The 114426-nt window shown below is 38.8% G+C and overlaps 11 protein-coding genes across 14 annotated transcripts in view; 3 read left to right on the top strand and 8 right to left on the bottom strand.

The window, feature by feature from the left end:
• Positions 1-5127: 5127 nt before the first annotated feature.
• On the bottom strand, positions 5128-9288 carry LOC104418608 (probable disease resistance protein At5g66900). 2 transcript variants are annotated; one of them, XM_010029992.3, is made up of 5 exons: positions 8372-9288; positions 7396-7799; positions 6919-7279; positions 6229-6440; positions 5128-6119 (listed from the first exon to the last, which is right to left on the bottom strand). In XM_010029992.3, exons 1-3 carry the CDS (start codon positions 8877-8879, stop codon positions 7136-7138), a joined length of 1056 nt encoding a protein of 351 aa, XP_010028294.2. In that variant the 5' UTR covers positions 8880-9288; the 3' UTR covers positions 5128-6119; positions 6229-6440; positions 6919-7135. The 2 variants fall into 2 exon arrangements, with proteins under 2 accessions (XP_010028294.2, XP_018718127.2); XM_018862582.2 differs by having other exon boundaries at positions 5128-5646.
• A 3929-nt stretch (positions 9289-13217) lies between these two features.
• On the bottom strand, positions 13218-17806 carry LOC104420455 (probable disease resistance protein At5g66900). Its single transcript, XM_039302446.1, has 6 exons — positions 17618-17806; positions 16978-17227; positions 15444-15850; positions 14887-15248; positions 14146-14360; positions 13218-14053 (listed from the first exon to the last, which is right to left on the bottom strand). The coding sequence occupies exons 1-6, from the start codon at positions 17804-17806 to the stop codon at positions 13218-13220; spliced, it is 2259 nt and encodes a 752-aa protein (XP_039158380.1).
• A 1563-nt stretch (positions 17807-19369) lies between these two features.
• On the bottom strand, positions 19370-24383 carry LOC104418606 (probable disease resistance protein At5g66900). Of its 2 annotated transcripts, none has more exons than XM_010029989.3 (6): positions 24149-24383; positions 22633-23694; positions 21703-22109; positions 21167-21528; positions 20441-20667; positions 19370-20339 (listed from the first exon to the last, which is right to left on the bottom strand). In XM_010029989.3, exons 2-6 carry the CDS (start codon positions 23282-23284, stop codon positions 19510-19512), a joined length of 2478 nt encoding a protein of 825 aa, XP_010028291.2. In that variant the 5' UTR covers positions 23285-23694; positions 24149-24383; the 3' UTR covers positions 19370-19509. The 2 variants fall into 2 exon arrangements, with proteins under 2 accessions (XP_010028291.2, XP_010028292.2); XM_010029990.3 differs by having other exon boundaries at positions 19370-19940.
• A 131-nt stretch (positions 24384-24514) lies between these two features.
• Positions 24515-28942, bottom strand: LOC120288111 (probable disease resistance protein At5g66900). The gene is made up of 5 exons (XM_039301478.1): positions 28086-28942; positions 26884-27290; positions 26327-26688; positions 25577-25788; positions 24515-25484 (listed from the first exon to the last, which is right to left on the bottom strand). Exons 1-5 carry the CDS (start codon positions 28762-28764, stop codon positions 24649-24651), a joined length of 2496 nt encoding a protein of 831 aa, XP_039157412.1. The 5' UTR covers positions 28765-28942; the 3' UTR covers positions 24515-24648.
• Positions 28943-42730: 13788 nt separating this feature from the next.
• Positions 42731-45069, bottom strand: LOC104430182 (serine/threonine-protein kinase SRK2I-like). Its single transcript, XM_039302445.1, is given in 4 exon segments — positions 42731-43224; positions 43442-43540; positions 43624-43728; positions 44938-45069. Coding segments are annotated over 4 exon segments (630 nt in total). The 3' UTR covers positions 42731-42930.
• A 2666-nt stretch (positions 45070-47735) lies between these two features.
• On the bottom strand, positions 47736-51982 carry LOC104430185 (probable disease resistance protein At5g66900). The gene is made up of 5 exons (XM_018867003.2): positions 51166-51982; positions 50063-50469; positions 49519-49880; positions 48777-48991; positions 47736-48684 (listed from the first exon to the last, which is right to left on the bottom strand). The coding sequence occupies exons 1-5, from the start codon at positions 51821-51823 to the stop codon at positions 47825-47827; spliced, it is 2502 nt and encodes an 833-aa protein (XP_018722548.2). The 5' UTR covers positions 51824-51982; the 3' UTR covers positions 47736-47824.
• An 8655-nt stretch (positions 51983-60637) lies between these two features.
• LOC104418604 (serine/threonine-protein kinase SRK2I) lies at positions 60638-66646 on the bottom strand. Its single transcript, XM_010029987.3, has 9 exons — positions 66074-66646; positions 64940-65014; positions 64764-64865; positions 64613-64666; positions 64416-64508; positions 62882-62974; positions 61553-61657; positions 61371-61469; positions 60638-61153 (listed from the first exon to the last, which is right to left on the bottom strand). Exons 1-9 carry the CDS (start codon positions 66248-66250, stop codon positions 60860-60862), a joined length of 1092 nt encoding a protein of 363 aa, XP_010028289.1. The 5' UTR covers positions 66251-66646; the 3' UTR covers positions 60638-60859.
• Positions 66647-85346: 18700 nt separating this feature from the next.
• LOC104418603 (protein misato homolog 1) lies at positions 85347-92732 on the top strand. Of its 2 annotated transcripts, none has more exons than XM_010029985.3 (9): positions 85347-85613; positions 86415-86516; positions 87267-87312; positions 87712-87787; positions 88811-89153; positions 89841-90090; positions 90519-90761; positions 90844-90963; positions 92044-92732. In XM_010029985.3, exons 1-9 carry the CDS (start codon positions 85542-85544, stop codon positions 92490-92492), a joined length of 1701 nt encoding a protein of 566 aa, XP_010028287.2. In that variant the 5' UTR covers positions 85347-85541; the 3' UTR covers positions 92493-92732. The 2 variants fall into 2 exon arrangements, with proteins under 2 accessions (XP_010028287.2, XP_010028288.2); XM_010029986.3 differs by having other exon boundaries at positions 85348-85613; positions 86415-86502.
• Positions 92733-94488: 1756 nt separating this feature from the next.
• LOC104418602 (50S ribosomal protein L25) lies at positions 94489-97443 on the top strand. The gene is made up of 3 exons (XM_010029984.3): positions 94489-94937; positions 95652-95781; positions 96808-97443. Exons 1-3 carry the CDS (start codon positions 94548-94550, stop codon positions 97032-97034), a joined length of 747 nt encoding a protein of 248 aa, XP_010028286.1. The 5' UTR covers positions 94489-94547; the 3' UTR covers positions 97035-97443.
• Positions 97444-103831: 6388 nt separating this feature from the next.
• Positions 103832-110528, top strand: LOC104418601 (mitogen-activated protein kinase kinase kinase 5). Its single transcript, XM_010029982.3, is given in 12 exon segments — positions 103832-104407; positions 104409-104621; positions 105654-106247; positions 106340-106427; positions 107015-107077; positions 107230-107393; positions 107541-107616; positions 108372-108431; positions 108508-108633; positions 109232-109438; positions 109544-109647; positions 109779-110528. Coding segments are annotated over 12 exon segments (2154 nt in total). The 5' UTR covers positions 103832-104144; the 3' UTR covers positions 109975-110528.
• A 3736-nt stretch (positions 110529-114264) lies between these two features.
• The window catches only part of LOC104420453 (patatin-like protein 2), a 12277-nt gene continuing 12115 nt past the window's right edge, over positions 114265-114426 (bottom strand). The window contains exon 7 of the mRNA XM_018863027.2: positions 114265-114426. This exon is cut by the window's right edge and continues 189 nt beyond it. Within this exon, the coding sequence (XP_018718572.2) occupies positions 114394-114426 (33 nt within the window). The 3' untranslated portion in view covers positions 114265-114393.

Raw genomic sequence — 114426 nt, 5'->3', positions numbered from 1 at the left:
CAATAAATTTAAAACATTTTATCACTTAATAATAGCTTTCAATATTTCAAAACAATTGAAATATCCAATGTCTAAAGCAATGAAAGTCATGAGTCTTTACCCTTGTTATTATCATAAGCAACTACTGGTTTTGGTTGCACAATTTACTAATTCGGACCGGCAAAATAACGAAGGACGTTTGCACGCTTCTTGGCAGAGAATCGGGTTATGTTTGGCTAAGGAACAGGTGCTGATTCAACCTGAATCCTGGCTATGTTTGTATTAAAGCTCCTACACAAATTGCTTACGGTTCACTCACTTTTTTCTCCCAAACTCCCTTATTTTCCCTCGTTTTCTTGCACTCAATTCTCTCTGTTATTTCTTTTCTTATGCGCTGCCAATTGCATTTATGTGTTTTTCAAGTATGCTAGTGATTTTTTTCCCTATGTATATGTGCACACACTTATCCTAAACTAATTTTAGTCTCACAAAATATATCAAACTAGTATCCTAATCAAATTCTATGTTTCGCGAGTATTCCACCCATTATCCCATTATAATGCATAAATGTAAACATACATGGTAGATGATTATAACATGGATCTAACTTTGAGAATGATAGATCTAACGTGAAAAATTCATGTGTTACAATTATGCATTTTCACAGATGATAGATTTAGGTCAAGAATATCAATTTTGAGATTTTTTTGCGAGACAAGTGTCATAGGATATCAATTTGGGATAAAAATTCATTTGGGATAAAATGTGTCATAGGCTATGTAGCACCGACATGCGACATGACACGAGTGTCTAACACAACACGACACATCAACACGTCATTTTTAAAAAATAAAGAATTCCAACACGTTATGACACGTTAAATATTAAATGAATATTTTTATTTTTAATTAATTTGATTCAAATTCATAAATAATTTAATTAATTAAAAATCCTATAATAAATTTACATTAATAATATTAATAAATCAATTCATTTGAAATTCGAAAGATATATTCATAATTAATGCGAAATATGTTTTTAATTTTAACAAAAATCATTGATAAAACTAATAATTAATAAAAAAATTAGAATCAATTTATTTAAATAAATTCATGATTTTTTAGAATGATCAAAATTTATCATTATTCAAAATTCAATACTTTTACTTTTCGAAATTATTTTTCAATTTCATTTATTTAATTTTTCTATAAAATTTCCAAATCCACTCTTCCTTTCCTTTGTCCATTTCCCTCTACCCAGACTTATTTTACTTTTTTCCCTCCCAAAACCACTGACAGGCTGTCAGCCTCACTTCCCCTCCCCCAAAACTCAAAAGACACGCCATCGTCTCCCTCTTTTTATTATTTTTTATTCCCTTATCACAAACCTAGGACCCTCTTTTTCCTTCTACTGCTCACACAAAAAACACCGGACCAAGACAAACACGCAGACAGCAGACCTCGCTCCCCTCTTTCGCACCTCGTATCGTTTCTCAGCTTTCAACAATGGAGCGGACGCGACGCCGAGGAGGAGGAGATGCCGTCGCCGCCGCCGCCGCCGCCGCCGCTCGCCGCCCCCTCGGGCCCCAATCCCTTCCTCTTCTCTTCCTCTCTCTGGCCGTCTCTCACCGTCGCTCGCGGCCTCTGCTCCCTCCCCCTCCCTCGCCTCCACCCGGAGTCTTCCGGACACGTGTCGAGAAAAGTTGACCGCAAATCCGACACGCGTTGACCATGTCCGAGCGTGGCGACGTGTGGGACACGCTCCAACACATATCAGACACGACACGGAAGCACGGTCGTAGGAAACTTGTTTAGGATTTTTTATACGATGAAAATTAGTTTAGAGTGATTATGTCATTGAATATTAGTTGGATATTTTTAATACTACTAACACTTTCTTTTTTCACAAGTGTGGTCGATTGATCCTTTCCTTTTCTTTTTCTTTTTTTGCTCGGATCCTTTCCATTTGCATTAGCCGAAATTAACTTCCCAGATGAGCAATAACTTATAATTACCTCCCTGATCTTCATTCCCCTTTCTTACTAGACTTCAATGCTCTTGTCTAGGGCTGGCCGAGACTAGTCCTCTTGGCCGCTTTCCTTCTTGGTTTTGTTTCTTAATAGAGAACGTTAGATGACACTTACATGGAAGCTTCAGCGACATCGAATGGGATGTGGCCGAGTTCATTAAGGGAGGCCGTGTAATATTTGCCTTTGGTGGGATCCAAAAAAAAAAAAAGTGTTGAAAAGTCAACAAAAGGGAGCAAGAAAGTGAGCCTCGGTTATTTAAAGGGTTATTTAAAGGGTTAATACCATAAATAACTCAAAATTTGACAAATTAATCTTAAACTATTCTTTTATCCATGAAATACTCCAAACTGATACACATGTGATAATTTACCCTAATTAACCATAAAAGACCCACAAACCGGGTACGATTATGACAAATTTATCCCAAATTAATTTATCCAACCATAAAAAATCTCAAACTAATATGGTTGTGACAAATATATCTTCCGCTAAATTTGATTAATATCACAAAAACTTTCAAAAATTGTATAATTATGATAAACAAAGAGTAAAATCTTAAACTAGTACACCAGCCAACAGTCACATATCATTTAACTTAATAATTTGATAGTAAAATTTAACGAAAACTAATAAATGGTAAATATGTCACAAGTGTATCAAGTTGGGGTAAATTTGTCAAAGGTATATTAGTTTAGGATTTTTGGTTGTTAAAAAATTAGTATGAAATAAATTTATCGCAGATATACCAATTTAGGGTTTTTCAGGATATTAACCCTTATTTAAAAGGAAATGAGGCACTCGGGACAAGGAGCTCGCCAATAAAGAAAGAAAAGAAAAGGAAAGAGAGGAAAAGACGAAAGAAGAGCGTTCTTACCACGAACGTCTCACCAAGCTGATTCAATTTTGTTTCAAAACACTTGGATTTATGGCTTAAATTTAGAATTTTGAGAAATTTGAGCCGCGTAGTTCAATTTTTGAGTTATGGAGTTTTGAGATTTCGTGGAAACGGTGGATTATGGCGTCGAGGAGTCATAGGGTTTGCAGAGTCCTTTTTGAGCAATGGTTTGGTAGGAATAAGAATTTTAGGATAATCGCTTCAGATGAACAATTTATTTGCACGCAAAAGTCATTTTATTAGCATTTATACGTAGTTTGGCCATTTCGTAGTTAAGTTAGAGTTTTATCCGATTTTAACATTAATTCTCGTTTAGTTATTAAGATTACAATATCATTGGCTAGTTTAGTTACATGTTATTTGGTTTGGGCATTCTAGGTCAATAGTGTTATCTCTTTTTTGAATTTTAAAATTTATATTTTGAAAATGAAAAGTATGAGGTATAATATGTGCACATTGTGATTTGTCTAAAAGGTAAAAGTAATGTTTATAGCATATTTGCATATTTGATGCATAACTTAGGATTTCGCGAGTGAATTTTGCATTACGTTTACATTTGAGTGATTGCTTCATGTGAACGATTTGTTAGTGCACATAAGTCATTCTATTAGCATTTATACATAGTTTAGCCATTTCGTAGTTAAGTTAGAGTTTTATTTGTTTTTAATGTCGATTCTCATTTAATTATTAGGATTACGAGATGGTTGGCTAGCTTAGTTACTCGTTTGGTATGGGCATTCTAAGTAAGTTGTGGTATCTCTTCTATTAAATTCATATTTTGAAAAGGAAAAGTATGAAATATGTTATATGCACATTGTGATTTGGCTAAAAGATAAAAGTAATGTTTATAACTTAACTTTAAAACGGGCATTTACTGCTTTTTATTTGTTTGATAATAATTTGAGAAACATGTTATTGAAGATGCCGTGAAAGCTTATAATTTTTTTTTTTGGTAAAGAACTTTTAATGAAAGCTTATAATTGTGTATTACATTACAAACTGATTTATGGAATAAGTTCCTAAATGATTTGAGAAATGTTTGATAAAAGGCATTTCGAAAATGTTACTAATTTATGAAATAAATTCCAAAATGGCGTAAGAAATGTAAAATGTGTTTGTTGCAAGATTTGCAACCAAAAAAAAAAAAAAAAAAAAAAAAGAAGAAGGGCAAAAAGTTGAAAGTGAGAATCACTTCAAAAAAAAACTTTTAGATTAGGTTCGAAAAGAGTAGGATATATCGTGTTAAAGAGAAAAATGGATAAATGGGAATTAAAAAGGAAGCTATGTTTTATACATGTTCAATTCATTTTCATGTTCGATAAAAAAAAAAATCGTTTTCATGGGCCATACCTAATTGTAAAAGTCCATCTCCCCACGTCCCTAAGAAATGTTTCACCACACGCGGTGACCTTTGAACTTTCCTTTTTAATATTCAATATTATTCCTGAATTTTTAATTCATACTAATATTGAACTGAAAATTGGTTTAATTTATATATTCCCCTTAAAAATTCGACACGTCGGCCTCCGTGAACCTTCATGACACCCTTTCGGAAAAACCTTTATTCCATTGACTTGCCGTCGACTTGTATACCGCGTTTTCCAAGCAGCATCCCTCTCCTCCCTCTCCCTTCTCCCTCTCTTCTTCGAAACCTTTATGCCATTGACTTGCCGTCGACTTGTATACCGCGTTTTTCACGCAGCATCCCTCTCCACCCTCCAACACCCCTCTCTCTCTCTCTCGCGAAAAGGAACGCAGCACCACCATTGCCGGAGCCCCTGCTGCCAAAACTGGCAACGATTGTCCACCGCTGCGCCACTCAGACAGCCATCACCACACCAAAGCGGCACACGAACACCACCAGAAGCTTTGCTCAGATGACATTGCAGGCGCCCCTCTCTCTCATCAGATCTGAAGCGCGTTACTTCAGATTCGAGTTTGCGACACCGATATAAGGCCGCCATGACCTCGGACATTAGGTTTCAGAGGCTCAGATCTGAGTTTCCACCTCAGAAATAAGAGATAGAGAAAAGGCGATGCTGAAGTGGTCCGTGGTGGTAAGGCGCTGCGACTTAGGTGTCAGCAATGACGGTTATGGTAAGGACGCGGTGGTTATGGTTTGCAGCGGCATTGTTGGTGGTAGAAGGAAGGGGAAGAAGAAAGGAAGAAAGAAATAAATGGGAAGAAGAAAAAATTAAAAGAAAAAATTCCTGACTTGAACATATTAAAGAAAATATTACCGGTCGATCTGAAGATATCGTAGTTTCTGTTTATTGTCTTACAAGAGCCCTAAATTAGGGATGATTGAGGATAGTTAAGGTAAGAAGAGAAATTACAGGAACCATATCAATAATATCTTAAATTAGATTGCTGACTTTGTCACTCAAGCCAAGCCAAGCCAAGTCATGTTTTTCTTCGAACAACATTATGTCCAAGCTTGGGAGAGTGTCCTTAAGAGGCTTCCACATGCTGGTTTTTTCATTCTCACAAATCACCTTCGTTAAGTTCCTCAAGTTCATGATGGACCTCAGCAACCCAAACCACTTCGGACACCCTCTTATGTTTATCCTCTCAAGCTTAACCATTTGACCGATTTGATCAGGCAATGCGCTCAATTTCTGGCAATCAGATATATTGAGCAGTCTCACATTTTGAAGGCTTTTAATTGAGTCCGGTAATTGTGACAAGGTTATGCAGGAATTAAGCCTGACCACTTCGAGAGATGTCAGTTGCCCAATTTGTTCTGGAAGAGCAAAGAAATTATGGCAATTTGTGATGCTAAGCTTCCTCAAAGGCTTTATCTCACATATGACATCCGATAATGTCACAAGATCATCACAATAGTCAATGTCGAGCTCTACTAAGTTTGGCATTGCATCGGATATTTTAGCATCATTCGATGTCAAAGTTTGACTAATATAGCACATGAAAAAGGATATCTTTTTCAGATTGTGTAAGTGCAAGTTTCCCATGCTTAGGAAAGGAACTGTGACGCGTTGGAACCTGATCCTCCTTAAATTGGATCCAAGGACATGGAAATTGTGCAACTCAGCCCGAAAGAAGCTATGGTTTGTTACTATTAGGGTCTTGAGTTTATCTGCCTTCTCAATGAATTCAGGCAAATAAGTTTTAGATTGCATGTCATTCTAGAAGTTCAAGACAAGAGCCTCAACTTAGGCAATTCAAGATTTGGCCAGGGAGTCGAGAATGTTTTATCTGCATTACAATATCAATTGGATTTTTCCTTTAAGTTCTTTGAGAGAGAGAGAGAGAGAGAGAGAGAGAGAGGAGGGAGGGAGGGAGGGAGGGAGGGAGAGTTACTAACCTGTGGAGATGGATACTAGACGAGCGCCAAGAGGCTGTTGCTTTTGCTTGCTCCACCAATCAGGAAAATTATTTCCAATCAACTCCAAAATGAGTCTCTCTCTCTTCTCTATTTCCCCATCGTTGCATTCCATGATAACCAACTCTCTGAGCATATCGTGTTGCATAGCATAGTGGCCACCATAAGATTCATTGTCATCATTTGAATCTGTCCTGTATGTATGCAATCAAACACTTAAATGTAAGCATTGGTGTGTAGTGTTAGGTATTTGATGATATCAAGTCAAAGAGGACATAAGACCTTTCCTACCTTTGAGAAATTAAGTCAGGAGTTAAAAATGTTCTTTACAAGCCTTTGTATGAATCATTCAGCCTTTACAATGCAGAACACACTATAGCTGAAGGTCAGGTGGTGTGGATTCGAAAAATCTAGAATGCCAATTTTGGGGAAACGGGATAGTTTGTCATAGTACCGGAAAACTAAACATATTGGGGTTTGTCATGGGCCATCAAATGGCATAAATTACTCCCTCAATCTTGGTGCAAATATCTCATTATGCCCTTGTCCATTTCACACATGCATTCTAACCGTCACGTATCAGGAAAAACTAGAATCTGATAAGTTACTTTTAGGGCAGTAGAAAACTAGAAATGTTGGAATGAGAGAACAAAACGAACTTCAGAGCCATACCTGGTGACCATGAGATCAGCTAGGTTCCTGTAAATAAGTTCGTGGAGGTCAGCAATAGCACGCACGCCTTTAAAATCTAGCTTGTACATTTCCACCCACATATCGATAAGGGCGGTGGCAGGGATCTTGCAATCCTCCACAAATGACCCGAGGTCCATGAAACGTTCCTTGATTGAAGGGTCACCATCCAAGTCATCCAAGCTCTTCCTGAGGCAATCTAGAATCTCGCTGTCCGAACCCAAGGGGGAATGACCTTCAGACCAATCAAGAAGCTTTTTTCCCAGATTGGACGATCCTTTCCTCGGAGAGACTTGGCAACGACTGTAAGAGCCAATGGCAATCCCTTGCAGCGCTTCACTATCTGCCAAATGGAAAAAAAGAGAGGATAAAATAGATAGGAAACCTCAATAATACAAACCAAGGTCTCTCTTTGATGAAAGAGTACAAACTAAGAGATGCACGCAAGAGAGAGTATACCTGATCCAAGGTCTCATCATCCGGTGCATCCATGCTTCCATCATCAACGGCAACAGATTCACGAAATAATTTTACGGCTTCATTATGAGTCAGTGGTTTCAGGTGATGCACAGGACGAAAATAAGGAAACTCATATCTTGATGTCACCACAATCTTGTAATCTTTTATACTGTTGCAGACAAACTTCTTAAGGATTGATTCCCATTTGCCCCAGACATCGTCCAGCACAAGCAACACAGGATCTTGTCCTATTCTGTTGAGCAGTTGCTCCAAGCAACTAAATGCACCATCTTCTGCTTCAATCTCGGGCGCCTTTAAACTGTTATGTTGATACATTTGCTGGACAATGTCTATCAGATTGGGTTTCCTTGAGACTCTGACGAACATGATGTTGTTGAACTTGCCTATATGGAAACCACAGGAAATCTGACTCTTATCGCTTGCTAAGAGTATGAAAGTTTGCCCCAACACTTCTAGTTTATTGAATTCGATAGGATAAGAAACAGAGCCAGGCAGATACTATGTAGCAAAAATAATAGATCTGAAGCCTATGGCTGTGAAGAGGAGGGTTCAGCTGATTAAGAAAGGTGCTCAGCACAATCAATCAGAGGCAAGTTATTGCATATCTAAAAGCTGGGGAAATATCTATCGGATTGGACATGATATTAAACCTTAAATGAAACGATGAGGAAAAGATTCTTTTACTTGATGAAATCCATGTGCATAATACCCAATTAATTCTTTGTGCAAACATTCACGTCTACAAGATACTGTATTGCTTGACAGAGAGAACAGGGAATGGGATTCAATCATTCAAATATGTCCAAAATTGGAACGTTGTTTGGGTAACAGCTCCAACACACAGAAGTAGCTAACCAGAAGACTATTAGGGGTGACCAATAGGCAAGCATAAACCAATAAGTTCATCCCTACATTAATTAGTTCTGGATCAATCAAAACACTGATCAACACATACCTTTAATTTCCCCGTCATGGCACAACTTCGTGAGCAGATTGGTTTTCCCACATCCGCCTGGGGCGGTCACAACAATCACAGACACTCCCCCCTTGAGCAACCGCAATTTGATCTCCCTCATGGACGCCTCCACCTCTGACCCGACCATGAAAGCTGGCGCCGCAGGGACCGAAAGGTTGCCCCAAGTCCCGAGCCCGCTCTGGAGGCCCCCACCGTTTGCTTGACCAGGCCATCTGGACATGATCTCGTCCATCTTTATCAACATCTCCGCATGGTTCCTTGCGGCTAGCAGGGGCATGTAAATCTGGAACTTCTCACGGACAGCCACATCGTACTCGGTCAGCTTGTTCGAGTGTGTATACCTCTTGTACCAGTTGAGCGAGCGGATCCTCAAGCACTTGTTGACTAGTCCTTTGCCTTCATCCGATAGTTTCTTGATCGGATCCATCTCTTTCAGACGGTCCAGCTGTTTGTAGAGATGGTAGATGTCCTTTATGATCGGGTCCATCTCGCTTAAGGTGGAATCGATCTTCTCAAGTTGGGGACGAAACGCGGCAACGGTGTGCACTACGTGCTTAACAAGCGAGCACAGCTCACCGAATGCTGTTCCCACAGCAGCTCCTGCGAAATCACAGGCATTGCTGGTTCTTTCTTTCTTCACGGACCAAACAATCCAAGAAAAAATCCAAAGCTTCGATGGGTCGCAAGGATGCTTCGAAGAACTGAAACCCACTTCCCGAGATTTGCAGAGGGTGCTTTTCTCTGCTTCTTGGTATGGGTTTTTTGCAGAGGCGAGGAGGAAGAGGAATGTTTTGGCCTTTGAAGCAACAATGGAGAATGGGATGAACGGAAAGGTGAGAGAGATTCTCTTTATAAAAGCGGTAGCTGCGGTAGTGGAAGTTTATTCTCCGGACCGAACACGTTAGTCATCATCTGGGAAGTTTCCTAGGAGGAGCGGTCAATGCTGGCCTCGCTCTGGTACTCCTTTATTTTATGACATTAGGCGTTGGAGAAGACATGTCGTTAGTCGTTGACCTTGCCTCAATTTGCAATGCGAGGGAAACGTTGAAAAAGAATGGATGAAATTAGGTTGCGTAAATTTCAGAACGACCCATTTATCACGGTTGGCCCAGGACGTTAAGGGTGTGACAGCCAAGGTTAATATTCTTCGTATCATGAATGGATTATATTATTTTCGTGCACTATAATCCAATTCGATCATGATTTTGACAGGTTTTAGGTTAAACTTAACAAATTCCACTAAAAATTGAAAATATTTTAACCAACCATATGAACTTTTAAACTAAAAGTGAGTATTTGATGTCAGTGGTAAAATACAGATTCTCCTATTATATACTTGGTGATGCATTTTGAACATATTGGATGATATTACCAATATAATACGTAATGTAAAATTCAAGGAATAAAGAGGAAGCTAATTTTTGGATTGGGTAGACTATGGAAATTACAATAAATTTAAAATATTTTATCCCTTAAGGAATGAGAGGGTGTTGACCTCCATTAAGCAATCGAAGCCCCAACAAACCACCACGTCATAGTCACTTTACCCCCATCCAGTGTACAGACAATTGTATGGAAGGTTAATCTTACGAAAAATCATAAATTGATACAATAATAAATTTATTCAAAACTTATTTTTTAATCATGAAAAATCTTAAATTAGTACACAAACTCATTTTTTAACAATGAAAAACTTCAAACTAATATTAATATGACAAATTTACCCTAAATCAATTTTTTGACCACAAAAAAATCCTAAATCGGTAATCTTATAACAAATTATTGTTCGTTAGTTTACATTAAATTTTATTGTCAAACTGCTGAATTAAATGACTCGTGACAGTTGTGAGGTGTATCAATTTGAGATTTTACCTTCCGTTTGTGATAGGTGTACTAATTTTGTGATTTTTCGTGATATTAATTTAATTTAATAATTGATATATTTGTCACAAAGTATCAGTTTTGAGTTTTTTGGCGATCACATAATTAATTTGGGGCAATTTTCGGTTTTTAGTGGTTAAAAATTAGTTTTGAATAAATTTTACCACATGTGTACTAGTTTGGGGTTTTTATAGTAAAAAAATTAGTTTAAAATCAATTTAAGGTTTTTCGTGGCATTAACTCTTTATATGAGTAGATGTCTCACTTTGTCGCCAAACTCAGGATATTAGGTGTGCCATTAGTGTTTGGCATTGCGCCACTTTAGTGATGGGCTCATTAATCTAAGTAGTGAACAAAGGGTGAGTATTTTCAAGTTTGAATATAAAGGAGTCAAAATCAATCGATTTTATTAATCCAGGCCCTAGGATCCTAAATAGTTTTTAGAGAAGTAAATTATCTAGATGCAAATATGAAGGTGATTGTCTATTGTGAAATCAAAGATCTTTGGACCGAAAGTTTGGTTAAGTTTGGAGAAGATCCTTACAATGCCCATTTCATCATACCACATTTTTATTTTATTTTATGAAATCCTTTAAATTCCTTTTTATCATTTGATTTCCTAAAACATGAAGGCGTTTTGTTTATCCAGAGACATAATCAAGCGAAAGATTTACCTTATGTTACCTCCCGAGATGACTCTTGTGTGTTGTGTGCGCTTCTGTTTTTGAAAACATGAATGCGTGCATACGTGATGACGACATAGCATATGCAATATTGGACTTTTCGACTAGGTCAAAGATGGGTCTAAGAAAAAACATAAAAGAAAACGTTGAAAAGTCAAAGAAGAGAAGAAAGTGCGCGCTCAGCTCTTACTGGACAGAGCAGGCCGAGAGTGCCCAGGAAAGAAAGAGAAAATAAAGAAAAGAAAAGAAAAGCGGAGAAAATTAAAAGGGGAAGCAAAGGAAGAAAGGGGAAAAGAAAAACAGAAAGGACTTGCACTTATTCGCACCGGACGTCTCAATATGCTGGATTTAATTTGATTCACAACACCCGGTAACGATTCAAGCCATTCCTTTTTCTAATAGGAGTAGTTTTTAAAATTATGGCACAAATTTTTTTGTTCAAAACCTTTATGCCATTTTCTTTTTATCTGACAACACTTATGCCATTGACTTGCCGTTGGCCTGTATATTGTGTTTTCCACGTGGCATGAGACCACTTGCCGAAGCCCCTATTGCTAAAATCAGCACCATTAAGGATGAGAAAAAGAAACTGACCAAATCAAAACCACTCAGTCGACTTGGTCCCTAGAGATGCCGGTTAATTCTCGATTCCATAAAATCAGTTGATTTTCGATTCCATAAAATTGGAACTAACAGTCACCCACTAGACCGAACCAATTATTTATTTTTTAAAACTTTAATTTTATTTCTCAAAAATCTTTAAAGAAACCATTTAAAGTCACATGATTATGGCATTGAAAATGACTCCATGCAAGGGCTTTCTCAATGATGTTGTCATACAATCACTACACTTCATTTTCGCCAAGTGATCGAGAAAGGCACTCATCGTTCTATCCCATCCCATCCATAGCTTCTTAAATAGGAAACCTGCTTGTTAGTCTCTGCTAGCAATCGACGTGGGACTAATCAAAAGCTCTCTATTCATGTTGCACGCTCTTTCCCTCCGTCTCTTTCGCTTCCCCTTACTTGCAAGAGCTCCTGAGGCAAATTACTATATTTGCTTAGCAAAAAATGATGGTTGTGAATAAAAGCCAATGGACACGAGCCGCTCTGAAAGTCCCATATCGAACAGGCTTGCAGAGGCTATAAGAGGGATTGCGAAGAAAAGCCAAGCCATGAGACTACTTAGAGCATGCTTTTCTCAGCCTTTTGGCTAAGATCAAGTGTAGAACTTGTCAAGCATGGTCAATGCTCACATAAATTTTGAAGCAGTTTGATTTTTTTTTCATGTGTAGATTTGCACTTCAAGCACATGCGACCAGTTCCATAAGATTGCCCAGTCCAATTCCCAATTTTGAAAATGGAGAACCAAATCGGTTTTGTAAGATTGCCCAGTCCAATTCCCGATTCTGAAAATGGAGAACCAAATCGGTTTTGGGATGGGAACTTGGAACCAATCACCCTAACCACCACTAGCAATGATTTTCTATATCTGTGCCACTCTAACAGCCACCATCACACCAAAGCCATGCACGAACACAACCAGAAGCTTTGCTCATACACTGCAGGCACACCTCTCTCTCATCAGATCTGAAGTGCACTACCTCAAATTCAAGGTCGCAACCTCTGAGTTAAGGCCGCCGTGACCTCAAACATTAGGTTGTTGTGGCTCAAATCTGAATTTGCACCTCCAATTTGAGAGAGAGAGAGAGAGAGAGAGAGAGAGAGAGAGAGAGAGAGAGAGAGAGAGAAGGTAATGCTGAAGTGGTGGTTGTGGTGGTTACGAGCCGTGAGTTAGGCATTGGTGACGATAGTAATAGTAGGGACATGGTGGTTATGGTTTGCAGTGGCGTTGTTGTTGGTTGGAGGACCTCCGAGTTAAGGCTGCCATGACCTCAAACATTAGGTTGTAGCAGCTTAGATCTGAATTTGCACCTCCGATTTGAGAGAGAGAGAGAGAGAGAGGGCAATGCTGAAGTGGTCTTGGTGGTTACAAGCGGTGAGTTAGGATTGGTGATGATAGTAATAGTAGAGACGTAGTGGTTATGGTTTGCAGTGGCATTGTTTGTGTTTGGAGGAGGAGGAAGAAAGGAAGAAAGAAAGAAATGGGAAGAAGAAAAAAGATAAAAGAAAAAATTTCTGACTTGAAAATATCAAAGAAAATATAACTTGTCGGTCCACATCAATATTGAAAAGTTAAAAAACGACCTTCCATATTTGATCAAAAGTCCACACCCCTCAATATCATTACAATGCCTTGGTCACTTCAGCCAATCTAAGTTGGGTTCTTCTTCAAAAAGAGTTATGTCCAAGCTAGGGAGAGTGTTCTTAAGAGGACCCCACATGACGGCTTTTTCTTTCTCACAAACCACCTTCCTTAAGTTCCTCAACTTTACAATCAACTTTGGCAATCCAGACAACTTTGGACATCCTATGATGTTTATCCTCTTGAGATTAACCATTTGACCGATTTGATCAGGCAAAGCGCTCAGATTTAGGCACTCAAATATATCAAGAAGTCTCACATTTTGGAGGCTTCTAATAGAGTCCGGTAACAATGACAAGGCTGTGCAAGAATTAAGCCGGACCACTTCGAGAGACGTCGATTGCCCAATTTGTTCAGGGAGAGCAGAGAAATTATGGCAATTTGTGATGCTAAGCTTTTGCAAAGGCTTTATCTCACAGATGTCATCCGGTAATCTCACGAGATCGTTGCAATAGTCAATGTCGACCTCCTTTAAGTTTGGCATTGCATCTAAGATTTTGGCATCATTTGACGTCGAAGCCTGACCAATGTTGCACATGAAAAAGGATATCTTTTCTAAAGCCTGCAAGCATATCTTTCCCATGTTTAGGAACGGAACTGTGACGCGCTCAAACCTAATCCTCCTTAAATTGGAACCGATGACATGGAAGTTGCCCAGCTCAGTGGGAAAGAAACTGTAGTTTGTTACTATCAATGCCTTGAGCTTGGGGGAATTTGCGATGAATTCAGGCAAAGCATAGGTTTTGGTTTGCATGTTGGTCTTAAAGTTCAAGACAAGAGCCTCTGCTGCAGGCAATTCGAGATTTGGCCAGGATGTTGAGAATTTTCCATCTGCGTTATGATTGAAGAAGGTTAGAAGGTAACTAACTACCAACCATATGAATTTTTCCCTACATATCTTTGAGAGAGGGAGAATTACAAACCTGTGGAGATGGATACTAGACGAGCACGGAGAGGCTGTTGCTGTTGCTCTCTCCACCAATTGGGAAAGTTATTTGCCATCAAGTCTAGAATGAGTCTCTCTCTGTTCACTACTTCCCCTTGATTGCATTCCATGATGGCCAGCTCTCTAAGTAGATCATGCTGCATGACATAGTGGCTACGGTAAGATTCGTCAGCGTCATCTCTTGAATCTCTCCTGTATGTATACAATCAAAAAATTGGGATATAAGCATTTGCGCTTGAGTTTCTTGAGCTAAATTCTAGTGCCATGCATTTGATAATATCAATTTAATAGAAAAAGAAGACATTGATCTTTCCCACTCTTAAGAAGTTAAGTGAGGAGTTAGAAATGTTCTTTAGAGGCCTATGTATAAACCATTTGACCATTGCAATGCGGAACACACTACAGCTGAAAGTCAGGCGCAGTAATTGTGGTGTGGATTTAAAACATCTAGGATGCCCATTTTTGGGAACAGAATAGATGTGGCGCTATGAAAAATCTAATCGTTTTGGGATTAGCTACGGGTCATCAAATGGCATAAATTACTCTATCAATTTTGGTGCAAAGATCTTATCATGCATTTGTCCATTTCAACGCATTATAACTGTCATCTATAAAAAAAAATTAATTATATGCCGACTAGAATCTGATGAGGAAATCTTACAGTAGTAGAAAACTAGAAAAGTTGGTTGAGAGAACAAATTGAACTTCGGGGCCATACCTGGGAAATACGAGATCAGCTAGGTTCCTATAATCGAGTTCATAGAGGTCAGTAGCAGCACGCACACCATCAAAATCTAGCTTGTACAATTCCACCCACAAATCAATAAGGGCAGTGGCGGGGATCTTGCAATCCTCCGGGAATGAGCCGAGGTCCATGAAACGTTCCTTGATCAAAGGGTCACCATCCAAGTCGTCCAAGCTCTTTCTGAGGCAAGCTAGAATCTCGGTCTCCAAATCAAGAAGGGAATGACCTTCAGACAATTCATGAAGCTTTTTATTCCAGAATGCATAATCCTTTCCTCGGAGAGACTTGGCAACGACTCTAATAACCAATGGCAATCTCTTGCAGTGTACAACCATCTGCACAGGGGCAAAAATGACAAGCAATTATTGGAACTTGATATGGTACTAAGCAAGGCCTCTCTTTGAAAGAGAGATACAAGTAAGGATAGGCAGGTTTGATTTTATTAAACATATTCTTTAAAGAAAAAAATAACCCTGAGTTTCGATGACCATATGAAGTCCTGTAATTGATGAACGCAAGCGAGAATATACCTTATTCAAGAGCTCAGTGTCTGGTGCCCTTTTGCTTCCATCATCAACAGTAACACATCGGCGAAAGAGTTCCACCGCTTCGTCATGAGTCAGTGGGTTCAGGTGATGCACAGGACAGAAATGAGGAAACTCGTATCTTGATGTCACCACAATTTTGTAATCTTTGATATCATTGCAGACAAATTTGTCGACGATGGATTCCGATTCTTTCCAGACATCGTCCAGCACAAGCAACACAGGATTTTGTCCTATTTTTTTTAGCAGTTGTTGCAAGCAATAAGCTGCACCCTCTTCTGATTTAATCTTGGGTACCTTGAAACCATTATGTTGATACATTTTCTGGACAATGTCTGTCAGGTTGGGCTTCTTCGAGACAGGGACGAACATGATTTTGTCCTTAAATTTGCCTAAATGGAAACCGCAGTAAGTCTGACTCCTTTCGCTTGCAAGAATATGAAATTTTGGTACGATACTTCTCTTTTAATGAATTCGGTAGGATAAGAAACAGAGGTAAGTAGATACCATATAGCAGAAATACTAAGTCTAAAGTATATGGCTGTGAACTGGTGCTCAGCGCAATGAAACAGAGCCAAGTTATTGCATATCTGAAAGCTTGGACATGATATCAAACCCAAAATGGAACGACGAGAAAAAGATTCTTCCTGATGAAACATCCATCTGCGTAAGACCCAAGCAATTCTCTGTGCTAACATTCACATCTACCAGAAAGTGAATTTCTTGACAGAGAGAACATGTCATGATATTCAATTATTGAAATATGTCCAAAAGAGGAACATAATTTAGGTAACGGCTTCTATACACATAAACAGCAGGACAATTACCAAAAAAAGTCATATTTATTGTATAGATATTATTTAGTCATAAACCTTTCATTTTGCTAATTTTTTCATTAAGTCAAATTCAATTTTGTCAGTTGAATCTTAAGGCTTTTGACATATTTGCCATCGACGTGGACAGCCATCCGACATGGCATGTCGGCTTGAAAGTAGATAATTTCTATGATTTTTTTTTAAATGTATGAGTTTTTATAATTTTTATTTTTATTTTTCTTTCTTTTTCATTTGTTTTCGTATTAAGTCTGACGAGGTTCGACGGCTAACCCTATGTGGTCGCCCTACAACCCTTGACAGTCTTAGAATGAAGAAAAGGGAAATGAAAGGAAAATAAAAAGGAAAATAAAATAAAATAATAAAAAAGTTCAAAAAATATATTAAAAATATAAAAATTATCTACGTCTACACCGGTCATGTATCAATGTCAGCATGTTCAATTTAAAATTGATAGGAAGGATTATATTAACAATTTATTAAAAAATTAGGATTAAATTAGTAAAATTAAAATATTTATGACTGAATTTACATTCATATAATAGATTTTAAGATTTTTTTTTATAACTTTCATCAAATGGCTAATCAAAAGGCTTTTAGAGGAGATCAACTATTGAGGATCATTTCAATAAATTCATCCCTACTTTTTTCAGTTCTGAATCAATCAAAATACTAATTACACATACCTTTAATTGCCGCTTCGTGACACAATTTCTTAAGCAAAGTGGTCTTTCCGCACCCACCAGGGGCGGTCACAACAGTCACGGACGCTCCCTCCTGGAGCAACTGCTCCTTGAGCAAGCTCAAGGACGCCACCACCTCTGACCCGACCATGAAATCGGGCGCCGCAGGGACCGCAAGATCACCCGAAACCTCAAGCTCGCTCTGGAGGGCCTCGGCATTCGCTAACATGGAATTTGACGACTCCATGAGCTCCTTCGAGGCAGAGAAAGTTATACTTAGAAAGAATTTCAAAAGACTCTGTTTATTTTGAATAAAGAAGTGCATATTACATTATCTTAGCGCCTATTTATAAGGAGATCGCCATTTAGAAAATAACCAAATAAATGAAATCTAATAACAAAATAAAGGAAAATATATTAATAAAAGGGAAAGTTATCAAAACATAATTATAAAATCTGCAAAACGCGTCTGGAATCTGTGATATCTCGGAAATCAAGGGAAACATGTGAATCAAATGTTGTAACCCATTTGTAATCTCGAAAATCACGCAATCCTCTTTGATTTGTGGGACCGCCAGCTCTTATGACACTCCAATGTTTCCATAAAGGCATTTGCATGTTGTTCAACCTTGATTGGGTGCACCTCTTGCGGACGGTCCAGCATACTGCTGTATGTGTCGATCTGATTGATGACTGGTTTTATGGAGCTCAAAGTAAACTCGATCTTCTCTAGCAGGCCACGAAAAGCAGCAACAGTTTTCACCACGTCCTTAACAAGCGCGAACAGCTCACCGAATGCTGTTTCCACAGCAGCTCCTGCGCATTCAACCATTACTTGTTCTTTCTTTCTTCACAGACCGAACAAGCCTAGAAAATCCAAAACTTTGATAGGTCGCGAGGGTCTTCTGCAGAGGCAAGAAGGAAGAGGAGCTTTTGGGTCTCTGAAGCAACAACGGAGAAGGGAGATGTAACGGAAAGGCGAGATAGATTCTTTTTCTAGAAGTAGTGGTTGAAGTTTATTCTCCGGGCAAATAAGTTAGTCATCATATGGGAAGTTTCTTAGGAAGAGCGACCATTGGAAATTTCTCAGTCGTTGACCATGTCCGTGTCGCAAGTTGCATCGGGAGAAAGACTTTGTCGAGAGAGCTAATCGGCAACTTTCATCCAGCCCGATGTTATCCAGCGACTTTGGATTAACCCCGAGGAAGATCCGGCGGACAAAACGTTGGAAAAGAATGGTACGAATTTAGGTTTGGGTAGTTCCCGGCTCGACCCATTTATCAGGGTTAGCACAAGACGATCAGGAAAGCAAGTAACGGCCGAGTTTTATTCTTTTCCGAATCATGAATGGATAATTTCATTAGCATGCACTATAATCCGATTCCATCGTGATTTCGATAGGTTTTATGGTAAATTTTGTAGATCCCACTAGTAGTAAGATCAAAAACCTTTAACCACTCAAATGACCAGCAAAAGCTCTCTATTCGTGTCATGCATGAATAATTTCATTAGCATAAACTATAATCTGATTCTATCATGATTTTGATAGGTTCTATGGTAAACTTAGTAGATCCTGCTAAAAGTGAGATCAAAAACTTCGTAGACTGCCTCTGCTAGCAGTCGATGTTGAATTAATCAAAGCTCTCTCTATTCGTGTCGCACACGCACTCCCCCCGTCTCTCTCGCTCCCTCTCACCTGCAAGAGCTCCCGAAGCAAATTACTATATTTGCCCAGCAAAAAATGATGGTTGTGAACAAAAGCCAACGGACAGAAGCCGCTCCGAAAGTCCCACGTCGAACGAGCATACAAAAACTGTAGGAGGGATTCAAATAAAAGCCAAGCCATGCAGCTACCTAAAGCATGCTTTTCTCAGCTTTTTGGCAAAGATAAAATGTATAACTTGTTGGTCAATGCTCCCACAAATTTGGAAGTAATTTGATTTTTTTGCATGTTTGAATTTGCATTTCAAACATACGTGACCGGTGGACTGTCCGAGAACCGAGAACCGGACCAATCGGTCCAATGTGATCCGGTTCCAAGCACTTCTAGTCCAATCCCCAATTCCAAAAATGGGGAACCACTCCCTCCGATCCAGTTCTCGATTTTGGGATGGGGAACTGAACCGTTTGGGAACCCATCACCCCTTACCACAACCAGCAACGATTTTCTGCAGTTGCGCCACTCCGACAGCTACCACCACACCAAAGCCACGCACGAACACCACCAAAAGCTTTGCTCATATGACATTGTAGGCACACTTCTCTCTTCAGATGTGAAGCGCACGAGCGGCGAGTTAGGCATTGGCAACGACAGCAATGGTAGGCACAAGGTGGCTATGGTTTGCAGCAGCGTTGTTGGTGAGGAGGAAGAAAGAAAGAAATGGGACGAAGAAAAAATTAAAATAAAAAATTTCTGACTTGAAAATATCAAAGACAATATGACTTGTCGGTCCACATCAATATTGACAAGTTCAAAAACGACCTTCCATATTTGATAAGAAGCCACACATCGTCGACGTCATTACTCCCTCTTGGTCACTCAAGCCAAGCTAAGTTGGGTTCTTCTTCGAAGAGAGAGATGGCCAAGCTAGGGAGAGTGTCCTTAAGAGGCCCCCACATGACGGCTTTTTCTTTCTCACAAATCACCTTCCTTAACTTCCTCAACTTCACGATCGATCTTGGCAACTCAGACAACTTCAAACATCCCCTCATGTTTATTCTGTCGAGATTAACCATTTGACCAATTTGATACGGCAAGGCACTCAATTTCTGACATTCAGATATATCAAGAAGTTTCACATTCTGGAGGCTTCTAATTGAGTCTGGTAATAGTGACAAGGATGTACAAGAATTAAGCCTGACCACTTCAAGGGAGGTTAGTTGCCCAATTTGTGCGGGGAGAGTGGAGAAATTATGGCAGTTTGTGATGTTAATCTTCTCCAAAGGCTTTATCTCACAAATGCCATCTGGTAATGCCACAAGATTATCACAATAGTCAATATCGAGCTCCACTAAATTCGGCATTGCATGAGAGATTTTAGCATCATTCGACGTTGAAGTTTGACTAATATAGCACATGAAAAAGGATATCTTTTTCAGACTATGCAAGTATAGGTTTCCCATGCTTAGGAAAGGAACTGTGACGCGTTGAAACCTAATCCTCCTTAAATTGGCTCCAACGACATGGAAATTGCATAGTTCAGCCGGAAAGAAACTGTGATTTGTTACTATCAGGGCCTTCAGTTTATCTGCCTTCTCAATGAATTCAGGCAAAGTATAAGTTTTAGATTGCATGTCGAAGTTCAAGACAAGAGCCTCAGCTTTAGGCAATTCAAGATATGGCCAGTGTGTTGAGAATGTTTTATCTGCATTATGATTATAAAAGGTTAGAAAGGTAACTAACTGCTAACTAACCAGTTGAATTTTTCCCCATAGATCTTTAAGAGAGAGAGAGAGAGCTACTAACCTGTGGAGATGGACACTAGACGAGCGCTAAGAGGCTGTTGCTTTTGCTCACTCCACCAGTTAGGAAATTCATTTCCATTCAACTCTAGAATGAGTCTGTCTCTCTTCTCTATTTCCCCCTTGTCACACTCCATGATAACCAGCTCTCTGAGCAGATCGTGCTGTTGAGCATAGTGGCCATTGTAATAGTGGCTGCTATAAGATTCGTGGTCGTCACTTGAATCTCTCCTGTATGTATGCAATCAAAACACTTGGATAAGCATTTGTGCTCGGGTTTCTTGTGCTAAAATCTAGTGCCAGGCACATGATGATATCAGTTCTATAGGAAATGAAGGCATCTGATCTTTCCCACTATTAATAAATTAAATCAGGAGTTAGAAATGTCCTTTACAGACTTCGTATAAATCATTTGACCTTTACTATCTAGAACACACTATGGCTGAAGGTCAGGTGGCGTGGATTCGAAACATCTAGAACGCCCATTTTTGGGCAAACAGGATATTTTGTCTCGTACCAGCAAAAATAAACTTATTGGGTTTTTTCATTACTTTCTCAATCTCGGTGCATAGATCTCATCATGCCTTTGTCCATTTCACATATGCATTACAACCATCACGTATCAGGAAAAACTAACCAGATGCCAACTAGAATTCCATGAGCTACTCTTAGAGCAGTAGAAAACTGGAAAAGTTGGAATGAGAGAACAAAACGAACGTCAGAGCCATACCTGGTGACTACGAGATCAGCTAGGTTCCTAGAAACGAGTTCATGGAGGTCGGTAAAGGCGCGCAAACCATTGGGATCAAGCCTGTACAATTCCACCCACATATCAATAAGGGCAGTGACGGGGATCTTGCAATCCTCCGGAAATGAGCCAAGGTCCATGAAACGTTCCTTGATTGAAGGGTCACCATTCATGTCGTCCAAGCTCTTTCTGAGGCAAGTATTAATTTCCACCTCCGAATCAAGAAGGGAACCACCGTCATTCAATTCATTAAGCTTTTTCCTCCAAAATGCATAATGCTGTCCCCGAAGAGACTTGGCAACGACTTTAATAACCAATGGCAATCGCTTACAGTGTTCTACTATCTGCCACAAAGCAAAAAGAAGCAATTACCAGAACTTGATAGTCATGATTAGTACAAAGCAAGGCCTCTCTTTGATGAACGAGAGATGAAAGTAAGGATAGGCAGGTCCGATTTTATTAGAATAACCCTTAAAGGAAAAACCAGCAATAATTGATGAACGTAAGCGAGAGTATACCTCACTTAAGAGCTTAGTATCTGGTGTACCCATGCTTCTATCATCAACAGTAGCACATTGAAGAAAAAGTTCCACCGCTTCGTCATGAGTCAGTGGGTTCAGGTGATGCACAGGTCGAAAACGAGGAAACTCATATCTTGATGTCACCACAATTTTGTAATCTTTGATATCATCGCAGACAAATTTGTCAACAATGGATTCCGATTCTTTCCACACATCGTCCAGCACAAGCAACACAGGATTTTGTCCTATTTTGTTGAGCAGTTGCTGCAAGCAATGAACTGCATCTTCTTCCGATTTAATCTCGGGTACCTTGAAACCATTATGTCGATACATTTTCTGGACAACGTCTGTCAGGTTGGGCTTCTTTGAGACAGGGACGAACATGATGTTGTCCTTAAATTTGCCTGTATGGAAACCACAGTAAGTCATTGCTTGCGAAGAGTACTAAATTTTGCCGTGACGCTTTTCGTTTAATGGCCTCAGTGGGATAAGAAACAGAGCTAAGTACATACCATATAGCAGAAAAAATAAGCCTGAAGCATATGGCTGTAAAAAGGAGGGTTCAGCTAATTAAGAAAGGTGCCCAGCGCAATCAAACAGAGGCCAGTTCTTGCTATCTAAAAGCTTGGGAAAGATCTATCAGATTGGACGTAAGAAAAAAGACTTCTTGATGAAACGTCCACCAAGCAATTCTTTATATGCAGATATTCACATCAACCAGAAACTGTAATGCTTGACAGAGAGAACAGGTAAGGGATACAATCATTCAAATATTTCCAAAGGTGGAATGTTATTCGGTCAATAGCTCCTATACAGATAAATGGCTAACCAAAAGATTATTGGAAAAGACCAACAGGCGAGGATCAATACAATAGAGTCGTTCCTACTTTTTTTAGTTCTGGATCAATCAAAATAATAATCACATACCTTCAATTGCTACATCATGGCACAATTTTTTAAGCAGAGTGGTCTTCCCGCACCCGCCCGGACCAGTCAAAACAATCACGGACGCTCCCTCCTTGAGCAAACGCTCCCTGAGCTTGCTCAAGGACGCCTCCACCTCTGACCCGACAATGAAATTGGGCGCCGCAGGGACTGAAAGGTTGTTCAGAGCCTCAAGCATGGTCTGGAGGGCCCCACCGTTTGCTTGACTGGAGTAGATGGAGCTGAGTTTTCCCATGATCTCTTCCATCTTCATCAACATCTCTGCATCGTTCCTAGCGGCTAGCAGCGGCACATAAATCTGGAACTTCTCACGGACAGCTGCGTTGTACTCAGTCAGCTTATTCGAGTGCGTATACTTCTTGTACAGATTGACTGGGTGGATCATCAAGCACTTGTTGACTAGTCCTTTGCCTTCATCCAATAGTTCCTTGATCGGATCCATCTCTTTCAGACGGTCCAGCTGTTCGTAGAGATAGTAGATTTTCTTTATGATCGGGTCCATCTCACTCAAGGTAGATTCGATCTTCTTGAGCTGGGGATGAAACGCGGCAACAGTTTTTGCTACCTCCTTAACAAGCGAGTACAGCTCGCCGAATGCTGTTCCCACAGCAGCTCCTGCAAAATCAACAGACATTTCCGGTTCTTTCTTTCTTCACAGACCAAACAATCCAAGAAAAAATCCAAAACTTCGATGGGTCGCAAGGATGCTTCGAAGAACTGAAACCCACGTCCAGAGATTTGCAGAGGATGCTTTTCCCTGCTTTTTATTCTGGGTCTTCTGCAGAGGCGAGAAGGAAGAGGAATGTTTTGGTCTTTGAAGCAACAATGGAGAATGGGATGAACAGAGGTGAGAGAGACTCTTTTTATAAAAGCGGTAGCTTGCGGTCGTGGAAGTTTATTCTCGGGCCGAATATGTTGGTAATCATCCGGGAAGTTTCCTACTAGGGGCGGCCATTGGGGGCCTCCCTGAGGTACTCCTTTATTATATGACGTTAGGCGTTGAAGAAGACATGTCGTTAGTCGTTGACCTCGTCGCAAGTTGCCCTGCGAGGGAAAAGTTGAAAAAGAATGAATGAAATTAGGTTGCGTAATTTTAGAACGACCCATTTATCACGGTTAGCCCAAGACGTTTAGTTAACAATATGACAGCCAAGGTTTAATCTTCTCCGTATCATGAATGGATTATTTTATTTTTGTGCACTGCAATCCAATTCAACAATGATTTCCATAGGTTTTATGGTAAACTTAGTAGATCTCACTGAAAATTAAAAAGCATTTTAACCAACCATGTGACCTTTAAAATTAAAAGTGAGTATTCGATGTTGATGGTAAAAATACAGATTCTACTATTAGGAGGTTGGTGGTGTATTTCGAATATATTGGACGAGGTCAGATACTATGAATATAATTTATAATGTAAATTCAAGAAATAAAGAGCAAGATAATTTTTCGATTGGACGGGATATGAAAATTATGATAAAGTTAAAACATTTTATACCTTAAGGAATTGAGAAGGTGTTGACCTCCTCTGGGCAATCGAAGGCCCCAACAAACCACCACATCATAGTCACTTTACCCCAATCCAACCCTTCTCTCTGTGTACGTACGCACATTCATATGAGTAGATGCCTCGCTTTGCCGTGGAGTTAGGAGAGCAAGTGCGCCGTTAGCGTTTGGCATTGCGCCACTTTAGTGGTTAGCTCATTAAGACCCTTCCCTAAGAGTCTTAAGACCTGGCGTGGTGAACAAAGCGTGAGTGTTTTTCGAGTTTACAAATAAAGGAGTCAAAATCAATCGATCTTGTTAATCCAGGCCAATTCGACCCTAGGATCCTCAATAGTCATAGAGAAGTAAATTATCTAGGTGCAAGCATGAATGTGACTTAAGAAAATATTAGAAAAGAATATGATTGATCGGTCCACATCAATATGAAAAAGTGTAAAGACGACCTTCAATATTTGATAAAAATTCCACATACCATCGATGTCATTACCTTGGTCACTCAAGCCAATCTAAGTTGGGTTCTTCTTCAAAGAGAGTTATGTCCAATTGAGAGAGAGTGTTCTTAAGAGGACCCCACAGGACAGCTTTTTCTTCCTCACAAACCACCTTCCTTAAGTTCCTCAACTTTACAATTGACTTTGGCAATCCAGACAACTTCAAACATCCTCTCATGTTTATCCTATAGAGACTAACCATATGACCAATTTGATCAGGCAATGCGGTCAGATTCAGGCATTCAGGTATATCGAGAAGTCTCAGATTTTGTAGGCTTCTAATTGAGTCTGGTAACCGTGACAAGGCTGTGCAAGAATTAAGCCGAACCACTTCAAGATATGCTAATTGCCCAATTTGTTCAGGGAGAGCAGAGAAATTATGGCAATTTGTGATGCTAAGCTTCTGTAAAGGCTTTATCTCACAGATGTCATCTGGTAATCTCACAAGATCGTTGCAATAGTCCATGTCGAGCTCCTTTAAGTTTGGCATTGCATCTGAGATTTTGGCATTGGTCGACGTCGAAGCCTGACTAATGTCGCACATGAAAAATGATATCTTTTCTAAATCATGCAAGCATAATTTTCCCATGCTTAGGAATGGAACCGTGACACGCTCAAACCTGATCCTCCTTAAATTGGACCCGATGACATGGAAGTTGCCCAGCTCAACGGGAAAGAAGCTATAGTTTGTTACTATCAAGGCCTTGAGCATGGGGGAATTTGCGATGAATTCAGGCAAAGCATAGGTTTTGGTTTGCATGTTGGTCCGAAAATTCAAGACAAGAGCCTCAACTACAGGCAATTTGAGATTTGGCCAAGGTGTTGAGAATTTTCCATCTGCGTTATGATCAAAGAAGGTTAGAAGGTAACTAACCACCAACCAAATGAATTTTTCCTTGTAGATCTTTGAGAGAGGGAGAATTACAAACCTGTGGAGATGGACACTAGACGAGCATGGAGAGGTTGTTGCTTTTGCTCTATCCACCAATTGGGAAAGTTATTTCCCATCAAGTCTAGAATGAGTCTCTCTCTGTTCATTACTTCCCCCTGGTTGCACTCCATGATAGCCAGCTCTCTAAGCAGATCATGCTGCATAACATAGTGGCTACGGTAAGATTCGTCATCGTCTTTTGAATCTCTCCTGTATGTATGCAATCAAACACTTGGATATAAGCATTTGCACTAGAGTTTCTTGAGCTAAATTCTAGCGCCATGGCCATGCATTTGATAATATCAATTCAACAGAAAAAGAAGACATTGATCTTTCCCACTCTTGAGAAGTTAAGTGAGGACTTAGAAATGTTCTTTAGAGGCCTATGTATAAACCATTTGACCGTTGCACTGCGGAACACACTGCAGCTGAAGGTCAGGCGCAGTAACTGGGGTGTGGATTCAAAACGTGTAGAATGCCCTTTTTTGGGAATAGAATAGTTCGTAGCGCTATGAAAAATCTAATGATTTTGGGGTTAGATACGGGTCATCAAATGACATAAATTACTCTATCGATCTTGGTGCAAAGATCTCATCATGCATTTGTCCATTTCACACGCATTCTATCACGTATAAAAATAAAAATAAAAAACTAATCATATGCCGACTAGAATCTGATGAGGAAATCTCACGGTAGTAGAAAACTAGAAAAGTTGGTTAAGAGAACAAAATGAACTTCAGTGCAATACCTGGGTAATACGAGATCAGCTAGGTTCCTGTAATCGAGTTCATGGAGGTCAGTAGCAGCGTCCACACCATCGAAATCTAGCTCGTACAATTGCACCCACATATCAATAAGGGCAGTGGCGGGGATCTTGCAGTCCTCCGGGAATGAGCCGAGGTCCATGAAACGTTTCTTGATCGAAGGGTCACCATCCAAATCATCCAAGCTCTTTCTGAGGCAAGCTAGAATCTCGGTGTCCAAATCAAGAAGAGAATGACCTTCGGACAATTCACGAAGCTTTTTTTTCCAAAATGCATAATTCTTTCCTCGGAGAGACTTGGCAACGACTTTAATAACCAATGGCAATCGCTTACAGTGTTCCACTATCTGCCACGGTAAAAAAAAATACAGTAATTGTCGGAACTTGATATAGCACTAAGCAAGGCCTCTCTTTGAAAGAGAGTTGAAAGTAGGGATAGGCAGGTTTGATTTTATTAAACATATTCTTTAAAGAAAAAATTAACCCAGAGTTTCGATGACCATGCGAAGTCCTATAATTGATGAGCGCAAGCGAGAGCGTACCTCATTCAAGAGCTGAGTATCTGGTGGACGCGTGCTTCTATCATCAACAGTAACACATCGACGAAAAAGTTCCACAGCTTCGTCATGAGTCAGTGGGTTCAGGTGATGCACAGAATGGATATGAGGAAACTCATATCTTGATGTCACCACGATTTTGTAATCTTTGTTATCATCGCAGACAAATTTGTCAACTATGGATTCCGATTCTTTCCAGACATCGTCCAGCACGAGCAACACAGGACTTTGTCCTATTTTCTTGAGCAGCTGCTGCAAGCAATAAACTGCACCCTCTTCTGATTTAATCTTGGGTACCTCTAAACGATTGTGTTGATACATTTTCTGGACAATGTCTGTCAGGTTGGGCTTCTTCGAGATAGGGACGAACATAATTTTGTCCTTAAATTTGCCTATATGGAAACCACAGTAACTCTGATCCCTATTACTCGCAAAGAGTATGAAATTTTGCCTCGGCACATTTCATTAATGAATTCGGTAGGATAAGAAACTGAGCTAAGTAGATACGATATAGCAGAAATAATAAGTCTAAAGCATGTGGCTGTGAACAGGAGGGTTCAGCTGATTAAAAAAGGTGCTCAGCGCAATGAAACAGAAGCGAGTTATTGCATATCTAAAAGCTTGGGAAGATTGGACGTGATAACAAACCGGAAACGGAACTACGAAAAAAAGATTCTTCTTGATGAAACATCAATCTGCACGATACCCCAAGCAATTCTCTGTGCTAACATTCACATCTAATAGAAAGTGAATTGCTTGAGAGGGAGAGAAGATTTAATGGGATTCAATTATTGAAATATGTCCAAAAGAGGAACATCATTCAGGCAACAGATCCTATACACATAAATGGCAGCATAATTACCCAAAAAAAACTCTAAGTTTTTTGTACAGATGTCAATTTAGTCATAATTATTTCATTTTGCTAATTTTTCTTTTGCTTAAATTCAATTTTGCCAACTGAGTCTTGAACCTTTAGATGATTTGCCCACAAAGTGTTTCCAGCCAGCCATCCAACATGACAAGCCGGCTCTTACATAGACAATTTTTATAATTTTATATTTTTATTTTTCTTTCTTTTTCATTTTTTTCCTACTAAGTCCAGGATATCAATCGGCAATGATCAACTCAATAAATTCATCCCTAGTTTTTTTTAGTTCCGAATCAATCAAAACACTAATCACACATACCTTTGATTGCCGTTTCATGACACAATTTCTTAAGCAGAGTGGTCTTCCCACACCCACCCGGGGCGGTCACAACAATCACAGACGCTCCCTCCTCAAGCAACTGCTCCTTGAGCTTCCTCAAGGATGCCTCCACCTCTGAACCGACAAAGAAATCGGGCGCTGCAGGGACCGCAAGGTCGCTCGAAGTCTCAAGCTCGCTCTGGAGGGCCCTGCCGTTCACTAGCACGAACCATTCCTTGAGCTCCTTCACGTCTTCCCCGATCTCCTTCACGTCTTCCCCGATCGTCTTCACGCCCACCGACATTTCCTTTCCGTCCCTCACACCCAGGAGCGGCATGTAAAGCTGGAACTTCTCCACGACTGCCGCGTTGAAGGCGGCCAGCCTTCTCGAGTGCTTATACTTCATACACAGATTGAGCGCGTGGATCTTCTGGCACTTGTCGACCAGTCGTTTGCCTTTATCCAACAGTTCCTTGATCGGAGCCATCTCTTCCGGACCACGGTCCAGCTGATCGTTGAACTTGTTGATGTCCTTGATGATCGGTTCTATGCTGACCAAAGTGGCTTTGATCTTCTTTAACTGCCTACGAAACGCGGCAATAGTCATCACCAGGTGCTTAACGAGACCAAACAGCTCTTGGAATGCTGCTCCTAAAGCAGCTCCCGTAGAATCAACCATTTCTCGTTCTTTCTTTCTTCACAGAACGAACAACCCTAGATCCTTCGAGGAACTGAAACCCCACGTCCCGAGATTTGCAAAGGATGCTTCTCGCTGCTTTCTCTTCTGGGTCTTCTGCAGAGGCAAGGAGGAAGAGGAGTTCTTTGGTCTCCGAAGCAGCACTGGAGAAAGGAGATGAAGGGAAAGGCGAGTTAGACTTTTTATCTAAAAAAAGTGGTGGTTAAAGATTATTTTCCGATATTCACAAAAAAAAAAAAAAAAGATTATTTTCCGGCCAAATAAGTTAGTCATCATATGGGAAGTTTCGTAGGAAGAGCGACCATTGGAAGCATCGATCTGACACTCCTTTATTTAATCATTTAAGGGTTTAAAAAGACCTGTCATAGTCGTTGAATATGTCCATGTCTAAAGCTATGGGCTTATTTTATCCAACCCGGTGTTATCCAGCGCTTTGGGTTGACCCCGAGGTCCAGCGGACAAAACGTTGGAAAAGAATGGTAAGTAAGATAGGTTGGGTTGTTCTCAGAACAACCCAATTACCAGGGGTAGCCACGAGACGATTAGTTAAGCGGGCAACGGCCAAGCTTTCTTCTTTTCCATATCATGAATGGAAATTTTCATTTTGCATGCACTATAATCGAATTCTATAAACTTAGTAGATCCCACTAAAAAATAAATTCACGACATTTTAACCGAGTGAGCTCTTAAATTAAAAGTGGGTCTTTGATAGTGATGATAAATATAATATAATTCTTCTATTTGGTGTCTGGTCACAGATTTCAAATATATTTGATGATGTTTGATGTTATAATATTTTTAATTTAAATATGTTCCCAAATTTGTATTTTCTAATTAATTTCAATTTATTGTCCAATTTATTGCCCACGTTTATTACGTGATAACTATCCGTTAATTGTTACCATAATGATCTTGATGAAAGACATTAGTAATATAAAAATAAAAATAAAAAAGACATTAGGTCGTCTAAACCAAATCCCATCAATACAGAAAATAAACAATCGAGTCTTGTTGGCATCTAAATTTTGGCAACCCGTTTAGTCGTTTATCATATTAAAAATTAGGGATTAATTTTTAACCCCTAATTAAAAATATTAGAATTAAATTGCATAACATATAGTTTTATGAGCATTTTTTTTATTTGCATTTGCGTTGGACCGACTGATGATAGATGAGTGTTAATTTTTCCAATATTTAATTATATGATGGGAGATTTTTCATATATTCAGGCAATATACAACAAGGAATATTTTTTTTTGGCAAAAATGAAGATTTCGGATGGAATATTAGGAAAAGATAAAAGAAAATATTGCACGTGAGTGCATATATCTAGGAGGCTATATGCGAGCAAAAGTTGATTTTCATGCATATTGAAAAATGAAATTTGAATCTGATATGGGTAGATCGAAAAAGTGAAAAAAAGGAAATAAAATATAAGTCCTTCGCCTATGAAAGGGAACCGCGTAAGGTGGAACAAGGGGGACTTCTTTTTCTATTTCGTTTTTCTTTTTTTTGGGGGGATTTCTTTTTCGTTTCAGGAGGTCAAGGTCAACAAAGAGGGAGGTTTGTTTCTCTGACAAAGGGTACAGAGAGAGGGGGTGAAAGAAAAAAAAAGAACAGAGTCATGTTCTTCGTGAAGCACTCCTAATCGCTGCCCTCCGCCCTGCGGCCGCCCGAGCCCTCCTCTGCCGGCCACCACCGCTCCGAACCCCCTCGCCTGCGCGACCTGCGCGGCCGCCGTCGCTGCTGCCGACGCCAGCAGCCCGAGCCCCCTCGCCGCGCCACCGCCGCTCCTGCAACCAGCTCCGAACGCCGACTTGCAGCACCCGACGCCAGTAGCCCGAGTCGGTCGCCGCGCCTACGCGCCCCTGCACTCGCCGCCGCTGTTGCCGACACCAGCAGCCGAGCCTCCGCCCCGCCTCCGCTCCTGCTCTGCCGCGCCTCCGCCACTGCTCCACGCCCTCTGCCCTCGCATCTCCGCCTGCAACCCGACGCCGCTGCAGCACCTACAGCCGCGAGCACCGCAACGTCAGCAGCCCGATCCCTCTACCGTCACCGCCCTTTGCTGATCTGTTGCACCGAGAGCCCCCTGGTAGCTGCAACGTACCATCCGCGGTTGCCTTTCCTTCATCGACCGCCGCTGGTACTCGTCCAAGCCGACGCCTGCATCACTGCCACCACCGCCCGCCAGAAACCAGCCCAACGCCACGAGCAGCCTCGACTACGTTGCAATTCCAACCGCCGCACGCCTCAGCCCATCGCCGCTGAGCACCACCTTGACAACGCTACTGCACATCCCACGACGACTCGGCCGCTCAATATTCCTAACACTAGCTTTCTCGAAGTCCGGCTGCTAGGCTTTCAACGAGGACTTTCTTTCCTCGTAATTTTTGTGTTGCAGGTCATCCCCTCGTTTTCGGAGAAAGACGTTTCCAGCTCGAGCCAAACACTGCAGCTAGTCCCAAGCCACCCGTAGAGCTCTTGGCGAGAAATTGAATCGCAGGTCCTCGAGCTTCGTGGCTGTGTAACCACCACCGTTCGTAAGCCATCGCCGGTGCCACCATCTGACAAGGCTAAATTTGGGAACGATATCGCTAAATAGGTAAATATATTATCAAATTCAATTTGATTATTTCCCTACTTAATTCGTTGATATTGTGATCGAATTTAAATCTTTGAATGATATATCTTATTCGAATTTTCCCGAATAACCTTTTAAATTGGAAAATCTTCTTAATTTCACAATGTATATACGATTGATAGTCTGATTTCATCCCTAAAATACGACTCGCAATTGCACGGAAAAATCGCCAATCCGATCTCCCGTCCAAAATATGATTCGTAATTTTGTTAAAAATTAGCCAATCTGATCTCATACGCTAGATACGATTCGCCAATTTGATGATGTGATCGTTGTGGATTTTATTCCTTTCTATTTTTGTTGGATTTTATTTATAAAAAAAAATCCAAAAAAGATTAGATACAATTAAGTTAATTTTTTTAGGGATAGATTGCATGTTTATTCTGGCTATTTTATAATTCCGAATTTAGTAAAATACCAAAAATATCTTTTAGAATAAATTGGATATTCGTTTCTAGGATAGTTTGCATGTTTAAATATTAGGCATATCTAATTTCGAATTTTAATTAAAAAGAAAATACAAAAAATGCGTGTGTCACGTGAGATTAGTTCATTCATTGCATGGCATTTAATAAATTGCATGTTTAAGGTAATGCATGATGTGTTAGAATAGTTGCATTAATCTTTTCCTATCATTTGATAAAGTCATTTAATAAATGTCGCGTGACATATAGTTCACACGTTAGGTTGCATGTCATTTTAGTTAAAATGATTTTGTATGTCATTGCACTGCATTGCATGTAATTTTTAGGCTTCATTTAAATAAAAGAAAATCTTGAAAAAAATTGAGTGATTGCGTGTTAATTAAAAATCATATCTAAGACTATTGATATGAATTCTGATTTAACATTGTAAATGCTTCCATTGTTTCGAGTTAAGTCCCGTAATTTATTCATTACTTTCTTGGGTGTTAAATTGATGGTTTGCACACCCACATGATCACTTCACATGTTAAGAAAGTAAATTAAAATCAATTCGAGCTGTCTGCAAAACATTTTTTCAAAATAAAAGAGAAATGTATGGTATCAGAAAGGCGTTAGAGAAATATAGTGTTATCAAGTCCTTGAATTCACAGTCTCTAATTCGTTCGCAGGAGTAAAGTAAGGGCATGTTTGTTTGTGTTTTTTTTATGTTCCCTGGAACATAATTTTTGTTCTTTTGTTCCGGGAAACAAAAAAAGAATAGAATCACGTTTGTTTACACTTTTGTTCTCGGATCACTTCCAAGAAACAATTTTTCTCTCTCTTATTTTTTTCATTCTCTTTCTTTCTTTTTCTTCTTTTTTTTTCTTTGGCCATGGCCGGTGACTACCACCGAGGGCCAACAACTGGCTGTCGAGGGCCAGCGACCTTCCCGGAGCATCACCGGCCCCCGGAAAGGCGAGGCCAACCTCGCGCCGACCAGCGAGGCTCAACCTTGCCGTGGCCGGGCGAGGCCACCGGCCCTCGTCGGCCGATAGCCAACCATGGCGAGGTCGGTGACCCGTCGAAAGGAAGAAAAATAAAAAAAAAAAAAAAATAAAATAAAATAAAAATTAAAAAATTAAAAGAAACAAAAAAATTATACAAATTTATCAAACTTGTTTCTATTCTTTTTCTATTTAGAACAAAATTATACATAAAAAACAAAAACAAAAAACAAAAAAAAAATTACCACCACCCACGTAACGGCGCAATGGCTTGGGCTCTCTTCCCCTCACAAAGGGAGGAGTTCGAATCCTAGAGACGTCGTTAGGGATTCTTACCTAGTACTGTGGTGGTGGATCCTACTAGTCGCTCCCAGGTTTGCTCGCCGGCTTTATCGTCCATTTACGAGGTTCCCCGAGTTACCAAAAAAAAAAAAAAAAACGAAAATTATACAAGTTTAACAAATGCGTTCTTCTGTTCAAAAATTGTTCCACGGAACATAAATGGTCTATTTCTATTTGGGGGAAAACAATTTTTGAAGAGAAACATTACCAAACTCACCATAAATCTCTCGTTACTTTACTTGAGTTTCTAATCAATCCACCAAAATAGATTAGCAGCGACTCTTAATTGAAAAAAACCATTTGCATGTTAAAAAATTGAACATAAGTCGTAAATTGGTATAGACTTGGGAGAGCCCGAGCTAAGTTTAGGCTTAGTAATCCATTAGCCAAACCCTAGGTGATTCACCAAGATTAGGTCGCAACAAGTCTTAATTGGTATTGACTAGTGGAACCAAATGTTCAAATTTGGTAATTCGACATCCGCAAGATCAATCAATATATGCTACGCGAATCCATTCAAGGTTTGGGTTTTCCACATTTGCAATATCTCATCAATGGTCGAAGGTATGTTCCAGTCCTATGTTTCTGCTAATCGTTCCCAATATTGCACATTTTTCTCTATGAACGGTAAATCGGGATTGTCAGTTCTTGTTTAAATTTAGTCTAACATTTGGTATCAAAACTATTTATAATCTCTACCTTGGTGAAATTTTATGGAATTTTATAAGTTTTCATTGGATTGTGAATGGATAAATTCGGATCTTATGTGGCTTGGAATGAAATTGCAAATTCTAGCCAAATTCTAGCTACCCACCACATGTGATAATGGACCTGCACGATTAAACCGCCATTAAGAAGAAAAGTCATAGGATAATTTGGCATATTACTAATTGCCAAAGGCTAATCAAGCAGTAAAATTTTCGGTGGTTAGGGTTTTAGGAAAATCGTTTTAGGCTCAATTTCGGTCATTTTATTAGTTGTTTTAACCAAATCTTGGAACTATGTGTCCATCCCGACGTTGCCTTCGAAACCCAGCAATCAATTTGATCGGATATGTGCTGGGGAAGGAGACCTAGGTAGCGAAATGGAGGCAGGTCACTACGGAGCAAGATGGAAACAGATCATGGAGGAGACCATGGGCGCATGCGACACATACCCGAGAGTGCCTACAATGGGTGTGTGCAACAGTCCCACGGTGCAAAATGTTGGTTCTGCCCTTGCCCACGTAAATTACAATTTTGCCCCTCCACATAAAGGAAACTACTATTTTGCCATGGCCGCGGTAAAATTCCAAATTTGCTCCCTCTGGGCATGAAAATTTACAATTTTGCCTTTTCGGGCATAAAATTCATGTTATTCCAATTCTACCCTTACATTTAAAATTCCAATTTTACCCATTTACACGTGATTTTACTATTTTGTCTCTACGTAAAATTAAATGTCTAGTGATCAATATATATTTTATTAATTAAAAATAAGCCGTGACATCTTTGATTATATTCAATTATATACATTGAAAGTCTTTGGATCACATATAATCAAAAACATAAATTGCGATTAGTTACCTTAATATTATGAATTTTATCTCATGAGAATTTTCAATATATTAATGTGATTCATTAGGATGAAATACCATTTTATCTCTTATAACAAACAAAATACTAAATGGTTAATTAATAAACTCATGACCATGTGTGTTTAAGAAGGCTAGAGGCTACTAATAGAAAATGGAGAAAGTGTTTATATTGTCACGCAAGGTAAGTATAAAGGGTAAGACAAGCAAAATAAAAAAGGTCCCAAATTTAAGACCTAACTCGAGAAGAAAGATAACCTTCTTTTATGTGTTTGTTATGAATCAAATATGATTGATGTGGGTCACAACATTTGATGAATTAATTTTGGTTCTACAATCCACATTTCGAATTTCTTGCAGGGTTTTCAAAACCAATGGAAACTAGCAGGAAGTGACTAAAATATTTATTCATGAAACAAGATATATTTGCGTGTCGAAGCTATTGGCACATGTAGATTAGTTCTCAATAATAGCTTTGTTTTGAATTTAGAAATGACCTTTTATATTCCTAATTTCTCTAGGAATTTAATTTTAATTTAAGGCTTGTACTTTTGGGATATTCCTTTAAATTTTCAAGTTCAACATTCAGTTTATCGTATAAATTTAAAATTGTTGGGAGAGGTATTTTGTCTAATGGTCTCTTTCGAATTAATTTACAAGACAATGCCATTTATAATGTGACACACATTCATGATAATGTTGGCATAAAGCTATGTGTTTTGAATGAGGATTATTCTATGTTGTGACACTGAAATTGGGACATATCTCCATGAATAGAATTAAACAATTAGTAAATAATTGAGTATTTAGTAATCTAGATTTTACAAATTATGATACTTGTGTGGACTGCAAAGTGAAAGTAGAGCAACAAGTCAAAGAAATGTACTAAGGAATACAAAAATATTAGAAATCATACATACAAATATTTATAATCTATATATGAACTCAAATGGTCAAGAATACTTTATCTCTTTCATAGATAATAAGCATGAAATGCTGGATGTCTTGAAAGTATTTAAAACCGAAGTAAAGAAACAATACTATAAGCAAATTTAGATCATAAGATCAGGTAGAGATGGAAAATACTATGGTATATATATTAACAATGGACAAGCACCTAGTCTATTTGCAAAGTTTCTTAAAAAGTATGGGATTATTGCCTAATACACTATGCTTAGTTCTCCGGACCATAATGGTGTAGCAGAAAGAAGAAGCTGAACTTTATTGGACATGGTACGGAGTATGCTTAGTAGCTTCAAACTTTCTAGATCCTTGTGAACTAAGGCTCTTAAAACGGCAGTGTACATATTAAATTGAGCTCTAACCAAGGCTATCCTAAATATGCCTTTTGAGTTACTCAAAGGTGAAAACCGAGTTTGTGACATGTACACGTTGCGAATACTTGTCTAAAGTAAGTGTCTACAATCCAAATGAAAAGAAATTAGACCCAATGATATAAGTGGGTATTTTGTTGGATATGCCAAAAATTCTAAGGAATATAGATTTTATTGTCCATCCCACACCACTAGGTTTGTGGAATCGAGAAATACTAAGTTTCTTAAGAATGACCTTATTAGTGGGAGCGATCAATTTAAGAACCTTGTTTCTAAAAAAGATTATTCAAATACTCAACCTTCCACCTCACGTACTAGATTAGTTGTTGTTTACAATGCCCATTTCAATTCAACTGGCCGCCAAACAACCAATCATTAAGTATCCACAACTTGTTGATATTAATTCGGTACACCCAACTGTTTAGCAATTACCAAATACTGTTGAGCATCTAGTTGAACAATAGACTTATTAGAAGAATTTTGATGCAATATTAAGAAAGTGTACTAGAATGAAGAAATCAGCAATATTTAGTAATTACATTGTGTATCTGCAAGAATCTGACTATAATGTTGAAGATGAAAATGATGGAGAAACATTTTCATGAGCCATGAATTGTAATAAATCCAACTTGTGAAACAATATCATGAAGGAAGAAATGAGTTCTACGGTATTTAACGAGGTCTGGGAATTAATTGAGTTGTAAATGTGTCTTCAAAACTAGGAAACATTCATTGGGCAATATTAAAAGATACAAAGCTAGACTCATTGTCAAGGGATTCACTCAGAAGAAGGGAATCGACTAAACGAATATATTTTCTTATGTATCTAAGAAAGATTCTCTTTGTATTTTGATATGGAACTAACGGTGTTCCTCAATGGAAAATTAGAAAAAGTGATTTACATGAAACAATCATAAGGATTATTCTCTATTGGTGGTGAGCATTTGGTGTGCAAACTTAAGAAGTCTCTATATGGCTTGAAACAAACATTCCACCAATGGTACATGAGATTCCATACCAGAAGGTTAGTAGGAGCAAAAATTGTTTTCCTGTCCTATATGCAGATGGCATTTTACTTGTTACCAATGATAAGGGGTTACTTTGACACCTAAATTTCGTTTTTAATTAATTAGGTTTTTTTTTTTACATTTATTTGTCTTTTTCGGATAGTAAATAATAATAATATAAAAAAATAAAAAAACAAAACAAAACAAAAGCAAAAAAAGCAGCCCATTGGGGCTGGGCTCAAAGGCCCAGCCCCTCCCCTCTTTTCTCTCTCGCGAGCCCGGCCCCCCCCTTCTCTTCTTCTTCCTCCTGCCTTCTTCTTCCTCAGTCGCCGCTTTGCATCTCACGCGCGATGGTCGGCAATGCGCGCAAAGGACTGCCTACGGCCAAGGGGAGTAGGCCAATGTCGGCCGGAGAAGATAAGATCGCGAGCGCCATCAATGCCAAGCATGCTTTGCTGGATGAGCTCGGATGGGATGCCGATTCAGCCAAGGAGAACCGGTTGGCGCGCGAAGGGGACCGGCGGTCGAAGCTCTATCGACCGGATTTCCTCGCCTATAAATAGAGGAGCACCTCCGTCGACGAATGGCACCACAAACTTGGAGATCTTCCCACTGAGAGACTTCGGGGGAGGAATCAACGAGCGAGTGAGAGGGAACTCGAGTTGTGAGCTCAACCCACCCTCCACCGAGACTTCGGGAAGACCGCGGCGAGCAATCGAGAGGGTCGGATCCGGCCGATGGAGGCTCGGATCTCGGCCCGAGTGAGAGAAGCAAGGTCGGAGGAGGTGCAGAGGTTCTGGATTCGCGAAGAGGGGCGGAAGAAGGTCCCACCCCCCGACGCCGCTGCTGTGCAAAATCCCGCCGTGCCGCCGAGCGCCTCCGCCACTGCTACCTTCGATCTGGCATTGTTGCCGTCGCCGTCCCCGTTCAAGAGAAGGTAAAAAAAGCGTCGCCGTTACCGTTGCCGTCGCCTTCGTCGTCGCCGCCGTAGTCGCCGTTGCTGCCAAGCACCTCGGTCCCCCCCTCGGCGCCGCGGATTCGCAAACCCTAGGGTTTGCGATTTTCCCGGTCGCCGAGTCGGATCCGAGTCTCGGAACCAGGGTTTCGCGAGATCGGGGGCGGCGGGAGTCGGGTCGGATCGGGTAAGGTCCGCGAGGAGCCGGGTCGCGGAGCAAGTCAACAGGCGGGTCATCGGGCCGGGCGGCGTCCCCAAACGCCCGGCCACGGCATCGTTTTAATAAAATAAAAATAATTTTAAAAAAGATGAAAAATCCGAGTCGAGCCCGCAGACGTTTGGGTCACCGGCCCGGTCGGACCCAACCCGGATCCGACCCCGTGTCGATTTTATTTTGTTATTTTAATATAAAATAATAATTCTAATAAATAAGACATAAATATTTTATTTTCAAAAAAATCAAAAAGTGTTTTATTTTCAAAAAAAATTTTAAAAAAAATTAATTTCCAAAAAATTGAAATATATTAAAAAAAATGTCGAAAATGTTTTATTTTCTAAAAAATCGAGAAAATCAAAAATAACTTATTTTCCAAAAATATTTTATTTTCCAAAAATGCCAAAATCCAAAAAAAGCCAAAAATTCATGAAAAAGCCAAAAAATTCAGAAAAAGCTAAAAGACTTGTATTTTTCCAAAAAATACCAAAATATCCCTTTTATGTCCAAAAATGAGAAAAATACTCAAAAAATGTTTTTCCTCCCAAAATGCATGGAAAATCTCTCAAAAATCCAAAAGCCTTAGGGTTTAAACAAGATTAGGTACCGAAAGGCATTAGTGATTAACTAGTGTAATCAAGTCCCCGATCCTAATTTCTCGGGTTGCACAGAGTGAGTATTTCTCCCGATACTTCGCTTAGGGTTTCTAATCGACCCACTCCAAACCGGTTAGTGGTGACTCCGTTTTAAAATTAATTTATAGGTTAAAAATTTAGATTATTAAAGTCGTGAATTGGTGGACTTGGGAGAGTCCGGGCATAATAAATTTCAGCCGAGCCATTAGCCTCCTTTAGGCGCTCGTACCCGATGCGGGCGCCGAAAAAAGAGGTCGCGACAGGTTCCTACATAAAGTGAAACAATTTTTCTCTAAGAGTTTTGGCATGAAAGATATGGTTGAGGCATCTTAAGTCATTGGCATTAAAATTCATAAGGATAGACCTCGAGGTTAGGTTTATTAAGACTATCTCAAGAAACCTATATCAATAAGATATTAGAGAGATTTCGAATGAAAGATTATTTACCAATGATAGAACCCATTGTGAATGTTGAAGGTTTAATTTGAATCGATGCTCAAAGAAAAATTTTGAAAGGGAACAAATGAAGAACATGTTATATGCTTATGTGGTTGGAAGTTTGATGTATGCTTAAGTTTGCACCATACCTAATATTACTTTTATATGAGAATGTTAGAAATATATTAATGTAATCCAAGTATGGACCATTGGAGAGCTACAAAGAAGGTGATAAGGTACTTCAAGATACAAAGGACCACATGCTTATGTATAAACTAACAACAAGCCAAGAAGTAGTTGGTTACTCAGATTTAGATTTTGCTAGCTATGTTGATCCCGTAAATCAATATCGAGATGCATTTTTATGTTTGTTGACGGAGCTATACTCTGAAGAAGTGCAAAATAGACCTCGATTGCCACTTCTATTATGAAGGTAGAGTTCATTTCTTATTTTGAGGCACTCATACCGATGCGTGGTTGAAAAGTTTCATATTGATACTCGAGTTATGGACCCTATTGCTAACCCATTAAGAATAGTTTTCATGATTAAGAATCACAAAAGTGGTAGTCCAAACAAGCACATTGACATCAAATATTTAACCTTCAGGGAGCATGTTAAAGAAAAAAAAAGTGGTCATAGACCATGTGAGCATTGAATTGATAATAGTTAATCATTTAACTAAAGGCATGCCACCAATAAGTTATACAAATCATATAGTCAGAATGGATATTGTTTTTTTTTTTATTTGGAAATATTTGTGAGACTTTTATTTTTTTGCAATGTTTTTCTCAATACAATTATATATATTTAGTATTCTGAGAAAAACAATCATGTTTAACCTAAAATAAATATAAGGTTTATTCATTAAGTTATGTTATCTCATATGGGTTGATGAAAAACTTTGTGATATATGGAAGATAATACTTGCTCTAAGAGAACTCATGGCTATGATTCATGTGTTTTATTTCAACATGAAGTTTATGTGGGTTTGGATTAATATTTCCTTTGATGGAATGTCAGGTTCAAGTGGGAGAATGTTATAATATTTATTAATTTAAATGCAATCCCAATATTATATTTCTCAATTAATTTCGATTTATTGCCCACATTTATTACAGGATAGTTGTCCGTTAATTGTTACCATAACAGTCTTGATGAAAAATGTCAATATCAAAAGAAAACGGAATAAAAGACGTCAAGTCATCTAGACCAAACCCTATCAGTATAAAAAAACACACCATCGAATTTTTAAGGGTATTGACTAGCAAAACGAGACATTCAAATCTAATGATTCAACATTGGTAGGATCGATCAATATATCCTTCGTGAATCCATTCAAAGTTTGGGATTTCCGTGTTTGCAAAATTTTATCAATGACTAGAGGTATGTAGCGATCCTTACAATTCTGCAAACCTACGCAAAGTAGGGATGCCATGGTTAGTGGATCATGAAACCTATGCGGGCTAGACAACGAACTAGCATACACCGCGAAGGATCAGAGAGCGCACAAGAATACCATTAGACGGGAGAATTCTTCCTTGCGTGGTTTAGTGAGCACACCAACCCTGTGTCTTGGAGTGGAAACAAAAAGTGAACTAAAACGTGTGAATTGTGAGCGTGTGCGTGATTGCGTTGTTCATCGAGGTCGATAGGTCTTTATGTTGTGAGTCTAGTCGTGAGTCTAGATTATATTTAGGTCCTATCGTTATATTCGTTTGTTCTTAGCAGAGTTTTGCACAGTCCTGTCTAGCGGGTGAGTGAGTTGCATATCTTAGGCAGATTTTCTGTTCATGTGATGGGTGGATAGTATGGTATAGTGTTTTGGAAATTTCATTACTAGGCATTGGCTCACCCTTATTATTGTTCACATTTTTTTCAAATCCATAGATGGCTACAATTCCTACTCCCCCTATCTTATGCTACAGCACCCTAGTAAATCTTCACGAGCAACTGTATGAGTTCATCGTTCCATACTTTCCTATGACTTTTGTACGCTACGCATCCACACTCTAGATAGATGTAGGTCCACTGACTGGCTGTATTGCCTATCGCTTTGTGGCATTCTGCGCCAATATCAAAGGATATCTAAATGGTCATCTGCCATACCCAAAGGATAGCAGCAGCAGCAATGACGAGGGCAGTGCCTATGGGGAGTCATAGGAGGGAGATGAGTTGTGGTAGGGATCCATTTTTTAGATACGACTTTCGCACTTTTTGAGATCGAATCGTGCGGATGGGTGGTAGGTTGTGGATAGTTTGAAAGCATGGCTGATGGCTGAATAGATAGCCTGTGAAAGTATTGTCCTTTTGACCCCTCATTATATCCCTATTATCACCGATATTTAAAAATAATACAAGAAATGAGAGCTGTTGATTTTTTCTCTCTCATGTTCGTCAACTATTGTTGATGGTTTGCTTGATGTTTAATTTCAACTTCCACTTCTGCTAAAAAATTATAGATTAGTATCACGCGTTAATAAAGTGGCGGATTGGGACGCCACAGTGGGTGGTAGAAAAAGTCCATCACGTGGAGGCCTCTCGAGAGCAGTCTCAATATCTTGCAAATGATAGTGTCTGAAGAAGAGGCCAACTTAGATTCTTAGATTACTAGCCCGATTGAGAAACTTCTCGAGACACGGGGTCTCAGTTTCACAACCTATATTGGGTAAGAACCTAGAAACAAGAAAAACGCTGTGTAAACATATACTTTTAGAAAGACACTGCTGCTTCTAATTTCATCCCCCACAACGTGCCGTCCTCTTCATTCTTGGTCTTTATTCGTGTTGGATGGGCGTCCTGCACTTTACAAGTGGTGAGACGATCAAAACTTCAGGAAAAAAAACATCTTCAATCAAAATTGCTTGACCTTACACCTCGTTAGGCAGCATCTTCAACATTCTTCTTGAACCTCTGGGAATTACTTGTATCCTCTCTTCCCAAAAGGCACCAAAAATCAACTTCCTGACTAGCATACTCTGATAAGGTCCCTTTCTAGCTTTGCCGCGTTGTCATTGTGACACATTTAATCTAAGTGTGCCTTACCTAGGGGTCTAGACTCTTGCTTCAGTGACCAAAATGAGTTTTAACAAACTAATTGTACCTACATAGCGTATCAACAGTATTTTCTATGGTCTAGTGATCATTAATTTATCAACTTAGAAACTTATTACCTCGATCCATGTATTTAGACAGTGTCACGGTATACTATTTCATGTCCTTTTTTCACTGAATTGGAGAACACCCAGCACAATCTAAGAAACAAGACAGACGGGTTCCCGAATTAAGGAGGCTCACGACCTCACTAATGTAAGAGGTAGTTAGAATACTCTCTTCTATTTGCTGACAATAAACCAAATGCCAGAGAGAGAGATGATAATGGTGATGACGATAGACATCAAACGACAGCTTAGAGAGCCTGACAAATGTAAATGTCCATTTCACAAAACAAGAGGTTTAGATAATGTACTCTTTCCACAGTATTCATCCTAATCTAAGACAGACGGAGATATTTCTCTTGGCTTATTATAAATAGTTGATGCAAATCACTTACTTTCAGAAACTAAGCTATCATCCAGAACTTCTGCCTACAGAGACCTTTCATCATAATGCATAGATTATTTCACCACTGCTGTCAATGTCTAGCTCGGATTCAAAGTCCAAGTCATCCATGTCATCATCATCCATGTCCAGGCTATCAGCGACAAATTGATTAAGGCCATGGGGCGGGATCGCCGGAATAGTGGCCTCAGCAATTATCTGCATGATCGTCTCGTCGCTCTGCATTGGTTGATCAGGCTCTTCGAAACGATTGCCCATTGTCTTCTCATCTATAAGATCGGCAGGCAAATTCTTCAGGAACCATGGATGACTCTTTATCTCAGGGATGGAAATCCTCTGCACCACGTACACGTCAAGTATCAGGCTCAACATTGAGCCGCACAATTAAAGAGGCAGAAATATGTAGCTACTTTTCACTTCGAAAGAGACCATCAAAAGGTGGTCGGGAAATCCAAGATTGAGCAAATTCTAGCCCACCAAAGGATTAAAATGTTCCACAATTAGTTGATTTTTACCAAACAATGACTGGTCCATTAAACTCTCCATCCATTACCTTTGCAGGGTCTGCAACAAATATTCCAGAGATCAGATGCCGACACTCAAGCGATATTTGGACATTTTCTGGGATGGAATACTGAACGTTAATAACTCTCTGCATGAACCACAATGAGAAGTGTGTAAAGAATAGATAATTATATAGAGTAAAACAACAAGAAAACAAGGTCCCTGAATTACCAGAATTGTCTTCCGAAAGTCTTTAGGTTTTTCAGGATCCTCAAAGGGATAAGCACCTACTAGCATCACATATAAGGTCACCCCACACGACCAAACATCTGCAATCTGATGAAAGTAATAGATCATCCACCACCTCCTTCCACACATACAAGCTAAAGAGGAAAACATGTCAAACAACCTAATGGCAGTGTTGCATTAGACTAGAAGACAGACCTACTCATATTGATAGAGGAAAGAAAAGTATCCATTTCTTGGAGAGCCTAGAAGAATCCACTGAAGTGGGAAAAAAATGCAAAGCACGCTCTATATGAGAAATCTTTTCAAATTTGGAAGGCAAGAGAAATATATTAACATTTGTTCACTATCGGCCCTCATCCTGACGCTCAGGCTGGCTAATCATTATCGAGCCTTCACTGCTCAATGCCAGCACTGGATGAAGACTGTAAAAGTATATTATTTCTAAAATTGGCAACCAACAAAAGTAGATCAAAAAAACCACAGAGAAGCCACAAGTTTAATCTTTTAGCTTTGCATGAATGATCATGAGACATAATTGTAGAGAACTAGAGAGATATCTCTATCTGTCTACAAAGGGAAAGCATAACACCAACCACTTTACTTCTAAGTGTAAGCAAATCAACAAGCAATCGAATCTCCAACAAGCAAAGCATTGAACTATGTCAGATTTCTGTGATACCTTGTCCCCCTTGCAACCAAACCTTGGGGACATCAAACATGTATAGTTTTGGAAGAGAAAACTTGATTGACTGCAATGCCAAAGCAACTGCATGCCAACAAGATCTAATCAAAAGGCAGTTCACTTCTAGTTTATCACAAGAAAGGGCGGATGTGCAATGGTGTAGAGACAGAGGAGGTGCTGAGCAAGATAGAGGCATTTGCATTGACAACAACGAGGAGCAAAGTCTGCTTAAGCCAAATCTAGGATTAGGGGTTTTATGAATAAGGATTTGTTTGCATTCAGAACAGACTATTTCAATTATTCCTTGCAGACTAACCAGTAAAATCTGGACTGAGGAATGTTTCTCACATTATAGATCATAAAATCGTAAGGTGCTAAGACTAAAAACTGAAGTTTAAACAACATGACAATGGCCTCTTGTCAAATTCATGTTGAAAGGCCATGCTTTCTAATGGGATGAGCTTCCTTTACAGGGTATCTCCCAAAGGTAATGGATCAACTTTTATAGCACTTTTGTGATCAAAAGACTACAATCATCTCTAGGACACTAATGCTTGATGCAAATATGATAACCAGACCGTTCAGCAGAATTTCTTAAAAGATATTTGTTGTACCTTGCCATCATATTCTCGCCTTTGTAAGACTTCTGGGGCAATGTACGCTGGAGTTCCCACAGTTGATTTTGGTTCTGAATGCAGCACTGAGGACTAAGAAGAGTGACAAAAATCAGATCATCTCAAATCCATGAAATCATATGAACTATCTGTAAAATTCCATTTTAGATATGTTGCACCAAATTCACTCTTCCAAGGAAGTGCACATCTACAAGGGATGGAAACAAGTCTAAAAAACACAAAGCATGTCATGACACAAAGTTAACTTTCGTGGATGACCTCTAAAAACTGCAAAAGTGACAGATGCAACACTTCAAAAATGTATGTATCATTCACTAGTATCTTGCAATTTAATTCGTAAGGCATAAACGATACTTAACCATCAATCACCTACAAAATACTCAATCACGGGAAAATTAGTCCACCAAGGAATGCAAATCTCAGCTCTACCAGGATGCAATTAATTGTATATAGACTTATCGAGCTATGTAGATTGTCTGACTTCTCACTATTTATTATACTCCGATAATTTTGCAACAACGAAAACTAAATTATATATGCCTTGAAACGTAACAATCGCTCACCTATAAATACTCAATCACAGGCCAATTTATCAGTGCGCCACAGAATGCACTTCTCAGTTCTGTCGATATGTAATTGATTCTATTTAGACTCATCAACTAATGTAGATTGTCTGATGTCACGATATTTATTATACTCCAATAATTTCCCAACAACGGAAACTAAATATTATAATCCGAAAACCATTTACAAATTAAATGCAATTTTTATTTTTCTATTTAAAAGAAACAGTGTGCCGTAATATCTTGCATGTAGAAACCATAGAATGATCCATGTACATGAAATTAAGATATCTATGCTTTTGATCATAATCCTATTCAAAAATTATTATCTTGCAACAGAATTTACTAAATTCTCTAAATAAAGATATCCATGCGTTTAATCATAAGATTGCCCGGTCCAATCCCCGATTCCGAAAATGGAGAACCAAATCGGTTTTGGGATGGGAACCTAAAACCAATCACTAGGGGTGAGCATCGGTCCACGGTCAACCCCGACCAACCTTGGACCGGCCTAACCCTGTCAGTCCTGGTCTAGTTCCTAAGGAGATTGGGTCGGTCCTTGGTCCTAAAATTCTTAGACCAACACTGTGCAGGTTGGTTCTCGGTTCTGAAACTTTCGGGTCGATCCAACCCGGACCCTCCGATATATATTACTTATAATTTTTTTATATAAAGAAAACCTTAAAATAAACGGCATCAATAATATTAAATAGCTCTTTAGTGAGGAGTTCAAGTAATTCATTAATAGTTATAATTTATGAAGGAGAAAAATGTTTTTGTGAGGAGTTCTCACAGCATCCAAAAAGGCATAAACAGCTCCTTATGGCATTATTTTCTAGTATTCGTTCTCTTCTGTCTTATTTGTCTTCTTAGTCTTCAATTTTTCAAAATCGAAAGAAACAACTTCGCCGCTTACCACGCTCGCTTTAGGTCACTCATGCCGCTCGCCGCTCGATGCTCGCTTGGCTTGTTGCTTCCCGTTCGACATTCGATGCTTATTATGTTCAATGCTCACCCCCACTTGACCCTCACCGCTTGCTTTTCTTAGCTGACCTTTCTCATCATTGAACCCATTAGGTTGGTATGGTCCTCGGTTGCCCTTTTAAGGAGTATAAAAAATGAAATGAAAAATTATTGGTTGGTCTTTGGTTGACCTTGAAACTGGATCGAACCCATTGGATCAGTTCGGTTCTCAATCGCTTTTTTAAGGAGTACAAAAAATGAAATAAAAAATTATTGGTTGGTCTTGGGTTGACCTTGGAACCAGACCAATCCCGTTAGGTCAGTTCTGTCCTTAATCTTTTTTTAAAGAGTATAAAAATGAAATAAAAATTATCGATTGGTCTCGAGTTGACCTAAATCGGACCGAACCCATTGGGTCGGTCCGGTCCTCGGTCCTAAGCTCAATAGGGTCAGTACTCAGTCTCAAAATTTGAGAACCATCACTGTGTGGGTTGGTCCTAGAGTTAGGGAGCGGACTGGTCCAACCCGGACCATGCTTAGCCCTACCAATCACCCTAACCACCACCAGCAATGATTTTCTATAGATGTGCCACTCTAACAGCCACCATCACACCAAAGCCATGCACGAACACAACCAGCTTTGCCCATATGACACTGTAGGCACACCTCTCTCTCATCAGATCTGAAGCGCACCACCTCAAATTCAAGGTCGCGACCTCCGAGTTAAGGCCGCCGTGACCTCAAACATTAGGTTGTAGCGGCTCAAATTTGAATTTGCACCTTTGATTTGAGAGAGAGAGAGAGAGAGAGAGAGAGAGAGAAGGTAATATTGAAGTGGTCATGGTGATTACAAGCCATGAGTTGGGCACTGGTGACGATAGTAATAGTAGGGACACGGTGGTTATGGTTTGCAGTGGCGTTGTTGGTGGTTGGAGGACCGCCCAGTTAAGGCTGCCATGACCTCAAACATTAGGTTGTAGTAACTTAGATCTGAATTTGCACCTCCGATTTGAGAGAGAGAGAGAGAGAGAGAGAGAGAGAGAAGACAATGCTGAAGTGGTCATGGTGGTTACGAGCCGCGAGTTAGGCATAGGTGATGATAGTAATAGTAGGGACACAGTGGTTATGGTATGCAGTGGCGTTGTTGGTGGTTGGAGGAGGAGGAAGAAAGAAAGAAATGGGAAGAAGAAAAAAAAAATTCTGACTTGAAAATATTAAAGAAAATATAACTAGTTGGTCCACATCAATATCGAAAAGTTAAAAAACAATCTTCCATATTTGATAAAAAGTCCACACCCTCAATGTCATTACAATGCCTTGGTCACTCCAGCCAACCTAAGTCAGGTTCTTCTTCGAAAAGAGTCATGTCCAAGCCAACCTAAGTTAGGTTCTTCTTCGAAAAGAGTTATGTCCAAGCTAGGGAGAGTGTTCTTAAGAGCACCCCACATGACGGCTTTTTCTTTCTCACAAACCACCTTCCTTAAGTTCCTCAACTTTACAATCGACTTTGGCAATCCATACAACTTTGGACATCCTATGATGTTTATCCTCTTGAGATTAACCATTTGACCGATTTGATCAGGCAAAGCGCTCATAATCAGGCACTCAGATATATCAAGAAGTCTCACATTTTGGAGGCTTCTAATAGAGTCCGGTAACAACGACAAGACTGTGCAAGAATTAAGCCGGACCACTTCGAGGGATGTTGATTGCCCAATTTGTTCAAGGAGAGCAAAGAAATTATGGCAATTTGTGATGCTAAGCTTTTGCAAAGGCTTTATCTCACAGATGCCATCCGGTAATCTCACAAGATCGTTACAATAGTCAATGTCAAGCTCCTTTAAGTTTGGCATTGCATCTGAGATTTTTGCATCGTTTGACGTCGAAGCCTGACCAATGTCGCACATGAAAAATGATATCTTTTCTAAAGCCTGCAAGCATATCTTTCCCATGTTTAGGAACGGAACTGTGACGCGCTCAAACCTGATCCTCCTTAAATTGGAACCGATGACATGGAAGTTGCCCAGCTCTGTGGGAAAGAAACTGTAGTTTGTTACTATCAAGGCCTTAAGCTTGGGGGAATTTGCAATGAATTCAGGCAAAGCATAGGTTTTGGTTTGCATGTTGGTCCGAAAGTTCAAGACAAGAGCCTCAGCTGCAGGCAATTCCAGATTTGGCCAGGGTGTTGAGAATTTTCCATCTGCGTTATGATCGAAGAAGGTTAAGAAGGTAACTAAGAACCAACCAGATGAACTTTTCCCTACAAATTTTTGAGAGAGGGAGAATTACAACCTGTGGAGATGGATACTAGACGAGCACAAAGAGGCTGTTGCTTTTGCTCTCTCCACCAATCGGGAAAGTTATTTGCCATCAAGTCTAGAATGAGTCTCTCTCTGTTCACTACTTCCCCTTGATCGCATTCCATCATGGCCAGCTCTCTAAGCAGATCATGCTGTGTGACATAGTGGCTACGGTAAGATTCGTCGGTGTCGTCTCTTGAATCTCTCCTGTATGTATACAATCAAAAACTTGGATATACGCATTTGCACTTGAGTTTCTTGAGCTAAATTCTAGAGACATGCATTCGATAGTATCAATTCAATAGAAAAAGAAGACATTGATCTTTCCCACTCTTGAGAAGTTAAGTGAGGAGTTAGAAATGTTCTTTAGAGTCCTATGTATAAACCACTTGACCATTGCAATGCGGAACACACTACAACTGAAAGTCAGGCGCAGTAATTGTGGTGTGGATTTAAAACATCTAGGATGCCCATTTTTGGGGAACAGAATAGATCGTGGCACTATGGAAAATCTAATCATTTTGAGATTAGCTACAAGTCATCAAATGGCATAAATTACTCTATCAATCTTGGTGCAAAGATCCTATCATGCATTTGTCCATTTCATACGCATTCTAACTGTCATGTATAAAAAAAATTAATTATATGCCGACTAGAATCTGATGAGGAAATCTTACAGTAGTAGAAAACTAGAAAAGTTGGTTGAGAGAACAAAATGAACTTCGGGGCCATACCTGGGAGATACGAGATCAGCTAGGTTCCTATAATCGAGTTCATGGAGGTCAGTAGAAGCGCGCACACCATCAAAATCTAGCTTGTACAATTCCACCCACAAATCAATAAGGGCAGTGGCGGGGATCTTGCAATCCTCCGGGAATGAGCCGAGGTCCATGAAACGTTCCTTGATCGAAGGGTCACCATCCAAGTCGTCCAAACTCTTTCTGAGGCAAGCTAGAATCTCGGTCTCCAAATCAAGAAGGGAATGACCTTCGGACAACTCATTTAGCTTTTTTTTCCAGAATGCATAGTTCTTTCCTCGGAGAGACTTGGCAACGACTGTAATAACCAATGGCAATCGCTTACAGTGTTCCACTATCTGCCACAGGGTAAAAAGACAGCAATTGTCGGAACTTGATATAGTACTAAGCAAGGCCTTTCTTTGAAAGAGAGTTGAAAGTAGGGATAGGCAGGTTTGATTTTATCAAACATATTCTGTAAAGAAAAAATTAACCCGGAGTTTCGATGTCCTATAATTGATGAGCGCAAGCGAGAGCGTACCTCATTCAAGAGCTGAGTGTCTGGTGGACGCATGCTTCTATCATCAACAGTAACACATCGATGAAAAAGTTCCACAGCTTCGTCATGAGTCAGTGGGTTCAGGTGATGCACAGGACGGATATGAGGAAACTCATATCTTGATGTCACCACGATTTTGTAATCTTTGATATCATTGCAGACAAATTTGTCAACGATGGATTCCGATTCTTTCCAGGCATCGTCCAGCACGAGCAACACAGGACTTTGTCCTATTTTGTTGAGCAGCTGCTGCAAGCAATAAACTGCACCCTCTTCTGATTTAATCTTGGGTACCGGTAAACGATTGTGTTGACACATTTTCTGGACAATGTCTGTCAGGTTGGGCTTCTTCGAGATAGGGACGAACATGATTTTGTCCTCAAATTTGCCTATATGGAAACCACAGTGAGTCCGATCCCTATTGCTTGCAAAGAGTATGAAATTTTGCCTCGGCACTTTTCATTAATGAATTCGGTAGGATAAGAAACAGAGCTAAGTAGATACCATATAGCAGAAATAATAAGTCTAAAGCATGTGGCTGTGAACAGGAGGGTTCAGCTGATTAAAAAAGATGCTCAGCGCAATGAAACAGAAGCGAGTTATTGCATATCTAAAAGCTTGGGAAGATTGGACGTGATATCAAACCCGAAAGGGAACTATGAAAAAAAGATTCTTCTTGATGAAACATCAATCTGCGTGATACCCCAAGCAATTCTCTGTGCTAACATTCACATCTAATAGAAAGTGAATTGCTTGAGAGGGAGAGAAGATGTAAAGGGATTCAATTATTGAAATATGTCCGAAGGAGGAACATCATTCAGGCAACAGATCCTATACACATAAATGGCGGCATAATTACCCAAAAAAAAAAAAAAACTTAAGTTTATGGTATGGATGAAAAGTTTAGAACTGAATTTGCATCCATATAATATGTTTAGAGCCTTTTTTGATAATTTTCATTATAATTAGCTAATCAAAAGACTATTAGAGGATGTCAATTGGCAATGATCAACTCAATAAATTCATCCCTAATTCATCCCTACTTTTTTTAGTTCCGAATCAATCCAAACACTAAACACACGTACCTTTGATTGCCGTTTCATGACACAATTTCTTAAGCAGAGTGGTCTTCCCACACCCACCCGGGGCGGTCACAACAATCACAGACGCTCCCTCCTCAAGCAACTGCTCCTTGAGCTTCCTCAAGGATGCCTCCACCTCTGCACCGACAAAGAAATCGGGCGCTGCAGGGACCGCAAGGTCGCTCGAAGTCTCAAGCTCGCTTTGGAGGGCCCTGCCGTTCACTCGCACGAACCACTCCTTGAGCTCCTTCACGTCTTCCCCGATCTCATTCACGCCCACCAACGTTTCCTTTCCGTCCCTCACACCCAGCAGCGGCATGTAAAGCTGGAACTTCTCCACTACTGCCGCGTTGAAGGCGGTCAGCCTTCTCGAGTGCCTATACTTCATACACAGATTGAGCGCGTGGATCTTCTTGCACTTGTCGACCAGTCGTTTGCCTTCATCCAACAGTTCCTTGATCGGAGCCATCTCTTCCGGACCACGGTGCAGCTGATCGTTGAACTTGTTGATGTCCATGATGATTGGTTCTATGCTGACCAAAGTGGCTTTGATCTTCTTTAACTGGCTACGAAACGCGGCAATAGTCATCACCAGGTGCTTAACGAGGCCAAACAGCTCGCCGAATGCTGCTCCTAAGGCAGCTCCCGCACAATCAACCATTTCTTGTTCTTTCTTTCTTCACAGAACGAACAAACCTAGAAACTAAAACCCCACGTTTCGAGATTTGCAAAGGATGCTTCTCGCTCGCTGCTTTCTCTTCTGGGTCTTCTGCAGAGGCAAGGAGGAAGAGGAGTTCTCTGGTCTCCGAAGCAACACTTGAGAAAGGAGGTGAAGGGAAGGCGCGTTAGACTTTTTTTCTAAAAGTGGTGGTTAAAGATTATTTTCCGATATCCAAAAAAAAAAAGATTATTTTCCGGCCAAATTAGTCATCAAATGGGAAGTTTAGGAAGAGCGACCCTTGGAAGCATCGATCCGACGCTCCTTAATTTAAGATTTAAGGGTTTAAAAAGACCTGTCATAGTCATTGAACATGTCCATGTCTAAAGCTATGGGCTTATTTTATCCAACCCGGTGTTATCCAGCGACTTTGGGTTGACCCCGAGGTCCACCGGACAAAACGTTGGAAGTTGGGTTGTTCTGAGAACAGCCCGTTTACCAGGGGTAGCCACGAGATGATTAGTTAAGCAGGTAACGGCCAAGCTTTATTCTTTTCCATATGATGAATGGAAAATTTCATTTTGCATGCACTATAATCGAATTCTATAAAGATTTTCATAGGTTCTACGGTAAACTTAGTAGATCCCACTAAAAAATAAATTCAAAAACATTTTAACCAACTGAATGAGCTCTTAAATTAAAAGTGGGTCTTTGATAGTGATGATAAATACAATATGAATTATTCTATTCGGTGTCTCATCACAGATTTCAAATATATTGGATGATGTTGATGTTATAATATTTGTTAATTTAAACATCTACAAGATTGATCAGTATATGCTAAGCGAATACGTTCAAGGTTTGGGTTTTCCACATTTGCAATATCTCATCAATGGTTGGAGGTATGTTCCAGTCCTTACGTTTCTGCTAATCGTTCTCGTTTTTCTCCATGAATGGTAAATCGGGATCATTAGTGCTTCATTTAGACTTAGTCTAACATTTGGTATCATAGCTATTTATAATCTCTGTCTTTGACCAAATCTTATGGAATTTTATAAGTTTTCATTGGATTATGAATGGATAAAATTCGGATCTTATGTGGTTTGGAACAAAATTGCAAATTCCAACTAAATTCGAGCTACCCACCATGTGATAATGGACTTGCACAATTAAACTGCCATTAAGAAGAAAAGTCATAAGATAATTTGGCATATTATTGACTGCCAAAGGCTAACAAGCAGTAAAATTTTCGATAGTTAGGACTTTAGGGCAAATCGTTTTAGGCTCAATTTCAATCATTTTATTAGTTGTTTTCACCAAATCTTGGAACTATGTGTCCATCCCAACGTTGCCTTCAAAACCCAGGGATCAATTTGGTCGGATATGCACTATGAAAGGAGACCTAGGTAGCGGAATGGAGGCGAGTCGCAATGGAGCATGATGGAAACAGGTCACGGAGGAGACCATGGGCGCATGCAACACATACCTGAGTGCCTACAATGGGTGCGTGCGATGGTCCCCGCGGTGCAAAATGTCTATTCTGCTCTTGCCCATGTAAATTACAATTTTGCCCTTTTGGGCGTAAAATTCTTGTTATTCCAATTTTTCCCTTACATGTAAAATTCCAATTTTACCCATTTACACGTGATTTTACTATTTTGCCTCTATGTAAAATTAAATGTCTAGTGATCCATATATATTTTATTAATTAAAAATAAACCACAATATATTTTACTATATTCAATTATATACATTGAAAGTCTTTGGATCACATATAGTCAAAAACATTAATTGCAATTAGTCACCTTAACATTATAAATTTTATCTCATGGAAATTTTCAATATATTAATGTGATTCATTAGCATGAAATACCATTTTATCTTTCTTAATTTACCCATAGGGATTGAGAAAGAAAATATAATTTGATAATTTCATCACAAAGTAATTATGAATCTATTTAAATTAGAAATTTGGCCCACATTTAGTTTTTGATATTATGTGGTTCATATCTTATAACATTTTTATATTGGTAAAACATTATTTAAGTTTATTTACCTCAATTATATCGATACATAAGTTTCCCTTTTGAATATGATACAGTTTTACCATCTATGATTAGTTCTAGTGTAATTATTCCCAAGATGAACAATGACAAGTATAAAGAATGAAGGGAATCAATCCTTCTTTAATTGGGGTGTATGGATATTGATTATGTTATACGTTCAAACGAACCACTTACTCATATTGAGGCTAGCACTTCAGCTGAAGTTAATATTTATGTACAATGGGAGTGGTGCAAGTGCCTTAGTGTAACATACAAAAAAACAAAGTTTTCTACTAGCATTCATGATTCAGTCATTTAGCATAACAATACCAATAAATTGTTGAAGGCTATCAATGCGCAATTTGAATATTCAGAGAAGGCGTATGCCATGATCCTAATTATAAAGTTCTCATCGTTGAAGCTAACTAGTGTAAGAAGTGCACATGAACACATCATGATGATAAGAGACACTGTAGCTTAGCTAAAGAATTTTGAAGTTTGGATATCATAATCATTACTTGTATACTATATCAAGAACACTCTCTCACAAGAATATGTCTTTTTCAATATCTCTTACAACAAACATAATACTAAATGGTGGCTCCGCTGGATAAGAATCCCTTGCCTTGGGGGAAAGGTGAGGGGGTCAAACCCCAGGGGAAGCATCGGCATCTTAAGCGTGATGCCGGGGTGGTGGGTCCTCCACTAGTGTCACTCTAGGATTTACCCGTCGGCGTAAGCCGATGGGGTTCCCTGGGTATAAATAAAAACATAATACTAAATGGTCAATTAATAAACTTATGATCATGTGTGTTTAAGAAGACTAGACTCTGCCAATAGAAAAAGGGAGAAAGTGCTCATATTGCCACACAAGGTAAGTATAAAAGGTAAGGCAAGCAAAATAGAAAAAGGTCCCAAATTTAAGACCTAACTTCAGAAGAAATATAACCTTCTTTTATATGTTTGTTATGAATAAAATATGATTGATGTAAGTCACAACACTAGGTGGATTGATTCTGGTTCTACAATCCACATTTCGAATTTCTTGCAGGGTTTTCAAAACCAATGGAAACTAACGAGAAGTGAATAAAATATCTATTCATGAAACAAGATATATTCGTGTATGGAAGCTATTAGGACATGTATATTAGTTCTCAATAGTAGCTTTGTTTTGAATTTGAAAATGACATTTTATATTCCTAATTTATCTAGAAATTTAATTTCAATTTCAAGGCTTGTACATTTGGGATATTCCTTTAAATTTTCAAGTTCAACATTCAGTTTATCGTATAAATCTAAAATTATTGAGAGTTGTATTTTTTCTAATAGTCTCTTTAGAATTAATTTACAAGATAATACCATTTATAGTGTGATACGCATTCATGATAATGTTGGCATAAAGATATGTGTTATGAATGAGGATTCTTCTATGTTGTGACACTAAAATTGAGTCATATCTATTAAGCAATTAATAAATACTTGAGTATTTAGTAATCTAGATTTTAGTGATTATGATACTTTTGTGGACTGCACAAAGTAAAAAATAGAGCAACAAGTCAAATAAATGTACTAAGAGGAATACAAAAATATTAGAAATCATACATACAGATATTTATAATCCATATATGAACTCAAATGGTTAGAGATACTTCATCTCTTTCATTTATGATAAGCATGAAGTGTTGCATGTCTCTAAGGTATTTAAAATTAAAATAAAGAAACAATACGGTAAACAAATTTAGATCATAAGATCACATAGAGATGGAAAATACTATGGTAGATATACTGAAAATGGACAAGCACCTAGTATATTTGCAAAGTTTCTTAAAGAGTATGGGATTATTGTCTAATACACTATACTTAGTTCTCCGGACCATAATGGTGTAGCAAAAAGAAGAAGCTGAACTTTATTGAACATGGTGCGGAGTATACTTAGTAGCTCCAAACTTCCTAAATCTTTGTGGACTAAGGCTCTTAAAACGGTAGTGTACATATTAAACTGAACTCCAACCAAGACTATCCCAAAGATGCCTTTTGAGTTACTCAAATGTGAAAATCGAGTTTGTGACATGTACGCGTTGAGGATACTTGTCTGAAGTAAGTGTCTGCAATCCAAATGAAAAGAAATTAGACCAAATGATATAAGTGAGTATTTCGCTGGATATGCCGAAAAGTCTAAGGAACATAAATTTTATTGTCCATCTCACACCACTAGGTTTGTGGAATCGAGAAATACTAAGTTTCTTAAGAATGACCTTATCAATGGGAGTGATCAATTCAAGAGCCTTGTTTCTAAAAAAGATCATTTAAATACTCAACATTCCACCTCAAGTACTAGATTGGTTGTTGTTTACAATGACACTTTCAATTTAACCGACTGTTGAACAACCAATCATTAAAGATCCACAACTTGTTGATATTAATTTGGTTTATCCAAATGTTTAGCAATTACTAAATACTGTTGAGCATCTAGTTGAACAATAGACTTCTTGGAAAAATTTTGATGTAACATTAAGAAAGTGTACTAGAATGAAGAAATCGACAATCCTTAGTAACTACATTGTGTATCTACAAGAATCTGATTATAATGTTGAAGATGAAAATGATGCGGAAACATGTTCATGAGCCATAAATTGTGATAAATCCAACTTGTGGTACAATATCATGAAGGAAGAGATGAGTTCTTTGGTATTTAACGAGGTCTAGGAATTAATTGAGTTATCTGATGATGTGCAACCCATTGGTTGTAAATGTGTCTTCAAAACTAGGAAAGCATTCATTGGGCAATATTAAAAGATACAAAGCTAGATTCATTGTCAAGAGATTCACTTAGAATGAGGGAATTGACTACACGGATATATTTTCTTATGTATCTAAGAAAGATTCTCTTCGTATTTTGATATGAAATTACATCACATGGATGTGAAAACGGTGTTCCTCAATGGAAAATTAGAATAAGTGATTTACATGAAACAACCAGAAGTATTCTTCTCTATTGCTAGTGAGCATTTGGTGTGCAAACTTAAGAAAGTCTCTGTATGGCTTGAAACTAACATTTGGCCAATGGTACATGAGGTTCCATGATGTCATCTTTTCATTCGATTTTATGGAGAATGTCATGGATCAATGTATATACTAGAAGGTTAGTAGGAGGAGGATTTGTTTTCTTGTCCTATATGCGGATGGCATTTTACTTATTACCAATTATAAAGGGTTCCTATATGAAGTGAAACAATTTCTCTCTAAGAGTTTTGACATGAAGAATATGGGTGAGGCATCTTAAGTCATTGGCATTAAAATTCATAGGGATAGATCTCGAGGTTTATTAAGACTATCTCAAGAAACCTATATCAATAAGATGTTAGAGAGATTTCAGATGAAAGATTATTTACCAAGGATAGCACCCATTGTGAAGGTTGATAGGTTTAATTTGAACCAATGCCCAAAGAACAATTTTGAAAAAGAACAAATGAAGAACATGCTATATGCTTCCGTTGTCGGGAGCTTAATATATGCTCAGGTTTGCACTCTATCTGACATTACTTTTGCATGAGAATGTTAGGAATATATTAAAGTAATCCAAGTATGGACCATTGGAGAGCTACAAAGAAGGTGATAAGGTACTTCAAGATACAAAGAGCCACATGCTTATGTATAAACTGACAACAAGCCAAGAAGCAGTTGGTTACTTGGATTCAAATTTTGCTAGCTACGTTGATCTCATAAATCAATATCGTGATGCATTTTTATGTTTGCTGATGGAGCTGTATTCTGAAGGAGTGCAAAATAGACCTCGATTGCCACTTCTATTATGAAGGTAGCATTCATTTCTTATTTTGAGCAATCTCAAACCTGATGTGTGGTTGAAAAGTTTCATATTGATACTTAGAGTTATGGACCCTATTGCTAACCCATTAAGAATGTTTTGCAACAATTTAGTTGTAGTTTTCATGACTAAGAATCACAAAAATGGTAGTCCAAGCAAGCACGTTGACATCAAATATTTAACCATCATAGAGCATGTTAAAGAGAAAAAAAAGTAGTTATAGAACACATAAGCACTGAATTGATAATAGCTAATCCATTAACTAAAGGCATGCCACCAATAAATTATAAGAATCATATAGTCATAATGGACATTGGTTTTCTTTATTTGGAAAAATTTGTGAGACTTTTATTTTATGTTTTTGCAATGTTTTTCTCAATACAATTGTATATATTCAGTATTATGAGAAGAACAATCGTGTTTGACCTGGAATAAATATAAGGTTTATTCATTAGGTTATGTTATCGCATATGGGTTGATGAAAAACTTTGTGATATATGGAAGATAATACTTGCTCTAAGAAAACTCATGACTATGATTCATGTGTTTTATTTCAACATGAAGTTTATGTGGGTTTGGATTAATATTTCCTTTGATGGAATGTCTTAATCAAGTAGGAGAATGTTATAATATTTATTAATTTAAATGCAATCCTACTATTATATTTCCCAATTCATTCCGCTTTATTGCCCACGTTTATTACATTATAACTGTCCATTAATTGTTACCATAACAATCTTGATAGAAAACGTCAATAACATAAATGGAATAAAAGACATCAAGTCATCTAGACCAAACTCTATCGGTATAGATAACCCACCATCGAATTTTGAGGGGTATTGACTAGCAAAACGAGACGTTCATACCTAGTGATTCAACATCGGCAGGATTGATCAATATATCCTTAGTGAATCCATTAAAAGTTTGGGATTTCCGTGTTTGCAAAATTTTATCAATGGTTTGAGGTATGTAGCGATCCTTACAATTCTGCAAACCTACACAAAGTAGGGATGCCATGGTCACTGGACCATGAAACCTATGCGGGCTAGACAGCGAACTAGCATACACCGTGAAGGATCAAAGAGCGCACAGGAATACCATTAGACGGGAGTATTCTTCCTTGCGTGGTTTAGTGAGCACACCAACCATGTGTCTTGGAGTGGAAACAAAAAGTGAACTAAAACGTGTGAATTGTGTGCACGTGTGTGATTGCATCGTTCATCGAGGTCGATAGGTCTTTATGTTGTGAGTCCAGTTGTGAGTCTAGATTATATTTAGGTCCTATCGTTATAATTTATTTGTCCTTAGCATAGTTTTGTATAGTCCTGTCTAAGGGGTGAGTGAGTTGCTTATCTTAGGTAGATTTTTTGTTCATGTGATGGGTATATCATATGGTATAGTGTTTTGGATATTTCATTACTGGGCATTAGCTCACCCTTATTATTGTTCACATCTTTTTCAAATCCATAGATGGCTACAGTTCTCGCTCCCCCTATCTTACGCTACAGCGCCCTAGTAAATCTTGACGGGCAGCTATACGAGTTCATCGTTCCATACTTTCCTTCTATGACTTTTGTACGCTACGCATCCACACTCTAGATAGATGTAGGTCCTGTATTGCCTATCGTTTTGTGGCCCTCTACACCAATATCAAAGGATATCTAAGTAGTCATCTGCCATACTCAAAGGATAGCAGCAGCAGGCAATGATGAGGGCAGTGCCGATGGGGAGCCATAGGAGGGAGATGAGTTGTGGTAGGGATCCATTTTTGAGATACGATTTTGGCACTTTTTGAGATTGAATCGTGCGAATGGGTGGTAGGTTGTGGATAGTTTGAAAGCATAGATGATGGCTGAATAGATAGCCTGTGAAGGTATTATGTCCTTTTGACCCCTCATTATAGCCCTATGATCAGCGATATTTAAAAATAATACAAGAAATGAGAGCTGTTGTGTTTTTTCTCTCTCATGTTCGTCAACTATTGTTGATGATTTGCTTGATGTTTAATATCACGCGTTAGTAAAGTGGCGGGTTGGGACGCCACAGTGGGTGGTAGAAAAAGTCCATCATGTGGAGGCCTCTCGAGAGCAGTTTCAATCCTCTCGAGAGCAGTTTCAATATCTTGCAGATGATAGTGTCTGAAGAAGAGGCCAACTTAGATTCTTAGAATACTAGCCCGATTGAGAAACTTCTCCAGACACGAGGTCTCAGTTTCACAACCTATATTGGGTAAGAACCTAGAACCAAGAAAAACGCTGTGTAAACATATACTTTTAGAAAGACACTGCTGCTACTAATTTCATCCCCACAACGTGACGTCCTCTTCATTCTTGGTCTTTATTCATGTTGGATGGGCGTGTCCTGAACTTTACAAGTGGTGAGACGATCAAAACTTCAGGAAAAACACATCTTCAATCAAAATATCTTGAACTTACACCGCGTTAGGCAGCATCTTCAACATTCTTCTTGAACCTCTGGGAATTACTTGTATCCTCTCTTCCCAAAAGGCACCAAAAATCAACTTCCTGACTAGCATACTCTGATAAGGTCCCTTTCTAGCTTTGCTGTGTTCTCATTGTGACACATTTAATCTAAGTGTGCCTTACCTAGGGGTCTAGACTCTTGCTTCAGTGACCAAAATGAGTTTTAACAAACTAATTGTACCTACATAGCGTATCAACAGTATTTTCTATGGTCTGGTGATCATTAATTTATCAACTTAGAAAGTTACTACATCGATCCATGTATTTAGACAGTGTCACAGTATACTATTTCATGTCCTCCTTTCACTGGATTGGAGAACACCCAGCACAATCTAAGAAACAAGACAGACAGGTTCCCGACTTAAGGAGGCTCACGACCTCACTAATGTAAGAGGTAGTTAGAATACTCTTCTCTTCTATTTGCTGACAATAAACCAAATGCCAGAGAGAGAGATGATAATGGTGATGACGAAGACAACAAAAGACAGCTCAGAGAGCCTGACAAATGTAAATGTCCATGTCACAAAACAAGAGGTTTAGATAATGTACTCTTTCCACAGTATTCATCCTAATCTAAGACAGACGGAGATATATTTCTCTTGGCTTATTATAAATAGTTGATGCAAATCACTTACTTTCAGAAACTAAGCTATCATCCAGAACTTCTGCCTACAGAGACCTTTCATCATAATGCATAGATTATTTCACCACTGCTGTCAATGTCTAGCTCGGATTCAAAGTCCAAGTCATCCATGTCATCATCATCCATGTCCAGGCTATCAGCGACAAATTGATTAAGGCCATGGGGCGGGATCGCCGGAATCGTGGCCTCAGCAATTATCTGCATGATCGTCTCGTCGCTCTGCATTGGTTGATCAGGCTCTTCGAATTGATTGCCCATTGTGTTCTCATCTATAAGATCAGCAGGCAAATTCTTCAGGAACCATGGATGACTCTTTATCTCAGGGATGGAAATCCTCTGCACCACATACACGTCAAGTATCAGGCTCAACATTGAGCCGCACAATTAAAGAGGCAGAAATATGTAGCTACTTTTCACTTCAAAAGAGACCATCAAAAGGTGGTCGGAAAATCTAAGATTGAGCAAATTCTAGCCCACCAAAGGATTAAAATGTTCCATAATTAATTGATTTTTACCAAACAATGTCTGGTACATTAAACTCTCCATCTATTACCTCTGCAGGGTCTGCAACAAATATTCGAGAGATCAGATGCCGACACTCAAGCGATATTTGGACATTTTCTGGGATGGAATACTGAACGTTAATAACTCTCTGCATGAACCACAATGAGAAGTGTGTAAAGAATAGATAATTATATAGAGTATAACAAGAAGAAAACAAGGTCCCTGAATTACCAGAATTGTCTTCCGAAAGTCTTTAGGTTTTTCAGGATCCTCAAAGGGATAAGCACCTACTAGCATCACATATAAGGTCACCCCACACGACCAAACATCTGCAATCTGATGAAAGTAATAGATCATCCACCACCTCCTTCCACACATACAAGCTAAAGAGGAAAACATGTCAAACAACCTAATGGCAGTGTTGCATTAGACTAGAAGACAGACCTACTCATATTGATAGAGGAAAGAAAAGTATCCATTTCTTGGAGAGCCTATAAGAATCCACTGAAGTGGGAAAAAAATGCAAAGCACGCTCTATATGAGAAATCTTTTCAAATTTGGAAGGCAGAAGAAATATATTAACATTTGTTCACTATCCGCCCTCATCCTGACGCTCAGGCTGGCTAATCATTATCAAGCCTTCACTGCTCAATGCCAGCACTGGATGAAGACTGAAAAAGTATTTTATTTCTAAAATTGGCAACCAACAAAAAGTAGATCAAAATACCACAGAGAAGCCACAAGTTTAATCTTTTAGCTTTGCATGAATGATCATGAGACACAATTGTAGAGAACTAGAGATGAGAGATATCTCTATCTGTCTACAAAGGGAAAGCATAACATGAACCACTTCACTTCTAAGTGTAAGCAAATCAACAAGCAATCGAATCTCCAACAAGCATAGCTTTGAACTATGTCAGATTTCTGTGATACCTTGTCCCCCTTGCAACCAAACCTTGGGGACATCAAACATACATAGTTTTGGAAGAGAAAACTTGATTGACTGCAATGCCAAAGCAGGCTGGCAGGACTGCATGCCAACAAGATCTAATCAAAAGGCAGTTCACTTCTAATTTATCACAAGAAAGGGCAGATGTGCAATGGTGTAGAGACGGAGGAGGTGCTGAGCAAGATAGAGGCATTTGCATTGACAACAACGAGGAGCAAAGTCTGCTTAAGCCAAATCTAGGATTAGGGGTTTTATGAAAAAGGATTTGTTTGCATTCAGAACAGACTATTTCAATTATTCCTTGCAGACTAACCAGTAAAATCTGGACTGAGGAATGTCTCTCACATTATAGATCATAAAATCGTAAGGTGCTAAGATTAAAAACTGAAGTTTAAACAACATGACAATGGCCTCTTGTCAAATTCATGTTGAAAGGCCATGCTTTCTAATGGGATGAGCTTCCTTTACAGGGTATCTCCCAAAGGTAATGGATCAACTTTTATAGCACTTTTGTAATCAAAAGACTACAATCATCTCTAGGACACTAATGCTTGATGCAAATATGATAACCAGACCGTTCAGCAGAATTTCTTAAAAGATATTTGTTGTACCTTGCCATCATATTCTCGCCTTTGTAAGACTTCTGGGGCAATGTACGCTGGAGTTCCCACAGTTGATTTTGGTTCTGAATGCAGCACTGAGGACTAAGAAGAGTGACAAAAATCAGATCATCTCAAATCCATGAAATCATATGAACTATCTGTAAAATTCCATTTTAGATATGTTGCACCAAATTCACTCTTCCAAGGAAGTGCACATCTACAAGGGATGGAAACAAGTCTAAAAAACACAAAGCATGCCATGACACAAAGTTAACTTTCGTGGATGGCCACTAAAAACTGCAAAAGTGACAGATGCAACACTTCAAAAATGTATGTATCATTCACTAGTATCTTACAATTTAGTTCGTAAGACATAAACGATACTTAACCATCAATCACCTACAAAATACTCAATCACAGGGAAATTAGTCCACCAAGGAATGCAAAGCTCAGCTCTACCAGTATGCAATTAATTGTATATAGACTTATCGAGCTATGTAGATTGTCTGACTTCTCAATATTTATTATACTCCGATAATTTTGCAACAACGAAAACTAAATTATATATGCCTTGAAACGTAACAATCACTCACCTATAAATACTCAATCACAGGCCAATTTATCAGTGCGCCACAGAATGCACTTCTCAGTTCTGTCGATCTGTAATTGATTCTATTTAGACTCATCAACTAATGTAGATTGTCTGATGTCACCATATTTATTATACTCCAATAATTTCCCAACAACGGAAACTAAATATTATAATCCGAAAACCATTTACAAATTAAATGCAATTTTTATTTTTCTATTTAAAAGAAAAACAATGTGCCCTAATATCTTGCATGTAGAAATCATAGCATGTCACATGTACATGAAATTAAGATATCTATGCTTTTGATCATAATCCTATTCAAAAATTATTATCTTGCGACAGAATTTACTTAATTCTCTAAATAAAGATATCTATGCGTTTAATCATAATCCTATTCAGAAATTAATATTTTGCAATAGAATTTACTTAAGTCAAGTATGTCTCTATTGCGAAAAACACCGCTGAATCTTACTAATCATGTCCACTCTCAAATTCACAATTATTAATTGAGAATTTGAATCTAAATGAATATCGCGATTTGCCAATACGGTTATGAACATAATATAGTGATCTCTCGCCATGATAATATACAAGCTCTCTCAACATCAATTAAAAAAATTGGCGGGATAAAACGTATAAACTATAAATGCAGATTTAAATCATAGTATATGCCAATTGAGGAATTTCGCCTTATTTTACAAGTCAGGCAGTGTATCCTCTTACTCTAAAGCACCAAAACTGGCACTGGTAGAAAGAGCATAACAATTTAGTAGTAAGATCTTTGCCTCCTAAAGTGCCAGCCACAGCCAAAACTAACAGGTTCGTTTCAAGTTGCCCTATAATTTGCAATTTAAACCAAAGCAAGACTTCTACTCAAAAGACACCATTGAGCCACTGGCAATTAGAAACAGACTTAGGAAAGAGAAGGAAAAGAAAAGAACCCACACATACCTTTGAGTACCCAAAGTCACATATCTTTAGTCGAGGGGCCGGACTTCCATCCAATAAAGTATTTTCCAATTTTAGATCACGATGGCATACTTGCTTCATCAAGAACAAAGCATTGGAAAGCCGGTTACTATCAAAGACAAGCTGACCAGATAACAAAATTAATAAACTCCATAACATGTAAAATAGTATTTAGATACCATAGCGTGACAGTAGCTAACACCAGATATGAGCTGTTGAAAAAAGAAGCGAGCCTGCACCAGAAAGGCAACAAAACATCCAGATGAGAGCTATCCTCGAAATTGGAGACTGAGATAAAAAGTGCATCATGCATAAGGAAAATTGAAGAACCTCATCTTCACTAAATCGCCCAGCATTGCATATTCGCTCAAAAAGCTCTCCACCAGATGCATATTCCATCACAATTGCCAGATGCGTAGGTGTTAAAATGACCTGGAATAGATCTTATTCAGTCATTTATTCACTTAAACTGAGATAAGGTCCGGAACTAACAAGGTGAATCTAACCTCTTTGAATCTAACAATGTTCGGATGCCTCAGAGATCTGTGGTTTATTATCTCTCTCTGAACATTTTCATCTATCTGCAACATGGGGAGATAGACATAGAAAGCTACAAATTAGTGAGCCAGAAGTCGATAATCGTGCTTGCCATTCATGTCTAGACACGGAAAAGGGGACTCAGATGCAACAAGCACTTGTCAGTTGTAATTTAAGAACATCTGAGAACAGCACTAATATGGCTCTCCTTCCCCCATTTGTCCTTCCGACATAATCTTCTAATTACTAATCACTTCTTTGCTTCTCAAGATCCTTCCTTTAGACATAACATTTTATAGATCAATTGGAAATGTCCTTTTTCTCACACTTTCAAGTAGAGCATCGCATAAATCTCCAGCATTGCTTGTCCCCCATCCACAAAGAAGCCCATCCACGGTGCTCATCCCCTAAATGGTAATTCCAAAAACACTAGCTCTTTTCACGAGATCATGAAAAAAGGGGGACAAGAACCATTATGAAGGCCTCATTATCAACCAACTGCAAATAAAGTTTCCCCTTGAATTGTCAAATTATCACCTCAAGACTACAGCACCAAATGAAACCATGAACCGTGTAAATAGAGCATTTTTAAAACACACTAGCCATTCCTGGCAAAAGAAACTAACTGATCAAACGGTATTTCCATAAGCAGAAACAACTCCAAGCAAATAAAGCCAACCACGAATTTTTCAAATCATCTCCGACGCATTAAAAACACAATTAATACCCTAAAGTCTTCATTAGTACAGATGAACTAACTGATCAAACGGTATTTCCATAAGCAGAAACAACTCCAAGCAAATAAAGCCGGCTATGAATTTTTCAAATCATCTCCGATGCATTAAAAACACAATTAATACCCTAAAGTCTTTATTAGCACAGATAAACTAACTGATCAAAAGGTATTTCCATAAGCAGAAACAACTCCAAGCAAATAAAGCCGGCTATGAATTTTTCAAATCATCTCCGATGCATTAAAAACACAATTAATACCCTGAAGTCTTTATTAGTACAGATAAACTATTGATCAACCAATCAATCACCCTCACCAGGAAGGGGGAGAAAAAAAGAACACATGTGAAGTCGGGAAACAACCGACTAACCTTGTCGCCCCGCTCGATGTACTTGACAGCGACGAGCTCCTGCGTGACCTTATCCCTCATGAGCCTTGCAATCCCGAAGTTCCCCGAGCCTATGTCCCGCACCAAGTCGTACCTGTCGCTGTCGTGGACGATCGGCATGTCCATGCCCGGCCCGACCGTCAGCATGGCCCGCTCCATCGCTCGCAGGGGGCGTTGCCCTAACCAACCCAAACCCAATTCACAACACCCAACAAACTCACAGCATAGCCGGTCAAACAAAGGAACGAACGCACGGCACAGCGATCCACGGTGGCGGCGGCGGCGGCCACCACGCTATCGCGACCGGTCGGACACCGAGTTTCGACTCGGGGGCGAGTCGGGAGGGCCGTGTCGAGCTCGAGCGAGCTGGGGAACGGTGGAAAAATGGTGGGAGCTTCGGTGGGCTCTCGGGAACGGAGGCGATGATGGCGGAGCTGCGGCGGCGACGAGGAGGAGGAGGAGGAGGAGGAGGAGGAAGAAGGACAGAAGCGGCGTCGTTATTACCGGCGGCGAGGAGCAAACCGACAATGCGTTTCCGATTCCGTTTTGATCGTGGTGGGTCGTGTCTTGTCGTATTTGTCGAGAACCAAACCATGGTTGCGAGGGGCGAATGACCGAAATGCCCCTGAGTGAATTACGAGCGATTTGGGCTTGCGCCTGCCCTTTTAGCGAAATTACAAGAAGTTTGGTACGAGAACATGACGGGGTGTCGTTTTAATATTGCAAATTGCACATGATTCGGGTGATTAAACTATAATTTTTTAGGGTTTGGTCGGAGCCCGATCCCCTCAATTTTATGCTGGGCGTCTACATCATTGTCATTCTTTTTACCTTTTCCGAAAACACTTTTATTTTTATGTGCTGGTTACTTTATCAGATTAATGGAAACATTTGGTTTGGAAAAATTATGTTTCTCATTTTTTAAGTGAAACGTCAGCACAACAATTAACTCTTGTTGTCTTTAAAAACTATGAAACGGCATAAAATAAGATCCCAAGTACATTTATTCCGATAATATTAAATTACCAATTTATCATGCAGTGCTCTTTCTTATATGTAGTTATTATAAATATCAAATAACCCCTATATGTCTTTGACCATCTAGTGAAGGCTTAATCTAATAAATAGGTCAATCTCATATTAAGAGTTCGCTTGCTTGAATGACAAATATTCTTAGAAATCGTTCTAAGAAAATATTTTCCATGAATTGAAAACAAGTTTAAATTGGTGGAAAAAAGACTTTTCGTTCTAGTAAAAAAAAAAATCATTCTCTTGAATTCACCAAACAAAATGAAAAATTAATAATTGTCTTCGAAAATGACCTTTACGAAAAACATTATCCTTTATCATGAAATTTTAAATGAAACAAATTCACAGCGAATCTTTATTAGGAATATAAATTCAAAATTAATTTTGGCGGCCGTGCTATTCATGGGATGCGTCTCTACCTATCCACCATTTTTCTTTCACCGACGGCCAAGATCGTTCGAGGGGCAGTTTCGTAAAAACTGGGTCGATGGTTGAGGCATTGTGGTCATTCGAGGGGGGTTTGGTGGGAGGCGTTTGACCAATCAGGGGCAAAGCCTTCGGATCAAAGGAAAAGCTTCGGACTTTCCCCAAGCTGTACGGCCCAATAAAAGCTCTTTTTTCTCCTTTCCAACGTGACCCCTCCCCCTTATTTACCACTTTGCCACCGATAGCGGCGACGCGATTCACCACGGATTCCCATTTGTTAGGAGGGAAGAATCGGTTTGGGGAAAGTCAAACGAAAAAATTGAAGACCATGAGAAATTATTGAAAAGGAAATCAAGACGGGGTATTATTAATTTATGAGGGAAAAGAGAGAAAAATATCTGGGAATATTAAATTGACCATGGAACTATAGAGATATGGGTTCAAACTTAGAAAGCGTTCTTTTCGACGGCTTTAGAAATGTTTTCACTTATAATACTCCCGATGAAATGTTTTCACTTATAATGTTTTCACATGGAATAAAAATGTCATCGCTTTTCTAACGATCCAAAAAAATGCATTGACTTTTGCTTAAGGGAAAAAATGACCGACCATTTAATTTTTCATTCATGCGAATTTATGAATTTGTTTGAAATCGTCAAATTTGGAGCAGTGGTGTTTGGTTTTGGGGCAAAAAGAACTTGACTCGTAACTTTGGTAATTTCAAGTGGGGATAATCATTTTTTTCTCTCTATTTTCTTGTGAAATAAATAATCCTTTATTGAAAAGACTAAAATAATTAACATCATTTTTGTTCACAAGAAACAATATGCTTTCCTCTTCCTGATGTGTTTATTGTACACATCACGTTTTGATGTCATCTTTCATGGATGAAATCTTAAAAGTGAATCATTTTGTCCTTAAGTAAACTTTCGTGCATCATTTGGGATAACTTGAAAAATCTGGAAGCTTTTCAAATTTTGAAAAAAAAAAAAATCATACATATGATTATATCAAAGTTTTGATTATGTATATTTTCTTCTTTCTTTCTCTAAAATTATGTATATCATTTTTGGCCCAAATATGCATTTCCTTTTCATTTAAACTTTGCCACTTTGATGATCCCATCAAGTGGAATTTTTACCAACACTAGAGCATTAAACTAAGAAAGGTATTCCCTGAAATTCTAAACACAATTGGTACAGGCTAAAAAATCAAAGGTGTGGACAACTCCGTCACAAATGAGAATAACCGTTACCTTCTCATTTTCCATAAATTAATACCGAGATGAAGGAGGCCAATTTATGAAGCACATAAGCCATTTTATTTTTTTTCCCGACCATTTTCTTATAAATTTTGAGATATGATGTTTTAAATCGATTCAATTTTATAGCTTTTCCACCATTAAACGAGGTGCTTAACCTCTGATTTTCAACTAGTAATTTGTTTTAGTTAATGCGCATGTTTGAATAGCTTTTACTTTTAATTTTTTAATTTAAATTTTTATTTGGCCACTAAAATGCGACTTTATATCAATACTAAACACATCGCATCATAAAGATGCATAGATTCATTATCATTAAAAGTTATTTAAGTTCTTTTGATAAGTAAATTGATTTTTATTTTTTTTCAACAAAGGGACTCTTTGGGGGTTTGAGCCTGACTAAACAGCTAGGTTTATTAATAAAGAAAATAGCCCCCTGATAATACTGTGAAAGGAGACAAGGACTTCTAACTAATATTTTCAGTTACTAATTTAGTCATTTGTACTATTATGTGTGTAAAAGACTAGTAACTAATGCCAATGTGAATGAAAATGTGAAGACAGAGAAAATTTGTGTATAATCTAGTTATGAAAATCTGTTTTTCATAGGCATTTTTTTAACAACGGATTTTGGAAATTTTGAATTATATCAAGCATTGTCCATTATAACATTAAGCGTAATTAATATCTTGAAATTAAAATATATATATATATATATATATATATATACTCAACAAGTATGAAGGGAGCTCTCTTTAACCTGACCATAAAAATAGAATTTTTAATTTGTATTTGATTGGACCCCAATTAGAGTATTTAAGTAGTCTACTGACATCATGTTTATGTCGGCAGTTGCTTAATGAACTCCTTAACTTATTTATTTATTTATTTATTGGTTGGGACGCTCATTATTGCTCATTTTAAAATACAAGACACCCTGAGTTGACTTGTCTTGTAATTAATGCATCTCTTTCAACGTACCTAAAGCCCAAAAAAGATAAAAGAAAAGACGGATGCTCTCATTTATCACAAGACTAAATACGGAACCTAGCATTTAAGGCATTATCATTTGGTCAGCACCTAGAAGATGTGAGCTTGCCTTAACATGAGATTACAGCTTCCATACTGAGAAATTAATAACATTAAAGGGAAAAATGCGAAAAAGTACACTATGTAAGGAGAAAAAAAGTTGTAATCCAAATAGGCCATGAATTATATTTTTGTAATTTTTTTTTACTTGACTAAGACCACGTAAAAATGCCCGTATCTCAAGAATTTTTCATCAAGAAAAAGTAACAAATATAGATGAGAGATCCCAATCACAATAGAAAGTTGGAAAAGAAAAAAAATCATGAATTTTGCTTTTTTTTTTTTACCTAAGCAAAAGTTTAGGACAATAGGGAAATTCCCAAGCCTCATGTGAAATTTCTATAAAATTAAAGGATCCAACCAACAAAAGAAAAACACAAGGAAGGCCTAAGCATCGATTTCGTGGTACTATTCGAGTATATGTTTTTTAATCATCATTACGCACATTGTCTAGTGGCTAGGAGGTAAGGGTGAAGACTCGAAACTAAGTCTGAAACTCTCATAGCCAAAAAAATAAAAATAATAAGAAGTATGCATTTCAAGTCCTAATTAAATATCCAGATATTTAAAATAAAAATAAAAAAAAAAGAAGAAAGCTAAGTTCGCAAAATAGGATTATATCAATAAGAACGTACTCTGGAGTGGCGTGACTCCTTGCACAATAGCTCCTGGCAGAGAACTCGACGAGCTGATTTTCGCCTACAAAAAAGGAAAAAGAAAATTGAGGTGAAAAATAAGGTTTGAATTGAAGGGGGAAAGTGATGAGAAAATGTCGGTGAAGGAAGACTGCCCTCAAGCTCACCATGAGAAACAAGGATGAAGAAAGAGAGAATTGGTGATCGAAGGAGTAGATTATCAAATTGGTGAAAGAAAGAGCGAATTATGCAACTTGTGAGAAATGATCTCATGAGTTTTTTTTTTTTCTTTTTTTCTTGAATAATTATATAGACAAAGGAAGTTAAATAAAGGAAAGGATATCAAATCACATCACAACACAACACGTGAAAAGAGCAATAGTTTTAATATCTATACACTTTATTGATTTTTGGGTAGGTCCTTAGTAAATCTCGTTTGTCGTTTTCCAAGTCAATTGCTTGCATCTCTTACACGCATAAGAGAGTAATAAATATCGTCTGGATTTGGGGGATTCTATGTTGAAATCACTAGCATCTCTTACTCATGTTGACCTTGAGGGTTGTTCTCCCTGTCTAGTCGATGGATCCTCAACTTGTGCACCTGGACAAGTCTGTTTGCATGTATCCTATCAATTGAGTAGAAAAAAAAAAAAAAGTATCAATTGAGTTGAAAGATCATAATAACTCACATCATTGGCAAAAAAAAAAAAATGTGAATTGGTTTCTATATATTGAGAAGATTATTAATCAATCATAAATCTATTGCACATATGTCAATTCAATCATAATATTTTCAGGTTTGCTTGTCATAACCTTTTGCGTAAATTACAATGCACTTCTTCCAGCCAATTTTCACTAGCAATTACTAACATAGTGATCCAGTGATAGTGGAGTGTATTACATGGCATACTACCATGTTATTGATTAATGGTAAAAATTAGCAGAGAGATTACTAATGCGGTGATTCAATCATAGTCGATTGTCTTATGTGACACATTGTCATGTTAGCGATTAATGGCAAAAAATTAGTCGAGAGGACTATATTAGCAAACTCGAAAAGTTTAATAGGACTGGATCGACATTTATACAATAGTTTTATAATTGATTGTGTAACCCAATATGCATTCAATATTTTAGTTCAAAATAACTATAGGCAAATTGTGTAGCCCGTCTCGCTTTTAAAAAAAAAAAAAAAAAAAAATTTGTGTAGCTCAATGCCCAAGAGAAGCAAATAAAATAGTAGATTGGGTAGCCCATAGATGTATTTACCTTTCTAGAGACTAGCTTACTAATCCCCTAGTACTTTATGGGACCCTTATTAATTCTAAGGCCCGTGTTTTTTTTTTTTTTTTTTTTTTTTTTTGCTGGAGAAACTAAGTGAGGCTTAGTATTTTATGACCAAAAAAAAAATGTGTATTCAAGACATTCAGAGTGTCGCATGTTATAAGATTGATTGCACCGAAACCTATGTTGTGATTACACATTCCAAATTTTGAAATTGCCACTTTTTTTTTTTTTTTGAACAGAAAAGAAAATATTATTACTAGGTACCGCTTTTAGCAAATACAGCGAAGCATCAACACATAATAAATCCAAAAAGGGCGATGGGGTTGATAAACCCAATTTGAAGGGAGGCACCCCAATGATGTGCTCTTGCTAGCCCCGATCGGCCACCTTGTTAGTGCTTCGGCTACAGTGGGATAAAAAGAGGCTCGAATTCTCTTTTAGCTTGCATTTTGCCCGGTCCACTAGTGGCTGCAATTCCCAATTGAAGGTATCGAATTGAGGACCCCATGCACCAAAGTGTACTACAATCGGAGTGAATATGAATTTCTTTATCAGGTCTATTCGGGGCGAGCTTCGAGGAAATAAACTCTAGGGTTTCAACCAAAGCTTGTGCCTCCGCTTGTTCAGCCGAACTCACTTTTATAGATTTAGTAAACCCATCAACAATTCTACCCAGAGCATCCCTGCATATACACGCTATGGCTCCTTATGGGACAGTGTGGGTCGCTTGTTCAAAACCGAGAGAACATACGGCTTCCTCTCCGAGCAGATCCGGTGTTGCTCGTTGGTGTTGGTCCCTGACCGCTTGACTTTGTAGCGAATGATTTTCCCTGTTATCTACTCCAACGACGTGGCTGTTGGGTGATCGAGAAATTTGTAAAGGATCCTCTGAGGCGCTTTCAAGGTCACAGGCACCGATACTCCTACTTCGTACTGGAGATTTGAGCATATCAGACCGGTATGTGTTCTGGTTTTGATTAGGAAAGCTACCTCTTTGGCGTATTGCTGCAACTCGAGGTCGTGGGTGTCGCTGAAAGGAAACAGAGAGTCCATGATCTTCTTCACTGGTCAGATCTGGGTGTTCTTGCTGTGTTCGTCCATCTTCTTCCTCTTCACTTAGCTGATCTAGTGTTGCCCTGTGATCGGCTTTATTGTTAATGATCATATCTGGGTTTGGGGACGCAAGATGGGAGTCGAAGGTTGCTTGAAGCTCTCGAACCATTAGGTCTTTGTCCAGATCTAATCCACCCTTATGTGCGCCAATCAAATCGCTGGAGATTAAAGGGTCGGCCTTACCTTTTTGACCATTCTGCTCTCTTCTAATATCTGGGCTGTTGGGGAGATTGAGGACATTTTGTTCCATTTCGAGAACTAAATCTGATCTGCTCATATCTGCAGCAACCGAGCTGCTCTTCTTGGGAGGGAGATTCAAGTCTTGAGGGTCGAGAATGGGGTAGGCTTGTGTTCTGTTTTCATCCCGATTCAAGTGGTCCCATCTACAATCGAAGTCCTGTTCGTCCACATTTTCATTCTGGGCTATATCCGGATTTGGGGGTAAGGGGGTTGGGGAGTTGATCATCATAACTTGTAAGTCTGCGTTCATTTGGTTTGTCTCCGAGGCTAAATCTGAAGTATTTTTGCTGAGGATCAATGAAAAATCTTGGGTTGAGTCTAAAGGTGTGTTGTCTATGATGGCAGGCTGAAAAGATGCGTCAATGTTGATTTTGAAAGCACCAGGCGTCGGGGGTTGCCATTTGTTCTGTAAATCAGCTCCGTTAATCTGTTTCTTTGCGTTGGAAGTCCATGTGGCGAAGCTGTCTTGTAAGCTGATAGCTCTAAACAGGGTATGCTGGAAGTTAAGGGGACTTTTTCTGAATATGAAGTGATTGCGATCTTTCCATATGCACCATAATGCATTCGCAATCAGTTCGAAGTTTTGTAAGTGCTTTGATCTAGTATAAGTCTTATACAACCATTCATCAAATCGGGATAAACCCACTCGATTCACTTGAACCTGCAGGGAGGCCCATAGCTGTGATAACCAAGGGCAGAGAAGGAATGTATGTTCAACCGTTTCCGGTTCAATGCCGCATAAGGGACAAAGAGGAGCAGGTACTATTTTCCTTTTGTATAGGTTCTCTAAGGTAGGCAATGCATTCTGACAAGCACTCCATAGGAAGAATTTTATTTTTGGTTGAATCTTTGCATTCCAGATATGCTTCCATACTTCGGGTTTTGGACGGTATGAAGAGGTTGGCGTTTGATCTCTTGGTGGTCTTTTACTTTTGCGCTGCGTCAGATATCCGCTCTTCACCGTATAGTTGCCGGATTTATTTCCAATCCAAACCAGTTTATCTGCTGTAGATGGTAGTCCAATAGGGATGGTTAGGATTTTTGCTACTATATGATTGTCAAACATAGACCGCAACAAGTTTTCTCTCCATTCTGCACGATCAAAGTTGATTAGCTCCGCCACTTTACAAGGTTCATTAGGTAATGCAGGGCCTCCAATTACACCCATCTTCAGCCATTTATCTGTTCTAATTGATATGTTTTGTCCATTCCCGACAGCCCACATAATTTGTGGAGTGATCGCTTCTCTCCCTACCAACAAGCTTTGCCAACCCCATGATGGACGCGAGCCTTTTCCTGCTTGCCAGAAGGTGCAATTCGGGAAGTACAATCCTTTCATTAGATGGCTCCATAGATTATCAGGGTGTTGATAAATCTGCCAGGCTTGTTTTCCTAACATTGCAATATTAAAAGTGGAGAGGTCTTTGAAGCCCAACCCCCCTTCCTTTTTTTGAAGCTTAAGAATTTCCCATTTTCGCCAATGAAGACCATACTCCTTGTTGTTGTTTTTCCACCAAAAGTTAGCTATTTTCTTTTCAATTGCTCTGAGTATAGAGAGTGGGATTTTAAAAATGGACATTGCATATTGGGGAATAGCTTGTACTACAGATTTAAGAAGAATTTCCTTACCCGCCCTTGAAAGCAAGTTTTCCTTCCAACTCTCAAGCTTCATATTAATTCTAGCTAGAATCCACGCAAACATTTCTTTTTTAGAATCTCCCCAGTCCGAGGGTATTCCTAGGTACTTCCCTGTTCTCTTAATCTCAGGAACTCTCAGCTCACTAGCCATATTTCTCCGTAGTTGATCAGGACAACCTTTGCTGAAGAATATTCCTGACTTGTTGAGATTTATAGCTTGACCTGAAGCATAGCAGTACTGGTGTAGAATTGATGCCAAGTTTTGACATTCTAAGATTGTGCCATCGAGGAAAAAGATAGAATCATCTGCAAATAACAAGTGAGAGAGAGTGGGACAATGCCTGTTCAACCGGATCCCACGAAGAGTGCCTGCTTCGATGGCTTGCTTTATCATGTGAGATAGAACATTAGCCACAATAATGAATAGATAAGGAGAGTGGATCACCTTGGCGGATTCCCTAGATGGCTTAAAGTAAGGTAGGGAAGTCCCATTAAACTTTATGCTATAGGTGACTGTAGTAACGCACTTCATGACCCAGTTAACCCATCTTTCACAGAATCCCATCTTTCTCAGACATTCCTGTAGGAAATCCCACTCTATCCGGTCATAAGCCTTTTGCATATCAAGTTTAAGAACCGCTTGGAACTTACGTTGGCGATCACGGGTTCTAAGTCGATGGAGGACTTCTTGTACAATCAGAATATTATCCTGTATTTGCCGACCTCCCACAAAAGCGCTTTGTTCTGCTTCTATTAGGTCTGGTAAGAGAGGTTTAAGTCTATTTGTGAGTATTTTGGATATGATTTTGTAGGCGAAGTTGCATAGACTAATCGGTCGATATTGTTCAAGCCTTTCGGGTTTTGGGTTTTGGGAATGAGTATGATTTGTGTGCGGTTGAGTGCGGGGTTTAGAGATCCAGTCACAAAAAAGGATTGTACCTCTCTACAAATATCGTCTCCAATTTCTCTCCAATGGTGCTGAAAAAACAAGCCATTCATCCCATCCGGTCCAGGTGCTTTAGTGGGTCCGAGCTGGTGCGTAGCTTCTTTTATTTCTTCCAAAGTGACTTGTGCGATTAGATTTTGATTCATAGTTTCGTCCACCATGGTTGGGATGTATGCTAGGATGGGCTGAAATTTCTTTGGCCCTTGGACTTGTAGAGATTTTTGAAAAGATTAATTGTCATGTCCTGCAGCGCTTCCTCAGTTCTAATCCACTCCCCCTGCTGATTCAATAACATTGATATCCGGTTCCGGTTTCGTCTCTGAATAGTCGTTGCATGGAAGAATTTTGTATTTTTGTCCCCCCATTTCAGCCACTTGATCCTAGAACGCATGCCCCAGAACATCTCCTCTCGTCGCCATAGAGAGTCGATTTCTTGATTTATGTGTTGAATACATTGCTGGTCATAGTGATTGTCTTGACTGTTCATCAACGTCTGTAATTCACTTTTCAACGCCTCAATTCGTTTATATGCATTGGGAAATCTTCTTTTACTCCATGCAGCAAGTGTGGCAGCCACTATATGTAATTTTTCAACCATATTTTTGCCTTGGGAATTTTCCCAGGAATGTTTCACCAGCATCTTACACTCCTCATTTTCTGCCAAATAAGCTTCATATCTGAAATCTCATTGCTTTTGCTTGGTTTTAGGAAGTAGTGATAGCATGAGAGGACTGTGATCAGATCCTATTGCTGGAAGGGCTGTGACCTCCGCATTTGGGTAAGTTATTCTCCAGTCTAAGGTACATAAGGCTCTATCCAGCCTTTTCTTAACATTTTCTTCACCATCCCTTCTATTGGTCCACGTAAATGCACATCCTTTACTTTCTAAATCCATTAGAGAACATTCGTGTAGAAAATCTCTGAAGGCTGAAAGACGAAAGTTCTCTACCATCCTTTTGCCAACCTTTTCCCAGTGGTACAAAACTTCATTAAAATCCCCAATGCATAGCCAAGGTAGATGATTAAAAGCACTTTGTTGTTGTATTTCCTCCCATAAGAGTACTCTATTAGTAAAGGTAGATGGAGCGTGCAAGAAAGTGATTTTCATGATTTGCTTGCTATCATGAGGTCGGCACTTCACGTTTATAAAGTGATCAGAGAATGATTCCACTTCCAAGTTAACCAATTCATCCCAGAACATAGCTAAACCTCCTGATATGCCTTCTGGATTCACCAAAAAACTATATCGATACTTTATTCGACGACGCAACTGGAGTACCAGCTTCTCTTGATTTTTGGTTTCCATTAAAAAGATTAAGATGGGCTATTCCTGAGCCACTAGGGCTCTCAGTGCTCGAATTGTCAGGGGAGAGCCCAACCCCTGACAATTCCAACTGATTATTTTCATGGCGGACCCGGTGGCTTATTAGGGCTAGCCACCAAAGCCCAGTGAGTTGACTTCTCTTCTTCTGTGATTGGAATGTCCACTAGCTGTAATTTATCAGTCAATGGTACCTTTGAGGTCTGTGCACCATACGGACAAAATCTTTTCCCTTTTCTTGAAGCAGGGAATTTTGTGCTTTTTTATTTTCCCTTGTTTGGAACTCTTACAAGAGCTTGCTGCTGTTCTGTCTCATATTCTTTCTCTTTTTGCTGCTCATTATAAATGGTCATCATGGATTCAATTTCTAGGCAGGTACTGTCTCTTTTCTGTGGCGCTTTTCCTTCCCTTATTGATATGGCGAGAGATTGTTGTAGATGATCGGCCTTTTGTTTCCTCTCCACCTCCGAAATTTCCTGACTACGTGTGGGTAGAATAGGTTGTGCTTGTGATCTGATCTCCTGTTGATCTTTATGGGTTTCAGCAGCGAGTGGCGATTCCGGCACTGATTCGGGATTTTCAAGGAGGTGAATCTGTTTCCCATAAAAGATTTTACCATAAGGGCTGAGATCCCTGACTTCAGCACGTAGCCAATTCCCAAAATTTCCTGGTATGTCTTCTTGCCGCCTTGTTGTTTCAAAAGAAATCTCTTTACATGCTGTGGCGTAGTGTCCGATTCGTCCACATGAATAGCAGTAATGTGGGAGCCACTCATATTTAAATTCTATCCACAGTTTCTTGTCTCCCAACTTTATAATTACTCCTGTTTTAAGAGGAGAACCTAAGTGTAGATTCACTCTAGCTTTGCCAACTTTGTATGCACTATTTCCTTTAGCTTCCAACTTCATCTCTATAACTTTGCCAAGCTTAGAAGCTATGTCGTTGACAATTTCCTTCGTCACTCGACCAAACGGAAGTCCATATAGGGTAACCCGGAAGGGACAATGATCAAAATCATAGCAGATTTCTGGAATATCAGGATCGCATTGCTGAAGAACGAGGAGGTTGCTTGCGAAGGACCACGGCCCGGAGTCTAAAACTTTCTGTTTTTCAGCTTCGGTTTTGAATGAAAAAGAGAAGAAGCCTGGTGCTATTGAGGTACATGATACATTTTCCGTCTTCCATGCATTTTTCATTACGCTGAGAAAAGCTTGGAAATTCACATTTGGTCGAGAGTAAAGTTTGCCAAACAGAGTTAATCGACATTCTGCTAATTTTTCTTCCGAAATTCCTTGCTTGACATCAATTACATCATCTTCGGACCATAAACTTCCCAAACTTTTGCACAGAGCCTCTACTCTACTATCATTCGATTGTTGATCAGTGCCACTTAAAACATGCTCTCTCATGGCACTCCAACTTTACCCAAGCATGTTGATTTCATGGGTAGTACTAAGTTTCCGAAGTTTTGAGACCTGCCCCAAGCAACAAGATATGTGTGAGACTTTAATGGTAAGAATGAACTCAAGGTAATTTAAATGTATTAAAGAATACCAAAGCTACACTTTCGAGAAAATGAATGATTTAGAAAATATTTTTCTAAAAATAATAACTTGTGTTGATTACAAAAAAGAATGAACAATAATTTTTCTGTTGTTGCCAAAAATGTCAAGTCATAAATTATTGTCCATAATGAAAAAATTTTATTAACTAATTATTCCACACAATATAGACAATTATTTTTAAGAAAATATTTATCAAAATCATTCATTTTCCATGAAATAAATAAAGTCTAAATGTAATAGTATCGAATCTAAATTCTTGCTCTGTTAATTTAACGATTGTTTGTTCAATGGGAAGTTTCAACTTATCTAATTTTATTGGATCAAGCATAGAATTCAAATCACATTTGACATATTTTTAATCGGACATACAAGAAAAAATCATTTTGCAGTGAAATGTTCCGCTCAAAGGCAAATTAACCCATTTGCCTTTGGTTGGAGGATTTGCCCATTTGACCCGACGTAGTTTTTGTTGAAAATAATGGAAAGTAGTCTTATTTAATAACTTGGCCAATCGCAACCTATAATTTTGAGTAATTCATGAATACCAAAGTTGGTAAGAAAAATGATGGATTCATGGCATTTTCTATTTGTTTTGTTTTTTTTTTTTTTTTTGTCATGTTACGGGACAATCACTTATATGTAATCCATGATTACACATGTATAGTTTGCTTCACAAGAGTCAACCACAATCGCATCACGTATTTAAAAATGTCAAGTGACGGTCGAGATTTTCCATTACTGGGAATGAAAACCACGTCTCCCAGGAGAAAAAGTAGAGATTTTCGTTGACGGGAAAGGAATATGGGTCGTCTCCTGGGCGAAAGGCAGACATCATAAGCGAGGAGTTAACGAATTGAATGTAAGAAAATGAAAGCCGGCCATTCTAACCATTGGACGACTTTACAACGTTCTTGGTGGAATCAACGTGAAAAAGCGAAAAGAAACACGTTTATGTAGTCTTCGTCTTCCTTACAATGCTTGTGCGTTTTTAGAATTTTTGCGGCTACTGCTGACTAATTATGCCTCTGCAAGTCCACGAAGTTATCTTAGTACGACTCCGAATTGGCCGAGAGTTCGCTCTCCCTAGGCGGCTTTCTCAAAGTCAATTCTTGCGATATGAACATGGTATCTTATCCTCATGCCGAGCTTCTTTTTGACTGCCTCAATCCTTAATCGACTTAGGCCCCATTTGGTTCGGCTTTGGGAATGGATTTTGGAACTCTAAAGTCTCTTGACCAAATGCAAACGCGTTTAGTTCGACTTTTTGGGCGACTTTGGCAAGATGCAATTGCATCTCCAAATAACTCTAAAGGCTCTTAGTCCAAAACAGGTCTAGAACTCCTTTGGAAACTTGTATTTTCGGAATATAAGTTCCAGTTACTATTCATCTTCTCCGGTGGAGAAGACTATTGAAGGCCGACAACCATTAGCCAAGGGGTCGCGCACACTGGTTACTACCGCCTTGAGGGTCGCCGATCCGGGCGGGCGAATGTCGCCGGACCCGAGCGAGCGACTCGTCACCAGATCTCAGGTGACACCTAGGTCGCGCGACCCAGGCGACTAATGGCTTGAATCGCGCGACCCAGGTGGCCGTCGCTTGGGGTCGCCCAACCCCGGCGACCATCCGGGGCCAAATTTGGCCATCCGGTCACCCAATCCGGTGGTTCGGTGGTCGGACTTAAAAAAAAAAATACAACTTTTTTTGTTTTCTTAATTTAATAAAAGTCATTTACAAATGCAAATTTTATCAAATGGTATTTTGGCCAAAGTTGTTTTTCAATGTAAATTTTACCAAACGTTATTTGCATTTCGAAAAACCACTTTCACCATTTTTGCAAATGCATTCCCCAAAAGCCGAACGAAACGGGTCCTTATTTTCGCCTTCAATGCTACAATCGCATATTTCAGCAGCTTTTCTCAAATTAGTATTTGTTCCCGTGAGAGAGCACATATTCAGAAGATAGGACCTGCACATTTCAGCAGCTTGTCAACTTGCAGAGCTTCCGATGCTAAGTTAAAAAAGTCGAGATTTTCAGTTGTTGGGAATGAATCCAGATCTTATAGTGAATACCAGACATCGTAACCGTTGGACCGCAATAGAATCACCTATAATTTTTTAACAAGATTAATGTTTAAATAACAATATTTTTAGGGCATCCGATTAACAATATTTTTAGGGCATCCGATTCAAAAAAAAATAAAATGAAATAGGTTAGATTAAGATAGAACATTATTGAAGGGTATCCGATTAAAAATGGGTTAGACTAACATAGGCACCAACAGCATTTGTAGAACTGAAAAAAATCAATCAAACAAACAAAAAGTTAATAGAGGGCTAGGAATTGAATAATTAGGACAAACAATACAACAACCATGATAATCCATTAGTTGTTTCGATAAAAACACATTATTTAAAACATAAAGAATTGACCTTATGACATCATGGTCATAACAATTTGGGAGCATAATAAATCCATTGTTTAGAATGGAGTTTCATATGAATGACAAGAGGTTGATGGAATAGGTTCAGAATAATTAATATTTTTTTCTAAGAAGCTCAACGTAAAAATCATATATTTAAAATCCAAATTGTCAAGAAGATTCTTAAGAATGCCACCTATAATTCCTCGTAATCTCTGATTTTGTGGTTGGGTTGGAGTTGGAGGAATCTTTGAGGAAGCTGAAGATACAACAAAGATGTAAATACAATCACACCTCGACGAGATTTCTAAATTGTATTAAGTCAATTTTTTAAAAACCCGATCTAACTAATTAAAGTATCAATGGACAAGCCTGTGATTTTATTAAATTAAATCAAACCACACCATGCTCATTCCAAGTTTCAATACCTGTGTCATCTAGAGAGAAATCATGTGGAAGTCGGAGGGTTGGTAATGACTTGATTCGAAGGTGGGTAATGATTATCTAGTGTCACCGGCCAAGAACAAGACTATGCAATGTCTGGCAAGTTGAAAAACCATCCCAACCTTCTCTAGGTCTATCTCAAGAATCGTATCATCATAACTTATGACCAATCGAATCACGCCTTGTTTCTCTTCGACATCCAATTTCTCGAACAAGAAATGATTATCGCTTTAATACGACTAGTTATGTGCTAGTTGTTGCCACCGATAAGGTAGTTGCTTTAGCTTCTCACTAATTTGCCCATGGTTAACCAACCCCACCTTAATGGCCTAATACCTTAAAGAACCTCCAACTTATATTTTGTCCCAATTTTACTGTTTGTCCTATAAAAAATCTCAAAATTTAGGTCCAGTCCCAATTCTACTATAAACTTTTATTTTATCACATAAAAAACTCTTAAATTTAGGTCTTGTCCCAATTTTACCCTAAACTTACTCGTCTTATGAAAAACCCCAAACTTTAGGTCTTGTCCTTATTTTACTATCTAGTCCCAATTTGACTCTAAATTTTTACAATCTCATAAAAAACCACAAACTATTACTTGAGTTATAAATCTACCTCCATCAATTCTCCGTCCAAAATTTCTCATTGACAATTGAGAGATGAAAAACTCCCAAGTATGAGCTGTTCAAGCATTCTAAACGTGAGCTCTCTAATTGTGAGAGATAGAACATTTCCAAGCAAGAGAGATTGATGAGGGCAAAATCACTAAGGGCAATTTTGACGGAGAGTTAACAAAGAACATATTTTGGATTCAAGTAAAAGTTGATAATCTTTTTATAAGACAAAAAAAAAGAGTGAAATTAAAACCAAACCTAAAGTTGGGATTTTTCTATGAGACAAAAAAAAAAATCTCATAGAATTGGTATTAGACCTAAAGTTGAAACTTTCCTATGAAACAAAAAGAACATCATTGCATGTTTGTAGGGATTTAAGATATCTTTAGTAAACTTATAGCTTGGCCACTAAATTTGAGAAATCAGTCTCGATGACGACAATTGAATTTTTATTGACAATTCAAGCATTCATTCTTATAAAAGTACAAAAATAGAAAGTAGCAACAAAAAAAAAAAAAATCTAAATTCGGTCATTTGCTTAGCCACCCCAGCACATCCGTTAAGCCCAAATTACATTATTTGGACCCAACTTGCATCATGGGGACCACTAAAAAGCCCAGAACCCAGGCCGTTATCCGGTTTTGATGTCATTTAAGCCCATTCTGATGTATGGCCCAGCCGAAAAGTCTTCATAGGTTTTTCTGTCACACCTGAAGCGTGGGAGGGGGAGCACCGCCGTTCGTCGCTGTTCAACGAAGCAAAACCATCGCCTGTTCGGCCCTGTTTTTGGCCGCCCCAGTCTCGTTTGAATCTTCTCCGCTAGCCATAGTTTCGCTTGTGAACAATTGTAAAAGCTTTCGATCACCAGCTCGTATGCTCGTTGCAGGCCCGGCGTAGCTAAAAAAAACCCAGGTAAGCTGTTCTCTCTGTGCTGCCCTGTTTCAGTCGAAGTCTAAGCCGAAGCTTGATTTCTTCAGATCAAAGATGTGTCGGGTCTGGATGAGCCGATTTTGTTGATTCTGAACGTTGTTCGTTATTCTCGTTTCGGTCAAGCCGTGAGGCTGAGTTTGAGACTATGGAAAATTACTTCTCGTTTGGACGCACCACATCTGTTCGATGGAAAGCCGGAACCGAATTAGTATCAATTTGTCTCAATTTTTTTTAATGGGTACAAAAAATTGAAGAAAAAGAGGATCACAAACCGGATTTAAGTTATCTAAAAAAGATGGATTTAAGTTGGGCTTAAATTGCTTTGCAGTGGGCTTAGCGCGGTTCGAGGAGCTTGTGAGATTTGAACTGGAGAAAGGCTTAGCTAGTAAAGCCCCTTTGCACTTGTGGCCCTGGCCCGCGAAACCACATCTTCCTTATTCGGACTGGGCCCAAGGGCCCAGCCCAGTCCCCATTTTCGGATTTTAATTAAAAAACTAAAAGAAAAATCAGAAAATGGCTAGAAATGAGGGCTTGAGTAAGTTGTTGGACTTTCGCATTAGATTTAACCTAGTTTCACGTAGTTAATATACATATAGTTCAAGGATTTTAGTGAGAGTACCTTTGATATAGTTAAGCTTTGATACAATAATCTTTTAGAAAAGAAATCAGACAGAATTTGAATTTAGCTTAGGAGGATTGCTGTCATGGGGTTAATAACAATGTCGTGTGTTCAATTTAATTTCCTACACATTACTTTTATTGCATTGATTATGATGTTTACTCTTTCTTGGCTGTGCACCCATGCATGGATATCGTTTAGTGGCGTAGTAATAAAATGGTTAGAGATTGCATGAATCTCTTTGGTAACAAATCAATTAAATTAAGGTACTGAAAAGCTACTAATTAGGCAATTAGTATAACCAAGTGAGATAGCAAGAGTATCTCACTTGGCTCCTAGTTTGCCTTAATAAGTTAGTACTGGTTCTAAGTTAGACTTATAGATCGGTTCTAAGTTAGACTTATATCACTTTCTATAGTTTCCAACGGTCACACGAGGTAAATATTTGGGAGAATTTATGTTGAATGAGGACTATCGGTCCCCAACTCAATATCACCTCTAAATCCGCATTTTTCCCAATACATCCATCAAGAGAGTTGCAACACTTGAAATAGTGAATATTCAATATGCGACTTGGCATATTTGGGTATTGAAGGTTTATGAAAATGCCACAAAGGGCTATGTGGAGTCAAGCATCATGTAAATGATTTAATAGTTTATGAGTATTAGAAGCTCAATAGAACTTAATCCTATGGAGTTGGTTTGACGATATTTCAATATACCACCATTTAGAAAAGTAATCAGTGAATTGATTCTAATACTCTCAATAAAAAAAAAAATCGATATTTCTACATGAGTTCATATAGAAGATCGACGGTGAAAAAAAAATCCAAATAAAGTATTGTTGGCAATATAATTTTAATGGTTTCCATTTATAATTCTGGCCATACCTTATACAAAATTTTAAATTGGAAGGTTTTCATTTTATCTTTTCCACAATAAGCACGAAACTTGTGGGTTTATCATCGTAAGGGCCTATGTGTTAATGAGTTAAATAATAACTAATTCTGTTGTTTTGTTCTCGAAAATAAATTTTGAATAGAATTAAGAAATAAAAAAAATTATCTCTTTGTTACCGAGAACAATTCCAGAATCAAGTCTAACTTTTTTTCTTTCCTTTTATTCTTCTTCTTCTTTTCTTCCTTTTGGCTGGTGGCGTCGAGCCACGATGAAGAGCCATAGTGAGGCTTGGCCTTGAGCCTCTTCGATGGTTGGGCAAGGTTGGTTTCACTAGATTTGGGCGATATCGAGCCAAGGGAAACCTTGGGTTGATGAGCCTTATCGTGGCTCCGGTCGCTAGGGGTCAATGACATTCTAGCTAGGTCGTTAGCCCTCGTCGACCAGCTAAGGAGAAGATAAAAAGGGGAAAAGAAAAGAAAATTAATAAAATGATTAAAAGATTAAAAAAATGATTTACTAAACACATTTTTATTTCGAGAATAGAAATTTAGGGTAGTTACTTGACGCCTTCAAATGCTCATAAATTGTTATCGAAATAGAATTAAAAAAAATTATTTTTAAGTAAAAATTATTTTCGAGAATAGAATTGTTATCAAATGCATTTTAATTGATTGAGGAATAATTGTCGAGTTTGAGCGACCATTTTTGTATTTTCCACGTTCACAGAGGGGTAAAACCGTATTTTCGGCTGCCTCTCCCCTGTGCACTGAGTAGTCCCTCCTTCAGGCGCTTTGCCTCCTTCGCACATTCGGGAATGCCGAGAAACGACCCGCCCGACAGTCCCTGCTCGGCTTGAACCCCGAAAGATCACAGAAGAAGAAGAAGAAGGAAGAACGAAGCTCAAACCCACAAAAAAAAAGTTTGCTTTTTTCTGCGCCCATCTGAGGAAACTCCCCTTACCACGCAGCAATGAAGGAAATCGTCACGGTGCAAGTCGGAGGTTTTGCTAATTTCGTCGGCTCTCACTTCTGGAACTTCCAGGTGCTTCTTCTTCTCCTTCAATTTTTTCTGTTTTTATTTTTATTTTTTGTCCTTTCATTTTCTTTCCGGTCATGGGTTAGATGGTACATCTGTTTTGGTCACGATACTTCGTTAGCCAGTTAGTTTGAGAGTACTCGTGGGTAATTTGTCTTGTGCTAACTCTGCTTCTGGCGATGCTGGCGAGACGTAATTTTGGAGTGCTGCGTTGGGTTCGCAAAAGTACGTCTGCAAAGTGTGCTGGGAAGGGGAACCCTTTTGTTTTCCGTTGGGCAATGATCTGACATGTTAGTTAAGATGAGCTCTCCTGCTGAAATTTGATGCGTTGCTGATGTTCTGCCTAGTTGGAATAGTTGCTAACCGTTTCCTGCTGCCTAGGGCCAGCTAAAATGAGATGAATTTGCATGATTGATTTGCAAAGTGACATTTCAAACTGCTAGTGGAAGTTTAAGTCTTCTTTGGTGCCCAATAAGAGATTGCGACGTCCCTTGATAAACCCTTTGCTTAAATCCGTCCTCGATGTCCCATTACCGTTTCCACCTTTAGAAGTTTCAGTGGATCATGGTGATGTGTGTACTGTGTCTAATTGGCTTGTCAAGGTAGGCGTTTGCTTTTAGTTCTTAAAGAATACCGGCTCTTCATGGATGATTTAATTTCCTGTTGATTGCATGAAGTAGTATTGGACACATTTGTAACTCGGGCAAAGCATAAATTATGAATTAGGCCAAATGTCTCTTTATTTGATGGGAAGTGCTTCACTTCACTCCTGGTATGTTCTGATAACTTTCATGTTCGACGCTGAAGGATGAATTACTAGGACTGGCTGAGGATCCCTGTGCTGACTCTGTCTTTAAGAAGCAGCACTTAGATATGGATGTTCTCTATCGCACTGGTGAGACACAACAGGTGAAATTTGTTTGCTTGACTTCTGCTGTGAAGCTACTTTAACATTTGGTTGGTGGTTCATAATAAACAAGTGGGAGGATGGTTTAGTTTGCATGGTTGTACTTTATGTCATTTTTTGTTTTAGCATTGATTAGTGTATTTGTTGAGGACGATGATTTGATATACCCTTAATAAGTGTGCAGATGTTCTCGTTTTTTGTCAAGACCAATGTCTGCTATTTCTTTGTGGATATCATCTGCTAATTTCAAAACTTTTGTGTGTTCATATCTATAAGTGGCACAATCTAACATTAAAATTTGGGTATGTCTCTTTTGATGGAAATAAAGGAAAAATCCACTCTCTCGTTCCTACTGAAAATTAAAATATATTCAAATTGTAGAGGATCGTGAAAAAATTATATGTGAATCTATGTGTCAACATTTGTATGTTATGACAGTTTCAGTTGCTTAAGATTAAGAAAATGCGTGAGCCACATGATTCTGAAAAAGCAAAAGCAAAAGGTAGATGCTACTCCAGACAAACCTTAGTAACCATTTTTGCAAGTGGTTCCATGGCCGACTAATGATGTCTGATTGACATTCTAAGACAGTGGGATTTTTTCCTTGCGAGTAGTTTGCTATGTCAGTTCCATCTCATGTTAAAGTTGAGTAGATTGCATCTCTTCAAGAATTTTCCCCCATTCATTATCTTAAATCCTTCTGATATTTCAGAATTGATGTTCTCAAAATTTTGTTCATTGAACATTTGCAGGGAATTTTGACTTACACTCCTCGTCTGGTTTCCATAGACTTTCAAGGTACTCGATTTCTTATCATTTTAGTCTCAATTGACTTCAAATGTGGGATGATAATGATATGATATCACTAGTCAGATGTGAAAAAACTGATATAAGAAATTTAGTAGGAGCCTTATCAGCAAAGTGAAATGATGCCATTCTGAGTGACAAGAAGGGAAGGGAAAAATGTGCATCCTTCATGCAGCGGTTAATGAATAAAATTTACAAAGAACTTTTGAAGTTAGTAATTATATACTCTCCATGTCTACGCAATTCTCTTTTGCTCCTTAACTGCTCAATCAAAGCTGTTCCTAATAAATGTTGATAAGAGATTTGCTATCTATCATTGTGGTCTTGCAAGAAATTTCTAAGTTCTATGCCATTATTCTAATTCCGCTGGGCTGGGATATTGACGTGCAGGATCTCTTGGATCTATGAGTTCACATGGTACATTGTACAACCATGAACCGACAATTCCATCGGATATCACTACATGGTGAGAATTCTGGCACTAATTTTTGGCTTTAGCAGCTCAAGCACCAAGTATTTGTTGTCGATCTGGATACTCATGAGCAGGATATTGTCATCTTTGCTAAAATTTGGTATAATTATGGAAAGGATAAATTTTCTTGATCATCTTCAATTACCCTGCTTGTCATATGCATTTCATGATCAATGTGTGGACATTATTAGTGGAAGTGGAAGATTCTGCATCCACTATGTAATTACTGTTGTATAAGATATTTTTGTAGATTATAACTAAATACAAGCTATGTGGTATGGCAAAAAGAATCATATCTTCAAGTTTGTGATGTTCATTGTGCTATACGCAATTAATGCCTTCATTGTCTTTTAGAGTGATTTGTACTTTTATTTGCATTTTTTAAGGCTAGGCTAGTTTCATCGTTATCTTGGGTTACTCTGTCTGAATGAGTATATTCTACAGCTTTAACTATATTGATACTTTGATCCAGGAGATTTATTTACTTAAGTTTGTGGAGTGATGTGATATCTTTTAGCAAACAGAGACCACTATTTGCAGAGCTTGCTGTGACAGGAATCTGGCGCTCCATGCCACAAGGAAAGAAGAGCGCTAGTCTTGTCAAAATCTTTTAGAGATTTTTCTCTTCTTTTTATCTTTTGATTATTTTTCTGTGGCTAGTTCTCCTACCTTGAATTGGCTTACTTATAGGCGTGGAAGGTTTGGTATCTTGATTTTTTTCTGTGGCATTTTATCTATATTATTTGTAGTCTCTTTTTAGTCGTACTTAAGTACACGTTCTCTGTTCCATCCAGTCCAACAATTAAGATTCTCCCCTGCTAGTGATGACCTTCTAGTTAATTGATGAGGCTTTCTGATTGCAAGCCATGTTTCTCCCTTTTTTCTTTTATCAACTTCTCATGTTTACATTATGTCCTGTGCTTTTTCAAAGTACTTCACTGTAAAGATGCAGATGACATATATCTTTAGTCTAATCTGCTTTTTGATCAAATTGAATATATGAAGACTGATATGTAGGACTGCTGGTGTATCCACTCATACGGCTGAACGTCATAAGAAGAATTTGTTCTTGCAAAGTTTGTATGAAGAGCAGGATAGAGCTGTGGATAAGAGTGGACCTCAAGGAGAATATCAGGATAAGGATATAGTTGAAAGCTTGGGAAAGGGTGTTAAATTCTGGACAGACTTCTCAAAAGTCCACTATCATCCTCAGAGCTTGTATGAATTAAGTGGATTGTGGATGGATGCTCGGGAATTTGACAATTATGGAATCGGAAGGGATGCCTTATCTCATGGTTTGCAAGGGGAAGAAATAAGTGAGAGGCTTCGTGTTTTTGTAGAAGAGTGTGACCGTGTTCAGGTACGAGATGTGAATACTGCCATTTTAACCGTTTGGAAAAAAGATGCAATTGCATAGGATACAGCTTAAAGTCTTTGATTGGTCCTTTTATGTTGTGGAAAAAAAAAAATAAAGAATGAATTTTTTTTTTTTGTTGATGTTTTCCTTAGTTTTTTGCCTTTTCTTTTCTCCTTTCTTTCCCTGTACATATCTGGTGTAATTAAATTTCTTATTTCAATCTCTTCCTTTATTACCTACCAAAAGCTTATAGTCTTGGAATGAATCTTTTAGTTTCATCTTTAGAAATATTTTGCTTCATTTATGTGCACTGTATTTATTTTTTAATTACAAGGTAAACATCTTTTACCTGCACTGTATTGTCATTTATGTACCTTATAATTAGGAAAGAGTACATTTTTTTTTCACTCTTATAGCATCTTTTGTTGAAGATAGACTTGATTATATGACTGGTTGAGTTCCATTACTTTCTTGTGGCGACTCTGCTTGAGTAAATTTCATCATGTTCTACTGAATTCTTGTGCAGTGATTCTTTAAACTCTCTTTGCAAGTCAATGCATAGTTGCTTGGAGCTGTTTTTGAAATTTCCCTTGTACATATCATTCAATAACTAATCAATGTATAGTTGATTAGAGCTATTTATTTCCCTTGTATGTATCATTCGATAATATTTCCTGGTGATTTGGACAGGGTTTCCAATTTATGGTTGATGATTCTGGCGGTTTCTCAGCTGTTGCTTCAGAATTACTGGAGAACATTGCTGATGAATATTCTAACACACCAGTTTTGCTCTATGCACTTCGGGCTCCTGAGTCTTATGTAAACCTTGGAAAGCGGAAGCAAACCATCTTGAGGAGTCTGCATGATGCAGTTTCATTTTCACGGCTTGCATCTTACTGTCATCTTGTTGTGCCGGTTGGTTTACCTTCCTTAAGTACAAGTAAGCCTATGTCTTGTCTGTCTGATCCAAAAATGAAAAACTCAACTTATGTCTATCTGTTATAGGCATTTGGAGTAATGATGGGCGCCTATTTGCAATGTATACTTGTAATTGTCTTTTTAACTTGCCATTTTTACCCTTTAACATTCCGAACAAAAATCATATTGATTAATAACACTTTCTAAAATGAAAACTGCTTATGATAGCACTCGATTTCTGTTGCTATTTACATGCTTGTTGGTTGTTAGTCCAAGTAATCATCTGCCATTTCCCTGGTCTTGTCTCCATGTTGGGATGACAATATTTATATACTAGATTGCTTTTCTACCCCAGTCCCTCTCTATATGAGACAACTGCAAATGCACATGTGGAAATGGTCTGTATGCCAAACTATAATTGACTAATCTTCTATTTTTGTTAATTTGAAGGTAGAGCATCCTCTTTCTTTTGCATCGAGGACGAGAGACCTTACCACTGTAGTGCTGTTTATGCTGCTGCTCTACACTCTATTAGTTTGCCTTTTAGGATGGGATCTCTTGCGCCCACTGCCGATCTGCATTATGTGTCTGGTGCTGTGGATGTTGGTGATGTTGTACGAATACTATCGGGACAGTCTAGAAGAAATAAGGTGGCTATTCTGGACATGGCAATGCCTGCACCTTCTTTGACCGGTACACATCTTAATAGCAATCTCCCACTGGGTCTGACTTACTGATCTTTGATTTCGGTAACTTATCAGATTGTGAATTACAGGGAAAGAGTCTGGAGAAAGATTGCTCAACAACTTGCATCCAGTGACGCCTGAGATAACAGAGGATGTGGAAGACTTGCAGGCTGTCGAAACTATGACCATTCATGGAGTGCTTGGGCCAGGTAGAAATTCATGGTTGGAGGCATCTCATTTCGTATTTGTTGGCAATGTTTCTCTTGACACCAGAGGAAGATTACCGATGTTGTCCCGTGCTTCTGATAGCTGCACTGCCAATGGGCTCTTAAGCTCTCATTCATTAGTTTAGTTTTTATTTAGACAGCTTGTCATCAGGGCAATAAATATTTGGGGTTGAAAGCCTGGGATCTTAGTCCAGAACAGATCCTCCTACAATTATAATTTTTTCCCACTTTTCGAGCCAATGAATTCAATATATGGTAGAGATCGGTTGAGGAATTATTGGATGCTTTGGTAAGAAAATGTTAGAATTTTTTTTCTGAAAATGGAGCAGACTAGATGGATGAATAGTGATTTTGAATTTACAGATGTTAGGGATATATTACCTCCAAGGGAGTAGGATATATTGAAGAGAACTGTCAAACTTTCCATTTTAGTTAGAGGGCTTAATAGTTCATGTTTTTCTCATTCTCAAAGAGTCAACAGAGTTCACTTGTTAGTCTAACAGTAATTTCTGCTGTGGTAAATGGGTGATGCATCAAGCTCCAAGTATAATGCTTAGGGAGCGTTGAGTTCTTCAAGGCACATATTCACATTTGAAGTGTATGGAAAGCTATTTTATGGACATTTTCTACTTCAAATTTCTGCACCTTCATTAAAATGCCTTCTGAGTCATAGACCAGAAGGATGATGAATTAAGTGTCAATCACCGGTTGCTGCAGATAGATAGCAGAGAAAAACTTGCTGCTCCCTTACATTCCTTTTATTTGTGGATTACGACTTCTCAACTCCAAAGTCCAGCCTCTACTCTTATTCTACACCATTTGTAACTTGCCAATCTTAGTTCACCACATCTCTTGCAGCAAGACTCTGTTAAATCCACTATTGCTGCCCAAATCAATTGCTCCATTGATCGGCTTCACTAATTTGTTTACTCTGCGCAACTGTCTTGTGAAACAACCTTATTGAGCTGTGAATGAGTAACATGTATAGTCATACCTTTTTACAATTCATAATTTACCTTATTTGCCATTGGTCTAAAACATAGATGTTACATTCTACTACAGGTGGTCATCCTGCATCAGCTTCTGAAGTGAAGGACACGATACATGCCACATACGAGCATACCTCGACAAGGCCAAAATTCTGCCACTTATCAGTGGCTCATTCTCCTCTTCCAATTCCCTTGCCATTTCCATCCATCTTTAAGAATGTCGTGGGCCAGCGTGGTGAGCTCTTGGAGAACCCAACAGCAAGTCCGCTATTGAAAGGTTCGCTTGAGGTTCATTCGGTCCCTATGGCAGTTAGACTCCGTTCCAGCAGTGCGATCCTTCCATACCTGGAAAATAGGCTTGGATATCTCCGTAGGTATGGAGTTGACAGAGGAGCTCCTGGGGCTGAGTTAGTGCGGAGCTGGGGTTTCGGAAAGGATGAGTTGGAAGATTTTGGGGAAGCTCTGTCCAAAATGATTAACGAACTGAAGCCTCACAGTGAAGTGTCATCGGATTCAGATTGAATGTAATGTTATCCTCCATATCCCTTGGAAATGATGGTTTGACTTTGATAATTTTATCTTGCTGAAGTGATGGGGAAGTTCAGACATTGCATGAGCTGTTTCACTCCATATTGCGTGTCTATATTAGGCATTGTGTCCATCAATTTGATCTATATCAGATCACTGCGGCATTGATCGACTTGATGGCTTGGTTCCACTGTTTTAGTCAGTGTCACTAGAAATATATTGTTTGATATCTTGATTTAGTTAGCCGTTATATCCCTCATTGCATGAGACGTTTGTGAAATTGGTAGTTTTTTTTTTTGGTCAGTCCTATTCTATTCCTAGAATACACTCACTCTCAGACTTTTGCCCTGCCTCGTGCAGGGCGTGGGAGTTGAAACTCACTCTTGAAACTTACACGTCTCCATCCCATCCCCCTGAGAAGGTGGAGATTTGAATCCCTCACCTCCTCCTTCCATATTGGAAGGATGGTCACTGGGGCGAATCCCAGTGGTTGAAGTTGGTAGTTTAATCAAATAAGTCTTGAACAAAATCTTCCATTTTTCAAACTAGATTTGTTGTACTATTAGATTGTATAGAACCATCGATCTCTTAGTATTTTTTTTGGGAAATTTAAGTACCATGATATGAGTTACGATTGGAAACTAAGGTAACCGTCATAATTGAATTACCTTGGCGAGGTATAATCTGTTATTCATATGTTGTGGCCTTATGGGATTGTCCAATTGCATTAGGGATTGGGGATTCTGAGCATCGACCCGAGAAAGACGTGTTCGTCGGTAAACCTCTATGGAGAAGATGGTGAAATTCATTGGTAAACCTCTGGCGAAGATGGTGAAACTCGACATTGACGGTGCCTATCAACAAAATCTAGGAGTAGTGGGAGTAAAGAGGGTTAATTCGTGACAAAGGGGGCGATCGGTTGCGAGGATTCAATCGCTATCAAAGCATATTCACCGAAATTTATCATGTTTGCTGTAGTAGGACTTGAATGCTTGAATTTTGTATATTGATAATAACTCAAGTTCTTGTCGTAGATCAATCATCACAAGTCTTCGCAAGTCCCGCAATTCAGAAATTTCATTGGATAATTTTTGATTTTTTATGTAGTTTATGAATTAAATTGAATATTTACTAAATGTTTAGGGAGGATATTAAATTAATTAAAAATTCGGGGATGACATTACACATTGAATTAAACGTCATAAACCATATTGAATAAGTTAAAAATTGAGGGATGAATGTGTACATTATTTTGTCAAGAAAAAAAAATAAGACCATCAAAAGAGTATTATAAGCAAGGAATTTGTTGAGGAATTTGCTTTGAAATCATAGGGAGATTGATTTATGGGTAATTTTTTTTTTATAAAATAAAGGGTTAATGTCAAATCCTAAACAGGTACACCTGAGACAAATTTATCAAAAATTAATTTTTTGATCACCAAAGACCTTAAATTGGTACACATTTGACAAATTTATCTATAAAATTGGTATTCTTGTGACAAATTTACCTTATATTAGTTTCTATTAAATTTTACTATCAAATTATTAAATTAAATGATACGTGACGGTTGATTAGTATACCAATTTAGGATTTTAGTTTCCATTGGTCACAATTACAATTTTTATGATTTTTTGTGATATTAATCCAATTTAACATGGGGCATAATTATTATAAATATATCAATTTGAGACTTTTAGTGGTCGAATAAATTAATTTGAGGTAAATTTATCATGATATATCGGTTTACCATTTTTATGGTCGATCGGGTAAATTTGTCACGGTGTATTAGTTTATGATTTTTATGATAAAAAAAATAGTTTAAGATAAATTTATCACATACGTATAGTTTGGTTTTTCAGGTATTAACCCTAAAATAAAATACGGGCCCAAAACTAGATAGTATCTACAATACACAGGAGGACCATTTTGTAATTTTGCCAAACTAGCCCTGAAGCTTCGAAGGCCCATTTCCTAAACCCCCGCGGCACCAAAACCCTCGACAACACTCCCAAAATCACATCCGCGAAAATCACGCACAGACCTCTAGCATGGCCAGGTGGTGGCGCGCCGCCGCCGCCGGCGGCCTCAAGACGGCGGCTCTGAGCTCCCCTCCGCCGCCCGTCCGGCCGCCGCCGAGCTCTTCCTACCACACCATCCAGGCCATCCCCCGAGAGTGCAGCGGGAGCCGGGTCGCGAGCAGGGACCGAGCTCAGGGGCGCATCCCCACCGTCGTCTTCGCCCAGGGCCTCCTCGAGAAGGACCCCGGTGCGAGGTCTCCTTCGAGGAAGTACCTGCTGACGACGGAGAGGAAGCAGATCAAGTCCATCCTCAGCTCCGTGCGTCTCCCCTTCTTCTGCTCCACGACCTTCGGGCTCCAGATTCGGGCCGGGTCCGGGTCGTCCACCCTGCTCGAGTCCGGGAAAGTCCTTCCGGTCAAGGTGAGGATCGTTCGCCCCGACCCTGATCGTACATTTCGTGGGCGCCGGTTGTTCCTCAGAGTAAATTGCAATTGCAGAACCAGCCGCGAAAAAGTTTGCATTTTGATGCCATTGGGTGCAATTGTTTGCGGAGAATAAGGAAATAAGACATGGGTTTTTGCTTACTTGTGCTTTCTTCCTCTGCGTTGCGAGCATAGTTGTTAGATAGTATTTGATGAGCTAGTGGCTGATGAATATTATTGTTTTATACTCCATATCGGAACAAGTCTGTCAATGTGTATAGTTTGATCCCAGTTAGGTAGAGTAGTTACAGGCAAAAGGCTTGAATTCTAAATACAGAAGGAGAAAAAAACACATTGTGTCGGAGCTAAAATCAAGTTAGTAGACGTGATTGTCTACGAGCATTTATTGTTTGGAGGAATCAAACAGTGCTACGACTTGAGCATTGTTATGAGCAAACTAAAAGCGAGTCTTATTTCTATGGGCGAACATGAAATGTAAATGAGTCTGAAGTTTACATTAGCCATTCATCTAATTATGTAGACCCAGATAAAAGCTAATTCAGTTCAGCAAGGCACCGTGTGGATGATTCTATTAGGACTTGTAGAACCCTTTAATAAGCAATGGAGATAAATGGCGGTGACTGTTAAGTTGAGAATGTCATTGAAATTCGTGTTTGGTTGAGTGTTGATGCATGTCCTATTGGTTTTGTAGGTTCATAGGGATGAGGAAACAGGCAAGATATTGAATTTGGTGCTCGTTTGGGCCGATGAGGGATCGAAGTTGAAGGTTGATGTGCCTGTTGCTTTCAAAGGAGAGGAAGTTTGTCCTGGTCTGAAGAAAGGTAAGGATCATATAACTTTGTGGTTGTATTAAGTTTGAGGCTAGAGTACAAATTTCTCAATGAATGCAATTCTTGCTTCTCAATAATTTTGAACTTATAGGATCCGTAGTTTTATTTCTTATTCCTGTATTGTAAATACTGCTTTCCAAGGTAATATTTAAAGAGTTTAGGCTGAGTTGTATCGGTTGGAAAAGTTGAATTTCCCAGAGTCAATTACATATATGAAGTGCAACAGCATATATTTTCATTGTTGACGGGAGAAACTTGTTATTGAACTGGCCTGTAAAGAAATTGGTTCTTGATCTAGCAAGCAGTTGGACATGATGTTGCATTTCTTTGCAAATGGTTGGACTCTATTTGTGCAGTGAACTTCACTAAAGCAGCATTCCTCAGGGTAACTGAATTATGGTGTAGGTTGCTCTTTGCGAAGGTTGTTTGAATACCTTGCTATGTAGGAATGTCGGTTTTAGTAGGTAGTGTTTTTTCTTTTCTTTTTCTTTCTTTTCATTTTGGAGTAAAAGACAAATGATGGGTGGGGGTATTCATGCTTTTTGGAAACTGGGGGATAGCTTGAGCATATGTTCCAGTATCTTCTCTTGTGGCTTAAGAAGGGGAATGGAAAATGGGGCTGTTTCGCTACTATCTTTCGTATTTTGTTTATTTGCACAATTTTCTCTAGATGGTTGTATTGCAATAGGGGGTTATGATGGACCCACCTCATTAGTTTAATTCATTCTGTGAGGCTAAGTCTTGATTATAGGCGACTTTAATGAATGTGTAGTTGCAAGCCTTTATTACTTGGTTTTTTGGGGGATCTTTAATTTGGAAAGTTTTGAGTTTTTCTAGAATTTTGGCCTATTTCCTTGTTTCTAAGGATTTGGTAATGTCAGTTTGGGATATTCTTCCTGGAAATCATGTTTAGGCACTCAAAAATTCTTAATTTGGTAATTGTCCATTTGTTGTGATATTCTGTCATATTGGTTGCTTATGTTCTTGAATTTATTGTACCCATTTGCTGCAAAACAGGGGGCTATCTGAATGCAATAAGAACCAGTCTAAAGTTTACTTGCCCAGCAGAGCACATTCCTTCAAAGATTGAGGTAGATGTCAGCAATCTAGACATTGGAGATAGAATTTTCATGCGTGATGTTGAATTTCATCCGTCCATGGAGCTTTTGAGCAAGAACGATGCCATCCCGATATGTAAGGTCATGTCTACAAAATCGGAGAGTGCAGAACCTGCAGTGGTGTAGGCACGAAGAAGCTCCATACCCTATTGTGCACGTTTGAGGGAGTCAAGAGTGCAGCGGATCAAGATGCCCTTGGTCTTGCAATGACCATGGGTTAATTGTCATCTAAAGTTGAGGCATTTTCGAATAACTCGGTCTTTATCGGGCTACTACGTCAGGATCCGCGAGACTTCGGGGTAGTTTCACCAGTTTGACATTTCCAGAGCCAGAGAGACTTATTGTATTTGTCTTGTAGTCTTGCTAAGAAGATAAGGCTTTAACTTGTCAATTGTCGTTGGATGCTTACAATGAAGATGTCGATCGCGTCAAGCATTCACTAGGAGATGACATCATGTGTATTTGGTGTGACTATGATTTCTTGAACAAAATCCGAAAAGAACATCCGGCTGACTAACGAAATTTGCTTTGATGAGCTGGTCTTGACCCCTGTGATGGTGCAACATGTGTTTCTCAGAAACTGAGAAACTTCCTTCGGTCCAACTTCATGGATACTGCAAAGATTTGACCTCTTCAACAGTTCCTTTTTTCTTCATCTTCGTCTTTTTTTCGCTTTGGCATTTTACCCTATCGAAGCTCGTGTGACGACTCCTTCAGAATGCATTTTAGATGATTCCATTACCGCTTTTATTTACGGTCGTTTTACGTCATGTCATGTGGCGATCGCCAAATTAAAATGCATGTATAAACAATTAATCGTTTCGTCTTTATGAGAGGGTGACCGAATGGTACAAGCTCGTCCACCCACTCGAGACATGAGGGGACGAAAGCCTCGGTTCATGTTTGACTTGTACCAATTAACTGTGTGCCCTAGTTGACTTAAACCCGGTATAAGCTTTTCTTCATGTACGAATGGTGTGACTATTTCACATATTTGACACAAAAATAAATAATCCTAATGAAAAATTGAATCTAAATATGCTATAATGATCCGTACATGCGGTGCAAAAACTACAGAACCAAGTGTGCATGTTCTAAGATATGGTATATCTCTCCATACGATAATGTACTCCCAATTTATTTTTTTTACTGTTAAATGGTTCTAAAAAGGAAAGATAAAAAGCAATAAGCTTATGCCTGCTATGAGACAAATGACGACGATATGATTTTTTTAAAGAGTGGATAAAAAGTAATTTACTAGGTCAACTAACTCATATCTTACCCCTCAAGTCTTTGATAACTTCTATATTTCTATTGACCTTTTCTCATCCTATCTTTGATAGATTTGGTTCATCTTATGTGCACACTTTTTGCTAATGGTCGGAAAACAGAACCCATATTGTCTACTCATACGATATATATTTTCTTCTACCCCGGTGTGATATTATTACAATATTAGATTACATCGAGAAAAAAATAATTGAAAATGGAAGTCTATCACTTTTAAGATATGATATGTAGAGCCTTTTCAATGGGGTAGTTTGTATACATTCGCAAAGATTAGTCAAGATAAAGAATGGGCATGTTTTTTTGTCATAAAAAGAAAAAGACACTTTGTTCCCGGTCCCCGTCTGGTGGCGAGTAAATCCGCTGCACCACCGCCTCGCACCCTGAGCTGCGCAGGGTGCCTTCGGTGGGGTGATGGTGCCCCGTAGGGTCCCCACCCGCCGTTGGTGAAAGTTTCACCGAGTGGATAGGGCTTATTATCACCTGGTCCGCCCCGCCAAAATCCCCGACCCGTACCATGCCATTTTTCAAGCCACCCGTTTCTTGTGAGGAAAATCCGCCTCATGTAAACTCGTTCCCCATGCCTATCCCTAGTCGAGTGGAGTCGTCATAGACAATTTGGAGGGATATCTTAGACCTCAAAAACATATCATAATCTGTGTTTACGTGTCATAATTGGATTTTGTAATCTCGTCGAGTCGTAAAGCACTATAATTTTATCAATGTGATATACAAGAAAAATAATATATATATATGTCATGTGATCAAATACAAACGTGTTGATTCGTGTTGGAAATTGGTAAGCCCCGGTAGATGAGCTCTCTCCTCATACGCACAGGACCAAGACCGGGAAGGGCTCAGGCCAAGAGTATTTAACCCTCCTCCCTTTCTTCTGCATGACAGGCTTCCTGGGGGATTTCCCTTTTTCTGCAGTTGACCTTGACCTTTCCCTTGGAATGGGAACAGGATTCTTAGGACCAAGTCCAAGAAAATCTGCACAATTTCACACCTTGTCTGGATTCTTGAACACTGCGAAGAGTCTAAAAAAAATATAATTTCGATAGCAACTTCATAAATAACAAAAAGAAAAACATAATTTCTACTGCTTCAATAAGCTTTGGTGAGCCAAGCCATGACACAAGCAAGGAAGACCTGGTCGAACTCAATTGATAATTCTCCTTTTGATCTAAACTTTATGATAAAATAACATTAAACTCTAGAAGATACTCCATTCGATTATCTAAGACGGAGGAAGAATCCAAACGCGCACTTTTGTCTCGTGACTTGGCCCGCCAGAAGGAATCATGGTGCCCTTTGACGATTTCCACCATGAATGTGAATGTAATCAATAATTTATTGAAAAATAGTGGCTGTGGACAACTTAGGTCGGCAATTGACGACGACGCATTACGTGCTGAATTTGTCAATCTAACGTACTGCAGCCAGAAAAAAGTTTGCCACTTTCAGGACCTTGTCTTCTTCATATGTTATGTGGGCCGGCACTGAAAAACGAGTATAATTTCTTATTATGTTTGGTGAGCTAATATCCTAAGAGTACTAGTCAGTAGGGTCCTTCGCATGAACTAAAGCTGTAAGGGCAAGTTTCCATGGAAAGATGGTGTTATAATTTTGAAATGCTCTTTTCGTTGCCTCATAAATGGAACCTCTTATTATCGCACATCTCCTCCTTTTTGTGAATATACAAAATGGACAGCGTCTAGAAGGTGCACCAGAAACGTGTACAATCGTGCAGAATTACAATCTTCTATCAAATGGAAAGTAAAAGAGCTTATTGGATACTAGAAATGCGAATCGAATTTATAGTGGTTTGGCCTTTTGCTCAGCCTACTCTACTCTTCCAACTCTAACAACTTCAACAAGGTTGGAATCTATCATGTAATCCATGAGATGTTACGGTTTGGACAAAACCTATTACTTCTACTCGAAACTTTTAGAGTCGCTTCTGCAAACTTGGGTATCTCTCACAATACTATATGGCTTTTTTTTTTTTTCAGATTACAAATATTCACAACCTTTGTAAAGATTACAAAATAGAATAAAAATTATTATATTTTGCATAAAGGAAAGCGAAAGCATTCAAAATACTTTCAACCTTCAAAATATTAGTTGAAAGCTTTATTTAGTCAAATAGCCAATGTCCTTCTATGGAGCATTAAAGGTCATTTTTGAGAAGACACTTTGCTTCTGTGGTTTGCCAATCACTTTAATATGTCTCTAAATACTTTCAACCTTCAAAATATTCGTTGAAAGCTTTATCTAGTCAAGTGGCCAATGTTCTTCTACGAAGCAAAGTCATTTCAAAAAGACACTTTGCTTTTGCAGTTTGCCCGACATGTTTTCTACTTACCAAAACAGGTTCCACCGTACAAATTAATATTGTCAAGCTTTGCAGACTATTCACATTGTATTAGTCAATCCAAACTTTAATGAATTTTCTTTCCGCAACTTATTGTCTTTCTATAAAGACGTGTCTTAAGCCTTTCCATGCTTTAGACTTCCTATTATAAACACTACGTATATATGACTTTTATATATAGAAGTTATCTGTTCAACACACTCAAATAGACAACAAACTTTAATGAATTTTTGTTCCTCAACTTCATGTCTTTCTATAAAAGTACTTCAAGACTTAGAGACATCTCATGTCCAATAGCTTGTTATTTTTCTACAAAGCCAAAGACTTTCCATGCTTTAGACGTCCTATTATAAGCACTATCTATATATGACTTTTATATATAGAAGTTATCTATTCAACACACTTAAAATGACAAATTAGTAGCATTTGATTACTATGTCATTTTCAAAACATTATAGGGCATTTTCTTAACAAATTCGTCCTGCCTTAGTTTGGCATCTGACCAATGCTTGCTCTGCATCATCCACCATGGGACTACTATGGTAGCTGCCTCCATGTCATATCATCTTGGTCCAACTGAAAAATTTTAGTAGCTTAAAACGATATTTATATCTAGAAAGCTGAACAAATTAATAATAAGATCAACAATTAAAAGAATGAATATCTTAGCAAACAAAAAATAACTAGAAAGTTGATAAAAAAAAGAAAATATTCAGTAAATCCGTGAGCTGATCAGTCTCTCTCTCTCTCTCTCTCTCTCTTTGAATCTTGATTGAATTTGATTAAAAGTGGGTATAATCCAAGTACATCAAGCTGTAGATATATATGTTCAGACTTTATCTTTTGTAACACACATGGTTTGCAAAAGTTCTAGTTTTATACTTTAACCAGGCTTTGTACATGAGGTGGTAGATAGTTTTCGAACTCAATTTGCCACCTTCGGAGCACATCTTTCACAAGAACATTTTGCCTTTTCTCTAAGCAGTTTACGGAGTGCCATGGCAGCATTTTTAAATTTTTCTTTAATTCCTTTTATGTTATCAATATGGCTTTGATAACATGGTTTTTTAATTTCATTTCGTACAATCAAATCCTTCAACTTTTGAAGATTATTTCATCATAAACCTATCAAAATGCGTCCAAAACCCTTTTAACAACATAAAAATATTTAAATGGGTCATAACAAATTTCGTAGGCCGGCATAATGAGTCTACAAAATAATGAGGCCAAAGTAAGTGAGTTATGAAGTTTGTCGAGGTCACTGACTAACTCTCGCTGGTCACAGACGTAGAAGAAAAAAAAGAAAAGAAAGAAAGAAAAAGAAAAAGAAAATGCAAATAAATTATAAAAAATCATTTTAAAAAAATTATGAAAATTATCCACTAAATTTGTATTAAATAAAAGTGTTTTAACAATATAAAATCATAAAAAAAAAGTTTCTCTAGATTATGCTTAATATAAAAGTATTTTAACAATATGAGTCGGATTGATTACGAATCGGGAAAATTACATTACGAGAAATGGATCATAAACAAGTCACACGTTTAACCTATCTATTTCATTTAAGACCTTTCCCTTATCAATACCTTCAGTATGTTGGACATGTTCACGCTGATGTTTGGCGGGCGGGCGACCTCCATCTCTCGATTGCGGCCATGACGGGCAGCACCGTCTGCCGCTTCCTCCATCGACAAAGATCATCGGACTTCCCAAACTCTTTTACCATTGGACTCCAAACCAAAGGGGAAACGAAAAGTCAAAGAAAGAGCAAAAATGTCCACAGACATGATGAGTGGAGAGGCGAAATTGTATCGAAGATGACATCTGACTTCACTAGAAAACAGCTGGACGAGGAGGGAGGAGACGTTCTAGATTGATGGTGACATCATCACTCTGCGACACCGCATGACTCGGCAGATCCGAAACCGGGCAGAATCCGAGCATGAAATTTCGACGAAATGGACGACCGACTGTTCCTAATCATCTCAAGAAAAGCGAGGAAATAAGTCATTTTATAGGTAAAATCTAATCTTAAAGATAGGGTAGGATGCAAGTTTAAATTACTATGGGTGAGCGATCAAAATATGAAAATATCTGTACTTTGGTGAAGTAAGAATTAGATTAGTATAGCATGTCTTGTCTCTTGACAATGGAAAGAAATTAGAATATTTGACTTGTTGCTATTCAATTTAGTAATCTAATCTCAATGGGGGATAAAAGGGCAATCATTTGTATTGAGTTCACATAGAATTTATGTAAAGAAAGTGTGTTGGATACGAATTATATTATGTTATGGTTGATAGTCCAGCTATCCATGCAATTGAAATGCCTAATGCACAAGATGACATTTTTTAAAATAATTGTCCAAAAAGCCTTAAATTAACTTTTCACTAATTTGCCAATATAACAATTTTGATTAATTTTAGTTGAAAATCTCGGACATAAACACCACATGATAAGCTAGGGACTTGCATTGCTCGAGAACTTGGAAAATTCTTCTAATTTAGAAAGTTTCTTGTATGAAGAGTAGTTTAAAATGCTTAGAAATTGTTCTCGGGAATAGAGTTAAAAAGAATAATTTCTGATTAGTAATTATTTTCGGGAACAAAATCGTTATCAAATGGGCTCTTAGCCGCTTGCCCAATCAAGTCCAAAAATTAATATGCACTTTCTTGAGAATCGGCGAGTTTTGACAACAAGGACCAGCCAAAACTACCTCGAGCATGCCCTCACAATAGGGGAACACATAATCTAGAGCACAAAAATTTCTCAAATAAAAATAGCCGAAACTTGGTCAAATCACACTTGCAATCGACGAGTCACCCTAAACAACGACGGATGCAATACGGCTCGATGCTCAAATTCCCAGTTTCAATTAACCCTTCGCGGCGTCAAGGCAGTCTCCTCATCCCCCCGCCATCCACATGGGTAACCGAACCGGGTTAATCTCTTCGTACCAGGACTCGAACCGGAGACCGCGCCCCTAAAAAGAAAAAAAAGGGAGAGAGAAAAAAATTGCAATTCCCCTTTCATATTCAGAGTCCCTGAGCCCCCTGGTTGGCAAGCAGCGCGTACGGACACGGTGGTCCTTAAAATCCCCCCCAAGGCCAAAATTCCAAGCTAACCCAATTCTTCATATTTCTTTAATAACTATAATTAACTAATTAACCCAAAAAACGAGAAACTGCTCCTCCTCTCCCTTTCCCCGAGCCAAACGACCCCGACACCGACCAGAAGAAAAGCAGAAGAAAGACAGAGATATATCTAGAGATAGAGAGAGAGAGAGAGCGTTGGGTTGACGTCGTTTGCAAACCGCGTCCCCCTCTCACGTCCCCACAAAACGACCCCGACCTCGACCTCGACCTCGACCTCCCGCTCCTCCCTCCCCTCCACCACCACCGCCACCTCCGCCGCCGCAAGCCGCCGCCGCCGCCGCCGACGCCGACGCCTCCTCCATGCCTCTCTTCCTCCTCCTCCGCTCCGCGCTTCCCGGATTCCACCGCGTCCCGAGCCCCGCGCGTTGCCTCATTTGATCCCTCACCGTGGCTTTCGCGCACGATGATCGGCTCGTTATGCGCTGGCTCCAGAACATCTCCTTCTCCAGCTCCTCCTCCTCCAACTCCAACTCCTCCTCCTCCGCCGGCCAGCCCTCCCCCGGATCAGCCTCCCCGTCGCCCAGCAGGAAGGACCGCCGCGGCGGCCGCTCCGGCGGCTCCGGTAGCGCCGGTGGCGTCCGGTTCGGGCGGAGGCTGACGCGCCAGGTGAACCTGCGGTACCTGAGCGACCGGGAGATCGACGGGGCGCTCCAGCTGCCCCCTCCTTCCCCCGACGGGAGCTCGCCCCCGGCCGGCGGCGGTGGTGGTGGCCGCGGCCCATCCCCTCCCGCTGCCGGAGCTGGCGCTGCTGCTCCGCCGGAAGAAGGGGCTCTCGGGGTCGGGCTCGCAGACGGGAGATTGCCCGCTCCCGTCGCCGGAGGAGGCCGGCGTTAATAGAGACAGAGAAGGCGATGTGGGCGGCGACGGACCTGCGCCCGCTGCTTCGGTTGGCTGGTAACGAATTTCTTAATACAATCGCTGTGCAATGTGGATTGGATTTCTGGCGTATAATGTAGATTTCAATGTTTTGTCTCGTGGTGTGTTGGTACCTTGTCTTTCTCGAATCAGATTTTCGTTTTCAGCTTCATAGCAGGTCAATTCAGCTTGAGTACAAGGTTGATTAGACAGGATTGTGGTTTTGATTTCTGGGTTTGATCATCATCGCGGTTTCATGTTGATCTCATCTCGGGTGTGGTAGATTTAAAGAGCAATTATCTCGATTTTTCCTGATGACTTGATCATAGTGACTCCGTTTCAAGTACACAAAAAGCTTTTCCTTTCCCCTGGGTGAATAATCCCAGTAACTTTTCAAGTAATAGATAAATTGAATAAAGCTTGTGTGGCATCATCGAGTGACAGAAAATCCGATAAAAGAGGCTTTTTGAAATTGTAAAATTGCAATGACATTGAAGTGCCTTAACAGACAAGCTCATTTGCAAATGTTGTTTCTGGTGGACTTGAACAAAGCAGATGAGACTGTGGGTCAACCTATCATATATGCTGGTTTTCCAAAAAAAGACGGGAGTTAACCTTCTCCAACATCTTTGCAACCATTGGTTCATACAAAATCAGAAATGAATCGGGCAATTGAATCGTGATTATTTTATGTAACACAGAAATATCCTTTCCCTGCCAGCAAAAGTCAGAGAATTAAAGGGGAGATTGTCTCGAGCTGTTGTCTCCGTTGCCAGGCACAGGCTTTTGGCAAATAATCACAACTTGAGAGAGAACAACATAATTATGCTGAATATTTTTTTTTTTTCCATGAGAAAATGGGTTCTTGTTTTGTTGGTACTGTGAATTCATGTGCATCCCCATGCATGATATGCAAATTTGTTCACAAGTGCCTGCATCAGTGCATTTCTGTGTCTTGCCCAAGCTTTTTACGCACATCTCTGATTATTTGTAGATTATTAAGGCTGAATTGCTGCTTACCTGCTTTGGACTTTACTTAGTCAGTGTTGCTCTTGTCATGCTCTACCACAGCGCTCTTGCATACCAGAATGGAAATGAGGTTGTGGAGAATGTTGATGTGGGGCTGTCTATGGCAGTTTGTCTAAATAGAAGAGGTGTAGAAAGATCTGGAGACAATTTCAGGCTCAATGTGCCTGCTAGGAGTGTCCCCACTAGCCCTTTTGCTAGTCCTGCACCTAGCCCACAAAGAACGTCAGTTGGTGATCTTTTACCATACTATTACTTAACTGCGAGAGGAAACAATATATGGTCTTCACCTGAGATGCCAACTGGTTCGCCTTCCCCATCATTCTTGGAGCACATTGGTTCGCCCCTTCCGAGTCCTCAAACAAAAACTCCTCGTCGAACTTCTAAAAGTTCATGTGGAACTGCATCGCCAATGCATCACAAGTCATTGGTTGAAAATTCTACAGCTTGGCGTGAAAGTAATATTCCAGCTAGTGTCCACCCTTTACCTCGTCCTCCTGGAGCAGCTTTGCCTTCCCATTCACCTCACAATGCTCAAGTCACTGTAAAAACAGAGTCCTTGCCACTAAAAAGTCAATGGCAAAAAGGAAAGCTTATTGGACGTGGCACATTTGGGAGTGTTTATGTTGCTACCAATCGGTATGTTACTTCTGGCAGTTTTCACATCCCGCTCGTTTTTCTTTTGTTTGTCTCAAGTATGGTTAACTGAGATAGACTTTCTTGCCTGATAGAGAAACTGGGGCTCTCTGTGCAATGAAAGAAGTTGAATTATTGCCTGATGATCCAAAATCTGCTGAATGCATGAGGCAGTTACAGCAGGTAAGTTTTGCCATCCACTAGGGTCCGGATTTATACTCCTGTGGTCAAATCTAAATATCTGCTATGAAGGGATTGGTTTTACCTCATTGTAAACCAAATTTTACAAGCCCTTCTCCCCCAACGACAAAGTCGTAGATTTTTCTCTTTTGCGATAGAATTGTTTGCTCTTTGGCCTTTTGAACGGAAGAAAAATTATGTGATCATGAGTCGTATCAGGTGGTTCTTAAGAGCCAACTTTTCATTCAAGTCTATATTTCATTTGCATACTTGAATATGAAAATATGTGTGGTTGAAACATCAGACCTAGGCAGGCTGATGTCAAGTTGAGACACTTACGTTCTCTGGTAATTTTTGTTGGTAATAGTCTTGATCATGATTCATTATCAGGAGCAGTACTTTTGTGTGCAGTTTGGTTGTCATGTTGTGAAATCCACTTATCAGCCCACCGAGGTTATGTTTTTGTCTCTTTAGGGATGATGATGACTGGATTTGCCTTTTCTCTGGATGCATGTAGGACAATTCTGTTTTTAGTTTTTCTTAGAATGTTTTATCTTACATTATCCTCTTGTATCAAATGCCTGTTGCAGGAAATCAAAGTGCTCAGCCGACTTAAGCATCAGAATATTGTGCAGTATTATGGCAGTGAAATTGTGAGCTATCTTTCAGTCTTATCTGCATGTCATGCGTCCCTAGCGGTTTCGTATTAGAAGCTAATTTGACTAAGATGTGGATTGACATGTCTTCAAATGGTTTTCTGTGAATATTATTTGACTATGATAAGATTCAATGTCTTCACATACAGGTTGAGGATCGGTTTTATATATATCTTGAGTATGTTCATCCTGGTTCCATCAACAAATATGTCCGGGATCGTTGTGGGGCCATAACAGAATCAGTTGTCCGCAATTTCACTCGGCACATTCTGTCCGGATTGGCTTACTTACATAGTCAGAAGACGATACATAGGTAACTAGATAAGGGTTTGAGCATTTTGAGATCACTTGGACATTGTTATTGGCCTTCTTATATCTAACACATCTATTACATTGGAAAAGGATTGATTAGATTTTCTGCTGTCTGTTGAGACCTATAGAAACTCTTTGTCCTGTGTAGGGACATCAAGGGGGCTAATTTACTTGTGGATGCATCTGGAATTGTCAAACTTGCTGACTTTGGGATGGCTAAGCATGTAAGCTTCTAGCTCTTCCACACAAGATACAACTATATGCATGTTATTTTTCACCCATGGTCTCTTGTTGTCTTACGTCTGATATTAGTTTGTGGCAGGTTATCTATGTGAAAATATTTATTTAGACAGATCAAATGTTTGTGAATGATATTCTTCCCGTTTTCTCATTTCAGCTAGAAAAGAGTTCATCATGTTGGTCGAATGGAATAATTCTGTTAGTATGTTCAAAACAAATAAGTCATTGGTAGCTATGAAATATTTGTAAAGCTGACCTTGGCTTGGTTGTTTATCTCATTTTTATGCTCCTCCGATTACTAAAGAAATTCTAAATTAAATTACAATAACAATCACTAAAGCAAATTATTGTGCCTTCTATGGTGGAACTTATGCAATTGTTTGATCTTTTTGCTTGCTTTTGAATATGTGAAGTATGGACTGGCGAGAATTAAAAAAAAGAAAAAAGAAAAATAAAGAACGTGCAAAGCGTGACTGGCAAAAAAGTTGCGAAGCATGTGCAGATTTGTTTTGTGGGCCTGCAAAGGGTTGATTGCTTTGTAGTCCTCCGTCCAAGTAATGAGTTGACATGAGTTGGACATTGGTACTAGGGTTATTGTTAAGAGTTATTTTTGTCCATCCTGATGAAAGCCATTCAATTTTAATTACTAAAGTAGCTACTGTCAGGAATTGGCACTCCATGTTACATGGGTAACCGAACTAGCTTTGGCTTCACTGATGTGTATCTTACTTTCCCTTAGCTAACTGGACAAAAGGCCGATCTCTCTCTAAAGGGAAGTCCATATTGGATGGCTCCAGAGGTAGTTCCTATTTCACGAACTTTTTGTGTTCCCTTCTTGTAGCTTGGTGTCTCTGATACAATTACATTCTCTGCAGCTCATACAGGCCGTGATGCAGAAAGATAATGGCTCCGATCATGCTCTTGCTGTTGATATATGGAGTTTGGGATGCACTATTGTCGAAATGCTAACTGGCAAACCTCCTTGGAGTGAGTTTGAGGGGGTAAGAGCATTGTTTTGTTTGGTCCAATAGGCTCTGTACATTGTGGAATGAAGTGAAAAAGTTATGAGATACCTAAAGGACTAAACTGAAATAGTCAATGGCATAATGCAATCACTTTCTAATTATAATAATAATATCTTTCAGTCGGTTGCATTCTGTTTATGTACTTCTGCAGTATGTTTTAACTTATAACTAAGGTTGGTTCCAAACTTGTATCGAGACATGAAGCTCTTGCCCAAACTTGCTAATACATTTGCAATTCACTACCATGGCAGAAGTTGGGTTTCCAACTATGTTTTCCGTCTATTTCTTCTTATCTTTTTGGCTAAGATCAACAGCGGCTTTTTATTGCCTTTTTTGTTCTGATCTTTTTATGCTGTTAAATACTGCACATCTTATATATGAAAAAAGCCAGACCATTAGTATGTTCCTACATGGATATAAGATGGTACTAAGACATTGCTATTAACCTTAGTTCTGGGTCAATAAACTATGTTGAGGATTTTGTTATAGTTTGGTGCACTTTGTAATGCAGTTTCCAGTGTGTATTTACTTCATAAGCTTTTTGGTTATCCTGAGTCAAAGTATCTAATTGCAGGCTGCAGCTATGTTTAAAGCTATGAATAATTGCCCATCAATACCTGAAACATTATCATCTGAGGGAAAGGATTTCCTGCAATGCTGCTTTCGAAGGGATCCAGCTGAAAGGCCTTCGGCAGCCAAGCTACTTGAACATCCTTTCCTCAAAAGCTCACAACAGATAGATGTCCCGCCTCATACTCAAGCGCTAAGCAGAAAATCTACGGTAATCAGCACGTTCCACTTTTTGGCTGACTCCTAAAACTTTACAAGCAATAAGAACTCCATAATAGACCATTGTTCTCAATATCCTGTTGGTGTGGTTTTATAGGATTTATCCCATGGTCCACAAGAGCATGTCAAGCATACTGTTGACAAGCTGCCCATCTTGCCAACAGCTGCACAAAGTACAGCATTTAAGGCAGTTATTGACAGGTACAACTCTAGAGGTTAGCCTTCATGCATTCCCTAACCCCTTACCCGATTTTTCAAACTTAGATCTGTAAGTGGTGCATCTGTTGTTGCATACTGTTGGTTGAAACTTTCTAATTACTCTTTTTCACCAGTGAGGGTGGCCGACAATCTCATGTTGAGACTCCTGACTTGACACAAGTGTCCCGTTATTCTCCTCGTTCTACCCTTGAGGTGCTTTCCAATTTGTCTCCTCCTCATTCAGATCAAACAACGAACTATCCCAGTCCATCTTCTAATCGTACTAGCTCATTCAAAAGCGGTGCTAAAAAGAATCGACTTTCCAGATGATTTATTTGGGGAGAGCTGCCAGGTTCTGCTCTTAATCAGGCTCTGATGTAGATGGACTCTGTGCTTGCACAAGGAGTTCACATGCAGCTCAAAGTTTTATTCGTAGCTTCCTTGTCTCGTTCTAGAATCATTGTCGCCTGAAGTCATAAATGCTTGCTTGCACTGGAAGTCTTGACACATTTTAGGAGCCGATTTTGTATCTACACACAGGCATGGGGGCATCAGTTGCAGCTATTGAAGTTGGTCTTTACAACTTGCACTTTCTTGAGGCAATTTCTTCACCTCATCATGTAACTGATGTAGTGCGAGTGAGTCTGTAGATAATAGCTTTCGTGTACAATAGTTTCTTTCAATAGGGATGTTGTATGAATTGAAACAGAGGAGGAGATTTTTTAAGAGGAATTAATGGTGAGGCTCGTCTCTTGTACCTGTACAGATTCATTGCATCAACTTGATGCATAGTCAAACATTATTTGTGAGATTTCTCTCTGAAATCAGACTCGATTATCCAGTTATGTGACGTATGAAAAAACAACTAGAAGGATGAATTCTTTTGTTTCCTTGCACCCGTCTTATGATTCTAAAGTCCTATACAGCCAAGAAGAATTCGTAAACATGGTGGATAAACAGTTGCCCGCACCGGGAGAATTTGATCTTCTAGAACCGTGCCTTCTCTCAGTCGCCTATGTAACGTTGGCGATTCCTGTTGGTTCTCCTCTTAAGAGACTTGATCGTGAGTCCTTGTTTCTGTCCCGTCGTGTTTTCTTATTTACTTACCATATCGTGATAAAACAGCAAGCTACTTGATTAGAGTACTAAGTGCACCAGAAAAATATATACATCTGCAGTGACCAACAAAACCAAATCCAACAAATGCTATTTCAGATATATATACAGCTATCTTTAACTTGTACCAAAATCCAACCCCCAAAATTCACCCACTGAAATCGCTCTCTTGCTATTCATCTGTAGCTAGAGAAACTTTAAAGAATTGAGATGAATAGTACAAGCAAATCATTGGGTTGGGAGTGCTCGTTAGAAATCGGATACCTTCAATAGAGGAGATCACCTAAGGGAGCTCAAATCCGAGCTTGTCCATATATCTAATTGGATTCACTTTCATTGAAAAAACTTAACTTTCACTGAAAAAACTTAAATCAATGAGTTATGTAGAAATACTCCACGGTACACCATTTTTCAATGGGGGACCTTTTCTAACTCATTCAACACACTGTTAAAGGAGTAGTAAAAATTTCTTCTAAGTAGATCTTACATATCATAAATACTCATTTGGACAAGATTAAAGATGAGTTATACCACTTCAACAAAACTTTATACATACAATCAACAATATCAAAGCAAACATTAATAGGAAGTACATTTGTTAACTTATTTCTTAATATCAAACTATGACTGCGCATGCCTTGTGACTGATGAAGCCTACCAAGAATTCCCCTGATTTAGGTCTCCACCTATATTAGTTGGTGGCTCAGCCCAAATATCTCTGGAGGATAGCATGCAAACTCACAACCCTTCGATTGCTAATAGCAATAAGAGTATGAAACCATCAATACAATTCTCCAATCACTCACAAAATCATTTCAAAAATTCATTTAAAAAACTAAGTTCACAGATTAATAATTATAAACTTTCGCATTTTCTTCCCTCAAGAATAATACATTTGATATAGCATTTCTTAAACCATTTTACAAAGAGTGAGCTCCCAATCTATTTCAACAGATACTCTTCAATGCCCTTTCAAATAATCAAAGGGGTAATAAACATGTGATTTGACTTTATACAATAAATATGTTCTAAACACCACCTTAAAAAAAAAAAAAATTAATATCATACTGTGCAATGCCTATTGATAATTTATAACATATCTAATTCCTATTATTTTTAAGACACGAGTTTACAAATCATACTAGAGATAAGCACTATTCACCTAAAAATGCGAAACCAAATAATGAAAGCTGCCTGAAGAGAGAAAACTCCAAATTCTATCAATTAAACAAGAAATTGATATCAAAATTGAGTAGATGACTACCTTAACAAAGAATCGACTAAACTAAGCTTATTTGATAAAAAAATGACTCCGATGGGCCAATGAAAAAAGCTTGCCCAAAGTAGAACAAACATTGCTATCTACTGTACTAATGCTGCTTGCACATGGTTCGTTTGACTCTACTGATGCTCGTTTCAAGTGGGTTTGGAGTCATTGGTGAGCCCATTGGTAAGCTAACTTGACATACTTAAAAAGTGAATTTACCTCCAACCCAAAAGATGGCTGGAGATGGGCAAAAACCGGTGCCAAATGCAGTAATTTGAATTTGATTCTAGCAGTGCATAACAAATTTTTAAATTTGACCCCAACCAAACTGTAACCCCAAATCAACTTTCATATATTTTCACGATTCCATGATACCCTAAAGTTTTTTCTTTTAACAAAATGAGTTCATAGATCAACGACCTCTAAAATCAACCCAGCAACTTAAAATTAAAACACTGTTTGAAATTACAGCTTTACTAAGGAATTCTCTCCGATTATAGGCATTAAGGCTTGGAATTCAGTGTGTTGAGGTGTCTGTGACTTGCCTAACGAAAACCCCTCTCTCTCAGGGGGAGAGGGGGGATCCATAAAGGCTATTATTTTCACATCTCTCTTTATATATGTTTATATATTTATCGAGAGATCCGGTGTGTGAACAACCAGACTGCATTACATGAGCTCTACAGGCTGCATTCTGCCCTCTTCCCAACGAGTCCATTTATCCGTTGATTTGGAAGACGGGCGTTGCCTTCGGTTCAAAAAGATGGCTGAGGCTTTGGTCTCTTGGGCTCAAATTTTTTTGTAAAGAGGCCCATTTGTCACGTACTTAGCGAATTGCTTTGTTTTTTCCTTAGTGCCACTCTCGCCGAAATTCTATTCACTTTATTTCTTAATGGAGGCGGCATGGTTTGGCAGAGACAGGAAGGAATCGTTATTTCGACTTTAATTCGGATTATCATGTTTGAAAAGGATTTTAGTCCTCGTATGACCTAATGAAATTCCACTTACCATACGAAGGAATGACTACTTCTTCTATTGTGTTTTAAAGCCAACCACACAAGTCACATTTGAATTTTCCGCCACCCAAATAATACTTTAGTTTTTATAAATTTTGGAATGAATTTATGTGCTAATATGCAAATTGAACATTTTTGGGGGTATAAAATTTTATGAATTGTATAACTCTAGGCTATAAAAGTTAAAAAGCCTAAAAAAAACACACATTTTCAAGACTTATTTGTTTCGCAAAAAATAACTTATAGGAAAATGTTTTTAGCATTTTCTGCGTTCATTTCACGAAATATAAACTGATTGAGGAAAACATTTTCATCAATAAAAAAAAATCTTCCATAATAAGGAAAATGTTTTTCGCTTTTTAGGAAGCGGAAAACATTTCCATCCTCTTTCTTTCACCTCTAAACCAAACACCTTTTTTTACCAAACACATTTTCCTTTTATTTTTATATTTTTTAAAATTTAAAATTTTAATTATTTTTAATTTTTAGTTTTAATTTTTTTTTCTTTTCCTTCTTCTTTGGCTAGTCTTGGTTGCCAGCCACAACAATCAGCCACAAGCAAGCTCGCTTGAGGTTGTTGGGTGAGCTTGGGCCTCGCCCAGTGGCAAGGTAGGTGGGGCTTGAGCCATGCACGAAGTTGCTAGAGGTCGGCTAGGCTTTGATGACTTTGGGTGAGGCTTGACCCTTGCCTAGCTTGCTGGAGGTCAGTGAGGCTTGAGCCTCGCCCAACTTGTTGAAGATGTGAAACCTTGCTAGAGCCTTGTCAACCTATGGCAAGGCCCGACGAGGCTTGAGCTCACCTATGGCTGATTGCTGGCCATCGCCGTGGTCATCGAGCGGCTAGGGAAGAAGAAAAAAAAAAGAAAGAAAAGAAAAAAGAAAAAGAAAAGAAAAAAAAATAAATTTAAAAAATGAAATTTTTTTATTGAAAAGGAATGCATGGAGGAAAGGATTTTTCTTTCAAAATAGTGGAAAATATATTCCACTTCATTTCCAGGTTTTAGTTGAACACTGAAAATATTGTTATTTTCCTAGAAAATAACTTCATGGAAAATATTTTTCAGAAATGTCACATTTTCCGTGAAACGAACGGAATCCAATTATACTCTTATTTTATATCTCTTGTGCATTTAACATGCATAATTTTGGATTTGCATATTTTGTCTCTATTATTACTCTAGTGAAATATTTTGGAAAAAATAAAATAGAATAAACTTAAAGTATTGGAACTCAATTAAATTGCATCACGATTGAAATTACAAAAGTTCCTAATTGAAGGAGACAATTTCTACCGATATCGCGAATTCATCTAAGCAGCATCTTCACGAATCTTGGCAAATGTGTGAAGTCCTACTTGTTTCGCCTCTTTCTCTCTGTGGAGAG

The sequence above is a fragment of the Eucalyptus grandis genome, chromosome 9 (assembly GCF_016545825.1).
Source record: "Eucalyptus grandis isolate ANBG69807.140 chromosome 9, ASM1654582v1, whole genome shotgun sequence".
Lineage (NCBI taxonomy): Eukaryota > Viridiplantae > Streptophyta > Magnoliopsida > Myrtales > Myrtaceae > Eucalyptus > Eucalyptus grandis.
Note: the sequence above shows the minus strand (reverse complement) of the source record. Positions and strands in the feature narration are given on the sequence as shown.

Bases quoted from the DNA above. Each gene is read 5' to 3' on its own strand.
- LOC104418608 (XM_010029992.3), bottom strand. From the start codon at position 8,879: ATGGACCCGATCATAAAGGACATCTACCATCTCTACAAACAGCTGGAC. The intron at 7,800-8,371 runs GTATGTGTTGAT...GTTTCCATATAG, and splicing joins CCATGACGGGGAAATTAAAG to GCAAGTTCAACAACATCATG. The intron at 7,280-7,395 runs GTATACTCTCTC...TCCATTTGGCAG, and splicing joins ATGATGAGACCTTGGATCAG to ATAGTGAAGCGCTGCAAGGG.
- LOC104420455 (XM_039302446.1), bottom strand. From the start codon at position 17,806: ATGGTTGAATGCGCAGGAGCTGCTGTGGAAACAGCATTCGGTGAGCTG. The intron at 14,361-14,886 runs GTATGGCCCCGA...GTATACATACAG, and splicing joins GCTGATCTCGTATTTCCCAG to GAGAGATTCAAGAGATGACG. The intron at 14,054-14,145 runs GTTTGTAATTCT...ATCATAACGCAG, and splicing joins TCTAGTATCCATCTCCACAG to ATGGAAAATTCTCAACATCC.
- LOC104418606 (XM_010029989.3), bottom strand. From the start codon at position 23,284: ATGTCTGTTGATTTTGCAGGAGCTGCTGTGGGAACAGCATTCGGCGAG. The intron at 22,110-22,632 runs GTATGTGATTAT...GTTTCCATACAG, and splicing joins CCATGATGTAGCAATTGAAG to GCAAATTTAAGGACAACATC. The intron at 21,529-21,702 runs GTATACTCTCGC...GCTTTGTGGCAG, and splicing joins ATACTAAGCTCTTAAGTGAG to ATAGTAGAACACTGTAAGCG.
- LOC120288111 (XM_039301478.1), bottom strand. From the start codon at position 28,764: ATGGTTGATTCTACGGGAGCTGCTTTAGGAGCAGCATTCCAAGAGCTG. The intron at 27,291-28,085 runs GTATGTGTGATT...GTTTCCATATAG, and splicing joins TCATGAAACGGCAATCAAAG to GCAAATTTAAGGACAAAATT. The intron at 25,789-26,326 runs GTATTGCACTGA...GCATACATACAG, and splicing joins GCTGATCTCGTATTACCCAG to GAGAGATTCAAAAGACGATG.
- LOC104430185 (XM_018867003.2), bottom strand. From the start codon at position 51,823: ATGGTTGATTGTGCGGGAGCTGCCTTAGGAGCAGCATTCGGCGAGCTG. The intron at 49,881-50,062 runs GTACGCTCTCGC...ACCCTGTGGCAG, and splicing joins ACACTCAGCTCTTGAATGAG to ATAGTGGAACACTGTAAGCG. The intron at 48,992-49,518 runs GTATGGCCCCGA...GTATACATACAG, and splicing joins GCTGATCTCGTATCTCCCAG to GAGAGATTCAAGAGACGACA.
- LOC104418604 (XM_010029987.3), bottom strand. From the start codon at position 66,250: ATGGAGCGGGCCATGCTGACGGTCGGGCCGGGCATGGACATGCCGATC. The intron at 64,667-64,763 runs GTTCTTCAATTT...TTTCTGGTGCAG, and splicing joins GGCGATTTAGTGAAGATGAG to GCTCGCTTCTTTTTTCAACA. The intron at 61,154-61,370 runs GTAATAGATGGA...TATGTGGTGCAG, and splicing joins TTGTTGCAGACCCTGCAGAG to AGGATTTCCATCCCTGAGAT.
- LOC104418603 (XM_010029985.3), top strand. From the start codon at position 85,542: ATGAAGGAAATCGTCACGGTGCAAGTCGGAGGTTTTGCTAATTTCGTC. The intron at 87,313-87,711 runs GTACTCGATTTC...ATTGACGTGCAG, and splicing joins GGTTTCCATAGACTTTCAAG to GATCTCTTGGATCTATGAGT. The intron at 90,964-92,043 runs GTAGAAATTCAT...ATTCTACTACAG, and splicing joins TCATGGAGTGCTTGGGCCAG to GTGGTCATCCTGCATCAGCT.
- LOC104418602 (XM_010029984.3), top strand. From the start codon at position 94,548: ATGGCCAGGTGGTGGCGCGCCGCCGCCGCCGGCGGCCTCAAGACGGCG. The intron at 94,938-95,651 runs GTGAGGATCGTT...TTGGTTTTGTAG, and splicing joins GGAAAGTCCTTCCGGTCAAG to GTTCATAGGGATGAGGAAAC. The intron at 95,782-96,807 runs GTAAGGATCATA...GCTGCAAAACAG, and splicing joins TTGTCCTGGTCTGAAGAAAG to GGGGCTATCTGAATGCAATA.